The sequence below is a fragment of the Lampris incognitus genome, chromosome 2, assembly GCF_029633865.1.
Source record: "Lampris incognitus isolate fLamInc1 chromosome 2, fLamInc1.hap2, whole genome shotgun sequence".
In the NCBI taxonomy this organism is placed as follows: Eukaryota; Metazoa; Chordata; class Actinopteri; order Lampriformes; family Lampridae; genus Lampris; species Lampris incognitus.
In genome coordinates this window covers 3,029,652-3,154,768 of record NC_079212.1, presented here as the reverse complement: position 1 = coordinate 3,154,768, position 125,117 = coordinate 3,029,652, and the positions used below count along the sequence as shown (strand labels likewise).

At 45.7% G+C, this 125,117-nt stretch overlaps 3 protein-coding genes across 4 annotated transcripts in view; all 3 read right to left on the bottom strand.

The window, feature by feature from the left end:
* Positions 1-3,756: 3,756 nt before the first annotated feature.
* Positions 3,757-80,092, bottom strand: hcfc1b (host cell factor C1b). Its single transcript, XM_056273922.1, has 31 exons — positions 79,958-80,092; positions 77,785-77,995; positions 71,196-71,344; positions 70,551-70,711; positions 62,235-62,443; positions 51,084-51,168; positions 49,672-49,778; positions 43,173-43,352; positions 41,307-41,633; positions 40,980-41,137; positions 36,747-36,932; positions 34,668-34,895; positions 34,342-34,455; positions 33,772-33,967; positions 26,434-26,561; positions 25,799-25,934; positions 24,076-24,285; positions 23,775-23,957; positions 21,229-21,317; positions 19,163-19,167; positions 18,491-19,080; positions 17,826-17,974; positions 14,339-14,515; positions 13,972-14,197; positions 13,519-13,671; positions 12,839-13,047; positions 12,189-12,323; positions 11,576-11,761; positions 9,112-9,415; positions 8,698-8,755; positions 3,757-4,816 (listed from the first exon to the last, which is right to left on the bottom strand). Exons 2-31 carry the CDS (start codon positions 77,963-77,965, stop codon positions 4,777-4,779), a joined length of 5,259 nt encoding a protein of 1,752 aa, XP_056129897.1. The 5' UTR covers positions 77,966-77,995; positions 79,958-80,092; the 3' UTR covers positions 3,757-4,776.
* A 2,973-nt stretch (positions 80,093-83,065) lies between these two features.
* Positions 83,066-108,448, bottom strand: irak1 (interleukin-1 receptor-associated kinase 1). The gene is made up of 14 exons (XM_056273818.1): positions 107,983-108,448; positions 106,028-106,195; positions 103,748-103,867; positions 97,031-97,104; positions 95,203-95,382; positions 93,730-93,794; positions 90,682-90,802; positions 90,310-90,431; positions 88,961-89,183; positions 88,476-88,544; positions 88,140-88,284; positions 87,832-87,941; positions 87,137-87,701; positions 83,066-84,580 (listed from the first exon to the last, which is right to left on the bottom strand). The coding sequence occupies exons 1-14, from the start codon at positions 108,074-108,076 to the stop codon at positions 84,525-84,527; spliced, it is 2,112 nt and encodes a 703-aa protein (XP_056129793.1). The 5' UTR covers positions 108,077-108,448; the 3' UTR covers positions 83,066-84,524.
* Positions 108,449-121,306: 12,858 nt separating this feature from the next.
* The window catches only part of mecp2 (methyl CpG binding protein 2), an 8,044-nt gene continuing 4,233 nt past the window's right edge, over positions 121,307-125,117 (bottom strand). The window contains exons 3-5 of one of the 2 annotated variants that reach the window (XM_056274417.1): positions 124,906-125,099; positions 123,342-123,466; positions 121,307-123,000 (exon numbers count right to left, since the gene is read on the bottom strand). In XM_056274417.1, the coding sequence (XP_056130392.1) occupies positions 121,588-123,000; positions 123,342-123,466; positions 124,906-125,099 (1,732 nt within the window). In that variant the 3' untranslated portion in view covers positions 121,307-121,587. Of the gene's footprint in view, positions 123,001-123,341; positions 123,467-123,761; positions 124,100-124,905; positions 125,100-125,117 lie in introns of those variants that run through there. The other variant, XM_056274419.1, reaches the window with a different exon arrangement.

Sequence of the window (125,117 nt, the reverse complement as noted above, 5' to 3'; positions counted from 1 at the left end):
TGTTAATAACACTGAACTGTTAACAATACTGAACTGTTAATAAAACTGAACTGTTAATAACACTGAACTGTTAACAATACTGAACTGTTAATAACACTGAACTGTTAACAATACTGAACTGTTAATAAAACTGAACTGTTAACAATACTGAACTGTTAATAACACTGAACTGTTAACAATACTGAACTGTTAATAACACTGAACTGTTAACAATACTGAACTGTTAACAATACTGAACTGTTAATAACACTGAACTGTTAACAATACTGAACTGTTAATAAAACTGAACTGTTAACAATGCTGAACTGTTAATAACACTGAACTGTTAATACTGAACTGTTAATAAAACTGAACTGTTAACAATACTGAACTGTTAATAAAACTGAACTGTTAACAATACTGAACTGTTAATAACACTGAACTGTTAACAATACTGAACTGTTAATAATGCTGAAGTGTTAATAACGCTGAACTGTTAATAATGCTGAACTGTTAATAACACTGAACTGTTAATCTGTGCACCTTCATTTATTTGTTTCCCTGCTACGTGTTGTTTTCTTCCGCTGAAGGTGAAAAGCTTTTGTCTTTTGGTTTTCACTCCTTCACAGCTGATCTCTCCTTTCTACATAGCTGATCTCTCCTTTCTACATAGCTGATCTCTCCTTTCTACATAGCTGATCTCTCCTTTCTACATAGGTGATCTCTCCTTTCTTCATAGCTGATCTCTCCTTTCTACATAGCTGATCTCTCCTTTCTACATAGGTGATCTCTCCTTTCTACATAGCTGATCTCTCCTTTCTACATAGCTGATCTCTCCTTTCTACACAGCTGATCTCTCCTTTCTACATAGCTGATCTCTCCTTTCTACATAGCTGATCTCTCTGCCAACCAGTGTCCTTTAAACTTGTTAGTGTTGTTTGTCTGAATGTTGTCAATAAAGTTTTGATGGGAAAAAACGATGACACGTGATGACACGGAGACACGTGACTGAAATCAAGACAAACATCTAGAAGACAAAACCAAGAAGAGAAGAAGAAACTGCTGCAGGACTCTGACTCTACTGCTGCTCTAACCCCCCCCCCCCCACAGACACACACAGGGTTAACATGTAATCCTGGATTCAGATTATGAATCCGGCTCTACTGAACAATAGATGGATCAGATAAACGTGATGTCCCAGAATGCAGTGCAGGAGATGGCCGAAAGAGGAACATTTCAGACCAGCATGTTTGTGCAGGGGAGCTGCCCAGCCTGGCCACCAGCTCAGCGTGGCTACCAGCAGGAGGCGCTGTGTTCAGCTGAAGCTGGATGGAGGCGCTCCTGAAGACGAAGAGGAAACGTGTCTTGTGTCGACACAGCCTGCTGACGTACTGTAATGGTCACGGATGACTAGACCCGCTAGGACCCTTTAGTCGACTGGTTAACGGAGTTGCCCGTGGTGCGGGAGACCCGGGTTCGCGTCCCGGCTGTGGCGGTTCCCAGTTGCCCCCCCCCCCCCTGAATTTGCTACAGTATTCAACCCCCTTGACAGTCATCACTAATTTCTGGATTATAAAAGATGAACAATGTGATTTTTGTGAACCCATGAGCTCTTTTACAGCATGTTTAGCGAACTCGGGGGGGGGGGGGGCAGCCGGGGAACCGCCACTGCCAGGACGCGAACCCGGGTCTCCCGCACCAAGGGCGACTACGTTAACCAGTCAACTAAAGGGTCCGACCCGTTGGCCAAGGCCCAGCGGGTCTAGTCACCCATGGTCGTTACACATGTTCCCAAAGCCGGGATACGTTGTGGTTGGCTGACTTTGCGTTAAAGTTGAAAGCTAAAACACGGTGCTGGCACAAGTCTTCACCCCCGGGTCCTCTGAACGCTCCACGTTTCCACAAGTGACAAGTTATTCCTGAAACAAACTCAGCTAAACGCTGAGGCCGAGTGTCCGAGCAAGACGCGGGCTGGCGAGGGAAGCCACACATGATCCTGCAGCCGGTCTGAAGGATCTCCAGAGGCCAGAGGCTGAACCGGCAGTAACTGCGCATGAGTCGACCGCACCACGACTCTCCATGAAGCGGGTCCGTAGGGGGGGTGGCAAGACAGAAGCCGCGGCCCAAAACCCCGCATGAAGAAGCACGCTGGCAGTTTGCTACCAAGCATGAGAGGGACCCAGACAGGATGTGGCCATCAGACGTCTGGCCTTTCCTGGGACCTACAGCGCTGCACATTTTTAATGTATCGCTTTCTACCGACACCGTTCCCAGCAGTTTAACGACAGCGTGGTCAAACCTCTACTTCAAACAACAAATCTGGGTCTCTTATCGACCAGTGTCTAATCTTCCATTCTTCTCTAGAGTACTAGAGAGAGTTGTGCATCAGCAACGTTCAGCCCGTATAGAAGAAAACCATCCACATGAAGCTTTTCAGTCGGCCTTCAGGCCCCGTCAGGCCCCGTCAGGCCCTTCAGGCCCCTTCAGGCCCCGTCAGGCCCTTCAGTCGGCCTTCAGGCCCCGTCAGGCCCCGTCAGGCCCCGTCAAGCCCCGTCAGGCCCTTCAGGCCCTTCAGGCCCCTTCAGGCCCCTTCAGGCCCCGTCAGGCCCCGTCAGGCCCGTCAGGCCCCGTCAAGCCCCGTCAGGCCCTTCAGGCCCTTCAGGCCCCGTCAGGCCCCGTCAGGCCCCGTCAGGCCCGTCAGGCCCCGTCAGGCCCTTCAGGCCCTGTCAGGCCCCGTCAGGCCCGTCAGGCCCTGTCAGGCCCCGTCAGGCCCCGTCAGGCCCCGTCAGGCCCGTCAGGCCCCGTCAGGCCCCATCAGGCCCCGTCAGGCCCTTCAGGCCCCGTCAGGCCCTGTCACTCCACTGAAGCTGCTCTGACCAGAGTGGTGAACGATCTTCTACTGCCTGTGGCCTCTGGTTCCACTTCTGTGCTTCTTCTACTGGACCTCAGTGCAGCCTTTGACACCATTGATGACTGTGTACTATTAGACAGATTAAGTTGTAATTTTGGTGTCTCTGGCTTAGCTCTCTCCTGGCTAAAGTCCTACTTATCTGGTGGAACACCCTCGCGGCGGCGGCGGCGGTTCCCGGGCTGCCCCCCGAATTCGCTACATTGGTGTCAGAAGTGGGATGGCGAGACCGTGAGGTCATCGGAAGCGTGTGCACCCAGAGGCGTGAGGGAGCTGATATGCTGAAGCGCAGGGACGCCTTCCCGAAGGAGGGGGGGGGTGTTGTAACGACCATGAATGACTACACTAGCTAGCCCTTGGCTGACAGGTCAGACCCTTTATTCGACCGGTTAACATAGTCGTCCTTGGTGCAGGAGACCCGATTTCGCGTCCCGGTTCCTGGCTGCCCCCCGAATTCGCTACACCGAACATGCTTGTCTTTATAATGGTGGGAGGAAACCCACACAGACACGGGGAGAACACACAAACTCCACACAGCAAGGACCCGGGACGGGACGGCCTGGGGTTCGAACCCAGGACCTTCTTGCGTTGAGGACCAGTGTTGAGCACTGGGCCACCTGTAACTGAACACTCTTCTACATTAAGGTGACGACAGGAGCTCAGGACCTGCAGCAAGGCTCTAACTTCAACAGGGCTGCAGTTTCTTTCCCTGGACACGACTTTCAGGACTTACGTAGAGTGGCAGTACATCTGTAAATCTAGTGGGAGGTGACGGCCATCTCGTCAGAGGGTTCAATTCCCTGTGCGGACCAAAGTCACTCATGTACTGAAAGGAATGGAGGCCATACAGCTGGTAGAAAAAAATGCACTAAAAACCTTTATTTTTTCATTCATATTCACAAATAATCAGTTCTGTTCATACCACAAAAATTCGCAGAAACGACATTTCTGATGAGCCAGCCTGTCAGCAGGTAACACCGTCAGTGAACCGACAGGCAGCCATCAAATCTTCCATAAAAAAACAAACCGAGTCTGTCCAACAGACAGAAGACATCAAGCTTGTCTTGGTAGAAACAGACATTTCTCTTCCTGCTCATTTCATCTGAAGTCTTCCTGCTACATGAAAAAACTATTTTACAACATCACTCAATGACTCTCCCAACATCCCGTCCTCCTTCAGGCCTGAAGGAGTCGACTGGTGCCGTTGTCCAGCCGCCCATTCCAAACCATCGTGATGCAACAGTCACATGACAACAAATCCCCAAAGAATCGCAGACAGGAACAGATTCAAACCCCGCCGCCATCTTCAGCTCCGTCTGCAGCCAAGATGGAGGACGAGACAGACAGAAGCAGACAGACGGCAGGTGGGAGGGTGGGGGTAAATTCACACTGAACTTGATATTTCCTCAACGGCTCTCCCCTTCATTTCCATGACAACCAACACATGGTGAGTTTGCTGGACTTTGATTGGCTGAAAAACAAACATCAAACAAGTCTTCTTCCTGGGGAATGGAGAGGACAACGTCTTCCTGACCAAAGGATGCTCCTTCAACCTCCTCTTGGACTCCAGGATGGTTGCAGGTTGAAATCCCTGTGATTCTTCAGCCTTTGCCTCCACTGTGGAGCACAATAGCTGGGAGGTACTGGGAGGAATGGTGACCAACAGGGACGGCTGGTTGTACTGCAGAGTGGTCTGACGCAGGTCTGTTCTGGCTCTGGCTTTGGTGTTCACGTCCATGCTGAAGCTGGCTTTGTGTGTGTGCAGGAGTGTGTGTTGTGGTGTATGTAGAAGCATGTGTGTTCTGGTGTAGGGTGTGGGAGTGTGTTAGTCTTCAGCTGACTTCAACTCGGGTCCATTTCCCAGCCATCAGCAGAGGGAACAGCTCCCCCTACTGGTCTGTTCTGGCTTTTTTCGGTCCCGCTCCTTTCCTGGAGAAGACAGGAAGGACACAACGCTTATTATCCATCTAATCTTCATTTAGAGACATTAAAAAAAAACACAAAGTATAAGTAAATGTACACAAGTATTCAATAACATGTGTGGACATATCTGCACAATAAAAGATTCAGTCTTGTGTACATGTTAACACATGACGTCTCAACACGTGGACTTTACTGTCGGACTGAAACCTGATGTTCTTAAAACAGTAGAACACCCAGAGTCTCATGGAATATAACTATTAGTAATATACCTAGTAGTAATATAACTACTAGTAATATAAATATTAGCAATATAACTACTAGTAATATAACTACCAGTAATATAAATATTAGCAATATAACTACTAGTAATATAACTAGTAGTAATATAGCTATTAGCAATATAACTAGTAGTAATATAACCACTAGTCATATAAATATTAGTAATATAACTAGTAGTAATATAATTAGTAGTAATGTAGCTATTAGCAATATAACTATTAGTAATATAACTAGTAGTAATATAACTATTAGTAACATAACTAGTAGTAATATAAATATTAGCAATATAACTACTAGTAATATAACTAGTAGTAATGTAACTATTAGTAACATAACTAGTAGTAATATAAATATTAGCAATATAACTACTAGTAATATAACTAGTAGTAATGTAACTATTAGCAATATAACTAGTAGTAATATAGCTATTAGCAATATAATTACTAGTAATATAACTTAGCAATATAACTAGTAGCAATATAACTACTAGTAATATAACTTAGCAATATAACTAGTAGCAATATAACTATTAGCAATATAACTACTAGTAATATAACTTAGCAATATAACTAGTAGCAATACAAGTATTAGTAATATAACTAGTAGTAATATAACTATTAGCAATAGAACTACTAGTAATATAACTATTAGCAATATAACTAGTAGTAATATAAATATTAGTAATATAACTAGTAGCAATATAACCCCTAGTAAAATAACTATTAGCAATATAACTATTAGTAATATAACTACTACTAATATAACCCTAGCAATATAACTACTAGTAATATAACCATTAGTACTATAAGTGCTAGTAATATAACCCCTAGTAATATAACTATTAGTAATATAACCCCTAGTAACATAATGATTAGCAATATAACTATTAGTAATATAACTACTGGTAATATAACTATTAGCAATATAACTACTAGTAATATAACTATTAGCAATATAGCAATATAACTACTAGTAATATAACTATTAGTAATATAACTCCCAGTAATATAACTAGTAGTAATATGACTACTAGTAACTATTAGTAATATAACTCCTAGTAATATAACGCCTAGTAACAAAACTATTAGTAATATAACTCCTAGTAATATAACTCTAAGTACTAGTAATATAACTTCCAGTAAACATGACTATACATATGACCAGTAAATATGACTAGTTAATATGATCAGTAAATATGACCAGTAAATATGACTAGTTAATATAATCAGTAAATATGACTAGTTAATATGACTATAAATATAACCAGTAAATATGACTAGTTAATGACTATAAATATGACCAGTAAATATGACTAGTTAATATGACTATAAATATAACCAGTAAATATGACTAGTTAATATGACCAGTAAACATGACTATACATATGACCAGTAAATATGACTAGTTAATGACTATAAATATGACCAGTAAATATGACTTGTTAATATAACCAGTAAATATGACTAGTTAATATGACTAGTAAACGTTGTTGTCTAATGTCTTGTTTTAATTTGACTATCTGTGTTTATTATTTATTTATTTTTGCATTTCTCCCCAATTGTACCCGGCCAATTACCCCACTCTTCCAAGCTGCCCCGCTCGCTGCTCCACCCCTTCTGCTGATCCGGGGAGGGCTGCAGACTAACACATGCCTCCTCCTCTGAACCTCCCTGAGGTGTCTCCCTGTTGAGGGTTTTTTGGGAGGTGCTCCTTATCCAGTGAGAGGGTCTAAGGACCGGATGCTGTGTTGCTGTAAAGCCCCTGAGGCACATTTTTAATTTGTGATACTGGGCTGTACTAATAACATTGACTTGATTTGATTTGATGTGGAGTCACCAGCCGCTTCTTTTCACCTGACAATGAGGAGTTTCACCAGGGGGACGTAGCACGTGTGAGGACCACGCTATTCCCCCCCTTCCCCCTGAACAGGCACCCTGACCGACCAGAGGAGGCGCTAGTGCAGCGACCAGGACACACCCACATCCGGCTTCCCACCCGCAGATACAGCCAATTGTGTCTGCAGGGACGCCCGATCAGGCCGGAGGTAAGATGGGGACTCGAACAACTCTACCTGTATTGACTTCTTGCAGAGTGGTGTAGGAACAGGAGGGTGGTAGTAGGTAGTTATTCATGTTTCTACAAGACCCGTCTGGTTCAAGTTTTCATTTCTTACCTTTTCAAGGACTGAGCTTCATGTTTCCCTGTGAGTATTACTGCAGCCTGTCTACATAAAGGCTTGCTATCCTGCACCATCCACCCTGAGTCATGTGATGGAGGTTTGCATTCAGTCCAACAGCACAACAGGTGATTCCTACTTCCTCAACCATGACACTGGACAATGTGTAAGCTAACCAGCTAGACTATAAATAGAGACTGAGTTTAAGTTAGTGTGTGTCTAGTTAACACACCTTCAGATGGGGAGGCATATGAGTGAATCAGAATCAGAACACTTTATTCTGATTCTGGTTCACTAGCTGAACACCAGCAGACACGTGGCCTCTGTGATGCATGGATAATATATATATATATATATATATATATATATATATATATATATATATATATATATATATATGTGTGTGTGTTTGTGTATATAATTTGAAAGAAAATGTGAAGGAGAATTGTCTAAAAACCCTCCAGGAGCTTGAAAAGTGGCATTCTCCAGGCAGCATGCTGCAGGAATCAATCCCAGTATGCACAGCTTGTCCATCCATCCATTACCCGACTCGCTTATCCTGCTCTCAGGGTCACAGGGATGCTGGAGCCTATCCCAGCAGTCATTGGGCAGCAGGCGGGGAGACACCCTGGACAGGCCGCCAGGCCATCACAGGGCCCCCACACACACACACACCTAGGGACAATTTAGTACGGCCGATTCACCTGACCTCCATGTCTTTGGACTGTGGGAGGAAACCGGAGCCCCCAGAGGAAACCCACACAGACACGGGGCGAACAGTCAAACTCGGACTACCCGGGGGCTCGAACCCAGGACCTTCTTGCTGTGAGGCGACTGCGCTATCCACTGTGCCGCCCCAGTTTCTATGTATCTATCAATAACTCCAGACACATCAAGAGACGAGACACAGTCCAGCACAGCGCCTGACAACTGGTGTCTACACCGGTGGTCCATCAGTTCTACTACAGATGACGTGACAAACCGCCTCCACTTCAACATGTCAGATATGTGGAATAATGCCCCGTTTCCACGACCGGACTCGCAGTGTTGTTTCCATCACCGCAGCAGTACCCCTAAGTGTAGATGGTCTGCATTGATTTTGGTACCCGTTCCAGTTGTTTTGGAACCTCGACAAAGGTGGTACCAGAAAAGTGGTAACAGTTACCAAAATGCCGGAACTTTCCAGTAATGGAAAACAAATAAGTCGAGTTGAGTTGAGCCGGTACCATGTGGTGGAAAAGGGCATATAAGTGTGACTGGACAGTGTGTGTGATTCAGAAGGATGCAGTTTACTGGAAGGCCACTGAATGAGGCTGGTGTGTTGAATGAAAGGGGGGAGGCATCATCTCATTGAGCTCCAACACATTCAGGTGGAGTGTGTTGATATGAAGTTGAAACCACATCTTAACAGGAATACAAACACAACTCTTACATATCAGGGGAGGCTCCGGGTCGCTTCACTACAGCTTTAGTACCATCTTTACTAGTTTCTGTAGGAGAGAGAGAGACACACACACACACACACACACACACACACACACACACACACACACACACACACACACACACACACAGACAGAATGTTGAAATAGTCGGTATAACATTTCTGGAAGCTTTGGATAACTGCTCCCCCAAAAAACCCACAACTTTGAAGTTGCTAGTCAGAAGAATATGGAGTACTATAACGTTTATATTGTTATTGCTACATTAGCAGTAGTAGTACATTAGTAGGAGAAGTAGCAGTATATTATCAATAGTGAGTCGTAGTAGCAGTAGTAGGGATAGTAGTAGTAGTAGTATATTATTATTTAGTAGCAGCAGTAAAATAGAAGTACTTCTTGGTCACCTTGCAGCCATCGGACTTGTGTGGCGGGGCCGTAGCCCTTCTCGTTGCGTGCCGCGATACGAAAGATGATGGCAGGTTTGGTGGTGTAGTCTATGTGGGCATTGGACAAATTGGAACTCTGGACCAGGCAGGATGGAGTAGGACCACAGAAGACCCTCATGAAGGCCAACTGGGCCGGACCAGAACCAGTCTGTTTCTGGCTGTCTGAGTGACTGGACTGGATGGCCAGGTAGACAGAATACTCGATGATCTTCCCCGAGGTCACAGAGGGAGGCTCCCATGTCAGCTGAGCTCCTTCTGGATTCTACAGAGAGGAGAGGCGTCCAATAGGAGGAGGAGGAGAGGAAGATGAAGAGTCTGCATGAGGGAGGGTCCATTATTGACTCCATAGATGAAATAAATCAACAACTCCTCTGCTGTTCAGTACAGCTCAACTCTGATTTATAAACTCCAACAGCCAAACCCTTCCAACCACGCCAACATGGCAGCACAAGAGTGCTGACAAGGCTGACTACATGAGGACATCAGCTCTACCATCCCACACGCGAACCAACATGTGCTCACTTCAAAACATGCAAGTACACCTTTGCAGGGCTTAATTTGTGTTGGATACTGCCGGTACAGGATCCAGGACCTCCCAGATTGGGATTCACACCTCTGGTTGGCCAAAACAACCAGACACAAGAACAGTTTCTTTACGCAGGCTGTTACTCCGATGAACACTCAACACTGCCAAAATACATCTAAGCACACTGTATTTCGTACAACATACACATGTATATCCTGTACTGTCAACCTATCTCGTGTAGCTAAGTAACCTGATAATATACATATATATACACACACACACACACACATATATATGTATATGTATAAAACTTTGTTAAAAGAAACACTCCACGGTAGGGAAAGTGCTCAACAAATAAGGAGCAAAATAATTCTTTATTCTTTCTTTATGAGACAGTACTGTCTCAAAGAATTTACTTGACTCCCTGGATTGTATGTGTGTGTGTGACTTTGTTTAAATTTAAGTTTATCTTTCTCCAGCCTGTAAACACTGAATCTGTAGCTTATTTTAATTTCTTGTGCCTGACTAAATACTGTCATTTTATGTTTTGTTTTTGTTCATTTTAGATTTTTTTTTAAGTTGTAATTTAATTTGTTGTGATATTCTTTAGCTTTTTGTGAGATTGAACGGATGCCTCGGCACTTAGTCACCAGCAACGTGTCCATGCTGTGTTGTTGTGCATGTGACACATAGGGGTGTAAGAAAACATTGATACATCTTTTGTGATACTGTATCCATTCTCAAAACCACTATATGGATTTTTAATTGTTTACATGTAAAGGTTGGTGACAAACATGTTGTGTTGTGTGTAACCCCACGACCGCTAGATAACAGTGTTGTAATCTATCTTCAGCCATTTGACTCTTCCACTCCAACCCAACAACGTAAACTGAGACAGGAAGTAACATAAGAACGAAGAACACAGGCCTATGAAACCACAATACATCACCTTTCTGACAGGATCACAATATATCACCTTTCTGACAGTATCACAATATATCACCTTTCTGACAGTATCACAATATATCACCTTTCTGACAGTATCACAATATATCACCTTTCTGACAGTATCACAATATATCACCTTTCTGACAGTATCACAATATATCACCTTTCTGACAGTATCACAATATATCACCTTTCTGACAGTATCACAATATATCACCTTTCTGACAGTATCACAATATATCACCTTTCTGACAGTATCACAATATATCACCTTTCTGACAGTATCACAATATATCACCTTTCTGACAGTATCACAATATATCACCTTTCTGACAGTATCACAATATATCACCTTTCTTACAGTATCACAATATATCACCTTTCTGACAGTATCACAATATATCACCTTTCTTATGGTATCACAATATATCACCTTTCTTATGGTATCACAATATATCACCTTTCTGACAGTATCACAATATATCACCTTTCTGACAGTATCACAATATATCACCTTTCTTATGGTATCACAATATAGCACCTTTCTTATGGTATCACAATATATCAACTTTCTTATGGTATCACAATATATCACCTTTCTTACGGCATCACAATATATCACCTTTCTTATGGTATCACAATATATCACCTTTCTTATGGTATCACAATATATCACCTTTCTGACAGTATCACAATATATCACCTTTCTGACAGTATCACAATATATCACCTTTCTGACAGTATCACAATATATCACCTTTCTTACAGTATCACAATATATCACCTTTCTTATGGTATCACAATATATCACCTTTCTTATGGTATCACAATATATTGTGATATACTGACTCGTATCCCCTGTATGGTGATTGATACGTATCGTGTCACCAGATCCCCACCAGTACACAGCCCTACTAATAAAACAAGCTGAACTTGGATTGGAGGTACCTTGCTAATCTTGATAGCACAGGGTGCTCCTGGGAATCCTGGCAGGCAGGTCTTGAAGGCTGACACCTCAGAGAAAGCACCGCGGCCGCAGGTATTAATTCCCGCAACTCGGAATTTATACGCCGTCCCCGGCTGGAGCTCCACCTTCCTCATCTGGCTGTAGTCCGGCATCAACGCAGAGTCATCCTAATGACAGACCACGATTCATCTATTCAGTCATCAGTACTGACACGGGTCCACACTCACATCTTGACGTTCACAACCAGATGACTCATTATTCAGAAAATCACATAGTTACCGGTTCAAACTTCATACATAAAGCTTGTGTGTTTAACTGTAGATGCTGTTTGGATAACAAAATGTGAAAATTAACCACTAAAACAAATCCATCAAGAGCAGAAACTCAGTTTTGTCAAGTTTGTTCTGACCAAATCTTACAACACGCCACATGGTTGTCTGTGACACTCTGTGTTCAAACAGTCCATCTTGTAATAAACGAATATGAGGCTCTGCAGTTCATGTCAACAGTTGTTTGTTCTGTACTGGACTGAGTTGTTCCTGTGTGAGACTCTCTAGCTGAGTTGTTCAGATGAAGTTCGTTCGGTGTTCTTACATCCAGCAGGTTGTCGTCGTAGGGGATGTAGTAGTGAGTCACGACCATGTTGGTAACCTTAACGATGCCAACATCAAACCACTGGTTCTCTTTCTTCACGGTGGGCTTTGGTACGGACGATGGTACTCCCTGCTTCTGTAGGACAGGCACATACACAGACGATAAAACTACAGCACTCCAGTGATTAACTGCTCACGTGTCTGTAGTGACTCAGACCAGCCATCTGCCTGCAGCAGAGCACGAGGTAGCACACAGAACCTTCTCTAAAAACCTGAGCGTGCTGGTTGGACATTCGTCTGTTGGTGCTCAATTTTCACCAACTTGTGGATCTTAACTTAAAAAAACATGACAATTTCTCCTTTTTCTACCAAATTAGATAAAATCATTAATGTAGAGACGTGACACAGAGCAGAGGAGCTGGTCTTTATAAACAACAGGGTGGAGCCCTACCAGTCGTCTTTTTTTTTGTTGGTATTTTTAACGGTATTAGACGGTGACAGTGGAGAGGTAGACAGAAAATGGGGGGGGTTGTATGACATGCAACATAGGTCGCCGTCTGGAATCCAAGCGGCAACCATTCGCTGTAATCATTGGGCGACGGAGGCACCCCACCAGTCAAATGTAACAATGAACGTGACTGTCCTACTCACCCCTGCTGTGGTGCTCACACCGTTAGCCACCTCCGCTAGTGTAGCAGCAGCTTGCTGCTTGGCCGGACTGGCTGCAGATGAAAGGGTCTGTGCTGGACCAAATGTACTGGCCAGCCTGGCTACTGCGCTGGTTACTGCTGCTGATGCCAACTCATGACCATTACTCTCTGCTGCCGGGTCATTCAGACTGTCTGCTGGAGCAAGACCCTCTGCAAGAGGAGAGGACAGAGTCAATGGAGAACTGATTACAACTTCTATCACAATATGACTGTCAACTAGACCACATAACTCTAACTGAACATTACTCTGTTACTAATATCACAATATGACTGTCAGCACATCATTTTATACCACTGAACATCACTATTATGGAGGGGGTAAGAGGTCACAGAAAGGCGGATAGGAGGTAACAGGGAACTAGAAGCAGATAGACCTTAGTAGAGTCTTCTCTGTTACTTCCCATGCTGCATTTGCTAAAGCAAGCCAGAAGGTGGATTTGTTTTTAAAAAAAAACAAAACATGGTTTCGTGACATTATTAGACACGGTTTGACAACAGTGGGTGAAGGTGGAAAATGGACTGGTGTTTTATTTACAATAATGGCTGATGAAGTGAGCAGTAGAGTATGAATACTCTGAGGGAACAGCTCTACTCCTTAAACCAGGTCAAAACCAATGGTACCTGTGGGGACAGTGCTGCTGGGCTGGCTGAGTTCTGCTTGGTTCTGGGCCTCCTGTAGCTGCTGCTGCTGCTGGACCAGGACGGCCAACTCCTGCGGGGTCAGAACTATAGGAATGGTTCCAGATGGGTCCACAGAACCAGTCTCTCCTTCATCTACAGACAGACAAAGAGACAGAAGTAAGATTCTCATGTTCTGACAGACAGACACAGACAGGAGAAACATGAGGAAGAGCATGAGGAGGGATCGTCTTCCAGGACAGGCACCTACAGCAGGTGCAGCATGGGCAGTGCAGAGACACAGACAGTACGTAGACACGCAAGTAGGTGGTCTCTCTGTCTGTTAGTCTCCCTACCTATCTGTCTGTCTATTTCTTTATCTCTATATATCTGTATGCCAACTTGGTGAGTACAGAATGTCTTGCTGCCTGGAAGACAGTCTGTCTGTCTACTTACTGAGGACAGCCTGTCTTGCTGCATGGAGAACAGCCTGTATGGCTAGGCTGTGGTCTGTGGCCGCTTGTTGTGCGGCTTCCTCTGCTGCCGCAGTGACAGCCAACTCTTCAGGGGTAAGACCCGTCACCATCAGTGTTGTTGCCCCAGAAACCACGCCTGTGTCTTCACTGCCATCCCCTTCTGATGACATCAGTTCCTGAGGCAGGCCACTGTCAGTAGAGCCCATCTGTGGGGGGTGGGGGTAAAGTTATTGTACTGCCAGAGTCCGTGTGTGTCTCCATGTGTGTATGTGTGTGTGTGTGTGTATGTATGTGTGTGTGTGTGTGTGTGTGTGTGTGTGTGTGTGTGTGTGTGTGCGTGCGTGTACCTGATCAGTCTGGGTAGTGTCCATGGCCTCAACGTGCACATGCAACATGGCGGCTGCTGACTGCATCACAGCTTCTGAATGGTTGTCAGTCTGCATAGGCTCCTCTTCTTCAGCTGTTGCCATGGCGATAGCTTCAGAGGACTCCGCCCTCTCCTCACCAACCATCAAAGAGATCTCCTACAAACAATATTTATGAGACATTTTTAGACATGATGGAATGCCAGCCCATTCAGCATCTTCTTAAAAAACTCAGTTGTTATAGAATCCTGGATCTGTTTCTTCAGACAGCCAGTGGTACATTGAAGATGCAGGTGAGAACGTTATCCACACTCTGTTAAAGTTCCCATGTTTTATTCAGCAACATTTGGACTGGTATGAAGTCTGGCAGGTCTTGGTCTCAAGTCAAGTTTATCAGTATAGCCCAAAATCACAAGGCAGTCCTGAAGGGCTATCTGACCTTACGCCCATGTCTCACCTGCTGTGCATTATTCTTCTGCTAGGTTTCTTTCTGTTTCTTCTTCAGTCTCTTCTGCTAGGTTTCTTTCTGTTTCTTCTTCAGTCTCTTCTGCTAGGTTTCTTTCTGTTTCTTCTTCCTTCTCTTCTGCTAGGTTTATTTGTTTCTTCTTCAGTCTCTTCTGCTAGGTTTCTTTGTTTCCTCTTCATTGTCTTCTGCTAGGTTTCTTTGTTTCCTCTTCATTGTCTTCTGCTAGGTTTCTTTGTTTCTTCTTCAGTCTCTTCTGCTAGGTTTCTTTCTGTTTCTTCTTCAGTCTCTTCTGCTAGGTTTCTTTGTTTCTTCTTCAGTCTCTTCTGCTCGGTTTCTTTGTTTCTTCTTCAGTCTCTTCTGCTAGGTTTCTTTCTGTTTCTTCTTCAGTCTCTTCTGCTAGGTTTCTTTGTTTCTTCTTCAGTCTCTTCTGCTAGGTTTCTTTCTGTTTCTTCTTCAGTCTCTTCTGCTAGGTTTATTTGTTTCTTCTTCAGTCTCTTCTGCTAGGTTTCTTTGTTTCCTCTTCATTGTCTTCTGCTCGGTTTCTTTGTTTCTTCTTCATTCTCTTCTGCTCAGTTTCTTTCTGTTTCTTCTTCATTCTCTTCTGCTCGGTTTCTTTCTGTTTCTTCTTCAGTCTCTTCTGCTAGGTTTCTTTCTGTTTCTTCTTCAGTCTCTTCTGCTAGGTTTCTTTCTGTTTCTTCTTCAGTCTCTTCTGCTCAGTTTGTTTCTTCTTCCTTCTCTTCTGCTAGGTTTATTTGTTTCTTCTTCAGTCTCTTCTGCTAGGTTTATTTGTTTCTTCTTCATTCTCTTCTGCTCAGTTTCTTTGTTTCTTCTTCATTCTCTTCTGCTCGGTTTCTTTCCGTTTCTTCTTCATTCTCTTCTGCTCGGTTTCTTTCCGTTTCTTCTTCATTCTCTTCTGCTAGGTTTCTTTCTATCCTTCTTCATTCTCTTCTGCTGAGTTTCTTTCCGTTTCTTCTTCATTCTCTTCTGCTCAGTTTCTTTCTGTTTCTTCTTCATTCTCTTCTGCTCAGTTTCTTTCTGTTTCTTCTTCATTCTCTTCTGCTCAGTTTCTTTCTGTTTCTTCTTCATTCTCTTCTGCTCAGTTTCTTTCTGTTTCTTCTTCATTCTCTTCTGCTCAGTTTCTTTCTGTTTCTTCTTCATTCTCTTCTGCTCGGTTTCTTTCCGTTTCTTCTTCATTCTCTTCTGCTCGGTTTCTTTCCGTTTCTTCTTCATTCTCTTCTGCTCGGTTTCTTTCCGTTTCTTCTTCATTCTCTTCTGCTAGGTTTCTTTCCGTTCCTTCTTCATTCTCTTCTGCTAGGTTTCTTTCTGTTTCTTCTTCATTCTCTTCTGCTCGGTTTCTTTCCGTTTCTTCTTCATTCTCTTCTGCTAGGTTTCTTTCCGTTCCTTCTTCATTCTCTTCTGCTAGGTTTCTTTCCGTTTCTTCTTCATTCTCTTCTGCTCAGTTTCTTTCCGTTCCTTCTTCATTCTCTTCTGCTAGGTTTCTTTCCGTTCCTTCTTCATTCTCTTCTGCTCAGTTTCTTTCCGTTTCTTCTTCATTCTCTTCTGCTAGGTTTCTTTCTGTTCCTTCTTCATTCTCTTCTGCTATGCATCCATAACCTGTCCTTCTAATGTTTGGATGTGCACTCAACTATTTCTGAGAACTGAAAATCCCAGTCCACTGCACCAGTCCTGTTGCCCTGCGTCCTCACTATGCATGCCAGCCAGGTAGATGAAGACACAGATGTTGTTCAAACCAGGGCACGTGGAGTGAGGCAGACAGGGATGAAACTGTGTCCCCTTTTTTCTAATGTTCCAGACATGTACTTAATGTTTTGTTGACAGGCAAATTCCTCCTTAGTGTTTTAGTTTTAACTTTACATACTTACGTTAATATTTTTACATTTTATGTACAATCCAATCGTATACATTACCTATTCAAACTTTATAAAAATATAATGTCTTCTTGAAAGTCAATACACTCATGTATCGTGGCATCTTGTTTTTCTGCTGTAAAAAAAAAACAAAAAAAAACAACAACCAAGCCCTCCATCAACAAACTTTTTGCCAGGAATTGTCGGAGTGACTGTTAAATGAAAGAGTATGTGGCTGTTATTTTTAAATGCTAGCCATATTGTCTGCTCACATGTTTTCCACTATGGGACTTTGGCTACAGTTACACATATTTTAACATTGTGGCAGAGCACCAGAAGAACAGTGAGGACAGGACAGATCTCAGCCACTTTTATTCATTATTTTATTGCTGGAACGATAAAAATCAAGGAAACCCAATTGTACCAAACAAGGATTAATACTGAACCCCACATTTTTCTTTAGTAAACTGGGATTTCTTTGAACAAGACTTCTGAACCACATTCTATGAGCTTACGCAAAGCACACACACAAATGAGACAACAAATTCCTTATTCTAGGTGGCTGTGAACATCTGAAAATGATCATCTACATGTTAGCTATTGTGTCAAACTTATCTGCTTGGTCAATTAAAAAAGAATTGTGGCTCCAAGTATATCATATTTAAACAAGCAATTAAAATCAACACATTCCGTGACAAGATTGCCTTTGGGATTTATCTGACAACACAGCTGAATTTAACTAAGCTGTTGATTTAAAGTACACTGTTTAACCAGTTCAGTGCACAGAAACGTGTGATTCCATGCAGTATGGATTCTCTCACACATCACAGGACTGAAGGTGTGCTGACAGAACAGGCTGTGAGTTGACTGTACTGAGTGTAGGTCTGCAGCCAGACTTTCTTGGAACAAACGCCATCTAGAAAGCTTACAGATGGAAATGGGATTTGTGAACGAGGAAACCACCAACAGTGCCGGGAAAGTTATTTCAGCAATGCTAGAGAATGTGTATGTGAAAGGGTCTAAAGAGAACTGAAGGAAGCCAAAGGGGAGCCAACTTCTACATTTGCCTATAAAAGAGCTGTCACCCCTAATGCATTTTGTAAATCGATGTAGGTCAGTCACAATGACTACATACCGGTATGGAGGGCCCTGGGGCGGGTGTGGCTTGTGTTACCGTGGTAACAGCTCTGCCCTGAGTGGCGGCTGTGGGGCAGGCAGGGTCTGAAGAGGCAGCAGTGTCTGTAGAGCTGCTGTCCACCTGTCCACTGTCACTGACCTGCTGGGCTGCAGGGAAAAGTACAATAAGTCTCAGTGGGACAGTACAGTCCATCATGTCAGACTCCTGTGGAGCAGCCCATGTTACAAGTTTGGGAAGTGCCATGTAAATGAAGTTGTTGTTATTATTATTACCGTTATTGTCATCATGACATGAGGATAAATAGCCATCCCAGAGAACATTCTACATTTAATACCACTTTAAAAAAAAATACCACTACTACTATCATTTCATCAGCAGCATTACTATTTCAATTTGTATGAAAAACCTCTGAGGTGGTGACAGTGTTGATGCAACCCATGTCCTTGCATCAACAGTAAAGCAGAAGTTGTTAAAATAGGAGCAGAGCAGAAATTCAGGGTGGTAGAGTTGTAGATGCAGGGCTAGGAACAGTAGGGGTTTGAGTAGTACTGCTAACCATAGTAGTAGTGGTTGTATCGGTGGTTGTAGTAGCAACAGTAACAGTCGAAGCAGCAACAGTACCACACCAGTAGCAGTACTAGTGATTGTACCAGTAGTGTTACCTGTAGCGGTGGTGGCTGTGTTGGTGGTTCCTGTCTCATGGGTCTCACAGGGAGGGTTGGAACAGACCCTCTGGATGGTGCAACCTGGTCCAGACTGGGTTGGTGTGTTGGTGGTTCCTGTCTCATGGGTCTCACAGGGAGGGTTGGAACAGACCCTCTGGATGGTGCAACCTGGTCCAGACTGGGTTGGTGTGTTGGTGGTTCCTGTCTCATGGGTCTCACAAGGAGGATTGGAACAGACCCTCTGGATGGTGCAACCTGGTCCAGACTGGGTTGGTGTGTTGGTGGTTCCTGTCTCATGGGTCTCAAAGGGAGGGTTGGAACAGACCCTCTGGATGGTGCAACCTGGTCCAGACTGGGTTAGTGTGTTGGTGGTTCCTGTCTCATGGGTCTCACAGGGAGGGTTGGAACAAACACTCTGGATGGTGCAACCTGGTCCAGACTGTGTTGGTGTGTTGGTGGTTCCTGTCTCATGGGTCTCACAGGGAGGGTTGGAACAGACACTCTGGATGGTGCAACCTGGTCCAGACTGGGTTGGTGTGTTGGTGGTTCCTGTCTCATGGGTCTCACAGGGAGGGTTGGAACAGACACTCTGGATGGTGCAACCTGGTTCAGACTGGGCTAGTGTGTTGGTGGTTCCTGTCTCATGGGTCTCACAGGGGGGGTTGGAACAGACCCTCTGGATGGAGCAACCTGGTCCAGACTGGGTTGGCGTGTTGGTGGTTCCTGTCTCATGGGTCTCACAGGGAGGGCTGCAACAGACCTTCTGGATGGTGCTACCTGGTCCAGACTGGGTTGGTGTGTTGGTGGTTCCTGTCTCATGGGTCTCACAGGTAGGGTTGGAACAGACCTTCTGGATGGTGCTCCCTGGTCTAGACTGGGTTGGTGTGTTGGTGGTTCCTGTCTCATGGGTCTCACAGGTAGGGTTGGAACAGACCTTCTGGATGGTGCTACCTGGTCCAGACTGGGTTGGTGTGTTGGTGGTTCCTGTCTCATGGGTCTCACAGGTAGGGTTGGAACACACCTAGAACCCATGATGAAAAAATTAATCACACACTGCGAGGACCATCTGACAAATTCTGTAAGATTTGGCAAACTTTTCTGAGACATGTAGAAGAGGAGTTAGACTTACATGAGAACCTCTAATGCAAATGTGATTATGGGATAATGGTATTGGTTAAATATCCCGCTCCGATAGACCCTGAGATATAGAATAATCTCCTAAATTTAATTTCCTTTGCCTTTTTTTTTCTTTCCTCGTCTTTATTTTACAGTGAACTCCAATGCTTTTATTTCAGTGTTATTCAACATATTGAAGTTGTTAGCAGCACAGCAGAATTAGGTAAGCAAACTTGTATTGTTTGAGTTTTGCTGCATTTAGTCCTTCCTTGCTGTATTTTTATTTTATCTGTTTATTTATTTACTTATTTAGAGGGGGGTTGTGTGTTTTGTATGTTTTTTTGTATGCTTACCACTTAAAAAAGCAATCAACAAAGTTTAAAAGTAAAAAGTTTCTGTCCACCACTATAATGTTGCTAAAGCCCCATGTAACCAAACAATCACTGATGCCGAGACTCGGGACATCTGTTTCAAGATATGCCGCCATTTGTCTTTTTGCTCTATGACACAGCTTCTCTGTCATTATAGTCCAAGAATTTAAGGTGGTCGAACCTGAGAACAAAACTTGTGTAAAGACTGACACCAGAACAGTACAAGTCCAGTATAACATCATCACTGTAAAGTCACAATTTCACTACAGTCATATTTAGGTTTTTTTTTCCTCTGCCATAGAGTGTATGATTCCAATTCCACAATGGTTGAAAGACAAATTAAACACAACTAAAAACAATAAAATCTCAAAGGAAGTTTTTTTTCTTCATTTCAAAACTGGATCATGTAATTCTTGTTCTCAAATGGTCTAGAAAAGTTATCTCGAGTGTGCACTGTCCAAGACCAAGTCAAATCCAAGTCATTATGTTGTGAAATCCAAGACGAAACAGAAACCTTCAAAATGTGGACTTTAGACTAGATTAAAGACAGAGTCCATACTCAAGTACTACACCCGTAGGCTTCTCCAAGACAAACTAACTCCACTTCACTATTGCATCCATTGTTGTTTACTACCTGATGTGACCTCTCACCTGTTGTAAGCCTCCAGCTGCCACTGTGGTGGTGCTGGTGGTTCCAGTGTCGTGGGTCTCACAGGGTGGGTTGGAGCCCAGAGAAAACACTGGTCCTGGTAAAGACTCAGAGCTCGGAACAGTACCGGTCTGGTCAGAACCCATGCTGGAGTGGGCCATAGTTGGTGTGTTTGTCGTTCCAGTTATATGGTTTTCGGATTGGAGAAGGTGCGGCACTGGACTGGTGCCCGTGACAGCAGGTGGGGGAACTGGATCGGTAGGTTTGTAGTTGGAGTCCATGGAGCAGCAGGTGGTGGTGGTTGTGTTAGTGGTACCAGTGTTGTGAGTTTCTGATGGGGGATTGGTGCACATCTGGAGGTGATGGGGTACATTAGATCAAGAGTTAAAGCTGTTTACCAAGATAGACGGCTACAAAATCTGTTAAACTTATTAATATTATGAATACTGGTTTATGATTGCATTTCATATTCATTTTACAACTATGGGTTGCCAAGAGGGGGTAAACATCTCTTGTAAGAAACCTTGTAATCTACTTGAACTGCAGACCCTTTAGCCAATCAGCTCCTCCATGGTCTACCTTGATCCTACCTGGAGCACGCAGCCCATCCCAGCTGAGACCACGGTGGGGGTGTTGGTGGTTCCAGTGTCATGAGTTTCGCAGGGCGGGTTAGAACACACCATGGTCACTGCAAGGTCAGTGGATCAGGTTAGAGGTGTAATGACCCCCGGAACTTGTTTGAAATGTTATGAAGGGAAACAATCACATCATCTCTGTAATGCATGTTGTAAGGGTGACATCCCATTAGCAACCATAATACTGGGCAGTCTTCTGTGTCTCTGGAACGCCGGACAGTCCACAAGTCACCATCATCAGTGGCGTTACAGGAGCTATATGTAACGCTGTAGCCTACTGCAGTGTAGTTGGTGAAAGCAGTGGCAAACCAGGAAGTAAGAGTAAAGTTCACATTCTTGACTTGTCTGCCAGTGACATCACCAATGGTCACAGTTTTGGTGGCATTTCAGAAACACAGAAGACTGCTCAGTATCATGGCTGCTGATAGCGTGTTATCTCTACAACATGTACTTCGAGATGACTGTTTAACTTTCAGACTCATTATTAGAACAGGGTATGTCATGACAGTTGCACATATTATATGGTTTAAAGGATTTCCAGAATATTCCACCATCCCATACATTATTTTAAAGTTTGTATATATTTTAGCAGGTAGGTCATCTGACCATTTCAGTGTTTCTGAGTGGATGTTGCTGAAAAGAATCAAGAATGATGCAGCACATTTTTCAAGCTGCCTTGCTGTACATGTATCACCCATCACTGTGTCCCTACTTTGGCTACGTATTACTGCCCACATGAAGTTTAAAACCTTGCTGTTGGCTTTCTGGGGGGTTCAAGGAACTGCACCGACTTGTGTGCAAACCCATATCAACTTGTACCATCCATCCATTATCCAAGTCGCTTATCCTGCTCTCAGGGTCACGGGGATGCTGGAGCCTATCCCAGAAGTCAACTGGCGGCAGGTGGGGAGACACCCTGGACAGGCCGCCAGACCATCACAGGGCCCCCCCCACACACACACACACACCTAGGGACAATTTAGTACGGCCAATTCACCTGACCTACATGTCTTTGGACTGTGGGAGGAAACCGGAGCCCCTGGAGGAAACCCACGCAGACACGGGGAGAACATGCAAACTCCACACAGAGGAAGGCCTGGGACAACCCCCAAGGTTGGACTACCCCGGGGCTTGAACCCAGGACCTTCTTGCTGTGAGGCGACCGCGCTAACCACTGCGCCACCGTGCCGCCCATCCATCCATTATCCAAGCTGCTTATCCTGCTCTCTGGGTTGCGGAATGCTGGAGCCTATCCCAGCAGTCATTGGGCAGAAGGCAGGGAGACATCCTGGACAGGCCACCAGGCCATCACAAGGCCTCAGTCCGGCTCACCATTTTTCTAATCAACCTCTGATAGGTTACTATCTGTGCCCACCACAAACACATTAAGTTCTAGGTCCAGACTTTTCTCACCTGGTCCAGAAATGTCAACTCCTATCTTCCATTAAAGATAAACTCATTTACTTAATCTAAGAATGGCCAAACAGCTGTCCTCTTCCTGGCCTACCTTAATCCTTAAATGGTCTTTGAGCAAAACTCAAACTAACTTGTGGCACTAGTCCTGCTAATATGAATCACCACTAACTACAGTTTTTGCTTTCTGCTTTTACTATTGCACCCTTCAACCACCTTTCCTTGCCAAGACGTACTCTTGGCTATGTAATAATCACTGTTTAGTGCTCTAAGGTGCCTGTAGTTTGGCACACTTAAACTCTGAATTGGCAATGACGTCAAATCTGTGAAGCCACCACAGCACCAATTTGGTATCCCTTAACGACATCATTGTTGTAGTAGCGGACATCGCTAGCAACATAGTACCCTCTACATAAGCATTTATGCTGCGCCTGGCGGCCTGTCCAGGGTGTCTCCCTGCCTGCCGCCCAGTGACTGCTGGGATAGGCTCCAGCATCCCCGGGACCCTGAGAGCAGGATAATTGGTTTGGATAATGGGTGGATATTTACCAATGTGCCTAATATACCATGTGCCGCTGACACCATTACATCTTAGAGGTTGCAGTTAACAACCTTTAACGTTAAAATAATATTACAACCATAAATATATGATAAATTACAATTTCTTCTTACATTTCTATCACCTATGTATAGCTTTATTACGTCGTTTTTCTTTTTAAATGTAGTCTTGCAACTGTATGCCACACATTTAGTTATTGTGATGAGCAGGCAGAAACCCCAGACACAATTAACTTTTTAAGGAATACAAATATGGATGCTGAGGAACTGCTGTTGGCTTCAACCTTATCATGTTATCGAGCCAGAGTTTAGCATAGATCAGTGGTTTGGCACACAAATCTATCAGCATATACTCAAATACAAACATGAATCTGTCTGCTGATACACATGAATCTATCCATTTTACTCTCTTGTAAGTCACTTTGCATAAAATCATCTGCTAAATCAAGTGTGGAATCTATGCAGACAGGGTTACACCACCAATCAGATTTAGCATTAATAGCAGTTTTACTAGCAGCAGTAATTGTGGTCTGCCTTACCTATCCCAGGTAAGGTCTCCTCGGCCCCACCCTCTGTGACGGTGGAGGTAGTTGCAGCTCCAGACTGTTCTGATGTAGGCGAGGCCATGATGGACACAGGCAGGTCCTGAACCACAGGCTGAGCCTCCACACCACTGGGGGTGGTAATGAGAGTTACCTGGGTGGAAGGAAAGTTGAACACGCCTAAGTGAATGTCCACATAGAGAGACTGGTTACCAGATACCCAGCAGAGAATATGTATTGGTAAAATCAACAAAACACACAACCAGCTTCAATGTGTTGGCCTTGTGTGTCTGTATACAGCAAGTGTGCGTGTGTGTGTGTGTGTGTTTACAAATATCAACCTGGGTGGGCGCTGCTGTGGCCTGCGCCGTGGTAACCTGACTGGCTAGTGTAGAAACGGTTGCTAGGGTGGTGATGGGGGTTGCCAATGAGGTGTTGGCAATGGCAACACTTCCTCCAGCCAGTGTGGTGGAGACACTTCCTGTCACCGTGCCTAAACTGGATACTCCTAGACCGAAAGAAAGAGACAAACCAGACAGATAAACACTCAAACGGAGAGTCAGAGAGAGGGACGAGGGGACAGGAGGACAGACAGACAGACAGACACAGCCTTTAAGCTCCTATGTTGGCGTCTATTAGGAATGTGGAGTAGACCTGTTATAATATTTAACTAGTCTGTGGTAGATACGCATAGGGCTGTTACAATTACTACATAATCGCCTGACCGTGATTATTTGATCTGATCACAATCATTTTGCATAATGGTTAGAATAGTTTCCATTCGTTTGTATAAAAACAGCTGGATGAAACTAACAGAAATGTCATGTTTCCATCACTGTTTCCACATCATTTTCCACCACTTGTTGTTTGACTGGCCCTCTTTTAATGACGTCATATTGTTGCACCCCTGGCACAGCACTGGTGAATTAGCGCCAACAAGCTGTTCATCTTGAGACGCTTATTCTACAATATTCGATGACTGCATTTGACATCAACGTCATGGACGTAGTTGCAAAGCCAAACACTACAGCACCGCTGTGGGACATGTTGGTTTTAAGCCAAATGAAAAAGGAGAGCCTGATAACTTGGAGGAGGCCATTTGTCGGATTTGCAGCAAAAAGGTGGCGGTCAGGAGTCCGCGGTGGTGTAGCGGTCTAAGCATCGGCTTGGTGTCGATGCAGTTGCCCACTGGGGACTGGGGTTCGCGCCCCGGTCTCGTCAGATCCGACTATGGCCGGACTCGATGAAGCAGCAATCATTGGCAACGCTGTCTTCGGGAGGGGGGCGGAGTCGGCTTGTGTTCGTCATGTGAATGCGTCTCTGTGTGTGTCGGAAAAACAGTGGTTCGGCTTGGATTCGCCTTGTCACGAAAGTGGGGAGGCGCTTTCCTTCGAGACTGCCGGCCGGAGAGATGCAGTTGGCGAACGCATGCAATACGAGGGTGGGTGTTTGAATTAAAACAGGGATCAATTGGCCACTAAATTGGGAGAAAAAAGGGAAAAATCAGAAAAAAAAAGAAAAAAAAAGGTGGCGGTCAAAAGCGCCGATACCACAAAATTAAAAAACCATCGACGGATCCACCACCCCACCCAATTCGTCAAACTTGGAAAGACAGCCACCACTGCAGTTCCATCCCAGCAACTGCCTGTTCCTGAAACTTTCAGACAAGTGTCTAAATATAAACGTGACAGTACCAGATGGTGCACGTTAACGTCCCCCTGGTGAAACTCCTCACTGTCAGGGGAAAAGAAGCGGCTGGTGACTCCACATGTATCGGAGGAGGCATGTGGTAGTCTGCAGCCCTCCCCGGATTGGCAGAGGGGGTGGAGGAGCGATTGGGACGGCTCAGAAAATAGGGCAATTAGCCAAGGACAACTGGGGAGAAAAGGGGAGGGGGGGGGGACAACTAAATCGCTAATTGTGATTATTTGTATGACAATTAATCATCAGCTAAAATTTCATGATTGTGACAGCCCTACATACACATTCACACACTGAGTGTGTGTATGTGGGCTATTTACCTGTGCTTCCTTTGACGACCAGAGTGGCGACAGTGGGTTTGGAACCTACAGTGCCAGGTGACACCAGCCTGACTCCACCCATTGGTACTGTCCTCAGAATAGTACCAGGCTGACCTGGTACACCTTTCAGAACCACCTACACACACACACACACACACACACACACACACACACACACACACACCTTCAGCCGTGGTTGACATAGCGTTTGAAAATGTTTTGGTAAATAGCTGCAGTACACGGCTGTTTTCTGTCTCATATCATCATGTCTTCTTCACAGGTTTTTATTTCCTCCTCTGTCCACCTGTACGCCACCATCCGCCATGTCTGCCCATGTGACATGAAAATGAAGAAACAGCTGATCATGTGACTGCACCCCCCCCCCCCATTTCATTTTGCATTTGAAAAAGGTGTTTCCATGCAATTTATCACATTACTTTGTACTGACTAAAGAGCTGATCCACCTCAAACAGGCGTAGAAACCTTTGTGCTCATTCTGGTGATTTTATTTGGTGTCTTCTGTTTCCATCAAACTTTTTTAGTTGGAAAAAAACAAAAAAACAAAAGTGAATGAAAAAGCACTTAGAGATCTGAGCATGAAGGCCTGCAGTGTGTATACAGCGTGTCTTCGGTACCTGTGTCACCCCCTGCTGGCCGGTCGCTGTGGTAATCTTGGGTACTGTAGTGATGATTTTACCTCCTGATGCTGGCGTCACCATCTTTGTGGTCAGGATGGTGATAGGGCTTTTACTGGAAGACACCCCTAGAGAGACAGAGGGGACAGACAGACATATAGCAGTGATTCTTGAGATCAGGGACAAAACAGATTTTGATTTTCTAAAAAAAAGAAAAAAAAAAAGTCTTGATTATTTTCAAAACCTATGTATCTATCTTTGGTAAGCGAGGTTTTGGCTATCTAACCACGTTTTGGAACAACCTCCCAGTTGTAACATTTTTCTATAATTTACAGGTTTGCTGGCTCACCATTAGATTTTTGTCAACACCATCAGACAGCAATGTCTGTAGTTATTTTGAATTAACACAGAAATCGACTCTTAGCAGTTTCTTTGTTCTGTTAATTATGCACATGTTTTCATATCATCTTTAAAAAGTTAGATTAGTCGATGTTTAATGATTGCAGTTTAGGTTGTATAGATTAACCAATTTTGTATTTAGTCGCCTTTATGAACAGTGATATTTAGAAGCATAAAAATTACACATTAAGTTAAGAAATGCAACGATTTTATAGACAAATATTCTCGAGGGAACAAAACAAATATTCTCTAAAAAAAAATAACAAGCCGGGGCATCTGGGTAGCTTAGCAGTTTATTCCATTGCCTACCAACACAAGGATTGCCGGTTCGAATCCCCGTGTTATCTCCGGCTTAGTCGGGCGTCCCTACAGACACAATTGGCCATGTCTGTGGGTGGGAAGCCAGATGTGGGTATGTGTCCTGGTCACTGCACTAGCACCTCCTCTGGTCGGCCGGTGCGCCTGTTCAGGGGGGAGGGGCAACTGGGGGGAATAGTGTGATCCTCCCACGTGCTACACCCCCCTGGCTAAACTCCTCACTGTCAAGTGAAGAAGAAGCAGCTGGTGACACCACATGTATCAGAGGAGACATGTGGTAGTCTGCAGCCCTCTCCGGCTCGGCAGAGTGGGTGGAGCAATGACCGGGACAGCTCGGAAGAGTGGGAAAATTGGCCGGGTACAATTGGGGAGGAGAAAAAAAGGGGTGGGGGGTAAATAAATAAATACCAAGTCCATCTGATGTAGCTGACAAGCATCAACGGTGGTAGCACAAAACTGATGGTGGTGACAAAGTTGTAAGGAACAGGGAAATATTTCATTCAAAATTACCATTGATTTCTCACAAATATTGCAACGTCGCAAGACACGAAGGAAACATTACCTAACCATTCTTCTCTTGAATTCACATCTCAAGGGAGTAGAGGGACTTTAAACATCAGGCAATGGACAATGAACATATCCCTGTTGTAAAGTCTACAACCTTGGTGAAAATCACTAATGCTGATGGCAGCTGACTCTGGGCTCTTAACCATACTTGTCCTTCTTGGTTTGAGTGCAGCCTTTGATACCATCTCATACCATCTTTCTAGAGATATTGGCTTCCATTGGAATCACTGGCACCTCTCTTGCCTGGTTTAGATCATATTTCTCTGGCTGTACTTTGTGAATTTGAAAATTTGAGATCCCAGTCCCTTCCTGTTTAGCTCTTGGTCACATTTTCAGGAAATTTGGCATTCAATGTCACTGCAAAGGGGATGACACCCAGCTCTATCTATCTATCAAGCCTTCCTCCACTCTTCCTCCCACTTCCCTTTCCGACTGCTTACTAGAAATTAAATCCTGGTTTTTATACAGCTTACTCAAACTTGATAGTGATAAGACTGAGGTTCTCCTAGTAGGTACTAAATCTACTTTAGCTCAACCTGATTTTTCTCTGACTATTGACAATAAAGTAAGATATAAACAGTTTTTTTTTTAAAAAAAACAATAAATACAAATAACAATAAATAGTTGTCTGGAAATATTTCAATATTCACACAAATATTCTAATTGGGCATTCATTTAGTCGGTGTCATTTCCCATATAAATGTTCAATTTTTCCCAGTTCTTTTTAAATATATTCTCTTGAACTCTCAAAAGGTATGTCAGCTCTTCCATAAAAAAAATGTCTTGGACCTCATTTCTTGAATTCTATGAATGTCTGTACAATCTTGAATCAGGCCATCATTCAGAGGATTTTTGCATAAATGTTTTTCATCTATCGATCTTCCTCAAGCCTCAGATACATAGAAAGAGCTGCTGAACAGGCTGGTACCCATAAGGAAATCATAAAAGCTATTGGCGATCTACAAAATAACAAGGCTCCGGGACCTGACAGTCTGACTCCCAAATTTTATAAAGCTTTTCAGGGTCTGCTGATCGATCCTCTGTTCAATATGCTGTCTCATTCCTTTGAACCTGGGGCTCTCCCTGATACTATGATGGACACAAACATCTCTTTAAATTTAAAAAAGGGCAAACCTGCACATGACTGCGGCTCCTACAGGCGGATTGCTTTGCTGGATGTTGACCGAAAACTACTTGCTAAAATACTGGCCAGAAGGCTTGAAGGTTTCCTTCCAGATAACTTCAGTGGATCAGACTGGTTTTATATTGGGCTGTAATTCTTGTAACAATGTAAGGAGGCTCCTAAACCTCATACAATATGGCACAAAGTTAAAGGCCAAATCTCTAGTTATTTCCCTTGATAAGGAGAAGGCCTTCGACAGGATTGAGTGGCCTTACCTGCTGGGGGTCCTCTCAAAATGTTAACTTAGGTGAAAACTTTATTAAATCGATATCTCTTCTATATGCTGCCCCTCGTGCCTCAATTATTACAAATGGCCTGAAGTCTCCTATGTTTTCAGTGGGGCACGGTTCCAGACACGGTTGCCTGGCCTCACCCCTTCGGTTTGCCCTTGCCATGGAGCCCTCGGCAGAAGCCATTAGGAAGGACCCAGTAGTGACTGGCAGAGGTGGGTCACGTGCAGCACAAAACTTCGCTATACGCAGACGAAGTCCTACTCTAGCTAAGCAACCCTGAGGCCTCTATTGTGAGAGCAGTTGAGACAAATAGATCCTTTGGCCAATTCTCAGGTTACAAGATTAATTACTCCAAGTCTGAGGCAATGCCCTGACTCCTAATATATCCTGGTCCCCATCCTGCTCTGCCCCTTTCCGTTGGTCCCCATCAGGTTTTATCTACTTAGGCATACACATTATCCCCTCCCTCTCTGGCCTGTGCAAAGCTAATTTTGTGCTCCTAATACGCAAATTCAGAGAAGACCTGGCCCGCTGGACAACCTTGCCACCATCTCTCCTGAGAAGAGTGAACCTTTTTAAAATGAATATACTTCCTTGGTTGTTGTACCCTTTTCAAATGATCCTGGCTCTTTTGACAAGGAAATCCCTTTTGGCAATAAACATCGCATTTACTTCCTTTCTCCGGAGAAATACGTGGGCTAAATTGAAACTTACCATGCTGCAATGTCCTTTTGAGGAAGGCGGTTTGGCAGCACCGGACATTAAATGCTACCAAATCGTGTGTTTCTGTAGTTACCTGTGGTATTGGTTTAGAGACGACTCTAAGGTCCCTTTCACACTTGAAAGTCCAAACCAAGGTCTGAACCAGAGTCTGGTTCTGGTGCTTTCACATCTGTTATTTTATAGTCATTAGGTTCAGGACTTTTGCTTTCATACCAGCGGACCTTGACTTGAACTTTTGGCTCGTTGTTGCCGCCAGGTGCGCTCGTTGTTGCCAGGCGCGCTCACTGTTGCTAGGTGTTACGGTTTGTGTTTGTTTTATCACTTCCTATGATTGATCCGAAAGTCCGAACCTTTGATTTCACATTAGACATTCATGAAACTTGGTCTGAACCGAGACTACCTCCTGAGCTTGGACCAAAGACTGAGTCTTTGATCCCTGTACCCTGGTCCAAGAGGTTTCACACCTGGCAATCTGGTTCTGACTTTTCTGGAAAGTCTGAAAGTCCGGACTAAACAACATAAGTGTGAAAGGGCCCTAAATCTACCTGGCTTGCTGTGGAGACTGCCCCAGTGGCCCCTATTCCTCTCTGTAACATTTTATATGCCTCTAAGAAATGGGTTAGTCTTCATATTAATTCAATTCAATTCAATTCAATTTTATTGTCATTAAAAACAATGTGCAGCACATGTTAAAAATGAAATGAGGGCTGTGGCTTCACCAAACAGTGCAAGACAGACACAGACAAACACAGAAAACACAATATAAGATATACACACATGAAGACCAACAGCTAAAAATAAGTTAAAAAAGAGCTGGAGTACAAAATATTTAAAAATATCTACAGACATTCAGTGGGTGGCCAGGTTCAGGTAGGTAACAGCTTGTGGAAAGAAGCTGTTTTTGAGCCTGGTAGTGCGGGCTCTGAGGCTCCTGTAGCGCCTCCCAGAGCGCAGGGGGGAGAACAGTCCATGGTTGGGGTGGGTGGGATCTCTGCTGATGCTCAGACCCCTTCGAAGGCAGCGTTTGTGATAAATGTATTTTATGGCTGGGAGCTGGGTACTGGTGATCTGCTGGGCCGCCTTGACGACCCACTGCAGAGCTTTCTGGTCTACTGAGGTGCTGTTGCCGTACCACACTGAGATGCAGATGGTCAGGATACTCTCTATGGTGCAGTGGTAGAAGTTGGTGAGAATTTTGGGGGGTAGACAGGCGCTCCTCAGCCTCCTCAGGAAATGCAGGCGTTGTTGGGCCTTTTTCACAAGGGCCTGGGTGTTTAATGTCCACAAAAGGTCCTCGCTGATGTGGACTCCAAGGAATTTAAAGCTGGAAACACGCTCCACTTCCACCCCATTGAGGTGAATGGGGGAGTGGCTGCAGCTTCTACACCTCCTGAAGTCCACAATCAGCTCCTTTGTCCTCTGAACATTAAGGACAAGATTGTTGGTAGTACACCATGATGTGAGGTGCTGAATCTCGTCCCTGTAGGCCATCTCGTCATTGTTGGTGATACGGCCAATGACTGTGGTGTCATCTGCAAACTTAACTGTAACATTTGAAGGGTGAGTTGGCAGGCAGTCGTGGGTGAAGAGGGAGAGAAGGAGGGGGCTCAGAACACAGCCTTGAGGGGCACCTGTGCTGAGGATCAGGGTGGAGGAGGTGTGGTCACCTAACCTAACAGACTGAGGTCTGTTGGTCAGGAAGTCCAGGATCCAGTTACAGAGGGAGGGGTTGAGGCCAAGGGAGAGGAGTGTGGTGGTTAGTTTGGTGGGGATGATAGTGTTGAAGGCAGAGCTATAATCTATAAACAACATCCGGATGTATGTGTTGTTAAGTTCAAGGTGGGTCAGAGCAATGTGTAGGACAGTGGCAATGGCATCCTCAGTAGACCTTTTGGGACGGTAGATGAACTGATGTGGGTTGAATGTGTGTGTGTGGGGGGGGGGGGGTAGTGTTTTTGACGTGAGCCAGAACCAGTCTTTCAAAGCACTTCATGGCAATGGGGCTGAGTGCTATGGGTCGGTAGTCATTCAGACATGTGGATGTTGGTTTCTTGGAGACAGGAATGATAGAGGTGGTCTTAAAGCATGCCGGGACTTTAGATTGGGGCAGTGAGAGGTTAAATACAGGTGTGAAGACCTCAGCCAGCTGGTCGGTATATTCCCGGTAGATCCAACCCGGTATGCCGTCTGGTCCGGCAGCCTTCCGTGTGTTCGCTCTGCGCAGTGATTCTCTGACCTCTGCGACTGATAGAGTGAGCACCTGGTTTTCTGGGTGGCTGGGGATTTTTGTGGCTGGGTCAGTATTGTCCTTGTCGAAGCAGGCATATAAATGATTTAGCTTGTCTGGCAGGGAGGCATCATGGACAGTGGGACCGCGATTAGAGCTTTTGTAATCTGTGATAGACTGAATGCCTTGCCACATTCGCCAAGGATCAGAGTTATTGTGAAAGTGGTCCTCTATTCGTAGGGAATATTTATGTTTGGCTGTTCTGATGCCCTTTTTGAGGTTTGATCTGGCTGCGCTGTAGGCCTCACAGTTACCTGACTTGAATGCTGCGTCCCAGACTTTCAGCAGTTGCGGGACCTCACTGGTCATCCAGGGTTTCTGGTTTGGAAAGCTGCGGATTGATTTTTTTGTTGTGACACTCTCAGTGCAAAAGTTAATGTAGGCTAGTATGGCAGATGGCTGTTCATTCATGTCTGTATGGGAGCCATGGGTAGCTGAATGTGCAAAAATACTCCAGTCTGTGTTTTCAGAACAGTCCTGGAGTTCAGAGACTGCTCCTTCTGGCCAGACAGTGATTGTCTTTACTGCTGGCTTGACCCGTTTTATTAGGGGTTTGTAGGCCGGGACCGGGTGTTTGGTCTGTTGTCTGCTGATGGCACATTGTAGCTGCTTAAGTGCTACCTTAGCATTAGCTTGTGGGGGGATGTATACAGCAGCGATGGTAATGGCCATTAGCTCCCTGGGCAGGTAAAAAGGGCTGCTCTGAATCATAAGGAGCTGGAGATCAGCAGAGCAATGCCTTTCAACAATCTTTATATTGTTGCACTAAGAGTTACTGACATAAATACTCAAACCTCCTCTGCAGATCTTGCCGGAGTCCGCTGTCCTGTCGGCACGGAAGGCTGTGCAGCCCGCTAGCTCGACTGCCGAGTCGGCTATGTTGCTGTTGAGCCAAGTCTCCATAAACATCAGTAGACAGCAGTTCTGCAGCCTTTTCTGAGAGGACAGCCTGAGTCTTATCTCCTCCATTTTGTTCGCAAACGACCGGACATTAGCCATGAAGATGCTGGGGAGGGAAACTTTGAAGGGAACGCTACTTAGCTTAGCATGGAGCCCGCCTCGTTTCCCCCTCTTCTGTTTACGTTGCCGACAGGGGGCAGTGTTTCCACTGCGAGACCGGTGAGCGGATAATATGGATGGGGAAATTGTCCGTGATGGTGGAGGGAAGTGAGTAATCCGTTCTGAGGTTTAAAAGTTCCTGACGGTTGTAGAAGAGCGCAGGACCAACACTTGTAAGTAAACTTAAAACTAACGTATAAATAACAAAGAAAACACGACACTGAACAGGGAACCACAGTAGCTGCTGCGTCAAGCGCGCCGCCATCTTGAAAAAAATATTAAGGGCAACTTTATCCTATTGAACCCTCTAAAAGTTTGGAGACTGACAAGAAAACTAGAAAACCAAAAAGGCTGTATCTCTCTCCTTACAACTGTCCACTTAAACTCAGAATTCCCCCCTGGTCTGGTAGACCAAGCTGTCTCTCTGTGGTCTGACAAGGGCATAAAGGCATGAGAAAAAGTTGAGGCAGCAGGCACATGTCACTGTGGAGCCCTGCTCATAGGCCTCTCTCAGGGCAGAGTTTTAGTTTCAATCAGTCTAGACATTCAGGTCAGAGGTCGTGTCCTACCTGTAGTTCCCTGCTGCAGAGCGGACACGGGGATGGTCTTGATGATGGTAGTGCCAGGCTTAGAGGTTGTCGGTGTGACACCCTGAATGCCCAGCAGGGTGGGTTTGGCCTGTGTGGTGCTGATGATGGTAGTCGATTTACCATCTGCTGAGGTCACCAACTTCAGGATGGTTCCAGCTGGTAGAGAGCCCTTAGCCTGAGAGAGAAAGACAGAGAGTGAGAGGGATATATAATATTTGGGATATATTATGTTATATATATTATATATTTGTTAAAAGAAACACTCAATGGTAGGGATAGTGCTCAACAAATAAGGAGCAAAATAATCCAGTTAGTCAAGTAAATTCTCTATGAGACAGTACAACCCTGTTTCATGCTATAAGCAATCATCAGCTCTTGTGGGTCTTTTTTTTTGTATTATACTTGAAGAATGCAAGTAACAAGTATAATACAAAAAAAAGACCCATAACAGCTCCCAGCAGGTGACAATAGAAGACTGTGGTTGGACTGGGAAGCTCCAAGTACAGAATGCTTGAAACTGCAAAATATTTCCCCCCCCAGAATACTCACCTGTAGAATCTGGGCGACTGGGTTGTTCCCAGCCTGACCAGCAATAGCTCCAGTCTGGACTGGTTTGGTTTGGACCACAGACATCATCTTCCCCAGGTTGCTAAGGTTACCAATCTGTCAAACACAACACAGAAAGGAACCAAGGTTACCTGGAACCGCCCACCCACAGCTTTGCATTCTGGGATTTATCAAGATTGTTGAAAGACGTTTTGACTTGTGTTGTAGAGCAGGTATTTCTCACACACACACACACACACACACACACACACACACACACACACACACACACACACACACACACACACAAACCCCCCAACCCCTCTCACCAGTGTTCCAGTTCCTCCCATATTGAGAGGACTCTTAACCAGAGTGATGGTCTTGGTGACTCCGCCCACCACTGTGGTCACCACCTGGGCCTGCTGGGCAACTGTTACTGTGCCAGACTTATGGACTGTGATGATTGGCCGGCTGGAGTTTCCAGGGGTGGAGACTACTGAGGTCCCACCCACCTGAGCTGCAGCAGTCTTCAACATGCGGGTGGCTGGGTTACTGACCTGGAGAGAGAGAGAGACAGAGAGACACAGAGACAGAGACCCACATAGGGTTACTGGCTGGAAGAGAGGGAGAGTGTGGAGATGAACAGATCACAGATAAAATCCTGAGAACTATACAACTCATTGAAGCTATAATGGTTCATATATGCATCCCGTAACTGTTCTTTGCAGGCCTCGGTTCACCAACACAGTACGCCTTTACTGGATTGTCGTGTCACAGAATATGTCTCTGTAAATAAACTTAAGATGTACATGCACGAGTTCCACTGTAGCCTAGAAATCCTTCCAGTTTTTGTTTTAGACCGCCTGTGGGAAAGAGTAAAAGCCCCAAAATGGTGCCAGCAGTATCAAATGACACAGCGCTGTCCAGAAAACACACCCATCTTGTGTGTTTATGGCTAGCAGTTCTCCTGATTTCCTACATTAAATGCACTTATTTTGAGTCGCTTTGGATAAAAGCGTCGGCTAAATGACTGTAATGTGATATAATGTTTATACGCAGCCAGACTACCAGTATTTGTATAACACGCAGTAAATTCACAAGAATGTAAAACACAAAATTTTAGGTTCATAATGTTAAAGATGGCAAAAAACAAATGCATATTTTGGAAATGAAATTCATTATACAGCTTTAACCCTTGTGTTGTCCACACATTGTGTGAACTGCCCTTGTCTTAAGGGTCAGCTATGATCCGCCTTCATTAAACCTCTAAATTAAAGCAACTTAATTTAATTTTAAACCCCAAATCTACTTTGCACTAAGAAACAACCTGTCATTCATCACAAACTGTGTGACTATCTAGGTTTTCCCTCTTCACAGTGCAGAAAGACTGCATTTAATCAGTGGACACCACTTGTTTTTATAGGGTCACATGATCCACAAGTCTTAGGGTCACACATAACCCACACATGACCCCAAGACAATCTTAGTACCCCAGTGGTGTACAGCTTTCATGGAAATATGAAAAAAAAAAACCATGTCCCATTATTTTCTGACCAGACCCTTCTGGCTGTTATTATGTGTGACAGTTAACCAGATAACTGACCTCCTGTACATAGTGACAGTTAACCAGATAACTGACCTCCTGTACATAGTGACAGACAGGAAACAAGTGTAAAGCTATTGTCCTGTAATAAGCTGGGTGCACCGTAGGCTACGCCAAGTCAGGGTCTGCAACTCAAACAGTAAACAGGTTAACCACTTCACCAACTTTTACACACAAATAATTGAGACAGAAACAAAGTTTTAAAACCAGTGACAGATAAATCTAAGCAGACATTGCTTCAGGAGTCTCGCCAAGTCGTCTTTCAAGTTTTTGAAAAATGTTCACAAGCTCTTATAATAAAAACTGCCAGAGGAAGTCCCGGACTCTTTCTAATCTTGTATTTACTATTTATTTGTGGTGAAATTTGAAATCTTTAGAAAGGAGTTTCATAAAAATCACTTTAAAAACTTTTCCTATTAAATTCTTTTTAACCGAGAAAGAAAGTGAACAGTCATTAAAGGACTTAAGTCCAGACCGAACTGGGAGTTCAGTGAATTGTCATTAAAGGACTTGAGTCCAGACCGAACTGTGAGTTCAGTGAGCCGTCACATTAAAGTGTTCAGGACAGGACAGGACATTTACATCCCAAGGAGCTACAGTTTTAAAAAAGTAATTCAAATGTAGACTGATCATTTCAAGCACATTTAAATACTAATAACTTTAAGGTATTAAAATTATGTAATGGGTGGGCTTCTACATAGATCATGTAGTTTTACTGTGCTGAAGTGTGAAATGACTCATGGTACTCTACAGTAAGGATCTACACCTCTTTTCAAACTCATGAGGCTGTGAAATAAAGATTTACCATGACAGGTGAGGCTACTTTGACAGGCATGGTGCTGGACCCGGGGGCCACTGCTACTGTTTTGACTATGGTGGCTCCAGCAGGCACATTGAGCACAGTGGCTGTGGAGGGCGGGATCTTCTGGGTGGCAGCAGCAGCAGCCGCCAGTGCAGCCATACCACTCATCTGTGGGCTGCTGCCGATTGGCTGTAAAGCAGACAGGAAGCAGGACTTCAGTTAAAGGTCCGATGAGAAAGAATTTAGAGCACCGCGAACTTTCAAAATCTGACGTGTATCCACATGAAACAGAACGGTCGGATGGGACCTGGGGGACGGGAGGGGAGGGAGACTGATCTGACTGAAAGCCAGTCATGGCCAGGCATTTGTAGAAGAACGTGGACAGTGAAGAGCTCATGGTTAGTTTCAGTTTGGTGGTAGGAGATCACTTGTCTTCTCTCAGTCTTACTCCCATTTAATGCACATTTGTTTATGCCAACAAGTGCAGGAAGACATCACAAAAAAATATTGTATTTGTGAAGATCAGAAACACATTCACACAAACAATTTTTTTTTTACAAATTTAAAAAAGGTGTTAAAAAGATGTAAATTAATTGCAGAAAAAAGACGTAGCAAGAATCAAAATACACTTAATTTCACTGGCGCTCCAGGAAACTTAAAGAAAAGAAATCTCTGGTGGTGTAAGACTTCTTACAGGAAACGCCGCCATTTTTTAGTGTTATCTCAATCTATTGGTCCTCTGTGATGCGCACTACTGGATGATACAACTTTTGTCTAGTCGCTCCTCATGACTACAGAGTGCTGAGGATGGGTCACCAGTTTAACTGCTGATTCAAACTAATGAAGAAAACAAAGCCTTGTCTTCCCTGACTTTATGTCTCACCTCCATGAGCAGGGAACGACACACACTGGGTAAGAGTCCATCTTCACCCGGCAAGAGTTGATAATGATACACATTCACCTACAGACTCCATTTACATCCTAATTTTTTTTTTGGGGGAGGGTTCCTCCCTTTTTCTCCCCAATTGTATCCGGCCAATTACCCCACTCTTCTGAGCCGTCCCGGTCTCTGCTCCACCCCCTCTGCTGATCCGGGGAGGGCTGCAGACTACCACACGCCTCCTCCCATATATGTGGAGTCGCCAGCCGCTTCTTTTCACCTGACAGTGGTGACTTTCGCCAGGGGGACGTAGCACGTGGGAGGATCACGCTATTCCCCCCAGTCCCCCCTCCCCCCGAACAGGTGCCCTGACTGCCCAGAGGAGGCGCTAGTGCAACAACCAGGACACAAATCCACATCCGGCTTCCCACCCACAGACACGGCTAATTGTGTATGTAGGGACGCCCGACCAAGCTGGAGGTAACACGGGATTCGAACCGAAGATCCCTGTGTTGGTAGGAAACGGAATAGACTGCTGCGCTACCCGGACGCCCTTCAGATCAAAACGTAAAATACAAAAAGCAGAAATGGCCAGCCGATATCTACCAGTAGAGGATGGAATAGATGAGGACGTATTTCATGGTACTTGTTTTGAGTCTACTGGATAAGTCAACTTGTATGAGCTGCAGTAAAGCGAAGAGGAGTTGAGTGAAATGGAGCGACAGGACCAGCAGCCATCAATGTTTCAGCGGTGGTTTACAGTGACTAGTGGCAGACCGGTGAAATGACGTACCACTGTCTACAGAAAGAGTTTCTCCATGTGTTGCCATGAATTTCATTAGGGGCAACTGCTGTTGGATAAACCAGAAAGTCCAGAGGGAGCGCCGGCGTGATTTACAAACCATGACAGTTTTGTTCCACATTTAGCTTGTGGAGTTTTGGAAACTTTCTTCAAGATTCCCACATTGAACAGGTAAAGTCAACCTAAGCCAGCAGGTCCAAGACGGTGGATGGCCGTTAAGGATATACAACATCAAGTATTCTGATTCTGATTCTGATATTGTCAGCCGAGGATATGGGCTAGCTTTCTCAGACAGCCATGTGGCTCAAGTGATCATACTGTGTAACTACACAGCTGTTGTCCGTTTTATTTCAGGGCTGAAGATCATAACAGACAGCTTTTAGCTTGCTACCTCATGTTACACACAGCGTATTTTTTATGTTTTTGTCTTATTAGCAATTAAGCCTTGCGGTAAATATCAATGATAAAGTCTGATTAGTTTGAGGTGTCACATTTTCTGTCATCAATTATTTGATCATTGTAACAACACGTGAGTTGCAATGTGGTGCCCTGGCTCCGAGGAGGCTGGATCTCAGACCACAGCATTCACAATGAATTCTGGGCATTGTAGGAATGGTTGAATCAAGTCATAACTTAGCTATAAGCAGAAAAATGGCATTATCCCATTCAATGCTGCCCGTATCTGAATTTTCTTCTCTCATAAAATCAAGTAACATTCAAAACTGACAGAACATCCAAATAATGATGCTGAAATGTCCCTTCAAGACTAGTCAGTCAACTACACTGGATATATTAGCATTGTTATGCTAAAACTAAAGTCTGATCCAGGTGCTTGGAATTAGTAGACCACAGTAGATAATATTCTAGACTTAAAATACAAACGTGGCACCATGTGTAGATTAGTATGGATATGATGTAGACTCTGGAGATCACACAAAGTTGAATCAGTTCATCTGGACACAACATTTAAGTGACCTCTTCAGTCTCACCTGACTGCAGGTACCCCACCCTTATAAACAATTCAGTGACTGCAGGTGTCCCACTCTTATAAACAATACAGTGGCATAACGACCGAAACCAACGACCAGTTTCATATGCAAATATGGGTGTGACCATTAACTAGAGTTACAATGGCCATGTGTAGTATTCACAGAAGATTGGGGAATAGTTGCAATCACAGCATTGTAAGATGGTGACAGATGCCAGTTCAGGGATGGTCGTTCCCTCTTAACATATGCCCCTTTTCCACTACATGGCACCAGCTCAACTTGACTCGACTTGCTTCTGTGTCGGTTTCCATTACCATAACAGTACCCCTGCAGTGTAGCTCGTCGTCATAGCGACACCCGATTTTCAATTTCAAAATGTACTTTTAAGATAACTCCACTTCGACTGCTTCGGTATTTCAAAATGCCGGGTGATATCTCATGCGCGCACTGATGACGCAGTGACGCAAAATGATGCAGTGACGCGTTTCTCTGACCAATCAGAGATCTGCATTGATTTTGGTACCCGCTCGTTTTTTTGGGAACCTCGACAAGGGTGGTACCAGAAAAGTGGTAACAATTACCAAAATGCCGGTACTTTCCAGTAATGGAAAATGAAAAAAGGACGAGTCAAGTCGAGCTGGTACCATGTAGTGGAAAAGGGGCATTAGATGGCCTCTTTGACTCCCCGTTCAAACCAGCGTTCCTCCCTATCAAGGATGTGCACATCCTCATCCTTGAAAGAGTGGCCACTGGCCTGTAGACGGTGTAGACTGTGGAGTCCTGGTCTGACGTATTAGCTCTCCAGTGTTGTGCCATCCTCTTGGCCAGCGTCAGCTTGGTTTTCCCGATGTACAAGTCACGGCAATCCTCCTGGCACTTAACAGCTACTCTATATTGCTCTGTTTGTGCCGGGGGACCCGATCTTTGGGGTGGAGCCATTTATGGCACAGTGTGTTTTGAGGTTTGAAAGCAACTGAGATGTGGTGTTTGGAAAATACGCGTCTCAACTGTTCCGACACTCCCACCACATACAGAATCACCACTGGTTTACACTTAGACAGCTGTTGTCCTTCTTCTCTCTTCGATTGGCTGGTGCACTGTTTGGGCGTCTTCCTGGCCTTGACAAAGCCCAGTTAGGATAACCACACTTAACCAGGGCCTGCTTAATGTGGGATTTCTCCCCTTCCCCGGCCGCTGTGTCAGTGAGGGCATTGTCAGCTCAGTGGTACAGCGTCCTGATATCTCCTAGATGGCCTAAGAGTATATCAGTTGCCATCTTATAATGCTGAGATTGCAACTATTCCCCAATCCTCTGTGAATAGTACACATGGCCATTGTAACTCTAGTTAATGGTCACAGAAATCTGCATATGAAACCAATTGTAGCTTTAACTGCAGAGGTCACTTAGATGAGTTATGAAACGTTTCTCTCAATAAACGTTTTGTCCAGATGAGCCGATTCAACTTTCTTTGATTTTCTTACCTGGATTATTGAGCATGCATAAAGACACTAGACTCTGGAGACTTCTGCAGTGATAAATAGACTTAAAAGACTGATTTCCATACCGTGGCCTGGGTCCCCGCTGTCCCCTGGGTTGGTACCACCATGCGGACTCCAGCAGGAAGTGATGTCACAGTGACAGGGGATTTAGGTGCGGCCTGTCGTACAGTAACAATGGAAGCTCCACTGTTTGATCCAGAAGCTGCAGCCACCTTCAACACAGCTAAGGAACAAAGGGGGTGTTTAGTGCTGACTGTGGTTTTTCTGCAAGATGCTGGCTAATTCTGGTTCTAAGTCTACTCCTGACTGTGTTCTACTCCACCTCCGCCTTTGTTGTAGGTGCATGGTCCTGCATGCTCTTATCTCATGCTAGCCTGATTCCTGACTCCTACCTGGTCCTCTTGTGCTTGCAGCAAGGGGGCTGCCTTGCACGAAGGAGGTGGGGGAGGAGGCTAATGCGATGCCCGACACTGGAGCACCCTGACTGGCCAGTGGTGTAGCGATGGGGGTGGGGCTCTTGGGGGAGCTGGCTCCAGGTGTAGCAGTGGTGGAGGTGGGGTTAGAGGCAGGTGTGGCGCTGCTGGTAGGTGTAGGAGGGATGTCATATTTCTGCAGCTGGAGGAGGTAGGTGTCAGCGGTCTGGGACGTCCCCCAGCTCACCTCCAGAGATGTGGTGTTGGCCCGAATTAACTGCACCCTGGATGGTGGACTGGGACGCTCTGCAGGAATAAACAAGCCCTTCAAATCTCCAAAGACCATGTAACAATATAACCCTCTCCAACAAAACAGACTAGGAACAACTCTCTTCAGAACATTCAGCCCCCTTCTTTATAATTAGAGTGTAAAGAACTGGTTCTGCTCTGGAACCAGTTCCGCATTTTATTACAACTGGGTATTACATATGAGTTTTGAAGCCGTTTTTTAATTCTGAAAGTATTTTTTTCAGTCACATTCACAAAATGAGTGGAATGCATAAAATATAACATTTTTTTTAAAGGTTTATAGAAGTTTTTGTGGCTATCCTCCCTAACATCATCACCGTTTACATCATGTGTCAACACAGCCTGTATACCCGTTTACCACATGGCGGACAGCAGCTAATGAGGGAAAAAAACAGCGATACGACTAAAAATAGTGCCATGGCAAACTGCAATCATTCCAGTGAAAGTTTCATATAATGAAGGGAGCACCTCCAGAATGAAGAAGCACTTACAGCAATGTAGGTTAAATCTAAAAGAATCCACTATTTTCCATATCTCTCCCCGTCCCTGTCATCAGAAGACCACAGATTCAGATAGCAGCAAACAGTTTTACTTACTGATGTTGTACTACCTATTGGTAAAGGTCTTCTACCAGCTTGTTCTGTCATACCTGCTTGCTAGAACACAACAGCTTTGATGCTTCAAATTATCGGGTTGCGTTCACACCAAACGCAAAGCAATTTTTTCATGCGATGAGATTACATATAAATCAATGCAAAGATGTCAATAGATGTGAATTTTGCGTCATTCGCATATTCGCGCGAGTTGAAAATATTCAACTTGAGCGAGAAACTCGCGTGACGCTGTGTCTCGATAGTCTATCAGCATTGAGATTCTCCTGATGTCCTGTTGAGTCAGAAAATGGAGGACAAGCTGATTGTCACGGGTTCGCGTACTCGATCCTGTGGCCAGACTCGCGCGAGTAACGCAAATAAAAAATGATCCCGCGATCAAACTCGTGTGGGATCACAACATTAGAGTGGGCACCTACAACAGTCTTCATGACTCTATGATTAGCTATTTTCTTAAGAACACAAGAAGGAAGACAGCCACTTTATTTCGTCATTGTGTGTGTTCTCTACATTTAACCACCCTATTGTACAGCAGCAGTGGGCAGCTGCAGCGCCCGGGGACCAACTCCAGTTCTTTTTCCATTGCCTTGCTCAGGGGCACAGGCAGGAGTATTAACCCTAACATGCTTGTCTTTTTGATGGTGGGAGGAAACCCACGCAGACACGGGAGAACATGCAAACTCCATACAGAAAGGACCTGGGATGGCCTGGGGTTCGAACCCAGGACCTTATTGCAGTGAGGCAACAGTGCTAACCACTGGGCCACCGTGCCGCCCACAATGACAGAAATACACAGTGACAGAAAGAATAAGAAAATACATTTCTCTGCATGTATATCTTGCAGACTATAGCTTTTAGTTATGTTCAGCAGGTATCAGATGTACTTGACATTAGATACATCCTACAGCATTTCAGTAATCCTCACCAGTCTCTAGATACCAGAGGTCTTTACAGCAGACTTGGTTGTTCCAGGCTTTGCGGTATCCATCTCTCCCACTCCACACGTACAGTCTGGAATTTATGGCCACGCTGCAGTGTCCTGCTCTGGCTCTGGGCAGGTTGTCCTCCAGAGTGTCCATCAACACATTCTCCCAACACATTGTTTCTAGAGACAGACAGCTAGAGGGTCAAACAGTGCATTCTACCAACACATGGTGTCTGAAGACAGACAGCTAGAGGGTCAAACAGTACATTATTTTTTAAATTTTATTTATTTCTGATTTTTCCCTTTTTCCCAATTTAGTGGCCAATCGCTCCCTATTCTAGTTCAAACTCCCACCCTCGTACTGCATGCGCTCACCAACTGCATCTCTCCGGCCGGCAGTCTGGAAGGAGACGCCTCGCCACTTTCGTAACAAGGCGACTCCAGGCCGAACCACTGCTTTTTCCAACACACACAGAGACACATTCATGTGATGAACACAAGCCGACTCCGCCCCCCTCCCCAAGACAGCGTTGCCAATTATTTCTGCTTCATCGAGTCCGGCCGTAGTCGGATCTGACGAGACCGAGGCGCGAACCCCCGTCCCCAGTGGGCAACTGCATCGACACAAAGCCGATGCTTAGACCGCCACACCACCGCGGACCCCAAACAGTACATTCTACCAGCACATGGTGTCTGGAGACAGACAGTCAAGCCCTCAAAACGTATCATGCTAAAATGCATGCCTGCTGGAGAGACAGAGATATATGAAACTTGTCAGAAACAGTTACTGAGTATAAGCCATGTTTCCATCAACATATTTTTACGCGCATTTTGAAGCATTGCATTAGAAAAGGTTGGTAGAAATGGTATATATCGGAAAAAAGACTTCCGCAATTTCGCAAAAGGATTTATGTTCGCTTGAGATGGATTTTGCATTTTTCCAAAAAGAGTTAATGTGCTTAATGGGAGATGGAAACACCTTTGCGGAGTTAAGTTCTGATAGAGCGAACTTTTAACTCACATGACTGATCAGCTGTTTCCACTGTCGGTGGCATCCCGAATATTCCCATAACGCACCTGTGGTCATATGGCCCTTGCTTCGTGCATTAGAATCATTGCATTTCTTTGTCTTCGTCTCCGGACAGCACGAAACATGGCCACTAATAGCTGACATGAAAGAACAATTACAACTTCCCCATCCATCCATTATCCGAACCGCTTATGCTGCTTTCAGGGTCGCGGGGCTGCTGTAGCCTATCCCAGCAGTCGTTGGGCGGCAGGCGGGGTAACACCCTGGACAGGCCATCACAGGGCCCACACACACACACACACACACACACACACACACACACACACACATGAACACACACATTCATACCTAGGGACAATTTAGTACGGGTGATTCACTTGACCTACATGTGTTTGGACTGTGGGAGGAAACCGGAGCCCCCGGAGGAAACTCACGCAGACACGGGGAGAACATGCAAACTCCACACAGAGGACGACCCGGGACGACCCCCAAGGTTGGACTACCTTGGGGCTCAAACCCAGAACCTTCTTGCTGTGAGTCGACCGCGCTAACCACTGTGCCACCGTGCCGCCTAAAACTTCCCCAATTGAAACGAATATCTGAAGACCTTTCTCCATTTCCTCTCGTAGATGGCCAAGGCGACTAGTTTAGTTTCCGGTTCCATTACAGCCACGTGTAACATACCCTATACCGCCAACTTCTGACGAAACCACACCTTGCATAGCCTAGTTTGTTCACTCCAAACCAGTCGATGGAAACGCACCTGTCTTTTGTTTTGATGCTGCTTGATAATCCAGGTGAGGAAATGACAGAAAGTTGAACCAGTTCTCGGTAAACGTGTCCTGTTGAACTGAGTCAACTTCCTGTGAGCGCCTTTTTTTTCCCGACAAGTCAAAAGTTTGCTTCAAAATTTGCTTGAAATTTAGATGGAAACACGGCTATAGTTTCTTTATTTTTACTGAACTTGAACTGTCTATATACCTACCTTCAGACAGGCCAGTGTGTGTGTGTGTGTGTGTGTGTGTGTGTTGCACAGGGCGTGTGTGATGCGTCAGTGCAGTAGTACTGGGGTAGTAGTGCTTGTAGTTAGTGCATGCTGCATGTTGCTTCTGCTTGCTACTCTGCTCTCCGCTACTGCCGCCGGCTAGCCCTCTTTGTGGGGGTGAAAAGAGGAGCCGAGTGCGTAAGTCTCCCCTGTCGGTACATAGCCTCTCTACCGCCAAGACTCCTGCAGTGCCTCCTTGTGGCCACACACGGTAACTGGGTACCTTACGGTCCCTGGCTAAACTGTAGGGGATCTCGGAGCTACAGTGGTCCCCAGAGGTCTAATGCGCAGGCCCATGTGAAGTGGATACGCCCTGGCATTGACCAACCACTGCCCCACTGCCTTGTGGGTAAGGCTAGGGGAGCACACCCTGAGAGAAAAGCACCGTGCATGGCGGCGCACGATAGGCGGTCCTCTGACAGACTGGAGCTCCGGCAGCCTCCTGCAGCTGTGGAAGAGTGCTGGTGGTCTTGGGCCCCCCTTGCCACCGGATCCTACCCTCTCACAGTGAAGAAGTGCTGCTGGGACATGCGCACCCCCAGCGGCACTCTAAATAATCTCTTTGCGCAGGTATCCACCTCTGCCTCGGTGAGACCAGCAACCGCAATATGGTGTGGGGGTGTGTGTGTGTTAGGGATGGGCATGAATCGGTCTACGGAAAAGGATCCTTAATCAAAATGTCAACGTTTCTTTTCTTTTCGAGGCATTACCATCAGCGTAGCTGTTTAAATGGATGTTTTCAAACAGGGAGTATTCTGGTCTAGTTTACAGGGAGTGTTCTGGTCTAGTTTACAGGGGGTGTTCTGGTCTAGTTTACAGGGAGTGTTCTGGTCTCGTTTACAGGGAGTATGTTTACAGGGAGTATTCTGGTCTAGTTTACAGGGAGTATTCTGGTCTAGTTTACAAGGAATATTCTGGTCTAGTTTACAGGGAGTGTTCTGGTCTAGTTTACAGGGGGTGTTCTGGTCTCGTTTACAGGGAGTATGTTTACAGGGAGTATTCTGGTCTAGTTTACATGGAGTGTTTTGGTCTAGTTTACAGGGAGTATTCTGGTCTAGTTTACAGGGAGTATGTTTACAGGGAGTATTCTGGTATAGTTTACAAGGAGTATTTTGGTCTAGTTTACAGGGAGTATGTTTACAGGGAGTATTCTGGTCTAGTTTACAAGGAGTATTCTGGTTTCGTTTACAAGGAGTGTTTTGGTCTAGTTTACAGTCAGTGTTATGGTCTAGTTTACACCTGGTTGCCCCGTCGCTCAGAGGCCCTTGCTGCTGATCGACCCGGTCACGGCTCTTTTCTGTCCTGGCCCCACCGTGGTGGAATGAACTCCCCACTTATGTCAGGACAGTGCTCGCTCCTGCAGATTTCTCCTCTTACAACATGAGGAGGATTCGCCCATTCCTCACCGACAAGATGGCACAGATGCTCATCTAGGCCCTGGTCATCTCCCGGCTGGACTACGGCAACTCCCTCCTTGCTGGCATCGGCCATCAGACCTCTGGAGCTTGTTCAGAAAGCTGCAGTTCGTCTGGTGTTCAACCACCCTAAGTTCTCCCACACAACTCCCCTTCTCATGTCCCTACACTGGCTCCCAGTAGCTGCTCACATCCAGTTTAAGACTCTGGTGCTGGCCTACAGGGCAGTGAAAGGAACAGCTCCTTCCTATCTCCTGGCCATGGTCAAGCCCTCCACCCCCACCCCACCACTTCGCTCTGCTGCCTCGGGACGCCTGGTTGCCCCATCGCTCAGATTCCCCTGCTGCTGATCGACCCGGTCCCGGCTCTGTTCTGTCCTGGCCCCACAGTGGTGGACTGAACTCCCCACTGATGTCAGGACAGCAGAGTCGCTGCCCATCTTCCAGCGCAGGTTGAAAACTCACCTCTTTAAGAACTACTACCCTGTTACTTGCTCTTAGCACTTATTGTATTCACTCATTAAAAAAAAAAACTCTTTCTTGTACTTTTACTTTAGCACTGGTTTTGCTCTTAGATGCTTGTTTAGATGCACTTATGACCTCTGATGACTAGTAGTTCTCCTGATTTCCTACGTTAAATGATGCACTTATTGTAAGTCGCTTTGGATAAAAGCGTCGGCTAAATGACTGTAATGTAATGTAATGAAGAAATCCTGCAGGCCTCACTTAGAGACCTTCTACACTGACTGTAAACCATTCTGTTCATCCTTTATTCTGGTCGGTCAGGCGACAGGAATGGGCCCAAGTGCATGAATACTGGGATGGCATCCAGCGCTTTACCTGTGCCCCCGTCCATAAGGTTAGTTAGTGGTTGTGTCAGGAAGGGCATCCAACGTAAAATTTTGTCAAATCATTATGCGGCTTGACAAGACCATACCGGATCAGTCGAGGCCCGGGTTAAAAATGCCTGCCACTGGTGCTGCGCCCTCATGTGGTACCGATGGAAACTGAAAACTCCACTGAGGTGACCCCTGAGAAACAGGGAACAAGCCGAAAAAGAAGATTCTGGTTGGTGTTTATATCCCACCCCAGGCCTGTGTTGAAGAGGCGTTAAAATACCTGGCTGATCAAATTACAAACATGGAGCGCAAATATCCAGACTCCCTACTCATCATCCTTGGAGATTTTAACAGAGCAAACCTCAGCCACGAACTGCCAAAATACAGACAGCATGTTAAATGTCCCACTAGGGACAAAAACACTCTGGGTCATTGCTACACAATATTAAAGGACACCTATCACTCTGTACCCCGTGCAGCCCTGGGACTTGATCACTGTGTGATTCATCTTATCCCAACCTACAGGCAGAAACTACAATCTGCAAAGCCTGTGGTTAAAACTGTGAGGAAATGGACCAATGAGTCAAAACTGGAGCTCCAGGCCTGCCTCAACTGCACTGACTGGAGTGTTTTTGAGGCTGCATCTAAAGACCTGGATGAACTTACTGACACTGGAGGTTCACGCTATTCCCCCCAGTTCCTCCCCCCCCCCAACAGGGGCCCCAACCCACCAGAGGAGGTACTAATGCAGCGACCAGTACACATACCCACATCCGGCTTCCCACCCACAGACACGGCCAATTGTGTCTGTAGGGACACCCGACCAAGCCGGAGGTAACACGGGGATTCGAACCGGTGATCCCCGTGTTGGTAGGCAACGGAATAGACCGCTACGCTACCCGGACGCTCTGTATTTTCTTTGACCAGAAACTGTTCAACATTTTGAGAGTTTTTATAAAATAATCAGAAATATCAGTTGTAGCTGTTTTATTGACTCTGAGACAGAACTACATGCATTGTATATAATTAATGAATGTTACTGTTGGCTGTGGTCTAGCGTGTTGGCATGTGCTTTTACAGGCTATTTAGACGTATCAATTAACCGGTTAACCCATCAATTCCCACCATTAACCGAACAAGGAAAATAATTAAAAATGCCCATCCCTAGTGTGTATGAATACCTAGGTTCAGACAGGCCAGTGTGTGCGTGCATGTGTGTGTGTGTGTGTGTGTACCTAGGTTCAGACAGGCCAGTGTGTGTGTGTGTGTGTGTGTGTGTGTACCTAGGTTCAGACAGGCCAGTGTGTGTGTGTGTATGTGTGTGTACCTAGGTTCAGACAGGCCAGTGTGTGTGTATGTGTGTGTGTGTGTGTGTGTGTGTGTGTGTGTGTGTATACCTAGGTTCAGACAGGCCAGTGTGTGTGTGTGTGTGTGTGTGTGTGTGTGCGTGTGTGTACCTAGGTTCAGACAGGCCAGTGTGTGTGTGTGTGTGTGTGTGTGTGTGTGTGCGTGTGTGTATACCTAGGTTCAGACAGGCCAGTGTGTGTGTGTGTGTGTGTGTGCACCTAGGTTCAGACAGGCCAGTGTGTGTGTGTGTATGTGTGTGTGTGTGTGTGTGTGTGTGTGCGTGTGTGTATACCTAGGTTCAGACAGGCCAGTGTGTGTGTGTGTGTGTGTGTGTGTGTGTGTGTGTGTGTGTGTGTGTGTGTGTGTGTGTGTGCGTGTGTGTGTACCTAGGTTCAGACAGGCCAGTGTGTGTGTGTGTGTGTGTGTGTGCGTGTGTGTGTACCTAGGTTCAGACAGGCCAGTGTGTGTGTGTGTGTGTGTGTGTGTGTGTGTGTGTGTGTGTGTGTGTGTGTGTGTGTGTGTGTGTACCTAGGTTCAGACAGGCCAGTGTGTGTGTGTGTGTGTGTGTGTGTGTGTGTGTGTGTGTGCGTGTGTGTGTACCTAGGTTCAGACAGGCCAGTGTGTGTGTGTGTGTGTGTGTGTGTGTGTGTGTGTGTGTGTGTGTGTGTGTGTGTGTGTGTGTGTGTGTGTGTGTGCGTGTGTGTGTACCTAGGTTCAGACAGGCCAGTGTGTGTGTGTGTGTGTGTGTGTGTGTGTGTGTGTGTACCTAGGTTCAGACAGGCCAGTGTGTGTGTGTGTGTGTGTGTGTGTGTGTGTGTGTGTACCTAGGTTCAGACAGGCCAGTGTGTTAGTACATTTCCATTCTTTCTCATGAGTTGCGACTTTCACATCTTCCATGACCAGAGGGACCCAACCTCCAAACACATACATTCTAGAGCGACAGAGAGTAAGAGAGAGAGAGGGAGAAACGGATAGAGTGTGAAAGACACACATGAAATAGAGGGAGAGAGAGAGACAAAGACAAAGTTAGAGAGAACAGAGAGATAGAGGGGGAGAGAGAGAGAGAGAGAGGGAGGGGGAGAGAGAGAAAGAGAGAGAGGGAGAGAGGAGAGACAGCATTAATTCTTCCAGCAGTAAGAAAACTGTGTATGTGTATATTTGCAGTGTGTGTATATTTTAGGGCTATCAATCATGAATATTTCAGTAATCAAGTAATCTATCGATTATTCTGACAAGTAATGGAGTTCATCGGAAAAGAAAAAAGTACTTTGAAGTGTTTAAGAGAAAAAAAAGGAACATAGGAGTCACTCTCGTTTCCCCCTGGGGCCCAATGTAATTTCCATCCATCCATTACTCGAACTGCTCACCCTGCTCTCAGGGTCGCGGGGATGCTGGAGCCTATCCCAGCAGTCATTGGGCGGCAGGCGGGGAGACACCCTGGACAGGCTGCCAGGTCACCACACACACACACACACACACACACACACACACACACACACACACACACACACACACACACACACACACACACACACACACACACACACACACACACCCCTAGGGACAATTTAGTACGGCCGGTTCACCTGACCTACATGTCTTTGGACTGTGGGAGGAAACTGGAGCCCCTGGAGGAAACCCAAGCAGACACGGGGAGAACATGCAAACTCCACACAGAGGACGACCAGGGACGACCCCCAAGGTTGGACTACCCCGGGGCTCGAACCCAGGACCTTCTTGCTGTGAGGCGACCGCGCTAACCACTGCACCACCGTGCCGCCCCAATGTAATTTAACTTTGCTAAATGGAAAAATGGTCAGTTACCATTCAGTGTAATATCTCCCTTTCTGTGATATGCTTTTAAGTCTGGTCCATGTTCTTATGTTGTCCCCTTTTCACTACATCCTTTAATGCAAGGTGAAGTTGAGAGGCACCAGTTAAATGAAGTGATTCATGTGTAGGCAGGATGCTTTCTCTTGAGTTGCTGGAGCAGGGACAGTAGCTTTTCAACGCTCGCACAACTCTGCATTTTCTTTGCATTTAAGTTGAAAAAGGTCCCAAACTGCACATTTTCTGTCGTTTTTTGGCTCCTGCTCCTTCTTTTTGTTCATCTTTTTTTTTTTCCATCTTTGCTTTATTCTGGTTGTGCTTGTGGTGGTTCTACCTGCCCAGGCATGGTGAAACATGTACGAAGACGTAATGGTAAAAAGACATCAAGGTGTAGGTGCTTACTAACTTGTCTCTGATGGTCGTAGCAGAATGCAGACTGCGTGGGAGAGGCGCTGTCCCGGTGAGAGAAGGTTTACTCCAAGTTAGAGCATCTAAATTAAAACAAAACACAAAATTAAAGCCTCAACTTGACAAGAGGCCAACTATCACACACAGCATGATGCAAGGATGGCAAGAGTATGCATATCCACTGTGATGAGACAATTCAAGACGCATGTAAGCATTATGAGAGCCGGGAAGGCAAAATGGTCGAGCATGGAGAAACACCATAAACCGTGACTGGATACAGGTCATATCTGCTACTTATGAGTCAAGATGGCGCCGTGGATGGCAGCATGGGTACAACGCTCTCTAGTACTTTCTTTGATTTTGTTTGTTCTCTGTGTGTGAGGTTACTCAAACACGATTACTTTCACTGCAGAAGAGCTGCTTAACACTAGGCAGTTAACACCAAATAGTTTTTCACCAGTTTTTAAGAACCAGTTAAGTTTTTTTTGGAGATCTTCAGGAATCAGGAACAACTTATTTGTCATTTCATCTTATGTGCTAGTATACAAACACAAAAGAAATGAAATTCCATTTCCCCCAGCCCACAGCAGTGCAACACAAGACGAAAACACATCCAAAAACATACACAACCAGAGAGAAAAAAGCAAAAACAGCCAACACAGTCCACCCAGTGCAACAGTCCACCTAGTACAACAGTCCACCCAGTGCAACAGTACACCCAGTGCAACACAGTCCACCCAGTACAACACAGTTCACCCAGTGCAACACAGTCCACCCTATAAAAAAACAGTCCCCCAGTACAACACAGTTCACCCAGTGCAACACAGTCTACCCAGCGCAACAGTCCACCCAGTGCAACACAGTCCACCCAGTACAACACAGTCCACCCAGTACAACAGTACACCCAGTGCAACACAGTCCACCCAGTACAACAGTACACCCAGTGCAACACAGTCCACTCAGTGCAACACAGTCCACCCAGTACAACAGTACACCCAGTGCAACACAGTCCACTCAGTGCCAAAAAGTCCACCCAGTGCAACAAAGTTCACCCAGTACAAGAGTCCAGCCAGTACAACACAGTCCTCCCAGTACAACAGTCCACCCAGTACAACACAGTCCACCCAGTGCAACACAGTTCATCCAGTACAACACAGTCCACCCAGTGCAACACAGTTCACTCAGTGCCAAAAAGTCCACCCAGTACAACAAAGTTCACCCAGTACAAGAGTCCAGCCAGTACAACACAGTCCACCCAGTACAACACAGTCCACCCAGTGCAACACAGTTCACCCAGTACAACACAGTCCACCCAGTGCAACACAGTTCACTCAGTGCCAAAAAGTCCACCCAGTACAACAAAGTTCACCCAGTACAAGAGTCCAGCCAGTACAACACAGTCCACCCAGTACAACACAGTCCTCCCAGGACAACAGTCCACCCAGTACAACACAGTCCATCCAGTGCAACACAGTCCACCCAGTGCAACACAGTTCACCCAGTACAACAGTCCACCCAGTACAACACAGTTCACCAAATACAACAGTCCACCCAATAGAACACAGTCCACCCAGTGCAACAAAGTTCACCCAGTACAAGAGTCCACCCAGTACAACACAGTCCACCCAGTACAAGAGTCCACCCAGTACAACACAGTCCACCCAGTACAACAGTCCACCCAGTACAACACAGTTCACCCAGTACAACACAGTCCAGAAACTCCACTGTCCAGAGAACAAACGCCAGCCAGGATGACTGTTGGAACTGCCGGTCTGCGTGGGCTAGCAGTTAGCTTAGCCTGCCCCACTTCCGCATCCTGTCAGACCGCCCTCGGTGTTTCCTCTTACGATGCAGCTCCAGGCAGGGCTGTGGTCCTTGGGCCCATCGGACGCAGCAGACCAAGCTCCCTCAACCGATCCAATGCCAGTTCTCCCAGCCGGACACATTCAACGCACATCCCTCGCACTCCACACGACGACACAAATGCATACGCAGACAAAAACACTGCACAGTCGACGCCAGGCGAGGCCGCCGCCAGACCACCTCGGCGTTTCCTCTCGGGCAGGGCTGTGAGCTAACAGTTAGCTTAGTGTGCCCCGCTTCCCTTCTCCTCAAGCCCACAGGACGCAGCAGACCAAGCTCTCTCAGCTGATCCAGCGCCAGCTCTCCAAGCCCAGCGAAATCGACGATCCAAATAAAAACTTCACATGATGACACAAACTTAGATGTAGACGTGGACCAAGACACTGCATAATCAGTACTGGGTGAGGCTGCTGCAAACGCGAGTCCGCGCCACCATCTTCCCCACACCGGAAGAGTGTGGGAAGATCTTAGTTGGAGGAACAGAGGCTCTCTGTGAGACATGGCAATACAGACGGGGAGCAGGCTGGTGCACTGGTGAGGCTCCAACAGCAGGGATTTCGATCTGCACTCCCAGTGATGCACTTGGTGAATCTCCTCTCCATGCCCAGCAAAATGGACGAGCGGTTTCTCCTCAACAGGACAAACAAGGACGTAGCACGTTCTGTTGCCCTTTGTTTCACTGAAACCTGGCTCGGTGATCCCACCGCCGATAGCAGATTAAATCTGCTGGACTTCTGCCTACACCAAGCGGATCGCGTTACGGTGCTGACGGGAAAAGCAAAGGGCGGAGGAATCTGCATCTGCATAAATGAAGGTTGGCGTACAGATGTCTCAGTGTTAAGTGAATACAGCAGCCCAAACTTGGCGTCATTGTTCATGAACTGCAAGCCATTGTATTTACAGCAGGAGTTTTTATCCTTCAACCTGGTGGGTGTACACCCACCAGTCCACCCAGTGCTTACTGGGACACCCACCACCAGGATGCACGACACCACTTTTTTTCAAACCAAGTACTTACATTTGAGTACTTGCTGATACCGAGTACCGATATGAGTACTTAATAATGCCATTACACTTCTTATAATTACTTTGAAAATGTGTTTTATTTTCATCAGACATTGTTCATTCTCTGACTGTAACAAACTGTCGTTACTGACATTTGAACATTCAGCGATAAGTTTTTCTGAAGCATGGCGTTGCCACACATTTCACTATAATATAACCACACTTAAGTGTAACAAAATTGTCATACTGACATTTTAACATTCAATACTTTTCTTAAACATGGTGTTGCCACACATTTCACTAAAATATAACCACACTTTTTAGTGTAACAAATTGTCGTTACTGACATTAGAACATTCAGCTGCATGTTTCAGCTGTTATGTTCCCCGCCCGCGGGTTGTCTCTGGACATTTTCTCTCGCTTCTTCAGTGTTTGCTGCAAAGTTGGTTGTTGCGGTTTCCCGCTGCTATTAGCAACCGCCTTGAACTCGGCATCGTGTTGGTTCTTCAATTGTTTTATCAAATTGCTTGTGTTGAAAGAGCTAGTTTTTTTTAAGTCTGCGGTGGTGTAGCGGTCTAAGCATCGGCTTTGTGTCGATGCAGTTGCCCACTGGGGACGGGGGTTCGCGCCCCGGTCTCGTCAGATCCGACTATGGCCGGACCCGATGAAGTAGCAGTAATTGGCAATGCTGTCTTCGGGAGGGGGAGGAGTCGGCTTGTGTCCGTCGCGTGAATGCATCTGTGTGTGTGTGGGAAAAAGCAGTGGTTCGGCCTGGAGTCGCCTTGTCACCAAAGTGGCGAGGCGTCTCCTTCCAGACTGCCGGCCGGAGAGGTGCAGCTGGCGAACGCATGCAGTACGAGGGTGGTGTTTGAACTAGAATAGGGATCGATTGGCCACTAAATTTTGCTGAGCATAATTTGCAGTCGGCTTTAGTTTTGTCACCGTCGTTTACTTTGAAATATCTCCACATGGCTGACATTGCTCCTCCTCCACCGCCTACCTGCTCAACTGAGAGGTGAATGTGACGCTGCTGTAAAGTGGTATCGGGTGTTGTTGTATCGGAGCAGTTTTATGATTACGAGTACGAGTATACACGCAAAGTACCGGACCGATACCTGATGCTAGTATCGGTACTGGTGCATCCATAGCATCCCACCAGGCCAGCGTGAATGGTGCACTGCAAACACTGGCTGATGAGATTACTGGCCTGGAACAAAAACATACGAACTCACTTTTCCTAACCCTTGGAGACTTTAACAGAGCAAAATGAAACCACAAACTGCCAAAATACAGACAGTATATTAATTGTCCCACCAGAGGAGAGGAAAAAAAAAACACACACTGGACTACTGCTACACAATTCTTAAAGATGCATATCCCTCTGTCCCCTGGGTCGGGCACTCTGATCAACGTTTAGTTCATTTTATTCTAACCTACAGGCAGAACCTAAAATCTGCAAAGCCTGTGGTTAAAACAGTGAAGGAATGGACCAACAAAGCAAGGCAGGAACTGCAAGACTGTTTTGACTGCACCGATTGGAGTGTATTTTAAGCTGCACCTGGAAACCTGTCTTTATGCATGCTCAATAATCCAGGTAAGGGAATCAAAGAAAGTTGAATCAGTTCATCTGGACACAACGTTTATTGACATGTGTTTCTTCATCATCCAAGTGACCTCTTCAGTCTAAACTGACTGCTGGTACCCCACCCTTATAAACAATACAGCAACCGCCGGTATCCCACCCTTATAAACAATACAGCGACCGCCGGTATCCCACCCTTATAAACAATACAGTGGCATAACGACCCAAACCAAATATCAGTTTCATATGCAAATATGGGTGTGACCATTAACTGGAGTTTCAATGGTCATGTGTACTATTCACAGAGGATTTGGGAATGGTTGCAATCACAGCATCGTAAGATGGCGACAGATGTAGTCTTAGGACCCCCCTGTCGGTTCAGGGATGATCCTTCCTTCTTCACATAGATGGCCTCTTTGACTCCCCATTCAAACCAGCGTTCCTCCCTATCAAGGATGTGCACATCCTCATCCTTGAAAGAGTGGCCACTGGTCTGTAGATGGTGTAGACTGTGTAGATGGTGTAGACTGGAGTCCTGGCCTGACGTGTTAGCTCTCCTGTGTTGTGCCATCCTCTTGGCCAGCGTCTGTTTGGTTTCCCCAATGTACAAGTCACAGCAATACTCCTGGCACTTAACGGCGTACACTATATTGCTCCGTTTGTGCCGGGGGACCCGATCCTTGAGGTGGACCAATTTCTGGCGCAGTGTGTTTTTGGGTTTGAAAGCAACTGAGACACGGTGTTTGGAAAATACACTCCCGCCACACAGTGGTGATTCTGAATGTGGTGGGAGTGTCAAAAAAGTTCAGACATGTATTTTCCAAACACACGTGGAGGTGAAACTGAGTAGAAGCATTGCAACAGCTCTCATTTTTTGAATCGAGCTTGGGGAACCACATTGATCCAAAGTCACTCACCCCAACATCCTTGTGCTGTGCTTTGAGTAAATCAGATGTTTCCATCTCCAAGACCTGAAGAGTTGCCTCATCTATGGAGGGTACCAACCTTTTGGCCGCTGCAGTTCACTGGCCGTCAGCCAAAATGGAGAACAGCTGTCTCAGGAAGAGGAGGATGTCACCTGAGCGTTTAAGGGAGATTTCAAGTTGTTCCTTGAAGTTTTCTTCCAGGCTCATCATGAAATCCTTCATCGCTGGATCCTCTGGAATTTCATTTTTCTTGCAATGCTACCCTAGATGTGGAAAGTGCAACTTTTCCCCGTGAATGTCTCTCTCCAAAAGGTTCAGCTTTGACCGCAAAGCTTCAACCGCCTCACACATGTCCGCAACAGTGTGGTTCTTGCCTTGTAATTGCAGATTAAGGTGATTTAGAGGAGACATGATCTACTACTAGTGTTGCATAGTGTTGAAGTGCCACTTTAGATTATCTACTTTGCAGACTGCTACGATCTGCATGCATATCAAGCATGTTGGTATAGCATTGGCTAAAATAAAACAAAACTGATCAGCCCAGTCAGATTTGAACTGACGGTTTTCTGGTCGACTTTGCACTTTTTTGCACAGGCCACGTTCTTGGTTTAGGACGGTTACTGATTATCTGTGACTCAGCTGGTGAGTGGCTCTGTCTAGTCAGCTGCGTTAGCGCCAATGGGTTGGCGCGGATCAGAAATTTTGGCTGTCGAGGGCCAGACGTAGCCCGTGGGCCACTTGTTGAGGTTCAGAGCTCTATACCAATGACCGCAACTCTAAGGTCCCAGTTGTTAAACTGCTGAATTTCGAGACGACACTATGGTCATCGGACTCATCCAGGATAGCAACGAGTCTGCATATCGGTTGAGCAGCTGGTGCTCTGGTGCAGTCAGAACAACTTGGAGCTGAACATGCTCAAGACTGTGGGGATGACAGTGGATTTAAGGAGACACCCCTCAGCACTGCTCCCCCTCATAATATCCAACAGCTCTGTGTCAACCGTAGAGACCATCAAAGTTTCTGGGAACTACCATTTCCATAGACCTGAAGTGGGAGACCAACATCAACACAATCCTCAAAATGCCCAGCAGAGGGCGTTCTTTCTGCAGCAATTGAGGAAATCTGGTCTGCCAAAGAAGCTGTTGAGCCAGTTTTACACTGCAGTCATTGAATCTGTCCTGTGCACATCCATCACGGTCTGGTTTGGAGGGGCAACAAAACAGGACAGGAACAGACTGCAGTGAACAGTAAAGACAGCAGAAAAAAACAAAAAAAAACATTGGCGCTTCCCTGCCCACCCTACAGAACTTGTACACCTCTAGAGCCTGGAAATGGGTGGGCAGAATCAGCACAGACCGCCTCACATCCAGGAGTCTCTTTGAACTCCTACCCTCTAGCAAGCACTACAGGGCTATGAGTACCAAAGCCACCAGACACAGGAACAGTTTTTCCCCCACAGGCCATCTTCCCCATGAATAGTTAACAGCATACGTCTTTAGGCATGCTCAACAAGGAAACCACAGAAATTCCCAATAAATGTTGTGTCCAGATGAACTGATTCAACTTTCTGTGACTTAACAGCATTGTGCAATAATGGACACTTATGTAAACATGTCACTTTGTAAATCCCCTCTCGTCAAGATGTCTCATCTATATATCTACGATGTGCTCTACTTCTTTTTAAACCAGATGTGCAATACAAACGATTGTGCAATACAAATGTACAATTGTAAATACACATACAACTACTGTATACTGGTTACAATTATTGCTGTTGTTGCTGTGGTTGTAACATACATATATAATACAGTATGTAGTTGTGAGGTGGATGGTAGGTGAATATACAGTGTATACTTTTGGTCAGGGTCCGAAATTAACTTTTTGGCTTACCGGCCAAGGGGACTGGTAGATGAAAAAATCTACCGGCCAAGCATATTATTTTACCGGCCAAAATAATTAGTAGCTTTTTTTGTGCCATACATATGTTTTGAGTACATATCAATGAGAGAATAAGTTATTGTGTTGAATAAAAGCTTTTAAACATGTGACAAGAGCAGATCTGAAACAAAAATATTTTTATGTAAAATTAGTCAGTGGTTAAAAGATAAAATGTTACAAGTATGATTTCATGTTTTACTTGCAGTATTATTATAACTACTCGAGTGCTCCACATGCCCATCCCTAGTCCCACACTACTTCTCACTCTACAGCAGCCACTCTCTTTGCACCGTCCATGAAGTCTGGCCTCCTGCTCCTGACAAGAGTCTTGGTGCCACAGATCAGCAGCACTGGTTGGGTCATACTCCCTGATCTCGGGAGATGACAGCTGTACCATCAGTAGATCCGAGAGTGTCTGAGTTGAGGTTGGACCGCCAATCAGTTTTAACCTGTTTCATGGTGTTGAAGCTAGCACACAGCTAACGTTAGTGCAAACTAGGCGTCACATACTAGTGCTAGCTGGCTAACGTTAGCCACAGCCAGCACTTTGTTTACGCTGTATAAGAATTTTTTTTAATACATTTATTTCTGATTTTTTCCTTTTTCTCCCAGTTCAGTGGCCAACTGCTCCCTATTCTAATTCAAACACCCACCCTCGTACTGTATGCGTTTGCCAACTGCATCTCTCCGGCCGGCCGTCTCGAAGGAGACGCCTCGCCACTTTCGTGACAAGGCGAATCCAGGCCGAATCACCGCTTTTTCCGACACACACAGAAATGCATTCATGTGACGAACACAAGCCGACTCCACCCCCCTCCCAAAGACAACGTTGTCAATTATTGCTACTTCATCAAATCCGGCCAGTCGGATCTGACGAGACCGGGACGCGAACCCCGGTCCCCAGTGGGCAACTGCATTGACACAAAGCCAATGCTTAGACCGCTACACCACTGCGGACCCTGTATAAGGATATTTTGACAAATAAATTCACTTACTCGCACATCCATTCGAAGTCGGACAGTGGTTTTGCCTTCTTGCCAATGGCATGCACAGTCCTAAACGTGTTCATGCTGGTCTGCTCGAACATGGCTATCAGCGCCTTTACGGAGGATGTCGCGAGGACAGGCTCCGATTGAGCCTGAGAGGCATTCATACAGGTAATGTGACATCTGGGGGTCTCATGTTCCTTGATGTTTTCTACCTTCTTTATCTTGTTACCGATGACAAATGAATTGCTACAGTTTTTGGCATACTGGCGACAGACGGAGCAACTCATTATCACGGTCTGTACATTATACTCCAGCCAGCCTCTCACAGCTCCTTTGTCGCCATACCTCCACTTTTCACTAAACTTTCTTTTTTTTCAGTTTGGTGGTGATGGTGGCTTTTTCCTCCTCTTCGGGGAATGGTTGTCTTTTTGATGGTGGTTTTGCGCCTTCTAAATATTGCCACGTAACTGGTGTTGCTCGCTAACGTTAGTTAAAAGTATAGAGTAGGCTAGTACTGAGTGTGACGGATGCTGCTATCATTGTTCCTTTCGAGTGTGCGCGTAATGTTACCCGCCAGTAGCGTCTAGCAACATTCTAATGCACTTTGATTGGATAATTTCTGTGGTTGTTGTTGCTGTATTGTTGCTATATATCCAGTGCATACCTCCACCTCTCCAGAGAAGAGGAATGAAAGTCAGTAGGAGCAAGATGGAATACCTATGCATGAATGAGAGGGAGCACAGTGGAATGTTCAGGATGCAAGGAGTGGAGGTGACAAAGGCATATGTGTTTAAATACTTGGGTTCAACTGTCCAAAGTAACGGGAAGTGCAGAAGAGAGGTGAAGAAGAGAGTGCAGGCAGGGTGGAGAGGGTGGAAAAGTGTGTCAGGAGTGATTTGTGACAGAAGGGTACCAGCAAGAGTTAAAGGGAAGGTTTACAAGGTGGTAGTGAGACCAGCTATGTTGTATGGTTTGGAGACGGTGACACTGATGAAAAGACAGGAGGTGGAGCTGGAGGTGGCAGAGTTGAAGATGATAAGATTTTCACTGGGAGTGATGAAGAAGGACAGGATTAGGAACGATTATATTAGAGGGACAGCTCAGGTTGGACAGTTTGGAGACAAAGCAAGAGAGACAAGATTGAGATGGTGTGGACATGTGTGGAGGAGAGATGCTGAGCATATTGGGAGAAGGATGCTGAATATGGAGCTGCTGGGGAAGAGTAAAAGAGGAAGACCAAAGAGGAGGTTTATGGATGTGGTGAGGGAGGACATGCAGGTGGCTGGTGTGACAGAGGAAGATGCAGAGGACAGGAAGAGATGGAAACGGATGATCCGCTGTGGCGACCCCTAACGGGAGCAGCCGAAAGTAGTAGTAGTAGTTGTTGCTATATCATTGTTCTAATGCACTTTGGTTGGTTAATTTCTGTTATTGCTGTTGCTGTTATTGCTGTGGTGGGTCGGCTTCTGAGATTTACTCGCCAATCAGAAAACCTACTCGCATTTGGTGGGTGGCGAGTGTTAATTTCGGACCCTGCTTTTGGTATATAAAATAATCTTGTGTGAGTATAAAGTACTGTATATGGGCATGATGGGTTGTGGAGCTGTAGTATTGGTATATGGTATAGTGTATAGTCTATATCATATATAAGCAACATAGTATATGGGCATAGGTTGTTGATTATTCAACCATAACTAAACTCTGTATAGTACTGACATACCTGCTGTGCATACATGCAAGCCACCAATGTCCTGTTTGTTGTTCTAGTTATTTGTTTTGTTTTTTTCGTTTTTGTGTGAATGGTGTATGCAAGTGCTAGAAGCTGCTGTGAAACGGACTAAAATTCTTTGTGCATGCTGGCACACTTGGCCAATAAAGTTGATTCTGATTCTGCTTAACTCATTTAAAAACATTGCACTTTGGTATACAGAAAAACGCATCGAGTCTATGGGCCATTATTATTTCATTACTTCCAGATAGGACTTGAGATTTCCCGCTGTCTCCATAATGCGTGAGTCAAAGTTTGTGTGGAGAGACGTAGTCTCACGTCAGTTCACGTTTTATGAATCCTACATGAACATGGGAAATTTTGAACTCAAAGTTTATAGGCGAGGCTCCGGTGGTCCACCTCTGTCCAGGATCTCACCCTCTCGCTACATTTGCCCCCCCTAATTTTCCCACCTTCTTCTCCCCAGTATCTTGCCAATTACCCCACTCTCCCAAGCCGTCCTGGTCGCTGCTCCACCCCCTCTGCCGATCCGGGGAGGGCTGCAGACTACCACGTCTCTTCCGATACATGTGGAGTCGCCAGCCGCTTCTTTACACCTGACAGTGAGGAGTTTCGCTAGGGAGATGTAGCGCATGGGAGGATCACGCTATTCCCCCCCAGTTGCCCCCCCCCCCCATACAGACGCCCCAACCCACCAGAGGAGGCGCTAGTGCAGTGACCAGGACACACCCACATCCGGCTTCCCACCCGCAGACATGGCCAATTGTGTCTGTAGGGATGCCCATTCCAGCCGGAGGTAGCACGGGGATTCGAACCGGCGATCCCCGTGTTGGTAGGCAACGGAATAGACTGCCATGCTACCCAGATGCCCCCTCTCGCTACAATTTAATCATGGCTACTGAAGACTGGGAATTAGACAGGAACAGCTCATAAGTTAACCAAAAATTTGGATAAAAATGTTCCTAATTCACTAGACCACCCTTTCACCTCTATCCATACATCTCTAATTTTATGTAAATCTGCATTAACTGATCCTTTCAACCATCTTATCTGTCATCCACCTATTCAAAGTTTTCCATAAAGCCATCCATCTATCTATCCCTCCATCCATTTTCACCTATATCCAGTGTCCAGAGGTCTCCCAGACGACAGCCACTCATGCCTCCATAGATAATGAGGCAGGACTTCCTGCTGTTCTTGTCTGTGTGTACCACTGCAGTGTGACTCTCTCTGGGAGGGGGAGGCTGTCCATAGGTGGCAGGAATGTCCCATCCCACCACACTGGAGCCGGGACGCAGCTCCAATGTGTATAAATCATTCAAATACCTAGAGAGAGAGGGAGACAGAGAGAGAGAGAGAGAGAGAGAGAGAGAGAGAGAGAGAGAGAGAGAGAGAGAAATGGTTTGTATCAAGGTCAAACTCTACACCTCCAACACGCATTTCCCCCGTTTCCTTCCCTAACACAATCCATGTACACCAGCGGTGGGCAACCACATTTTTCAGACTATCAGTCGATAGCAAGGGACCTCTGAGTCGACATCATACAATTTTGCAAGCAACCTAATATAGACACCCCACAGAAAAGCCAACTGAAGAGGTAACTATGAGAATATTGTACAGTTATAATTTACTCACACATAGCTATATATTAACTGACAATGTTGCTCGGCATCAGTTTTTGTCTTTAGAGTGACAAACTTTTCACCCCCTCTGAAAAGCGATATCTTCATTCATTCTACCTTTAGAGATGGCAAAGCTATCATTGTTTTGCAATTAGTACAGATTGACAACTCTTTCCAAACCTCCCAAAGCATGATGGTCATTTTTGCTATGATTCAAAATTTTTCTGACAGCACCTAGAACAGGGGTCTCCAACCTTTTTTCCCTCTGAGAGCTACTTTTACAAAATGAAAACGGCCGAGAGCTACTCGTGTTTTGTAACATTTATTCTCATAGCTTATTTCAACCCAAACAAACTGAATAAGCTTGTTTTGCCTGAACGTTCACAAAATGTTGGTTTCCACAACTCACATTTTGTATTAAAACGTTGTGGCAGGATGAGGAAAAACACAGGAGACGAAGGTGAGTTTGAACTTTATTCCTCAGCTCCAAAACCAAACTGAAACAGGAACAACCCTGCACCAGAGAGCCCGGGAACGTGAACCACCCAGCTCACAGCCCTGCTGGGTGAAAGGCATAGCCCCTAGTGTCCGCCACAACGCCACAGAAAGTATTAAGTTCACCTGCATGTGCGTTTTGTATTTCTGCATGCATTTCTTTCTAGTCTGTCTCACACTATCAAATTACAATATGAATGCTGTCAAAACAAAAGGCAATTACAAATACACAGATATTATTACTTACTCACTTGTCATTTTGTTATATCTGTCCACATGTCACTGTATCACTTCACAAGAGTATTCACATGTACAGTTGTATGTGTGATGTGTATTCAGTCTTTTGTAGTTAGTGAGATGACTGGCACTGCATGGTTCAACAAGAGAGGCGTATGTATGCTGGAGTGTATCCACCCAGGTTCACTCTTATGGAGTCATTTAAATGTTCATCTGTCAGTCTTGTTCTGAATTTTGATTTCATGACATTCATGTCAGAAAAGGCCGACTCACAGAGGTATGTAGACCCAAACAAAGCAGACATTTTCAGAGCTGCTTGGTGAAGATTCTTATAGTTAGTTATCTGGCTCTACTAAGCTCCAGAAATGCTGAGAATGCTGTTGAGCCTTTAACTGCACATTATTTTGAAGGTTCATTACCTCAATTTTCATTTCTACAGGATCAACACAGAAAAGTTCAGCAATCTGTCCTGAAATCTCACTTATGTCTACATCCATGAAGGGGTTAGCCATCACAGGACTCAAGTTTCTCAAAGTCACTGAATCTGTCTGCAAACTCCTGTCAAAGCCTTGACAAGAGGTCACAATACTTGGAAATATTTAAAACGCTGGCTGCACATGTGTGACTTTCTAACATCTCTGAGACACAGGGGAAGTGCTGAAACCTTTTGTTTTTCACTTGCTGAATGTACAATGACAGTTTTGCACTGAACGCATTGACAGCACTGATCATATCAGATATGTTTTTATCTTTGCTTTGTAACTGTGGGCTCAGGTCATTAATTTTCTCAGTTACATCTGTCAGGAAAGCAAGATCAAGTAGCCACTCTGCATCAGATAATAGGGTGGTATCCTCCTCCCTCGTTTCCATAAGTGCCTTGATTTCACCCAGCAAGGAAAGAAAGCGCTGTAGTATCTTACCCCGACTTAGCCATCTGACTTCAGTGTGGAGGAGGAGATCCCCATACTCCACAGAGCATTCCTCCACTAACAGCTTGAAGCTCCGGTGTTGCTTAGCTTTTGCTCGAATGGAGTTGATGATCTTAACAACGGGCGCCATCACATGGTCAAATTCCATAACTTTTGCGCATATAGCCTGTTGGCGAATGATGCAGTGATAGTTCAGAAACTTTGGAAAGTCCGGGTCCGCTTTGCAGTGCGCAATAAATCCTGAGTGACGACCTGTCATAGCAGGGGCTCCACCAGTTGTTACAGACTCCAGCTTTTCAATAGGGATCTTTTTTTCTACAAAGTAGTCCTTCACTGCATTGTAAATATCAACTCCCCTGGCTGTGGTTCTCAGTGGAAGTAAGGTCAAAGACTCTTCTTTGGTGGAAAAGTCATCAAACACCATCCGAATGAAAACAGCTAGCTGGGCTGCATCGCTGGAGTCGACAGACTCATCATACTGAATTGAAAACCATTTACACCTGTTCGTGTCCGAGTCCAGCTGTTTTACCGCATCCACAGACAGCACAGACGCTCTCCTTGCCACAGTATTAGCACCAAGTAGCAGACAACATTTCTGTCTTACTTTTATGGTCCCTGAATAACGTGTCAGCCACCGCAGTCATAGCCTCCTTTCCAATCCCACCATCAGTGAAGGGCTTTTTGTGCTTGGCTAAGACGTGCGCCACTTTAAACGAAGCCTCTGTTGCTGCTCTGGCCTTCTTCTTCGTTGGTCTTGTGAACAGAGACTGTTGTCTTTGAAGCGTAGTTTTCAGCTCCTTTATCTTCTCTTTTCGTAGACTGCTACCTAAACGGAAGGCCCGTGAAAAATGGCTGTGGACTTTGGTGAAATGGCGCTCCACGTTACATCTTTTACTGACTGACACACTAGCTCCGCAGATCTGACACACACACTTGTCGTTTACATTCGTGAAACAAAACTCTGTTTCCCGCTCTTCGTGAAAATAATATGTCTTTAGCCTCTTACTGGTATGGGCAGCTGTCGCGGTCATGGTTGCTGTCCGTCTCACATCACCACTGACTCATCAAGCTTGACAGCAGCGCAACTGTTTGATTGACAACTAATTGGCAAATAATCATTTTGTGTAAGGAGGGGCTCCGGACACCTGTGAATTTGATTGGATATAAATGTAAGCAGGTTTTCCAAGTGACCAAACAAATTTGACTCATCAAGTTTTCAAATTTATAGTCCGCGGTGGTGTAGCGGTCTAAGCGTCGGCTTTGTGTCGATGCAGTTGCCCACTGGGGACCGGGTTCGCGCCTCGGTCTCGTCAGATCCGACTATGGCCGGTCTCGATGAAGCAGCAATAATTGGCAGCGCTGTCTTCGGGAGGGGGGCGGAGTCGGCTTGTGTTCGTCACATGAATGCGACTCTGGGTGTGTGGGGGAAAAAGCAGTGGTTCGGCCTGGATTCACCTTGTCACGGAAGAGGCGAGGCGAATCCTTCCAGACTGCGGGCCGGAGAGATGCAGTTGGCAAATGCATGCAGTACGAGGGTGGTGTTTGAACTAAAACAGGGAGCGATTGGCCACTAAATTGGGAGACAAAGGGGAAAATCATAAATAAATAAATAAATAAATAAAAAGTTTTCGAATTTATGAAAGATTCATTAACCCTTTGGCGAGCTACTTGAAAAGGGGCCACGAGGTACCAGTAGCTCGCGAGCGACGTGTTGGAGACCCCTGACCTAGAAGAACAAGACTCATTTTAACTTCTGGAGTGATTCTGAATTTCAGGTTCATCTCCAGTATCATCTTTCTTGCTTAACAAATTGCTATTAGTCTTATTCGAGCTGCTTGAGTATTAGTCCTTTTCTATATACATCTGCTGCTGGTTCCTAGTGGGAACTAGTGGGATCTTATTCTAGCTGTAGCTGTTTTTCACATAGTGTGTCCTTAAATATTTCTTGTTGCCTAGCTGTTTTGACTTAGTTATCCTTTTAGCTTATAACTATATTCCTTGGTAACTTGCTGTTTGCAGTTTTAATTGTATTGTGTGAGGTTTGATAGTTTTACATAAGTGACCAATTTCTGGGCAATAGGCCTAGTTTCAGTGTACCTCTTTGGCGAATTGGGTGTTAAGTGGCCAGGGTTTGGCCTGCACTCCTGGCAGACAATTAGCAATCACTGTTCTTTAAATCACTGCTGCTGCTTGGAAGCGTCAGGCAAACAAGCCGAGGGCAAACAGGTCTAGGGTGAACGAAGGTTAGAGTGAATAAAAGCAAGCGCAACTTTTTCAAGCCAAGACTTCGTCAAGCAAGCACTGCTCTTTTTAGATCCAGTCAGTCATCTGTATCTTGTGTACCTAGTATAGACTATGTGTTTCCTTCACATTCCTGTCCTTTCCTCTTCCCAGGGCTGGCATAGATGTTGGGTCACTCCTAGGCACTGCGACCCTACCAATCTCCTCTATCCCACTCTCTCCACTCACATTGAGCAAGTGGTGACGGGAGGGCTCTGGAATTGCCAGTCTGCGGTGCCGAAAGTTGAGTTTATCTCAGGCTACGCATCCTTGCTCTCCCTCAACTTTCTTGCTCTAACTGAGACCTGGATCATGCCAGAAAACACTACCACACCTACAGCTCTGTAGATGTGTACTCTTTTTCTCACACTCATAAAGCTGGGATGCGGGGTGGTGGTACTGGCCTGCTAATCCACCCGAAATGGAAATACTCTCTTGTTTCCATTACACAATTTTCTCTGCCCTCTTTTGAATTTCATGCCGTTACTGTCTCTTATCCCGTCAAACTCACCATTGTGGTTGTGTACCGTCCACCAGGCCCCCTTGGTGAGTTTCTGGAGGAGCTTGACACACTTGTCTCGCACTTCCCTGTTGATGACTCTTCACTTATCCTTCTCAGTGACTTCAACATCCACACTGACAAGCTAGATCCTCTTCTCTCTTTCCTCTCCTCCTTTGACCTTCAGCTCTCACCCTCTCTTCCTACCCACAAGGCCGGCAACCAGCTGGACCTTATCTTTACTAGACACTGTCCTATTTTCAATCTCTCCGTTACTCCCCTCCAGCTCTCTGACCAATATTTCATGTCCTACTCTCTCTCCCTCTCTTCACCCCCCTCAGCACCTCCCCCTACCCATGTGGTTCCCACCCGTAGACACCTCCGCTCTCTCGCCGCCACTGATCTTTCTTCCTCTGTTACCTCTATCCTCCCTACACCTGAATCTTTCTCTCTCCTACCCTCTGACACTGCTACTGATCATCTTCTCTCTACCCTCTCCTCTTCTCTGGACAACCTCTGTCCCCTCACGTCCAGGTCTGCACGCCCAACTCCACCTGCCCCTTGGCTGTCCGACTCAGTACATACTGACAGACGGAGCCTAAGAGTGGCAGAGCGCAAATGGAGAAAAGGCAAACTCCCAGAGGACCTTCTCAACTTCCAGTCTCTTCTTTCCACTTTCTCCTCCTCCCTTTCTGCTGCTAAAGCTGCCTTCTATCGCTCTAAAATCCTATCCTCTGCCTCTAATCCTAAGAAACTCTTTATATTGCACAAGCCTGCATTCTTAGCGCCGGTCCCAAGCCCGGATAAATGGGGAGGGTTGCGTCAGGAAGGGCATCCAGTGTAAAATCTTTGCCAAATCAAATATGCGGATCATAAATAAGATTTCCATGCCGAATCGGTCGAGGCCCGGGTTACCAACGACCGCCACCGGTACTGTTAACCAGCAGGGTGCCGGTGGAAACTGTTACTGTTGGGCGAAGGAGAAGGAGAGGGGGAAGGCATGTCCAAAGGCAGCGAGAGAGGAGGAAGAGTAGGAGTGTGGAGGTGAGAGTCGGAACTTTGAATGTTGGCATTATGACTGGTAAAGGGAGAGAGCTGGCTGATATGATAGAGAGAAGAACGGTAGGCATACTGTGTGTGCAAGAGACCAGGTGGAAGGGGAGTAAGGCCAGGAGTATCGGAGGTGGGTTCACACTCTTCTACCATGGTGTGAATGGGAGGAGAAATAGGGGTAGGGGTAATTCTGAAGGAAGAGTATGTCAAGAGCGTGCTGGAGGTGAAGAGAGTGTCAGACAGAGTGATGAGTATGAAGCTGGAAATGGAAGGTGTATTGCTGAATGTTATCAGTACATATGCCCCGCAAGTTGGGTGTGAGATGGAAGAGAAAGAAGAATTCTGGAGTGAGTTGGATGAAGTGGTGAAGAGGGTACCCCAGGAGGAGAGAGGGGTGATTGGAGCGGACTTCAATGAACATGTTGGTGAAGGGAACAGAAGTGATGGGTTGGTATGGTGTCAAGGAGAGAAATGTGGAAGGACAGATGGTGGTGGATTTTGCGAAAAGGATGGAAATGATTGTGGTGAATACATATTTCAAGAAGAGGGAGGAACACAGGGTGATGTACAAGAGTGGAGGAAAGTGCACACAGGTGGACTATATCTTACGTAGAGGGCGCCATCTAAAAGGGATTGGAGACTGCAAGGTGGTGACAGGGGAGAACGTAGCTAGGCAGCATCGGATGGTGGTCTGTAAGATGACTTTGGAGACCAAGAAGAGGAAGCGAGTGAAGGCAGAGCTGAAGATCAAATGGTGGAAGTTGAAGAAGGAAGACTGTTGTGTGGAGTTCAGGCAGGAGTTAAGACAGGCACTGGGTGGTAGTGAAGAGTTGCCAGATGGCTGGGCAACCACTGCAGAAATAGTGAGGGAGACAGCTAGGAAGGTACTTGGTGTGTCATCAGGACAGAGGAAGGAAGACAAGGAGACTTGGTGGTGGAATGAGGAAGTACAGCAAATTATACAGAGGAAGAGGTTGGCAAAGAAGAAGTGGGATAGTCAGAGAGATGAAGAAAGTAGACAGGAGTACAAGGAGATGCAGCGTAAAGTGAAGAGAGAGGTGGCGAAGGCAAAGGAAAAGGTGTATGGTGAGTTGTATGACGGTTTGGAGACAAAGCAAGAGAGACAAGATTGAGATGGCTTGGACATGTGTGGAGGAGAGATGCTGGGTATATTGGGAGAAGGATGATGAATATGGAGCTGCCAGGGAAGAGAAAGGCCAAAGAGGTTTATGGATGTGGTGAGGGAAGACATGCAGGTGGCTGGTGTGACAGAGGAAGATACAGAAGGCAGGAAGAAATGGAAACGGATGATCCGCTGTGGCGACCCCTAACAGGAGCAGCCGAAAGTAGTAGTAGTAGTAGTTGTGGTGCATATGGGGGGGGAGTGTGGAAGCTGCTGCACCAGAATCAGAAAGTGTGCCATCTAGATGACAGCACTGGATGACAGCTCCACATACCTCTGTTAGTCTACATTCTCACATGAAGGCCATCAAGTCAAAGTATTGATCAACACCCTGTGGCCTCTTAGAGGACTGCAACCAACAGATATCAATCTGATGTTCATGGACTCACACCAAGGTAGACCCCAAAGAACAGACCATATATGAAAATGGATTTCATGCCATCTATCTGCAGAACTCTTTTTTTTGTGGTCTTCATTTTACATTAAAGTCCAGTAACAGCTGTTGCTTTGACTGTTTGTCTCTGCAATAAGAGAATTCTGCAATATATTCATTATGTTGTGTGCAATACATGAATTCTAAAATAAATATCTTGAGAAGTGAGAAAATATCTTTTTCCTTTCATAATCTTGAAGTTTAAAACCAAGTAGCCAAAATCTGATTTGTAGAATATTTTGATGACAAATTTTGTAAAGGAACAGGAGCAAGTGCCATCATCCTTCAAACTCCAACCCCAACAGAGCAGAACATCTAGAGCAGGAGCTGGGTTTTAGAGGTACAGGATAGTATATGGATATGTGAGCTGAGTCATCTGTATAAATATCTGTCAACCAATTCTAAGAGTGATGACATGCCATGACAGACAGGCTGAGGGATAAAACACAGATAATCATCTCAAATTGCTTTTTCACAATTATTTTTTCATTGGCTCTAGCAGGGGTCACTTTTTTAATGGATTATCTATACATTCCTGCAAAGTCTTGAATTTCTAGTTTGTACATTTCACAGGAAATTATGAGAATAAACCAGCACAAAAACAACTGAGGTTCAGCGCTTTCACGGCTTGAACCCAAAACAACAATAATAATGCAATCGTTTGTCTTTCTCATTTCTAATCAGCCATGTCAGGTGTTGTACCTGGGGATGTTGTTCTTGGGGTCTTCGCTGTCATTGGCCAGCCCACCAAACAGATAGCAACGACTGCCAATCAGGGAGAAGCTGTGTCCAAGGCGGGGACATGGGGATGGGCCGTTTTTAGGAGCCTTTGCTTTTAGACGCTTCCACTCCCACCGGCTGGCCTGAAGACAATGAACAGAAACAAGTGATTATTATTCTGTCACTTCTTTGTCATCCTTGATCATTCTATCTCTCTGTCACTTCTCTATCATCATCATCATTCTATCGCCGTCATTTCTCTATCACCCACCATCATTCTCTCTCCATAACTTCTGTCATCCATCAGCATTCTGGGGTTGCACGAAGATTTATTCTTTCTACTTTCAGTGTGCTGTACCTTTGACCTTTGACTTTCTTACTCTGGATGCTTTAATTTTTTTTAACTGTGGGAATTCAATGCAATTTCCCTGTTTGACTCATTGAAACATATTATATAAATGAATGAGCTGAATAACAAGTTAAATCAGACAGTGACAATGGAATTCCTGTTCACTATTATTAGTTCTAATTCTCTGATGTTGGTGTATGCAGACAGGCTGGTGGGATTAAACGGTAAGGGTTGGTATAGACTGCACGTTGAGGGTAAAATCAGGGTTGGTAGCTGACCTGGAGCTCGTAGAGGTCATTGCTGTATTTTCCGTACTCCACCATGCCCCCAAACACCAATAGTCTGGTCCCATCACACACAAAACCGTAGGCAGCACATCCTGGCGGGATGTCACCTCTCACTGCAGGGATGAACCACTGGTTGGTCGCTGCATTGGGACATAGAAAACATAAAACTAAAACATCCAGCACATAATTATGGAGGATGCAGAGTGCTACAATAATAAATAAATATCATTAAATCCATCAATACAGCTTTCATTAATAAACTCCATCAATAAATCAATACACCAAAAAAAAAATACACCAATACTTTCAATAATTTGTTTAAAATTTTATTTAGAGACTTACTGACAGATATATTAAAGGAAACATTGATAGATTTATTTAAGGATTTAATGAAGGCTATATTAAAGGTTTTGATGCTTCACATATAAATTAGGGATGGGTTTAAGTTAGGTTGATCTGCTGTGATTAGATGGCAGGTCTATATGCAGGGAACATGGTGATTGGACAGTACAACTCAAGCTGCTGCAGTTATCCATGCCAGAAGATTGGGAGGAGTATTTCATACTGTCAAAAGTTGCATATAGACTGGAAAGACAAACTGGGGAAAATTAGTAATGTTAATATTAGCATTAATATTAATGCTAAAAACAGGCTTGCTAAGTGGAATGGCCTCCGGAAGCCAACACAAATTACCATCCTTTGAGACCATTCTTGTCAAATCATTCCAGGCTGCTGCAGCACAGCAGGTAGCTTCAAAATGAGCGGGGGAGACCACATTCAGAGAAGGTCAAAATGTGTTATGGCTGCTGCCGTGGACCCCAGACCCTGGAAACTCAAGTTCCTGCAACCAGAGGATACCTTAAAAGTACACGTCAAGAGCAAAGCCTTGCATTTCAAGCAAGAAATGAGAGGGACAGCAGCAACATGCCAGTGTGGCAGTAGGTCACTCAGCCAGATCAGAAGTTTCTGAGAGGAGGACAATGTCTCTGCTGGACACTGCTTGTCTTGAACTCAGAAGAACAGTGAGGAAGACCATTAGCAACGTGAAGTTGATGTGGTGAGGAATGAGCTCCTCTCCTGAAGGACGACAGCCCTCTCAAATGGTGGAGAGTAAATGAAGCAAGATCTCCCAACCGTGCTATCCAAGCAAGATCCCTGCAACATTAATCCCATAAGAACGGCTCTTTTCAGCACTGTGATTAGAAAAACAAAACCTTATAGCAGATTATGCAGACATAGTTTTATTCATCATTAAGGTGGCGCCGCAGACAGTAGCCTCACAGTGTATATGGGGGGAGTGTACAGCCTGTACAGTTCTGGAACAACATCCTATGGACAGATGAGACAAAGATCAACTTGTACCAGAATGATGGGAAGAGAAGAGTATGGAAAAGGGAAGGAACTGCTCAGTATCACAAGTACAAGCACCTGGGAAGCATGAGGGAGTTAATGTTATGGGGTGGGCATGTATGGCTGCCAAGGGAACCGATTACCTTGTATTTATTGATGATGTGACTGTTAACAAAAGCAGCAGGATGAATTCTTAAGTGTATAGAGCTATATTATCTGCTTAGATTTAGCCAAATGCTTCAAAACTCATTGGATGGTACCTCACAGTGCAGATGGACAATGAGCCGAAGCAAACTGCGAAAGTAAACCAAGACTTTCAAGGCAAAGAAATGGAATGTTCTGCAATGACGAAGTCAATCACCTGACTTGAATAAAACTGAGCATGTATTTCATTTGCTGAATGCAAAACTGAAGGCAAAATGCCCCAAGAACAACCAGGAACTGAAGACAGCTGCAGTAATGGCCTGGTAGAGCATCACCAGGGAAGAAACCCATTGTCTGGTGATGTCTATGGGTTCCAGCATTCAGGCAATCATTGACTACAAAGGATTTGCAACCAAGTACTAAAAACGACAATTAAATTTATGATTATGTTAGTTAGGGCGGCACGGTGGCGCAGTGGTTAGCGCAGTCACCTCACAGCAAGAAGGTCCTGAGTTTGAGTCCAAGGGTAGTCCAACCTTGGTGGGTCATCCCGGGTCGTCCTCTGTGTGGAGTTTGCATATTCTCCCCGCTAGGGGAGATCACTTTATTCCCCCCAGCTCCTCCTCCCGGTGGAACAGGCACCCCAACTGACCAGAGAAGGCGCTAGTGCAGCAACCAGGACACATACCCACATCCGACATCCCACCCGCAGACAAGGGCAATTGTGTCTGTAGACACCCGACCAAGCCGGAGGTAACATGGGGATTTCAACCAGCGATCCCCGTGTCGGTAGGCAACAGAATAGACTGCTACACCACCCGGACGCCCTCAAGGAAATTTTTATTTTTTTATGTATTTTTAAGATGCTTTTTAAACTACAGTTACAGTGGGGCGGCTCGGTTGGAAACAGATATAATGGTTGGAGAAAGGTCACCAGTGATATCTGTTAGTTAAAATGTGAACGCGCTACAGGAAAACAGCAGGTCTGAGTAAGAGTACCCATGATCAGTGTTCTTTAGCCTCATTTACCGCCTTACCCTCAAAAAAACGTCCAGTTCCGGTTATCAGCTGTGGTTTGTTTGTTTGAGGCTCTGTCTACTTTCTAAATTTTAACAATTTTTTACAATTTCGTGAGACCTTTGGATTATTTTAATTGATTTGATGGTTTGTCTTATTTTATGGATTTTTTCCGGATCATCGATCAATTGAGAAATGCAAATGTGCATTAGTCCAGTCAAGTCAGCAAAAGCTAACTGCAGGTGTCGATCTACTGTTGTCCTACAACAACAAAACCAGCAACATGCCAAGGGGCATGGCCAAGAGAAACAGTGTGGGTAATGGCAACAACGATCAGTTAAAGGAACAGTTAAAAGCATTAAGCGGCAAGTTTTCAGCTGCCATGAAAACGATTGACAAACTACGTCAAGATATTGATCAGCTAAAACAATCGCTCTAAGACCAACAGGGGCAAAAAAAAAGCCTTCTTGAGAACACGATGAAGGAAATTAAAGCCCAAAGGGAGCTGAGCAATGAGAGGGATGATGACTTGGAACAATACATGAGGATAAACGACATTATTGTCTGTGGTTGGAGGTTAAACAGCAGTACGCCACAGTACTGAGACCGGATCGATACGGTGGAGAACCCAACAAACAGGGAGTGACCTCCATGGAGAACCAGGTGACTACTTTCATGCAAGACAAGGGAATGTGATAGACAATAAGAACATTGAAGCATGTCACCCTCTCTCTAGGAAAGACAGTAAGGATAAACCAGCCATAATCAGATTTGCAAACAGAAAACACAAGGTTGCACTAATCAAACAAAGAAGACTGTTGAAAAGCACAAACATTTTCTTAAATGAGCATCTGACACTGTGAGTCATGCCGACATCACAGCACCAGCCACCGTTTCATGTTGAATGGGCTCTCTGGTCAAACACTAATAAAGTTACCAGTACCACCATAGGTGTCAGTAAATGAAACAGAAATGACAATCTTCAAGAAACTCAAGTCAATTTTTGTTAAAGCTATCATAAATTAACTTGATAACACAACATAGTCCAAGTGTCATTGCTGTCGTGTGATTCTGCAGCCAAGCCAATGGCTCTCACAGATAGCAAAACCCATCTCTAGGCGGATAATTGACATTTCTGTGGTGAATGAACTAACTGATACCATGCAACACAAAAACAACACAAAATATGGAAAAAACATCTCTTCCTGGCGGTCTTTAATAACATTCAGTAACATCTGATGTTCCATCACCAGATGATAAGGATGCAATCGATTGCTTTCTACGCCACCCTTGTCTTGCACTTAAGATTGACAGCACAAAACACCCCGTTGCCTAATTTTTTCCCCTATGTAGTTAATTCTATAAACTTCTGTTGATACAAACAGCCTTGTTTAAGTGCAGTTAATCAGTCCACAATAGAAAACTTAATTAAACTACATAGGAGAAACAACTTACCTCCTCATTTTCTCTTTTGATTTATTGTGTTGTTGTTTTCCTTGACTTCGCATACCATACAAATAATCTTGTATTATGTTTATGGTGACTCCCTCCCTGACACTGTGAAACTCCTCACTGTCAGGTGAAAAGAAGCGGCTGGCGACTCCACATGTATCGGAGGAGACGTGGTAGTTTGCAACCCTCCCCGGATCGGCAGAGGGGGTGGAGCAGCAACCATGACGGCTCAGAAAATAGGGTAATTGGCCAAGTACAATTGGGGGCGGGGGAGTGCTCAATGAAGGAGTATGGAATCCATACTAAAGACATTTAATTAGACTTTTAAAGCACTGACAAATTAGTTTGTTTTCCAAAGTTATTTTTGTATACACATGGAGTGTGACTCTAGTAGTGTTTTGTTTGCCATCTTTGCATTCCTACATTTTGGAGAATTTTGAAATACTTAAATGTTTTTTGTTTTATTTTTCTATAAACAAAAGCGGGAGATTGGTAACGCGTAACATTTTGGCACGGAACACATGTGCAGGGGAGAGGTGGGGCGCGCATGTGCTGTGCGTTCCTCTCTCATTTGTATCGGACTTGGCTGGACAAGTTTCAGTAGCAAATGGAATTAAGTTGTTAAATAAAAATAAACAAGTGTTTGTTATGAGTAACACGTAGCTCTATGGATTCTATTCATACATAGCAGTGTATGAATACATAGCTCTTCATTCATAGCTCTGTGGATTCATACACAGCTGTATGGAGTCTTAATAGGTCATAGCTCCATGGGTTGTATTCATACAGATGTGTAATTTGTGACATTGGGCTATACAAATAAAACTGACTTGACTTATGTAGATTCTATTCATATACAGCCCCATGGATTGTATTCATACACATCTCCATGGAGTCTCTATTGCTCAATGCTCTGTGGATTCTATTCATGGGTGATTCTTCAATTTGGGGCTCTTTTGGCTTTTGAAATACTAAAAATAAATTTCTTGAAAATATGTTTTTTTTTCTCAAAAGGTCTATTAAGTGGTCTGGAACAAATATCTTAGCATACCTTTGATCGTCCTACAAAACAAGTTTGATATTATGATGCTTTTTTTCTTAAAGTTGTGACATCAAAATGTGATGGTCATGACAATTTTCACTTTTTGGCGAAAAAGTTGGCTAAGTTTTAGACTTGCTAAGCTAACTTGTTAGCCAGCATACAATGTACAAAGAATATACGTGAATAAAGGGAAATTTCTTATTTCTGAATTAAAATACTCAATTAGTGACTTGTTTGGTAATGATGCCTAACAAACACACTCTCAGATCAGGACATATACTAAATCTTCAAATTACTTACATTTGTGGACAAGTACGAGAAATGTCAAGTGCTTTGAGTGGCTGTTGCAGCTAGAAAAGCGCTATATAAAATGTAACTTGATTGATTGACATGAAAAAAATCATGCTTCTGCCATGACTGGTCATGCGCCTCTCACACGTCTCATTTCCATGGCAACCACATTGTTGTTGTTTGAAAAAACATTACTGCTCTCTAAAATGTTGGGTGTGATGGTAATGACAGATGTATGAGGGACAGCGATATTTAACTATAAAAAACATGTGCAAATTGCACATATATAAACCACATGAATTTAAAATATGTCTTTAAATTATTATGAGAAAATGCAAAGTAAAGCTTTAATGAATTTAAACATTTTTTAATTACTTTATTATAGAGGGGAAGTTAAAAAGTCTGGTTTGGGGACAAGTCCGAAACAGTGACATTCTGGCACATCTGAATTTTCAACATACTGAAAAAGTATTAAAATGTCGTCATTGAGACACAAATCTTTTTTTCATAGCAAACACAACCTAACGCTAACAAAAACAATAATTTAAAAAAAAAATTTTTTTTTCTTCTTGAAAATCTACCCTGGGGACAGGAAAACTCCCTTAATTGAAGAATCACCCATATACTCGCTTTGCAAAAAGCCAACTGGGGCTCCATCAGCAGGACAAGGGCGTGGCTGCAGTGATGACGCAATTAGTGCTTCTGTTAAACGCGCCATTTCTCTTTGTATTTTTCTGCTTGCACCCAAGAGACTCGGGGATAAATGCTAACTAGCCTGCACCCAAGAGACTCGGGGATCAATGCTAACTAGCCTGCACCCAAGAGACTCAGGGATCAAAGCTAACTAGCCTGCACCCAAGAGACTCAGGGATCAATGCTAACTAGCCTTCACCCAAGAGACTCAGGGATCAATGCTAACTAGCCTGCACCCAAGCGACTCAGGGATCAATGCTAACTAGCCTGCACCCAAGAGACTCAGGGATCAATGCTAACTAGCCTGCACCCAAGAGACTCGGGGATAAATGCTAACTAGCCTGCGAACTAACCAGGCTAAGTAGCATACAGACCTGCAGCACACTGCTTAGTTAACATCCATTAGCTAATTAGCAGGCTTGCTCTCTTAATTCAATACCCATTTAAAGTCGGTTTACTTCCATCACTAGGTTAACGGTATGCCAAAAATGATTCCAATTAAATTGTTTTACCCAACATAAACGACAGAAGGGCCGGCGTTGTGGGCTGACGCTTCAAACAAGATTACTTCACTCCATAATTTAGTCGTACCTGTATTGTAGACGTGAAGCTCGTCCACGATTCCTTCATTTCCTCCGCCGAACACCACCATCAGCTCCTTGATGGCCACGGCCCGGTGTCCATGTCGGGGCCGGGGGACCGGGCCTGTCCAGCCCAACACCCGTTTCCACCGCGGCTGGAGTACCGCGGGCCCGGACGGCTCGGAGGACATGGTTCTGTGTGTCCACGGAAAGAGCGACTCCTTAGGGGAGGAAAGGCAAAACAGACGTGTTGTTTCTGCAATGTACAGCCGTTATTTTATGTAACCTGCAGCACATAGCTAGACCTGCTAGCTGGGGAGAGCTAACTAGCTTGTTAGCGGAGTTAAGCTAACACTGGGCTAGCATTGGTATTAAGCTAACAGTGGGCTAGCATTGGTATTAAGCCAACACTGGGCTAGCGTTGGTATTAAGCTAACACTGGGCTAGCATTGGTATTAAGCTAACAGTGGGCTAGCATTGGTATTAACATGGCAGGATTAGCGTTTGCTTCCTGTGTGCCGAGACCGTTCCACAGAACCCCCAGTTTGCGTGTTTTACAACGTTCACTTGCACCTCGAACATCGGCAATCGGTTTGGTTTCAGCCCGTCTCATTTCTCCCGTGACGGGGCGCTTCACATAAGCGCAGCTGGAAACGCGGGGGCCGCCTGATTAAGCGTGCAGGGGGGGGACGCCGGCAGGTGGACAGACGGAGATCCGGAGCGGCCTGTGTGTAACATGTTTACCCGGCGGCGAGTCCCGTTCCACAGCCAAGACACCACCTGAACCGACACTTCGGCTGTTTTTGAGACCGGAGGGTAACTATCCAGCAAGCACCCCGTACAGCGCTGGGCGCCGCCATCTTGTTGCCGGCGCCCACTACACAACAAACCAGCAACTACGGGACAAACATGCCTCCAACAAACAAAGCCAGCAACACCTGGACACAATTCCGCCGGCACACAACAAACACACAACTACAGGACAAACATGCCCCAACCCCAAGGGACCTGTTGTCACAGGGCACACGTTCAGACAAGACATCAGTACATTTGTATCCACTTGGCAAACGTTAAAACAACCAACAAGTGAACCGGTAACTAACGGACGAACAACCCAAAACAGCCCCGTAACCAGGCCAGTGACGGCGGGACACACACATCCACCACCACGCAGCGGGACACACACATCCACCACCACGCAGCGGGACACACACATCCACCACCACGCAGCGGGACACACAGTACAGGTGAAGGGCATCTATTTACTGACATGTCAATGCGGCAGTACGTCTTGTAATAAAGCTTGTTCTCTCGATCTCCGCTGCACTTCCAAAATCAGTTCCACTGTGCATTTCCTCCCGTTTATTCTCGACAGAAATGAAGCATCTTACTAAACGCTGCACACGGCTAACGAACAGCGCAGTTCAGACTTGACGGTAAACAAACATCATGCCCTCCTCTCTGGACGTCGCCATTTTGACGGCGAACGTGACTACCTTAGCTGGCTAGCCACATTAGCTTGTCTCACGTTAGCAAACGAGCTAACGTTTACGCGTAGTCTTAGCTTGAGCGCGCAACTGCGCTAATGCTAGCGACATTTAAAATGCGCCCCGCTGCGATGCGTCAGAACAATATAGAAATCAAAACGAATTCTCTCTCTCTGTGTGTTTCCAATCACAAGTCCCGCACCGAGAAAGACCTCAGTTTACTGCTGCGGGAGAACCGCGGCTCTCCGGCGCTTCGCTTCAGATAGCTGCGTCCAGACTCTCCCTTTTAACCCATCTGGTGCTTTAGGGCTAATACAGCCTATCTGCTCGTCATTCAGAGCTAGCTTCCCTCCGAGCCTTTCAAACAGCCCGCCGGCTCGGGAGCCTGGCTAACGCTAGCTCCGGGAGCGGCATCGGCTAGCTAGCCACGTTCATCCGGCTTTCTGCTCAGCACAGGCAACACAGCAGACATTTTAACGCTACTTAACTGTAACAAAGGACATACTATTTCAAGCTGTTTATTGGAATTGTTTTATTCCGGACTCCAGAGAGAAAAGAACATATTCGCCACAATATTGATGAGTTAGCCTAGCTAACGTTAGCCAGAGTGGCTAACATCCATCCCTTCCCAGATGAAAAGATGGCGGTGACAACATTCGCTTCAAGATAGGAGTTAACCGTTTACACCATACTTACTCGTCAATAGCTGTAAATTAGTTTAAATTTCTTCAAACGGGGACTATGGTTAATAACTTGAAAACAGAGCTTTGTTTTAAAACAAACATCTAACGTAAAAACTCATCATGCCGCCCAGGAAGACGCCATTTTCTGGCCACACTCAGTAAGGTCCCCCTGCTGGAGAGCCGGCTGAACTGCAGGCGCATCTCTTTTGTGTTTACACGCCGCAGTCACAACGTCGGCAAGAGAAGGATGCTGAATATGGATCTGCCAGGGAAGAGGAGAAGAGGAGGCCAAAGAGGAGGTTTATGGATGTGGTGAGAGAGGACATGCAGGTGGCTGGTGTGACAGAGGAAGATGCAGAGGACAAGAAGAGATGGAAACAGATGATCCGAAGTGGCGCCCCCTAACGGCAGCAGCCAGCCGAATGTAGTAGTTGTAGTAGTAGTAACAGTAGCAGGCGTAGTAGTAGTAGTAGTGGTTATAGTAGTAGTACTACTAATGGTAGTAGTAGTTGTAGTAGTAGTGGTAGCAGTAGTACTAGGAGTAGTAGTAGGAGCGGTGGCGGTAGTAGTAGTAGTAGTGGTAGTAGTAGTACTGGGAGTAGTTGTAGTAGTAGTAGTAGTGGTGGTAGTGGTAGAGTCACAATGTCAGCAAAACGGATGTTTTAATTTGGTTCGACATTTTCTCGAAATTTTCTTTCCTGAACACAATCCAAATAAATACACAATCAATGCTTTTCTGTTCACTTGGCAGCACTTTTATTCTGAGTCATGGGAGGATCAGCAGTACACAGATGTATTCATGTTTCAGCCTACACACTGCACTTCCATGAGTGGTCAGTCAGCCAGTCACACCAGGCTGCATTTACGGACCAGTCAGGAAGCCCAGCAGTCGCACTGTGATCAGAACTCTGAACAGTCCACATGGGATCAAACCACGTCCACACTCATCCTTTAGTCCCACCAAGTTTGTTGCCCTCTGGAGGTCATCTGAAATGTTGTGGACAATGATGCCAAATGATGCCCTGGGCCCGAACAAATGTAATCAAAGGTCAGCTTTTCTTTTCGTTTTTTTGGATTTTCCCCCTTTTTCTCCCCAATTGTATCCGGCCAATTACCCCACTCTTCCGAGCCGTCCCGGTCTCTGCTCCACCCCCTCTGCTGATCCGGGGAGGGCTGCACACTACCACATGCCTCCTCCCATACATGTGGAGTCACCAGCCACTTCTTTCACCTGACAGGGAGGAGTTTCACCAGGGGGACGTAGCGCGTGGGAGGATCACGCTATTCCCCCCAGTTCCCCCTCCCCCCTGAACAGGTGCCCCGACCGACTAGGGGAGGCGCTAGTGCAGCGTCCAGGACACATACGGCTTCCCACCCGCAGACACAGCCAGTTGTGTCTTTAGGGATGCCCAACCAAGCCGGAGGTAACACGGGGATTCGAACGGTGATCCCTGTGTTGGGAGGCAGCGGAATAGACCGCCACGCCACCCGGATGCCAAGGTCAGCTTTTACAGTGTGTGTCAGTGTGTATGGGTGAAGGGCTGCAGGACTACATCTTGTCTCCAGTTCTTCCAGCTCTGCTGTCAGACCCACATCCACCTGCTACGAGACGGGGGACGGTACGGGCACACTGCACACCACGGTGACAAGACTAACGTAAAGCTTGTCTGTCCCACCGTAACCACGACTGCTTTTAAACCGGAGCAAAACGAGAATCCTCTCCACATACTCGGCACCATTTTCAGGGATACTGATTTTAATAGTGTGTTGGAATAGGAAATCGAAACACAGATGGTACCAGAGATCACATGTTCCTGTCATGTGTGGCAGTACCAAACTGTCTTCTGATCAGATCAGTGCATTCATACATACAGCAGTGTAGAAACCACACCATGAGCAACAGCTAGCACACTGGTGTGTACCAGCTCCATCACCACAATGCCAGTAATGATGGATGTGAATAACAACGCCACAAATCACCGTCAGACCTGGAAGAGGAAAGTTTCTTGAATGAATTCAGCAGCTCTGATGAAAGGAGGAATTCCTGTCACCATTAAGAGGGACATGTTCTTATGTCCAGGTCTGTCGTTGTTTTTCCTGCATTCCTACTCCCTCACTTGGCACCGATGATGAAAGACATCAGTCCTGCCACAGAACACACTGCTCAAGCCATCGCTTCGTTCATCACTACCAACCGTCCAGTGTGGGTTTGTACTGTCGCCGAGCACATCCCGCCTGCTGCAACCAAGCCAACCAAGCCAACCAGCAGCCTGCTGTAACCAGGCCAACCAGCAGCCTGCTGTAACCAGGCCAACCAGCAGCCTGCTGTAACCAGGCCAACCAGCCAACCAGCAGTCTGCTGTAACCAGGCCAACCAGCAGCCTGCTTTCACCAAGCCAACCAGCCAACCAGCAGCCTGCTGCAACCAGGCCAACCAGCCAACCAGCAGCCTGCTGTAACCAGGCCAACAAGCAGCCTGCTGTAACCAGGCCAACAAGCAGCCTGCTGCAACCAGGCCAACAAGCAGCCTGCTGTAACCAGGCCAACAAGCCAACCAGCAGTCTGCTGTAACCAGGCCAACCAGCAGCCTGCTTTCACCAAGCCAACCAGCCAACCAGCAGCCTGCTGTAACCAGGCCAACAAGCAGCCTGCTGTAACCAGGCCAACCAGCCAACCAGCAGCCTGCTGTAACCAGGCCAACCAGCAGCCTGCTTTCACCAAGCCAACCAGCCAACCAGCAGCCTGCTGTAACCAGGCCAACCAGCCAACCAGCAGTCTGCTGTAACCAGGCCAACAAGCAGCCTGCTGTAACCAGGCCAACCAGCCAACCAGCAGCCTGCTGTAACCAAGCCAACAAGCAGCCTGCTGTAACCAAGCCAACAAGCAGCCTGCTGTAACCAGGCCAACCAGCCAACCAGCAGCCTGCTGTAACCAGGCCAACCAGGCCAACCAGCAGCCTGCTGTAACCAGGCTAACCAGTTAACACAGACTGGAGAGCAGCGCTGACTGGTAAAACCAGTCTCTACAGTCAGCCAGCAGTGTGCTGGGACTTTGCTTTATGGAAACTAAAGGGTTTTGGTTGGTTGATGACAGACTCTATTGCCACATGAGGGTATTTTAACGAGTGTGGTTGTCGGGAAGTAAAGTAACACACACCTCATGAGGACTGTATTGTGTGTCTTAGCTAAAGCACTCTGCTGTGGGTAAACTGGTAACTGTGATGAATCAGAGGATTCCCCCAGCTGTCGCAACAAGGACACATCTCTGTTCTGCTTTTTAGGGTTGGTCGCACCGCTGCTGTCCTATAAAAACAACACGTTCTAACCAAAGTGAAAGCTCATTTTTATTTTAGCTGAAATACTGTCAACGTCACAAACACACATCTGGAATCTCTCAGTGACAAATAGCTATTTAACCAACTGTGTGGAATATGGTAACCGGTGGCGGCTGGCCAGTAGACGGCGCTGGGGCGCCGCCCCCTTCAAATATCAAGAGATGAAAATCTACTTAAACATGTTAATTAAATATAATCTAGCTGTATAATGCAAACAATGATGAAATAAAATGTTGTTAGTCTGTGAGCGCCTGTCAGCAGAATTAAATACTGGTTCAAATGGTGTTTGGTTGGTTCCTGTCTGAATACATATACTTCCTGTCTGAATACATATACTTCCTGGGTGAGGGGCGGCAGCCAAACCATACCTTATGTAAGCCCTTGAACTTGTGGTGAGCAGGTGACCTGAGGCTGCTGTCTGATTGGTTTCTTCAGGGTTTTTTTTCTAATGTGATTGGACAATTCTCGTGGCTGTCAATCATATTCACACCCACCACAATGCCTATTCTCGCCTGTCAATCATCCACTGTCTACCAACCCTGGTAAAATCTATAAGCTACACTGTCCTTCTTAGTAACTCTGTGACTGTGTGGACATTAAAGCAGCTGTCAGGTGTGCTGCGCCAAGCTAAATTCTGCTGACAAAATAAGTGTTGTTTCATACCAGCAAAACACATATTTGAGAACAAATGAAGCAGTGGACTTCTACACAGCACTGTTCACTTTGTTGATGAAAATTATCAGGAAAATAGCAGAAAAATTTGAATAAATATACAATAACAAAAATCTATGAAGAAATGTAAAGACATTTTAATTTCACGATGTTTTAAAGTGGTTTTGAAATGGGCTGAGAACTGCTCTGTGATTGGTCCAAAATATCACACAACTACTTTTATTAGCTCGCATGGAAGTGTCTCCTTTTCCTTTGTTTCTTCCCGTTTCCTGTCTGTTTCCATCTCGTTCATTCTGAACATAATTCTATGACACACGTCTCCTCTCTCACCCACGCACGCACACACACACACACACACACACACACACACACACACACACACACACACACACACACACACACACACACACACACACACACACACAAAGAGTTGTTTGTAAATTAACCACAATGCAACCAGTCACTTTGTATTCATCTGACAGACAACAAACCAGTCAGTCAGTCACTGAGGTGGAGGATTTGTAGTGAGCAGGCAGACAGACAGACAGGCAGGAAACCAGTCTGGCAGGACAGATTAACCAGGCAGGAAGTCCAGTTCATCACTCTCCTCTGGTTCTGCTTGCACTCCACCTGACAAAAGAAAGGAAGCGTGAAGGAGTGAAACTCGGAGGAGGAAACCAGCTGAGTGAATGCGGCGCTGTGGGAGAAAAGCATGGATTACACACACGGCTGGTCCGAATACTGTGAACAAGGATTTAAAAGTGTCTGAATACCTTGTCCTAAATGTAATCAGTTACAATACTGAATACCCTGTCCTAAATATAATGTTACATTACTGAAGACCCTGTCCTAAATGTAATCAGTTACAATATTGAAGACCCTGTCCCAAATGTAATCAGTTACAATACTGAACAACCTGTCCTAAATGTAATCAGTTACAATACTGAATACCCTGTCCTAAATGTACTTAGTTACAATACTGAATACCCTGTCCTAAATGTAATCACTTACAATGTTACAATTTCACTTAGCAGACATTTTTATCCAAAGTGACGTACATGTGAGAGTTAATACAACACAAGCAAGGATGTAGTCAGGAGGCAGCAATGCAAGCAAGTGCAGAAAAACTAGGTTCAAGTCCGATAGGACATATCGGTGTCAACAGGCAGTGCACAAAGGCAGTGCATAGAAGCGAATGTTTTTATTTTTCATTGATACTATTAGGTATGGGGGTGTTGGTGAAAGAGCTGGGTGTTTAGCTTCTTCTTAAATATAGAGAGGGACTCAGCAGATCAAATGGAGTTCGGTAACTCGTTCCACCAATGGGGAACGACAGAAGAGAAGAGTCTGGCTAGTGACTTCGGGACCCATTGTGGCAGAAGTGCCAGGCGCCTTTCATTGGCAGCGCGTAGTGAGCAGGACTGAGTGTAGACCTGAATGAGGGAGTTCAGGTAGGTGGGAGACGTTTTAGTTGCAGTTTTGTAAGCGAGCATCAGGGTTTTGAATTTGATGCGGGCAGCCACTGGGAGCCAGTGGAGGGATATGAACGGCAGAGTGACATGTGCTGTTTTGAGTTGGCTGAAGACCAGACGCGCCGCCACGTTCTGGATCATTTGCAGAGGTTTCAAAGTGCATGCAGGGAGTTGCAGTAGTCGATGCGTGATATTACAAGAGCCTGTACCAGGAGTTGTGCTGCATACTCAGACAGGTAGGGGCTAATTTTCCTGATGTTGTACGGGGCCAATCGGCACGACCAAGCAATCAAGGCCACGTGAACCTTAAAGGTTAGTTGGTCATCAGTCATGACGCCCAGGTTTCAGGCAGACTTTGCGGGCATGAGTTGGGTTGATCCGAGCTGGATACTGATCTGTTGTTCTGTAGGGTGTCTGGGCTCAGCCTTAAGAGATAGGGTGAGGAGCTCAGACATCCGGAGGGAGCTCGGAGTAGAGCCACTGCTCCTTTGCGTCGAAAGGAGCCAGTTGAGGTGGTTCAGGAGGATGCCTCCTGGATGCCTTCCTTTGGAAGTTTTCCGGGCATGGCCAACTGGGAGGAGACCCCGGGGTAGACCCAGAACTCGCTGGTGGGACTACATGTCCAATTTGGCCTGAGAATGGCTGGGGATCCCCCCAGGAGGAGCTGCAGGGCGTTGCTGGGGAGAGGGACATCTGGAGTGCCCTACTTAGCTTGCTGCCACCACGACCCGACCTTGGAGAAGCAGCTGATGATGAGATGAGATCTGAATAAGGCTGCTGATCCTCTAAGTAAAGCCTTTTTGGCACTAGTTGATACTTTAGGGTTCGCTCAGTTTGTTCAAGAGTGGACTCATTGCAGTGGTAACACCCTTGATTTGGTTTTACCTAAAATGATAGCTGTTTCTGATCTGAATGTCTTGTCAACCAGATCTGCTGTGTCAGATCGTTTTCCCATCAAATTTGAAGCATTCTTGGCCTGTCCAATTAACGTCAGCACAGATGTAATTGCCACTCCCCACATTGGTCCCTCCACTGTAGCTGCATTTGGCCGAGCAGCTGCCTGAAGTCTTGGCTCCTTTCACTGCAGTGACTGATATTGGGCTATACAAATACAGTTGCCTTGACTTGACATTCAAAGCTTTCAGATATTAACCTCCTTCATTTTACTGAACATGGGCATTATTTCAGAAACGTTGTCTGCTGCAGCTCATAAAGAGACAACACACAGCTGTGTTGTTGAGCTGCTAGCTAATGAGATCAGTATCCGCAGATGAAGAACAGCAAGCCGCACACCTGTTTTAGCTTGAAGAAGACCAAACCTCCATAAATACTGATTTGTATTGGAGTTATGAGCGTGCCGTTTCCTTTTCTTAAAATTTGTTGATCACTGTTCGCCATATTGTTCTTTGTCTATTGTTTCTAGGTCAGACACCGGTAAAACAACCAATTTTCTGGAAGAACTCTGAGTAAAGTGAATACAAATCACAGTAAATCAAATGGTTGATGAAAACTCTAGCTCTGTTAATAACATTATGCTTGTGTTGATTAGACCTTCATTTGATGAAAATAGTTGGATTAAAGTGTTTACATAGCAGTTAAAATAATCAAATTACTGCCTTAATCCAATTAAAATCTAATCTTTAATTTGCATGTGGATACACTGAGTGAGATGTGTGTGTGTGTGTGTGTGTGTGTGTGTTTGCGTGCAGATTACCGGCGGGTCCCGGGGACGAGGACCTAAGGGAGCGGGCAGGGGAGAAGGAGGAGGCATCTGGATGGAGATTCCCCACTGATCTGTCTGTCCTGCTGTCTGTCTCACATTCCACTGCAGAAGGCCGCTCATGATTGGGACTATCCCAGGGCCCAGACCCGTCCATATTACTGGTCTTACTGGGCTGGGTAAGAGAGCTGTCCTGGTTCCTACTGGGAGGACTGTAGTGGGACTCTGTAGGCTGGGAGGCAGCGCTGAACTGGTTTCCCATCAAATCACTGGAATAGTTATGCTGGGATCTGATAGATGGTGACAAAGACCTGTACTGGTTCTGAGTGTGTCCAGAGAATGCCTGGTACTGAGAGAAGCCCTGGCTCTCATCAGTCTCACAAGGACTGGAAGGTAAGCAGCAGGGGTTCTGGAGACAGTACGTGTCCTCCAGTGGTCCTACTTTATCCAGCTGCTGGGACGAAGATCCCAGACTGGAGTCCAGGGAGAGGGAGGGGGTCGGAGGTTGAGGAGGCGAGGTTCTCAAATTGTTGAGGAGGTCCTGCAGTTTCTGAAACACCTAAAGAGCAAAAGTGCTGTAAAGACACAAACACACACGTGTGTGCACACACACACACACACACACACACACACACAAAGATACATACTAAACACAAGCACACAAATATACATACTAAACACACACACACCTCAGTCATGTGAGGTCTTTTCTTTCTCCTGCGGTCCAGAGCTCGGCAGGCGAGAGCAGCCACTTCAATACATCCAGCTGGCCCCGAGAAGCCAGCCTCCACAGGGACCCCTAGCACCGACAGGACAGTTAGATTGAGTGCTGTGGAGGGTGGAGGTGAGCAAAGCGACACACATCTGGATTCATCATGGCTTTTTACAACCCCATGTTCACGTTTCCATACACTCACACAGCAGGATTCAACTGTTCCTCTGTTTGATCAACAAACCCCCATCTGCCTCCAGTCTGCCTCGGGCTCCTGCTACTCACCCGCTCTGGCCGGCCCGCTGTCCTGAGCAGGACCGCTTTGCAGGCAAGGGTCCAGATGAGTCCTGCAGACCTCAGCAGCAGAGGACTTAATCTGGTTCTGAGAGACACCGCCATTGCCGCCCTGTAGCTCTAACACCAGATCTTTCTGAAGGACCAGAAACAGAACAGAACACTTCACCACATGAGAAAACCCGGTCCTCCATACTTCCATCTATCCATCCAGCAATCTACCCATCCATCCACCGATCCACTATTCAACTACCTAAATATCCATCCACTTGTCAATCCATCCATCCATACGGGACAGTGTGTGTGTGTGTGTATGTGTTTTCTTACCAGGTATGTGGTTTTAGAGTGCTTGTCAATCTCCAGAGCTCTGCGACCTGTCAGTATCTCTAACAATACCTGAAAAACAGACAAACACAAAAGACAGACAGACAGAAATTCAGAAATAGACAGACAGACATAGTCACACAAACAGACAGGAGAGAGTTTATTTTCAGCCATCCATTCAGTAAAACATCTGGTTGCTCATTCTGTTTTTAATCTCTAAAATCAGCTTTAATCTCCATGTTGAATTCAATGACATTCACTTCAGACCTGCTGTCCTTCACAGAACAGGATTTGCTGAGGTGTCAATCATTTGGTCCGAGTAGAAAGACCTGAAATCTCTTCTAGGACCCCAAATCTCATAAAAATCAAACTATTTGACGGTCAATATTCCAGACTCAACTGATTTTGGTTCCAACAACACTGTTCAGTCAGTAAAGCTCAGAGGTCACTACCCACTTCCATCCCAGGCAGCCTCTGCTGTGTCTCACCACTCCCAAGCTGAAGACATCGACCGCAGTCCCCAGCTCTCCAGTTTGGATGTAGTCATCTGGTAGGTAAGCCACAGTCCCCTGCACGACACTTGTCCGTCCAACATAGCTTGTCTCACTGCCCGTCTTTCCACCTGTCTTACTGGACAAACCCCTGCAGAACTGGGCCAGGCCAAAGTCACCCATCTTAGGAACCAGGAACTGATCGAGCAGGATATTAGAGCTAAAACAGACAGATGGGTACAAACGCACATCAACAGAGGATGAGCGTCTCTCCCTCACACACACACACACACACACACACACACACACACACACACACACACACACACACACACACACACACACACACACACACACACACACAGGGAGAGAGAGAAATTCAACTTTAAATTTAATTTCAATTTAAAACTGATGTCCTACCAGTTTTGCAGAGTGAGTAACTAATGTTAGAATTTTCTTTTTTACGTTATATTTTGTTGTTACTGAGGCGGATTCAGCCAAGTGATACTACTGCCTTTTTCTCCAAAAGGGGGCACTAAAGTCAACACAAACTCCTGGTAGTATGCAGAGTGGGAATGCATGGTACGTGCATATACCATTTATCACAGTTCAGGCAGTCTTTTGAGATACGTATATCACGCATGTTGATATTGCGATGAAGGTAACGCTTCGATATACTGTGCAGCCCTGGTGTGGCTGGTGTGATGTGGGTCTCTCCTGTGTGCATGTGTAGTCTTGTCCTCCTGCCTGGTGATGGTGGTCACCACCGGGATGCTGCTTGACATCCTCCTCATCACATTTTTTTATATATCTTTTAAATCCATTATAATTGTGTTATCCTCTTTCAGTGTTGTATTGTGTAAATTGTGTAAACACAATATAACATGTCATGTTGTGCATCTTGGGGGCGAGATCCTCCTCTGGTGTGCTCCCTGAGGGTTCTTCCTGTTTTTTCTCCCTGTTAAAGGGTTTTAGGGAGTTGTTCCTTATCCGATGAGAGGGTCTAAGGACAGGATGTTGTGTTGCTGTAAAGCCCCCTGAGGCACATTTGTAATTTGTGATACTGGGCTACACAAATAACACTGACAAATAAAACTGACTATTTCTAAACACTTTGGCAACAACAGTGTACATTTTCTCACACCATTAAAGCACGCTGAATATGAAAACTGAAACTGAAAAGAGAGAGAGACAGACACAAGTACGGGGAGAGAGAGAGAGAGAGAGAGAGAGAGAGAGAGAGAGAGAGAGAGAGAGAGACAGACGGGGGGGCAGACAGAGTGACTGGTGGTCTCTAGAATGGCTGACAGGCAGGTTAGGGACAGTCTCAGAATCGTCACCGTCACCTTTTCACATCTCCATGGACCAGCGGAGCATGACGCTCAGGAGGATGGTGGAGGAACTGCAACGCTCTGGACGCTCCTTCCAATACACTGACGCGCTGCAGCCAGGAGAGTGCACCGGTGGCCTGGAGAGACACACACACACACACACACACACACACACACACACACACACACACACACACACACACACACACACACACACACAAGCTGATGAAGGTTCTGTTTGATGTTGAAACGCAGCCTTGGGCTTAAGTTATATTACTTCCTGACCCCCTGTAGTGACCCTGCTAACAGCACTGGTGTTTGGCTACTCTTTGCGTGTGTGCGTGTGTGTGTGTGTGTGTGTGTGTGTGCGTGTGTGTGCGTGCGTACCAAGCTGTGCAGTCGGTCTTCCAGAGATCCGTTCGCCATGAAGCCGTAGATCAGGCAATAAGTGTTCTTCCCTCCTTCGACACTGAACCCCAATAATTCTACAATGTTGGGGTGTCTGTACCTGAGACAGAAACACAGACAGCAAGGACAGAGGGTCAAACAGAGGGGAGGAAGAAGAGATGGGAAGAAAAAGAGGGATGGAGAGAAAACGAAGCAGTTGGTTCCTGTCTTCACTAAACAGCATGACATCAGAAAACAGATCAGTTCATTAAAGAGACATATTGATGAAGATGCTGATATGATGAAGATAATAGGCTGATATGATGAAGAATAATCTTCACATGAGAACCCTTCTCTTCTGCTCATGTCTGTGTGTATTGGTGTTCTGGGTTCAGGCCTTACCTCACTGGCTAATGTGAGAACAAGCTAATATGACCACTGAGCTACAGGACTCACAGTGAGGCGGTGACATGATGAAGAGCAGGCAGCATGATGTCGTTCATCATCATCATCATCATCATCATCACATCACATCAGTTAAACACGCGGCTCACTTGTCAACGTTCAGGAAAATAAAAATAAGTGGGCTGGTAAGACTAGAAGAACTAAACATCTGCTTGACTCATGCTGGGGGTTTTGGTTGCTGTATGGATGGTTGAAGTAGCATCCCTCTCCGAACAACTGACTCTGTGCCCCGTGCTGGCTGCTGCCAGCTTCCTGTTGGCATCTGCTCACCAACAAACCAGTAACCGAACCAGTAACCAAACCAGTAACCAAACCAGCAACCAAACCATTAACCAAACCAGCAACCAAACCAGTAACCAAACCAGCAACCAAACCATTAACCAAACCAGCAACCGAACCAGTAGCCAAACCAGTAACCAAACCAGTAACTACTGGACAACACACCAAGGTTTCACAACTAGTCACCCTTCACAACCCAACATGTCTGGCTGAGTCTTTGACTGGCTGGTGAAATCTGGAAGTTTCACAAGTTCCCCTGTCAAGCCTGCACCGAAACATGAAGAAAAGGTCAACTCCCTAAAGCACATCTCCACTCTACTTTTTCTCTTTTCTCCTCTGTTTCCATTTCCTTTCTCTTCTTCTTTCTTCTCCTTTTAGCCGCTCTTCTGTTCTCCCCTCCTCGTCATGACCCAGGAAGGGTGTGAACTGATGTACAGCTAGCCTGCCACGTCTTACTGCCAGCACGATTGAAATGCATCCACACACACATCTCTTCATGTCTACATCTTTATCTCTGGGAGGGGGGGGGGCAGTAGCCTCTCTCTTTCTCTCTCTCTCTCTCTCTACCTGTCATACTGTGGAGGACCCTCTTCTTCTCCTTCTCCAGCCATCATCACAATCAACGAGAAGAGAAGAGAAGAAAAAAGAAAAGAGGAGAAAAGAGAAAAGGAGCGTTTTAAGTCCAGAAAAGAGAAACATTGAAAGAGACAGCATAGGTCAATTACCTTGTCAAATAGTTTAATATCAATACCAACTAAACATCAAAACTAATATTCATATTAACATTAATATCATCACCAACTGAAATATAAACACTAACACATTAATATCAATTCTATATGGAACGAGAGGGAGGACAGTGGAATGGTGAAGATGCCGGGAGTAGAGGTGACGAAGGCGTATGAGCTCAAATACTTGGGGTCAACTGTCCAAAGTAACGGGGAGTGCAGGAGAGAGGTGAAGAAGGGTGTGCAGGCAGGGTGGAGTGGGTGAAGAAGAGAGAGCAGGCAGGGTGGAGTGGGTGAAGAAGAGAGTGCAGGCAGGGTGGAGTGGGTGAAGAAGAGAGTGCAGGCAGGGTGGAGTGGGTGAAGAAGAGAGAGCAGGCAGGGTGGAGTGGGTGAAGAAGAGAGTGCAGGCAGGGTGGAGCGGGTGAAGAAGAGAGAGCAGGCAGGGTGGAGTGGGTGAAGAAGGGAGAGCAGGCAGGGTGGAGTGGGTGAAGAAGAGAGAGCAGGCAGGGTGGAGTGGGTGAAGAAGAGAGAGCAGGCAGGGTGGAGTGGGTGAAGAAGAGAGAGCAGGCAGGGTGGAGTGGGTGAAGAAGAGAGTGCAGGCAGGGTGGAGCGGGTGAAGAAGAGAGAGCAGGCAGGGTGGAGTGGGTGAAGAAGGGAGAGCAGGCAGGGTGGAGTGGGTGAAGAAGAGAGAGCAGGCAGGGTGGAGTGGGTGAAGAAGAGAGTGCACGCAGGGTGGAGTGGGTGGAGAAGAGTGTCAGGAGTGATTTGTGACAGAAGGGTACCAGCAAGAGTTAAAGGGAAGGTTTACCAGATGGTAGTGAGACCAGCTATGTTGTATGGTTTGGAGACAGTGGCACTGATGAAAAGACAGGAGGAGGAGCTGGAGGTGGCAGAGATGAAGATGATAAGATTTTCACTGGGAGTGATGAAGAAGGACAGGATTAGGAATGAGTATATTAGAGGGACAGCTCAGGTTGGACGGTTTGGAGACAAAGCAAGAGAGGCAAGATGGAGATGGTGTGGACATGTGTGGAGGAGAGATGCTGGGTATACTGGGAGAAGGATGCTGAATATGGAGCTGCCAGGGAAGAGGAGGAGAGGAAGGCCAAAGAGGAGGTTTATTGAGGTGGTGAGGGAGGACATGCAGGTGGCTGGTGTGATGGAGGAAGATGCAGAGGACAGGAAGAAATGGAAACAGATGTTCCACTGTGGCGCCCCCTAACGGGAGCAGCTGAAAGTAGCAGTAGTAGTAGTAGTAGTAATAGCAGTAATAATATCAATTCTATCTAAAATAATAAATACTAATAACTAAAAATATCATCAGTACTAATCAGTTGGAGTTCTTACCCTGCACTTAAATGGAATGACACAGTAAAACAGTTCAGGTGTGTGGAAATGTGTGTCTCTTCTTCTGTGGTCTGCAGAGTAACAGGTTGTGACGGAAACGTTCTAATGGTTAAATTTAGGATGAGGTAATTTCACTACTTCTTAAGAGTGAAGTAAATTAAACAATCAAGAAAAAAAGCAAGAAAGAAAGAAAGAAAATGAGACAGATAGATAGAAAGATAGAACTTACTGAGACAGTTTCTCCACCTCTGTCTTGAAGCTCTGCTCCACCAGCCTGCAGCCTGATGGAGAATCCTTTAAACACACAGTAGTACTGTTAGAGGTACTGTTGTCTGTGTACCATGTGTATCAGTATGTAATGTGGTACTATGTTAGTACTGTTAGAGGTACTGTTGTCTGTGTACCATGTGTATCAATATGTATTGTGGTACTATGTTAGTACTGTTAGAGGTACTGTTGTCTGTGTACCATGTGTATCAGTATGTACTGAGGTACTATGTTAGTCTGTTAGAGGTACTGTTGTCTATGTACCATGTGTATCACTATGTTCTGCGGTACTATGTTAGTCAGTTAGAGGTGCTGTTGTCTGTGTACCATGTGTATCAGTATGTACTGTGGTACTATGTTAGTACTGTTAGAGGTACTGTTGTCTGTGTACCATGTGTATCAATATGTACTGTGGTACTATGTTAGTACTGTTAGAGGTACTGTTGTCTGTGTACCATGTGTATCAGTATGTACTGTGGTACTATGTTAGTCAGTTAGAGGTGCTGTTGTCTGTGTACCATGTGTATCAGTATGTACTGTGGTACTATGTTAGTACTGTTAGAGGTACTGTTGTCTGTGTACCATGTGTATCAATATGTACTGTGGTACTATGTTAGTACTGTTAGAGGTACTGTTGTCTGTGTACCATGTGTATCAGTATGTACTGTGGTACTATGTTAGCACTATTAGAGGTACTGTTGTCTGTGTACCATGTGTATCAGTATGTACTGAGGTACTATGTTAGTCTGTTAGAGGTACTGTTGTCTATGTACATGTGTATCACTATGTTCTGCGGTACTATGTTAGTCAGTTAGAGGTGCTGTTGTCTGTGTACCATGTGTATCAGTATGTACTGTGGTACTATTACCCTTTTCTCACTGGTCAAAAAAAACCTGCTAACATCCGCCTTTTTACATTGACCAAAGGCGGACATTAGTGGGTTTTTTGGCCAGTGGGAAAAGGGCTTATGTTAGTCAGAGGTACTGTTGTCTGTGTACCATGTGTATCAGTATGTACTGTGGTACTATGTTAGTAGGTTAGAGGTACTGTTGTCTGTGTACCATGTGTATCAGTATGTAATGTGGTACTATGTTAGTACTGTTAGAGGTACTGTTGTCTGTGTACCATGTGTATCAATATGTACTGTGGTACTATGTTAGTACTGTTAGAGGTACTGTTGTCTGTGTACCATGTGTATCAGTATGTACTGTGGTACTATGTTAGCACTATTAGAGGTACTGTTGTCTGTGTACCACATGTATCAGTATGTACTGAGGTACTATGTTAGTGTGATAGAGGTACTGTTCTGCGTACCACGTGTATCAGTATGTACTGAGGTACTATGTTAGTCTGTTAGCGGTACTGTCGTCTGTGTACCATGTGTACTAGTGTACTAGTATGTACTGTGGTACTATAAGTGAAAATGGTTGACAACCTGTTTGAGGCGTTTGACGGCGTATGTGGTGTTCTTCATGGAGGCTCTGTAGACGTGCCCGAAGCCTCCCTCCCCGAGCTGTAGGCTTGGAGAGAAGCCCTGCGTCCCAGCATGCACCTCTTCATACGCCCACTCCATCACCCCACCACCAAATATTGTGACACCACTGCTCTTGTCAACCTGGGAGGAAATTCAGATGATGCCATTTTCATCAGAATCATCTTTTCTTTTCTAAACTAACAAAACTACATCTTGCAGCAATTCACAGCAATGTGTATTTCACCATGTAGTGTAGCCTCATGAGTGTATGCTGTGGTATATTGTGTGTGTGTGTGTGTGTGTGTGTGTGGTATGGGAAGCCAAAGGTGCTCTGCCAGCAGCCATACCAACATGTACCCTGGCTCTGCTTCTTCAAGATGGCGCCGCGGACCAGTAGCCTCGGTTCTGCGCTCTCTTGTACTTTTCTCTTCATGTTTGTTTGTTTAGTTTCCGGCGCCCCCTCCCTGATCGCTCCCTGATCGTTCCCCGATCACCCCCTGATCGCGCCCCAATCACTTCCTGATCACTCCCTGATCCCTCCCTGATCGTTCCCTGATCACTCCCCAATCACTTCCTGATCCCTCCCTGATCGTTCCCTGATCACTCCCTGATCCCTCCCTGATCGTTCCCTGATCACTCCCCAATCACTTCCTGATCACTCCCTGATCACTCCCTCATCTCTCCCTGATCACATACAGCAGGAAGAATTTCTAAGTCTCCAACTGTCCACTGGACAAACTGAGCAACCTTTTTTACTGACTTTCACTGAACATTTTAACGACAGTCTTGCTGCGGTCTTGATCGGTACAGCCCTGTGTGGACTATGATGAAGACACTGGAGAGGTAAGCGAGCCGGAGCACTCGTTAAACTGCGACAGCGGCGATTTAGAACCACGCTCCCGTCAGTTCGACCGGTGAATGTCCGCTCTCTGGCCAACAAGATGGACGAACTGCTACTCCTAAATAGAAAAAACTTGGGACTTTTCCAGATCTGCCACCCTGTGTCTCACTGAAACCTGGCTTAGTGAGCATATCACGGACAGTACACTTCATCTGCCGCAGTTCCAACTCCTCCGAGTGGACCGCGATACGGAGCTGTTGGGGAAAGAACGGGGGGGTGGCATATGCTCCTTCATAAACGAAGGTTGGTGTACGGATGTCACAGTGTTGAAGAAGTCATGCAGGCCTCACTTACAGACCTTTTACACTGACTGTGAACCAGTCTATTCACCACGGGACTCTTCATCATGTACTCTGGTCGGTGTCGCTATCCCACCCCAGGCCTGTGTTAAAGAGGTGTTAAAACACAAATACCCAGACTCCCTGCTCATCATCCTCGGGGATGTTAACAGACCTCAGCCACGAACTGCCAAAGTACAGACAGCATGTTAAATATCCCACCAGAGACAAAAACAGTCTGGATCATTGCTACACAATATTAAAGGACACCTATCACTCTCTGAGACTCTCTGATCACTGTCCAAAGTAACAGGGAGCGCAGACGAGAGGTGGAGAAGAGAGTGCAGGCATGGTGGAGTGGGTGGAGAAGAGTGTCAGGAGTGATTTGTGACAGAAGGGTACCAGCAAGAGTTAAAGGGAAGTCAAAGAAGGTTGAATCGGTTCATCTGGACACAACGTTGATTGACAGATACATCTCACTCATCTCAGTTTGAGTGACGTCTCCCCAAACAGATCCTGCACCCTCAGCTGAGGGGAGGTCAGAGAGCTGCCAGCAGGTAAAACAAATGTTGTGTGTGTGTACACGTGTGTGTATGTGTGTGTGTTTTACCTGCAGTGGTTGCTGGACTCCAGAGACTAGATAGGACGGGGGAGGGCCTGGTTTGGGAAGGGGTCTCTGTCCTCCTAAACAAAACACATTGATTCTTTAATACGCCTCTATAGTAAACACACGGAGTCGTCTGCAGCTGGTCTCCATGAGTAAAACCAAGACACACGTTCATCACGGACCAGTCCTGACTCGTCCATCCTGAAGACCAACCAGTCTGTTCTACTGATTCGTCTGATTTTACAAATCCTGTGTCATCACATCCGTCTATGCTGTCACACCACCAGCTCATCACTTTGACTCGACACACAGCAGAAGAAGATAAGCTGAAGCCCCCTCCCCCCTTTTTCTCCCCAGTTGTACCTGGCCAATTACCCCACTCTTCCGAACCGTCCCGGTCTCTGCTCCACCCCCTCTGCTGATCCGGGGAGGGCTGCAGACTACCACATGCCTCCTCCCATACATGTGGAGTCACCAGCCGCTTCTTTTCACCTGACAGTGAGGAGTTTCACCAGGGGGACGTAGTGCATGGGAGGACCACGCTATTCCCCCCAGTTCCCCCTCCCCCCTGAACAGGCGCTCCAGCCGACCAGAGGAGGCGCTAGTGTAGCGACCAGGACACACACCCACATCCAGTTTCCCACCCACAGACACGGCCAATTGTGTCTGTAAGGACGTCAGACCAAGCCGGAGGCAACACGGGGATTCGAACCAGAGAGTCTGACAAAGAGTTTTTGAAGGCTGTGAGCATGGTGGTGTTTTACTCCTGGTTCAACTAAAGGTTCATGTGATGTGATGGCTTCTCATGATTCAGCCTTCAGTCACGGTTTGACCTTGGACGTCGCTGGGTTTGGCTTCAGGTCCTTCCTGATGTTTCCAGCTGTGTGGATGGTAAAGTGCTTACAGGTTTTGAACAGGACAGAAGAGAGCATCTTGATACTGCTCAGTAATCCAGGTAAGAAAGCCACAGAAGGCTGAATCAGCACATCTGGACACAACGTTTACGAACACGTTTCATGTATGAAACCTTCTTGATGCAAAACAACCAGATGTTCTCTGACTTGATACAAAACAACCAGATGTTCTCTGACTTGATACAAAACAACCAGATGTTCTCTGACTTGTAAAGATCTTAATCATCACAACTGCAGCAGTCTGATACTGTCTGGACTGTGTGATGTGACTTATGTCACATCACATCTTGCCTAGAACTTTGTCGGCGTTTTACTGCTGTCATAGATTGAACTTTTCCATGTAGTTTTTATCCTCAACATTACATTACTTTTAACTTTTATCAACCTTTTATGGTTTACCTCTACTACTTTTTGGATTTTATCAGATTATCGATTGTTGCATGGACCTGATCGCACTGGAGTCTCCGTAGTGCTTCCGCTGTGTGTGGCAAAAACTGAATGGACTCAGCCCTCTGTGGTTTTATTTTATCTATTTATTTAGTTAGTCATTTATTTTTACTTCCTCGCTGAGCTTTTTTGTTTGATTTCTGGAAATACAGCCGTGTTCCCATTTTCAGACTTCGGACTTTGAGAAAAATCTCTCCCCTCTCTTCGCCCTCCACTGAATGGACGAGCTGTGCCACGCTCAGCCAGAAAATCACAGAGCTTGAGAAAAGAATCTTTGCTTTACCAAATGCAACAGGATGAAAAACTTATGGACACTTTGATTGCTGCTTCCCAAGCGGATGTTCCGGAACCTGCTGACGATCAGAACCGGGGACATGAAACGCGCTGCGAAGCGGCTTTCGGAGATAATGAGCCCCACGCCGAAGACTATGCTGACACGATTCCCTGGTCCAGCCAGAACCCACTTGAGACTGACACCGCTTCGGATCTGGATATGTGCTACTAGCTAAACCGGGGAGCAAGACCTAAGACCTGTTCTACCCCCGCAGTGTCAAACCCTGAGCTCTGGACAGACGTTGTCCAGGGTAAAAGAGGAGTGCGACACAACAAGCACAGCTCCACTAATGTCTCACCAGAGGTTCGGTTGGAGAACAGGTTTATTACACTGGGTGAGCTGCCCGTCAGAGAGCACTCCGGCTCCACAACTAACTACCAGTCGTCCTGGGCTGAAGTGGTGTTCCGCGGTCGTAAGAGAGACTCGGACGGAGCTGCCTCTCCCCCTCGCCTAAGGCTCTCCAACCGCTACGCGACACTGTCTGACAACACCCCGGTCAACCCAGCCGATGCTCCTGCCGATGCTCCTGATACTGCAGCCCCCACACCTCCCGTGGCTAGCACTGTTCAGCTGGCCCACCGCTCCACTGCAAAGCCAAATCATCGGCCCTCGTCCCAGCCAATGACTTCCCATTGTAAGACTCTGAGAGAGGCTGTGCTCAGAAATGGAGGTCTTCCTTGTCCTGGGTCGGCAGGGAATCCCTCTCGCAGATCTGTTGTCGCTGCCTCGTCACAACAATTGCCAGCCCTGACACCCCATCATCAGCCAGCAACATTAACACAGCCTGCGGAAACAGATTATGCTCTCTCCCGTCCTGAGAACCCACAACCATCAGCTCCTCGTCCCCTCTTCTCCCCAACTACATTAATAGTGGGGGACTCCATAATCAGGAACATCCGTTTCGTTAACACAGCTACACACTGTTTCCCTGGAGCCACAGTCCCTGTCATCTTGGCTAAACTCCCAGGGCTGCTTAGCTCGCTCCCAGGTTCTACCAGCCACGTGATGGTGCATGTTGGGACTAATGATGCAGCTCGTAAGCAGTCTGAACTAGCCAAAAAGGATTTTATTGCTCTTTTCAGCTTTTTAGGTACGTGTGGAAAGTCTGTTTTTATCTCAGGCCCTATTCCGACACTGGCCCGTGGAGCGGGGCGTTTCAGCAGAATCCTCAGCCTGCACATATGGCTCACCTCTGCCTGCAGAGCTCACAATATTGGCTTTATTGATCATTTTAATCTGTTTTGGGATCGTCTCTCCTTCTTCAGAGCTGACGGAGTCCACCCAAACAGTCTGGGTAGCTGGATGCTTGCAGCCAACTTACAGCACGCAATACAGTCCTCTCCATGTGACTGACTATTTACATCTCACTCATCCTTCCCGGAGCCTCCGCTTCTGCCTATGGTGGCACTTGAAGGTATTGTTCCGCCCGCTGTCTCCCCCTGCTGGCCTGATCTCTCTTTGACCCTCTCATCGAGAATTTTCCCCATACAGACTAATTTCAGACACCGTGCCTCTCATCCACACGTTGTATCTAATAGCAGAAACAACACCAACCGAATAGCTGGTGCAAATATGTGCAATTTGTGTCCTATTTGTTGTCCTGCTGTTGGTGTTAATTCTGCTGTGACACCCAGCACGTTTGGCCTCTTGAATGTGAGATCTCTGGGTAATAAGTCCTTTATCATTAATGATGATATTGTTTCCAATAATCTGGACTTTTTTATGATTACTGAGACATGGCTGTCCCCAGGGGACACTGTTCCCCTGATTGAGGCTAGCCCCCCTGATTTTGCATATTTTCACATTCCCAGGCCCTCTGGTAGAGGGGGTGGCCTAGCGGTTTTTTATAAGTTAGGTCTTAACTGCCATGCTGTTAACTTTGGTAATTTTATTTCATTTGAGGTTTTATGTTTTTTAATTACTGGCCCTTCCCCTTTACTCTGCATCTTCATTTATAGGCCCCCTAATTCAGTTAGTTTTATCTCTGAGTTTTCTGACCTTTTATCTATTGTCATGCCAAAATATGACAGGGTGCATATTCTTGGCGATTTTAATATTCATGTGTGCTGCCCTTCCCATTCCTTGACTTCACATTTTTTGGATCTTGTAGATTCTTTTAACCTCATTCAATCTGTTAAAGGGGCCACACACTCCAGAGGCCACATTTTAGACCTTGTACTCTCCTCTGGTTCCCTCTCAAATGTCTCAATTTGGTGGCTATGCCTGTATCTGACCATAAAACTATAATTTTCAAAGTCCCACTACAGCTTGCTACTCCTAGTCATTATCCTAAAACACAATCTTGCATTCTCATCTCTGACTCTGCAGCTACATTTTGTGATGCTTTTAATTCATCATCTTTTAATCCCTCTTTATCACCGCTCAATCCAGATGCACTATTAAATTCATTCAATGATCGGTGCCAATCCATCCTCGACCAAATTGCACCATTTAAAACTAGGAAACAAAAATTAAATCACCTCCCCTGGCTGAATGATCACACCCGTGCCCTTAGAAGACTTTGTAGAAAAACAGAACGACAATGGAAGGCCAACAAGTCCGACTTTGTACATAACACCCTTAAAAACCTAATGTTAATTTACCAGAAGGCAGTTAAGGATGCGAGATCAGCGTACTCTGAACTAATATTGAGAATAACCACAATCCTAAAGTTCTCTTCAGGGTAATTGATTCTGTCATTAATGGTCCCTCCACTTCTCTTTTTGAACCTGATGTTGAGCTGTTCGAAAAATTTCTCACTCATTTTGTAAAAAAGGTGGCGAATATCAGGTCGCAAATCCAGCCAGGCTTTTTTCGTTCCATTCCCCATGTTAATTCTGCCTCTTTCACCCAATTTCAACCAATTACAATTTCAGTGTTGGAGACTACAGTCTCCAATACGAGCTCCTCCTCCTGCATCCTAGACATCATTCCCACTAAGCTACTCAAGAAGGTATTTTCCACTATTAGCACCATTATTCTGCAAATTCTTAATAATTCTCTAGCCTCCAGTTCTTTTCCAGACAGTTTTAAGCATGCCAACCTAATTTAGACCCCCTGTCCCTAAGTAACTACAGGCCAATCTCCAAATTGTCTTTTTTTATCTAAGGTTCTAGAGAGAGTAATTTCTTCTCAGTTGATTTCTTTTATGAACACAAATACTGTTTTTGATAGTTTCCAGTCTGGTTTGAGAGCACTTCATAGTACTGAGACAGCTTAAGGTCACCAATGATCTACTGCTGAATGCAGACAGAGGTGACTGCTCAATTTTAGTTCTTTTGGACTTAAGTGCTGCCTTTGATACAGTTGATCACAACATCCTCCTACATCGCTTAGAGACTTGGGTTGGCATCAAGGGCTCGGCTCTTAACTTATTACAGTCTTACCTCACCAACAGAACTTTTTCTGTTGTTCTGGGTAACTCTACCTCCTCAGTGGCTCAGTTGAGTTATGGTGTCCCTCAAGGCCCAGTTCTTGGCCCCCTTCTCTTCTCTATATACATGCTGCCCCTTGGTCAGGTCATTCAAAATCACCATGTGCTCTACCATTTCTATGCTGAAGACACTCAGTTATACGTGCCACTAAAACCCACTGCTCCTAGCGCCCTATTAAATCTCACAGCTTGCCTCAACAACATTAAATCCTGGATGTCCAAAAATTTTCTTAAATTTAATGATGATAAGTCTGAGGTCATTCTGTTCGGGCCTGAAAATTCCATCAGGCCGTTTGCTACTAATCTGGGTAGTCTGTCAGGTAATCTTAAATAGGCTGCTAGGAATTTTGGGGTAATATTTGATGCTAACCTCAGTTTTGACAATCAAATTAAACATGTTGTTCAGTCATGCTTTTTCCAACTCAAGCTAATCTCCAAAATTAGGTCATTTTTATCTATTGCCGATTTGCAAAAAGTTGTACACGCTTTTATCTTTTCTCGACTCGACTACTGTAATGCACTTTATTCTGGTATCAGCAAGGGCTCACTCCACCGTCTGTAGTTGGTACAAAATGCTGCTGCTCGGCTCATTACAGGAACAAGGAGGCATGACCAGATCACTCCTGTGCTTGCCTCCCTACACTGGCTCCCCGTTATAGTTCGAATCGATTTAAAAATTTTACTGCTCACTTTTAAGGCTTTAAATGGCATTGCTCCTTTATACATTTGTGATTTATTGACTTGGTATGTTCCCCCTCGACCATTAAAGCCTGCAGATGGAGCCGTGCTACTTATTCTCTGGTCTCGGTTGGTTACAAAGGGTGATCGGGCTTTTGCTGTTAGAGCCCCCACACTATGGACCTCTCTTCCTGCTGAGCTAAGACGAACTAAGTCTTTAGCTTCTTTTAAAACGCGTCTTAAAACTTTTCTTTTTATGAAAGCTTTTACAAATGTTTGATATTTGTTTTTATTTTTACTGTTTTTAATTTTACTCTTGTTTGATCTTACTCTTATTCCTGCCTTGTCTGGCTTTATCTGGGTTTTTTTTTGTTGCTTTTTTTTGTGAAGCACTTTGTAACATTGTTTTAGAAAGGTGCTATATCAATAAAATTATTATTATTATTATTATGGCTGTGTCCATTTCAACTGATCTCTCCCTCCCTCCCTCTCTCTTCCTACCTCTCTCTCTCTGTGTCTCTCTCCGTCTCTCCCTACCTCTCTCTCTCCCTCCCTTCCTCCCTATCTCTCTCTCTCTCCCTCTCTCTGTCACGCTCTCCCTACCTCTCTCTCTCTCTGTCTCTCTATCTGTGTCTCTCTCTCCTACCTCTCTCTCTCTCCCTACCTCCCTCTGTCTCTCTCTCCCTTTCTCCCCCTCTCCCTCCGTGTCTCTCTCCCCTCTCCCTCTCCCTCCGTCTCTCTCTCTCTCCCTACCTCCCCTTCTCTCAAGGTGAGAGGGAAGGGGATCATCTGCCAGAGAAGCTTCTGATTTGTTCTAGCACTGAACTGAATTTAACAAGAGAACATTCTTTATTCTATAACAGTGTGTGTGTGCGTGTGTGTGTGTGTGTGTGTGTGTGTGTGTGTCCTCTTACCAGATCCACTGGGTGGGTGTGTGGTCGGGCAGACAGGGTACAGACTGGGTTTTAGCATATATTCTGACGGAGGAGGGAGGGGAGGCTGCAAGGTTGATGGAGGAGGAGATGACAACCTCCCTAAAGAAACACATAGACAGACAGACAGAAGGTGGTGACTCTGGGGACCTGGTGGAGCCATATCAAGAATCAGGAACACTTTGTCATTTCACCTCATGTACTTGTGCACATGAAATGAAATGAAATGAAATGCCGTTTCCCCCAACCCACAACACAAAGACAACAACACATCCAAGCCCACAGAAGCACAACACAAAGACAACAACACATCCAAGCCCACAGCAGTACAAGACAAAGACAACAACACATCCAAGCCCACAGCAGCACAACACAAAGACAACAACACATCCAAGCCCACAGCAGCACAACACAAAGACAACAACACATCCAAGCCCACAGCAGCACAACACAAAGACAACACATCCAAGCCCACAGCAGTACAACACAAAGACAACAACACATCCAAGAACCACAAGAACACATATTCAAAGTAACACATATATCCAAACTAAACAACAACAACAAAAAAATCACTGTCCACTAGAACAAACACCAGCCAGGATGACTGTCAGAACCGCCGGTCTGCATGGGCCAGCAGCCAGCCCAGCCTATCCTGCTTCTGCATCCTGCCAGACCGTCCCCGGTGTTACCTCCTCAGGTGCAGCTCCGGGCAAGGCCGTGGTGCTCGGGTGGGCCCACAGCGCAGCAGACCAAGCTCTCACAGCCGATCCAATGCCAGCCCTCCCAGCCAACAAACGAAGACAAAAGATGCAGACATGGACAAAGACACTGCATCAACGGTACTGGGTGAGACCGCCACAAATGTGAATTTGCGCTGCCACCTTCCCACACCGGTACTGGGTGAGGCTGCTGCGAACGTGAATTCGCGCCACCACCTCAATATGGAGGGATGTATTCTTCTACGGCCTGAATGGCACTTCCCCTGTCTCACACACAGAGGCACTCTTCATCTTGTGCCAGTGCCAGATAAATTAAAGCTTGAACCCCGAACCTCCTGGCTTTACTGTCATGTGTGTCTCCTACGTAGGTGCTGGTAAGGTGAGTGTTGTTTGAACTCCATTCAACATGAATGAGTCGGGGGCCCCGGTAGCTCACCTGGTAGAGCGCTTCCCACATATCAAGGCTGAGTCTTTACCGCAGCGGCCTGGTTTTGAATCTGGCCGTTCGCTGCATGTTATCCCCTCTCTCTCTCTCCAGCCTTTCCTTTCTCTCTCTACTATCACTACCAAATAAAGCGGAAATGGCAAAAAAACTAATCTTTAACAACAACAAAAAGAGTGACAGTCAGCAGGGCTGTTGTGTCAGAAATAAACCAAATAACCTGGCTGAAATGAGTTTTACTTACTGATGTACTATGTGTCACTGAGGGTCTTCTACCAGCTTGTTAGAAAATAAGAAAGACAGCCACTTTATCTTGTCATTGTGCAGTTGTTCAGGTACAGTGAATGTGTTGTCAGCATGTAACCATCCTGTTGTGTAGCAGCAGCGGCAGCTGCAGCACCCGGGGACCACCTCCAGTTGTTCTTTCCACTGCCTTGCTCAGGGGCACAAGCAGGAGTATTAACCCTAACATGCATGTCTTTTTGATGGTGGGAGGAAACCCACGCAGACACGGGGAGAACATGCAAACTCCACACAGAAAGGACCTGGAACGGCCTGGGGTTCGAACCCAGGAACTTCCACTGAGCTCTTCACAATGACCCATTCTCTCACACATGTTTGTAAATGCAGCCTGCATGGCTAGCTGCTGGATTTATACACCTGTGGCAATGGGTCTGAATAAAACCTGAATTCAATGATTAAGAGGTGTGTGCCAATCACTGGACCACCGTGTTGCCCATGTCACATGTTCTGTCATATCTGCTTGTGAAACACAACTTAATTTCTTCTTCAAACTCAACACTACCTTCCTTCTTCTTCGTCATTTCGCTGCTATGAAGAAGAAGAAAACACTGTGCACCCCATCATTTTTCTTGGCAAAGCCCTACCAGACACCAACCATTCACATCACATACCACTTACTGAAGTCTGCAGGATTTGATGTTCATGAGTTAGATTTTATCTTTAAAACAGCAGAGACAGAACGTCTCATAAGAGACATTAGTTTACATGTAAAACTTCACATTGCAGCTTTAAAGGTAGATATGGAGATGAGTGAAATGTGCTCTGGGGTTCAGGTCAGCGGACAGGTGAACTCACAGCCCAGGATGATGTCTCTGGCCCTCAGGAAGTGCAGACGCTCCAACAGGTCAACCAGCGCCCCAATTCGACCATTCCTGTTCTCCCATTGGTTCATCACCCAGTCAGTCCGCCTCTCTTTCCGCACAGCCAATCGCACGTCAATCTGGTCACTCAGTACCTCTGAGGCTGAGAGAAGAACACTTTACACTGACATGACTGACACAGAGAGAGAGAGAGAGAGAGAGAGAGAGAGAGAGAGAGAGAGAGAGAGAGAGACAGACAGACAGACAGACAGACAGACAGACAGACAGACAGACAGAGAGAGAGAGAGAGAGAGAGAGAGAGAGAGAGAGAGAGAGAGAGAGAGAGAGAGAGAGAGAGCCTGGCCATTGGCTATGAAAACATAGTGTTACCATGGTGTTACCTATAAGAAAACATGGCTGCCAAAAGAGGAGCGACTGTGCCAACAGTGTGGAGGAACTGCTGCAGAGACAGAGCAGCACCTCCTCACACAGTGCCCAACATTTAAACTGATCAGGGAACAAGTTTTCCCAAAATTCAGCAATAAACATGCACGATTTATTAAATCAGACGTTAAAAAACTAAAAATGATACTGGGGGACATGAAAGAAAGTTGTGTTCTCACAGGACAGTTTATCTCTGGCTGCCACCACACAAGGGACTCAGAATGACCTGCTCCGTTTTAACTCACCTCCTTTTTATTTATGTAGTATTCAGTATGTGTATATATTATCTATGTATTATATGTATATATTATTGTCTTCTTCCTGTGTGTATATTTGTTAACATTCTTTATTTGTATAATGCTTTAGCAATACTGTATTTTAGTATGGTCATGCCAATAAAGCAATTTGAATTTGAGAGACAGAGAGAGAGAGACAGAGACAGAGAGACAGACAGACAAGAGACAGACAGACAGACAGACAGACAGACAGACAGACAGACAGACAGACAGACAGACAGACAGACAGACAAGAGACAGACAGAGAGACAGACAGAGAGACAAGAGACAGACAGACAGAGAGCGAAGAGATAGACAGACAGACAGACAGACAGACAGACAGAGAGACAAGAGACAGACAGACAGAGAGCGAAGAGATAGACAGACAGAGAGAGAGACAACAGACAGACAGACAGACAGACAGACAGACAGACAGACAGACAGACAGAGAGAGAGAGACAACAGACAGACAGACAGACAGACAGACAGGACAAGAGACAGACAGACAGACAGAGAAAGAGAGAGAGAGAGAGAGAGAGAGAGAGAGAGAGAGAGAGAGAGAGTGTACTGGTAGGAGTATTCATAAAGAGGTACATGAGGTAAAAGAATATTTATACGAGTTTAAAAACAACTTAATATTAACATATTAACTTAAAACCCTGATAGCTGCACAGCTAGGAGTGGTTAACTGTGTCATTTCCCTACGGGCATCAATAAACAATCTCTCATCTCTCATCCATAATAAACAATTGTCTGTCTGTCCCTCTGTCTGTCTGTCTGTCCCTCTGTCTGTCCCGCTGTCCGTCTGTCCGTCCCTCTGTCTGCCTGTCTGTCTGTTCGTCCGTCTGTCTGTCCGTCCGTCCCTCTGTCTGTCTGTCTGTCCCTCTGTCTGTCTGTCTGTCTGTCCCTCTGTCTGTCTGTCTGTCTGTCCCTCTGTCTGTCCGTCCCTCTGTCTGTCTGTCCCTCTGTCTGTCTGTCCCTCTGTCTGTCTGTCTGTCCGTCCGTCCGTCCGTCTGTCTGTCTGTCTGTCTGTCCCTCTGTCTGTCTGTCTGTCCCTCTGTCTGTCTGTCTGTCCCTCTGTCTGTCTGTCTGTCTGTCCCTCTGTCTGTCCGTCCGTCCGTCCGTCTGTCTGTCTGTCTGTCTGTCCCTCTGTCCGTCCGTAACCGACAGGGCTCTGCCCCTCATGCTAACGCTTCCATGATAGCTGCTTCCAGCTGGTCTGCTTTCTTACCGAATCGGATCCAGTCCGGGTCGGACAGTCCGTCCATGATCCGGCAGAACTCTGCCAGCAGGCCGGCGGGCAGCTGGTACAGGAAGTCCGACATGGTTGTAATCAACAAGCTGCTCGACTCTCGTATTCAGCCTGGTTCCAACTTTCCCCGCCTCAGCCGTTTGTGGTTATGAAGCAGCGTCTGTGTTGGCGTGCCGGTGCCCTCACGTCACCTGACCGCCGGAGAGACGCTGTAGACCCGTTTAACACGCTACTACGCTCCCCTCGGACCCCGAGCCCGTCACTTCCTCCACCCGCAGCCCGGGCACTGCGTCATGACGATCCAGCTTTCTTCTTCTTCTTCCTTTTTGCTTCCTCTTCTGCTTCTTCTTCCTTTTTGCTTCCTCTTCTGCTTCTGCTGCTTCTGCTTCTTCTTCTTCTTCTATTACTGCCGCCGCCGCTGCTGCTGCTGCTGCTGCTGCTTCTTCTTCTTGTACTACTGCCGCCGCTGCTGCTGCTTCTGCTGCTTCTTCTTCTTCTACTGCCGCCGCCGCTGCTGCTTCTGCTGCTTCTGCTTCTTCTTCTTCTACTACTACTGCCGCTGCTGCTGCTTCTTCTTCTTCTACTACTGCCGCCGCTGCTGCTGCTGCTTCTTCTTAGTGTTTATTGGCGGTTGGCAAAAACCGAATTGGTGCATTACCGCCACCAGCTGGTACGGAGTGTGGACCAGACTGTCTATTATTTACACTATTCCCTCCCAAAAAAACAAACAAACAAACAAAAAGTTAAATCTTCTTCATTAAATTAGTTACTCTAAGAAACTGAAACAAGGTTGTATAACACTCAGTTGAGTTCTTCTGTAGAATATCTACTAAATCAAATTGTACTTTTATTTTCCTGAGATTTTGAGTCGGACGCCTTCTTTCTGCCTCCTATTTCTGACGATATATCATAACGTGCTCTGTTGTTGCTTCTGGCCCACAGCAGTCACAGCTGCCTGGAGTGTGTTTGCCTATTTGAAACGTGTACTGTTCAGTCCAGTGTGTCCAAATCCGAGTCTTGAAACTATCGTCTCATGTGTCCTGTTCCTCCCTGCACACCTCACTTGTCCCACTTTCCTTTGACCTGTGTAAAGCCACCGTCCTTTCCTCTCTTCCTCCCGTTGCTTTTGCCACCTTTCCTTCAGTCTGTGCTTATTAATGCTCTTTATTTCTGTCTTGCTTGACGTAACAACCAAACCAATGTGATTACTATTGTATTTAGAAATCACGTCAGGACACAGCGCTGTCGCTCGACACAACCTCTCCGTGGCATTCTTTATTTAGACTGACACAGCATCACAGGCAGACCCGATCACACGACCCAGAGCCCGCAGGCATCGCCAATCGATCCCAGCACAATAGAACAGCACCAAATCAAATGCAGCACTGTCGATGTGTGCAGACATAACAACTACGCTTTGTAGCCTTCTTTGAAACCTTGTCTGCTATTTCATTTCCCTCAATGCCAATGTGTGCCGGTACCCATAGAAATGGTACTGTAAGACCCATCACCTCAATTCTACAATCACCCTCAACCCCGTTAGCTCGCCAGTGACGGAAGCCGCGTTCCGTCCGAGATCTTCAAAATAAAGGCCCGAGTTTTCATGGGGAAGGATGAGAGATCGAGAGCTCTTATTCTCAACTCTCACGAGCCCGACAGCGCTGTTTAACTTGAGACCTGAGACCTGTGGCGCCTTACATCCCACAGCTGCTAACCTTGCTGGGGAGAGGCCTCAGAGACAGCAAATACATGGGCCCCACGGTGCACCTTTCGCCCAACGTTTGGATGTAGGGTGGGGGATAGTGGGGGACGTTTGCGTCGACAGTGCCCACAAGCCCACTATAGCCGTCTTTAAGACCAATGTCCTGCAGAATGGACGCCCGTCATTTCTGACGCCATGTCAGAGTCACATCTGCATTAAAGAGAAGGCAAGCTATGGCGGGGAGCTACAGGCACATTATCCCCACCCATCTGCCCAGTCATTCTGCTGTCAGGGGGCCTGCTGAGGACAAACTTGGACTAAGCCTGTTCATGAGAACAGAAAACGATGACAAACCTGCTTTGTCTTTTGAGGATGAGACCTCTCTGAGGACCATGCAGGAAGAGTTCCAACGAGATGAGCAGAACAGCTGGATTGCTCCGCTACCGTTCAGGTCACCCAGGCCGTGTCTTCCAAATAACCATAATCACGCTGTCTCCTGCCTCCACTCGTTGCAACGCACACTGAACAAAAATCTGGAAAAGAAAGAACAGTTTGTTGCCTTTATGGAGAAGCTCTTTGAAAACGGACATGCAGAAGAAGCACCCCCTCTCCACGAAAATGAAGAGTGCTGGTACTTACCCATTTTGGGGGTGTACTACCCCCCAAAACCGGGCCAAATACGAGTTGTGTTTGACTCGAGCGCACAAGAAGGTGGCATCTGTAGTAGACCGACAGCGCTACCTAGTGGTGGTTAAGCTAGGCTCTCATATACCCCGGATGTTGACTGCCGCGCCAGTCGGAGAGTTACAATAAAGAGGACCAGACGTTGGGAATTGGTCTCCGGCTCAAATCACTGTTATGGATATATTAGCAGTATAAGATACATCCAGATAATATAGAGAAAATATTACAGCATCTCTCTGAACAGAGTCCTACTGTCAAGCCCCAACTTAAATAACTCCCTCCGAGAAGTACTGCTCGGGTTTAGAAAAGAACTTGTTGCACTAACAGCCGACATACAACAAATGTTCTACGGCTTCTTGGTGAGAGAGGACCACAGAAATTACTTAAGATTCCTCTGGCACAAAGGCAATGACCTGACTAAGGAGGTAGCAGAGTACCGCATGCAAGTGCATGTATTTGGGAATAGCCCTTCGCCCGCAGTGGCAATATATGGTCTCCGAAGAGCCGCCCAAGAAGGTGAAAAGAAGTATGGATCCGATTCACGCCGCTTCGTCGAGGGACACTTTTATGTGGACGACGGACTCATCTCCCTCCCGACTGAAGCCGAGGCCATCGATCTGCTTAAGCACACTCAATCATCACTGGCCGAATCAAACCTTAAACTGCATAAAATAGCCTCAAAGAGCGTTGCAGTGATGCAAGCTTTCACACCTGGAGACCCGGCTGCTGGCCTAAAAGACTTAGGCCTTGACATAGAAACTCTGCCTGTCCAAAGAAGCCTGGGTGTGTGCTGGAACATAGACTCTGAGGCCTTTACATTCAGAATAGCAGCGAGCCACAAGCCGTTCACCCATCATGGAGTGCTATCCACAGTCAATAACCTCTTTGACCCATTGGGCTTGGTTGCACCAGTGACCACCCGGGGACGGGCCCTGCTCAGAGAACTGTCTGCTGATATTCATGACTGGGACACCGAGCTTCGTGCAGACAAGTTAAAGGAGTGGGAGACATGAGAAAATTCTCTACTGGATTTGAGTAGCCTCCATCTCTCCCACCCATACATACAACAGTCCCTCTCCAGTGCTGCTTGCACTGAGTTGTGCCTCTTCTCCGACTCATCTAACTGGGCCATAGGAGCGGTGGCTTACCTGAGGGTTATCATGACAGATGGGCAGTGTAGAGTTGGCTTTGTGCTCGGAAAGGCAAAGCTAGCTCCCCAGCGAGAGTCCACAATCTTTCGCCTCGAACTGTGCGGAGCTGTGCTGGCCGTTGAAACGGCTGAATTGATTCTTGACGAGCTTGATCACAAACAGACGCTGTGAAGTTTTATTGTGACAGCAAAGTCGTCCTCGGCTATATGCACAATGACTCAAAGCGATTCTTTGCATACGTGCATAATCGTATTCACGCCAGACAACTTCTCCTCAACAGTGGCCTACGGATCAAAATCCAGCTGATCTGGCCACCTGGTCTGTGCCAGCATCACAGCTCACCAACACCATGTGGTTTACAGGACCAGTGTTCCTTCACAAGCCACTTCAGTGGCTTGTGAAGGAAGTCGCACCAGCGCAAGTCTTTTGAGCTGGTGGATCCTGAAACAGACGTAGATGTGAGACCTCAGTTGACCACCCTTGCTACTCACATAAGCGAAGGTAAACTTACCTCAGAACAATTCCAGCGCTTCTCCACTTGGGATTCTTTGCTGAGAGCAGCTTCCTTCTTGATTCACCAAATTCGTTCATACAGGTCAAACTTGTCAGATACGTGTAAAGGATGGCATCGGTACAACAAAACACATACTCCACAGGAGCTAGCCACAGCAAGGCTGGTCATACTCAAGTCTGTTCAAAGGGATGCTTATCCAGAAGAGTATGCTACACTACAAGAGAACACAGCGATCTCAAGATCTAGTGCAATCCTTGATCTGGATCCTTTCATGTGTGATGGTCTCACTGGCGGACGTTTGAGACAAGCATCTATTGATCCTGAGGTGAAAAATCCAACCGCCTCACAATGAGTGGCCTATGGCTCTGGACTTCCACCCTTCCAAGCAGGGATAGGAAGGTCCGCAAAATCGAGGTCCGGATGACATCTCAAGGTAAAGTAAAGACATTCTTAATGCCTGTCTCTGAGGTTGTCTTGCACCTGCCAAAAGAAAGTCAGACGTCAAGTTATGACAGTTAAGTCTTAAGCTGTATCGGTAAATGCCAGAGGGGAGTGTTCTGCCTGAATACGTTTGTGTGCTGAAGAGACATTAAGTTGACTGTTCAAGCGTGTTTTGTACTGTTATATGCACAAATGATTGGGGAACTTTTATTTTGAAAGTAGAGCTTTTATTTTTGAAACCGCACAATAGAGGAAAAACAGGAAGTAGGAAGTAGCTGTTAGCTGTAAACTGTGAAAGGGCATGGTCGAATCTTCATGGTTTGTCAAGTGTAATCAAAAGGAATCTGCTGTGAATATCCTCCAGAAAGCAGTGGCTGTAAGTTTAAAATATTCCTTACATGGCAGAGAATTGATATTAATGATTATTGTGCGTATTGTTTAAGTTTGTACGAAAATAATAGTTTAATACGTTGTAACCTGTGCAACACCATACTTACCTGCTACTTACCTAGTTCTAGTCGTCTATTAGTGTCAGTCTTCATACTTAAGCTGTTGTATACTTACCCAAAAGTGCTGTCTGATGCTGGATCTGTTTCCAGTCTGTATGGGGAAGAGATGTTGTCTAGAAATGTCTAGTCTGGTCTTCTTAAAGGAAAACTGTCTACAATGTTCGTGCTAGGCTGTTCATATTTAGCCTACCTGTTGTTTACATAGCAGTCCTTTAAGTCTATTTTTGTATCTTTCTTTTTCTAGTTTTACTCTAGTTCAGTGTGCCATCTTGACTTACCTGATGTACCAAGTCAGTAAAGGAGCAAGGACGCTCACTCTCCTGGCTCTTGGAAAGAAGTTTGGCTGGCTGTTTATTTACGCTAACACTTTGGAAGTTTAACACATAAAGAAAACAGTACTGTATATATATATATATATATATACAGATGCAGGAAAAAAGTTTTAATACATAGCAGTACAAGCCTGTTTCGTGCATCGCGCACTCATCAGCTGCTAATCAGGCCGATTGACCTGACCTACATGTCTTTGGACTGTGGGAGGAAACCGGAGCACCCGGAGGAAACCCCCGCAGACACGGGGAGAACATGCAAACTCCACACAGAGGACGACCCCCAAGGTTGGACTACCCCAGGGTTCGAACCCAGAACCTTCTTGCTGTGAGGCGACCGTGCTAACCGCTGCACCACCGTGCCGCGGAACAAAACATACTAATCTTATTTATTGAAGGTCAAATCAAAGAAAATGAAATAGTGGTATTAGCCAGAAGAATGTAAATCTCCCTGTTCTGTGTTAAACTAACAGTGGTGTGCTGTAGTCATGTAATAATGTAATAAACCAGTCATGTAATAAACCAGTAAAGCTCACCCAAGTTGAGGTTTAATGACTGACTGACTGACTGACTGTTCCGCATCAGACAAACTAATTCTGTTCATCTGTTGTGTTTTACATAAAGTTTTGAGATGTTTCATGTTATTAGCATGAGAACCAGCCTTTACTTTGTGTGACTGTGACTGCAGCTCTGTACACAGTTCAGGGATATCAGGGATATCTAGTTTAACATATATCTAGCTTAACATACACTATATGTACAAAACATACACTGTATGTACAAAAGTATTGGGACACACCTCTTAATCATTGAATTCAGGTTTTATTCAGACCCATTGCCACAGGTGTATAAATCCAGCAGCTAGCCATGCAGGCTGCATTTACAAACATGTGTGAGAGAATGGGTCATTGTGAAGAGCTCAGTGGATTCAAACATGGTACTGTCATAGGATGCCACCTTTGTAATAAGTCAGTTGGTGAAATCTCTTCCCTGCTGATAGTCCACGATCAACTGTAAGTGGTATTACTGAAAAGTGGAAGCATTTAGGAACAACAGCAATTCAGCCACGAAGCGGCAGACCACGTGAAGTCACACAGCGAGGTCAACGAGTGCTGAGGTGCATAGTGTGTAAAAGTCGCCAACGCTCTGTTGACTCAATAACTGCAGAGTTCCAAACTTCCTCTGGCATTAACATCAGCACAAAAATTGTGCACCAGGAGCTTCATGGAATGGGTCTCCATGGCCGAGCAGCTGCACGCAAGCTTTACATCACCAAGCACAATGCCAAGTGTCGGATGGAGTGGTGTAAAGCACGCTGCCACTGGACTCTGGAGCAGTGGAAACGTGTTCTGTGGAGTGATGAATCACACTTCTCTGTCTGGCAGTCTGATGGATGAGTCTGGGTTTGGCGGACGCCAGGAGAACGTGACCTGCCTGATTGCATTGTGCCAACTGTAAAGTCTGGTGGAGGAGGGATAATGGTATGGGGTTGTTTTTCAGGGCTTGGGCTAGGCCCCTTAGTTCCAGTGGAGGGAAATCTTAATACTTCAGCATACCAAGACATTCTGGACAATTCTATGCTTCCAACCTTGTGGGAACAGTTTGGGGAGGGCCCTTTTCTGTTCCAGCATGACTGTGCCCCAGTGCACAAAGCAAGGTCCATTAAGACATGGTTGGGTGAGTTTGGTGTGGAAGAACTTGACTGACCCGCACAGAGCCCTGACCTCAACCCCATCGAACACCTTTGGGATGAACTAGAATGGAGATTGCGAGCCAGGTCTTCTCGTCCAACATTAGTGCCTGACCTCACAAATGCTCTTCTGGATGAATGGGCAAAAATTCCCACAGACACACTCCAAAATCTTGTGGAAAGCCTTCCCAGAAGAGTGGAAGCTGTTATAGCTGCAAAGGGGGGGGGGGGCAACTCCATAGTAATGCCTATGGATTTAGAATGAGATGTCATAAAAACTCCTGTAGGTGTAATGACCAGGTGTCCCAATACTTTTGTCCATATAGTGGATATCTAGTTTAACAGATATCTAGTTTAACATATGTATATGTAGATAAACAGATATCTAGGTTAACAGAGCAAGGCACCAGACAGTCACAGGTTCTATTTCCTGTTGCGGACAGAAGCAGAGAGATGACAGAGACCAGCACACAGCTCGGTTATCATATGAGTTTACTAGATGTCTGTTACATAGGGCAAAAATCAAACACATACAATACTAGAAAAGTTCACACAAACTAACTAATATTGTTTTTCTGTTAGGAAGGTGTAACATGGCCTGCTGAGATGTCCACCATCTACCAGCGAACCGCTAACTCGTCCCACGTCCCACTCCGTACACAATGAAAGGAGTAGAGTAAACAAAGACAGATGACAGCCGGAGAAGAAGGATGGACCTGTGTTCCCTACATCAACTCAGATCTCACATGGTTTGTTGGCATAAGGCATTCTGACCAATCAGCTTACATTGAGTCTTTGTCAATGATTGCTATTTAACAAAAGTTTTACTGACCAAAGTGTTGAAACCAAAGAAGTGAGGTTCTAACATAATTACAAGGACCCCCACCCATACAAACTTTTAAATACATGAAGTTTGTAAAAGAAACAGGCAAACTGGCCTACTAAGAAAGTACTTGTTGTGGTGAATCTATCAGATGTCTATGAGAACACTCAGAGCAACAGGCCAACACACTGATAGAAAATTACAACCACAGCAGAGAAACTGGTGAACTTTGACTTCAAGGCACAAGACGATGTTCAACCCATGGTTTGAGTCCCCCATAGAGGCCAGGGGGTCCCATAGCAGAGACCATCCTGTCCTTACTGGACTTACCTCTGCTAAAAAAGGTGAATGGAGTTTGTCCTACTCTGTACAAATCATGCAATGCTTGAGAAGTCCTCTCTGTTTGGGGGGGGGGGGGGTCTAGCAGACCTCAGGGCGGGCGGGGGTCTGTGGTTTTCACACAGTCTAGTTTGTGTATGTCATAGATTTATGGCTGCTATCACTAAATGAATTTAAAAAAATACTACATAACTGCTATTCAACTGTTTAAATGGAACGTTTCCTTGGCAAAGTTTCCTAAAACATAAAACGTTACTGAATCTCAAACCTACACATCATTATGATGTCGAGAGAAAAATCTGCATTTCTCCTTCCTTCCTGATAAACTGATGTGTGTCCAATATATATGTAGATTTGTCTTTTAAAAACAGAAAACGCTGATATTCAAAAGAAAGAATTTCCTATTAAAATTCAATGGCACTAACTTCACCAGCTTTAATGTGTAGCTTCGATGAGGGGGTCATTCAAATTGTTTGCAGAATGTCATCAGTCCTGTGGGGTGGGGGGGTTACTAGAAAGTTTACCGTGATAAAATTCTAGAGCCATTTAAAGCTGACTTTTAGTCTTCAGGACTCTGATTTGTTGTTTAATGATGCTGTGTTGAGACTCAAAAGAATCACATCATCCCATCAGAAACCTGTTTCTCTCAAGATTCAACTAAACTGAAGTTCAGCAGTTAACTAGCCAGGAGATGTTAATGGACAACAGAAAAGTAGAGCTGTATGAATGTGGGGGTGGGGCTTCATTAGAGCTGTGTGAATGTGGGGGTGGGGCTTCATTAGAGCTGTGTGAATGTGGGGGTGAGGCCTCCTTAACAAAGAATGGTTCAAATTAAAATGAAGGACGAGGTTAGCTCAGGTTAGCTGGGGTTGTGACTCCTTGTCTGGTCCTGTGGTGCTCCTCTCCCTCCACATCAACTGCTGTGTAAGCTGGTTTATACAGCCGGACCCAAATGGACTCAACCAAATCCAACTGGACCAAACTGGACTAAGTGTCTGGTGCCAGATTCATTATTCAGAGGTAAACAGAACTTTGGATGGTCACCCCAGAACCACAGTTCAATTTTACACGAACCCATAATGTCCTCCTTACTGGGGGAGCCATGGACGAGGCTCTGGACATTGACCAGCACTAGGAAGTTAAGCTGTGGGGTTCACTTTGACCTCCCTGTCAAGGAGGGGGGCGTGTTGTTCAGCATACAATCAGAGAACAGAAATCCCAGGCCATGTGTTGGAGTGTGGAGACATTAGGTAGCCCTTAGAGAGAGAGACAGTGACAGAGGGACAAAGAGATAGAGGGAGCTAGCCAACAGCTGCTAGCTAGCAGCAGCTAGCTTCTGCCTCCCCGTACTGCCCACTCTTTAACCAGTGACCCAACCCTGTGTGTCAGGGTGGGGCGTGGGGAGGGGGGGTTTCACCCCCAGGACCTACAGGAGGGGAGGGGGGGTATTGACACAGACCCAGATTAGCATTGGTTCTGTTTCTCAAAATGTATGAGAGAAACCACGGTCACTATGGTCTCGTCATATGACATCATTATATCACATGACCTTTCACACCAATTTGAAAAACTGGAGAAAATCACTGCAAGACACTGACTTTTACATCAAGATATATAATTTCTATAAATGACACCTGTCAGCCTGTGCGTTAGAGTGAATTAAAGTTGGTTTGTGTTGCCTGTGTAATTACAGCCTTAAAGAACAGATCAGTCAGTCTGTTTAGAACCAGTCCAACGGTCTGTCTTTTCATCAAGTTTAATACTTCAAAAACCAACAAATAGACCAGATGATTACTCTAGAACTGGACCTCCGGATGATGGTTGGTCACCAGTTAAAGTGGTCTATAGAGTAGACTAATTTAGCCGTTGGTACCACTGGCTCTATTTGACCAGTCAGCTAGCTGTTTAAAATAAAAGAGGATCTCTAGATGACCGCTGATTAACTGTAGACTATCTTAACCACCACAGACAAACATTTCTCAGTAACTGGTGGCTGATTGGCATTGTAAAATCTGGAAGTCCACAGGAAACTTTGTTCTTTTGAAAAGACTATCTTTGTCTTCATCAGTCACTTTCTGCTCGAAAGTTTTCTGCAATGGAGTGTCAAAGATCCATCATCAGCATTCCCCATACAAAATAACACATGATGCTAATGTCAAGCTAACAAGCCATTAGCAGTTGTTTGGCTTTGTGATGGACAAATGTGAGGTATGTTTCCTCACAAAGAACAGAAGAACAAAAATGTCAGTGCAGAACAGGTTCATTCTCTCAGCGAGTGTCAAGTGTCTGTTAAGTGACAGGAACAATAACGCTCCACGAACTGGAAAAGGCTAACCGTCTTTACATCAGGTCTATCAATGACTTCAGAAAAGGAACAAGAAGAGGAGAAACACCTTGTGTCCTTGAGGACAACTTTGAAGTTCAGGTCACAGTAGTACCAGGACCATGTTTTGACCAAACAGGTCACTGGTACCATATCAGTACAGGAATTAAGATGGTTTAATTAATATTTACCCTGCTCTCCAATCATTCAGTGATGTCAATAATGAATTGTTTACTTTGTTTCAATCAGTCCCACTCACTAACCCCTGCTGATATCTACCAGTCATATTATGCTTCCAAAATATCACATATAGCCCCTTTAACCTCTACAGACTCTACAGACTTCTCACTCTCAGTGTCAGTCCAGTCTGCTAACTTGAGTCCATATCTGAGGGAAAGGAGTTTTGCTACACAACACAACCGTTAATGTTTTACCACCATCTCCCTGTGTATAATGGACTGACAGGGACAGAACAACACAACGTTTACACCACCAAAATACAGGCTGGCGTGACCGTTGTGCTGTTGTGTTGTAGGTTGTATACAGGGAGAGCTCTCACCATGGAAAACAACCATTGTGTCCAACCGACTGGTTGGTAGACTGGGAAGAGGTCTCCTAGTACAGGCAGACCAGAAGAAAGCTACAGTCAGGTATCCAATTAGAACACACACACACACACACACACAGACACAGATGGTTACAGGTTTAGCATACTGGTGCAGTAAAAGAATAATGTATATATCATTATATCATATTCTGTAATAAAATGTCACAAACACATAGATAAAATGTAGACACTCCACCACAGACTGGACATCCACCCCAGAGCCCATCAGCTCACCAAGATAACGTTAGACAATTCAACTAAAGTCCAGAAGATCATTAAGCAGGAAGTCAAGTGACCCTGGTCAGTTTGTAGAAATGCTGTTCATATCGAACAGATGATACAGAGGCTGCAGGTATAACGGTTTCCTTCATAATACAATTTTTCTTTTTCCCCTCATAGTTCCAACACCACTTTGTATATCACCTTTAGTAAATAGGACATTTTAATTCGAAAACAGCCGTTGGTTAATTGCAAACTAAATCCAAATAACTAAACCAATCTCCTCAGGCACTGCATAAAAACAGAGGCTAAAGATGCCAATGAGCTAGCTCTTACTGGTCCTGTTTGGCCCAGGGGTGATCTCTGGAAGTGTTTCTTTTGTGTGTGAACACGAGGAACAACTGCAATTCAATCAGACGTTTGTCAACAATTCCTCAACCAACGCACACAAACATGACAGCTATTCAACCTGTCTGACAAGTCAGACAACACCCTGACAACCAGTCATAAAAGGTCAACAGGCTTCGTCTGCTTCGTTGGGGGTTAGGAGTGAAACAGATCATCTGTCGACACTACTCACTCCGTCATCGTGTCAGGCACTGAACTGTTAGCATGCTAACCTTGTCCAGTCTCATCCACAGTGAGCTCTTAGCACGCTAACCTTGTCCAGTCCCATCCACACTGAACTGTTAGCATACTAACCTTGTCCAGTCTCATCCACACTAAACACTTTATCATGCTAACCTTGTCCAGTCTCATCCACACTGGACTCTTTGCACGCTAACCTTGTCCAGTCTCACCCACACGGAACTGTTAGCATGCTAACTTTGTCCAGTCTCATCCACACTGAACTGTTAGTATGCTAACTTGTCTAGTCTCATCCACGCTGAACTCTTAGCGCGCTAACCTTGTCCAGTCCCATCCACACTGAACTGTTAGCATGCTAACCTTGTCCATTCTCATCCACACTAATCTGTTAGCATGCTTACCTTGTCCAGTCTCATCCACACTGAACTGTTAGCATGCTAACCTTGTCCAGTCTCATCCACACTGAGCTCTTAGCATTCTAACCTTGTCCAGTCTCATCCACACTGAACTCTTAGCATGTCAACCTTGTCCAGTCTCATCCACACTGAACTCTTAGCATGCTAACCTTGTCCGGTCTCATCCACTCTGATTATCAGTGATGTCAAAACTGCAGCAAACAGCATCCTAACAGCATGGCAACACACAGTTAACACAAAACATCCACCTGCACTGACAAGCCCAAACCAGAGCCATGTTCAGTTAGTTCAGGTTGTTCTGTGGTCTCCAGGTGTACCCTCCACAATGTCACCATGGCAACCCCGTTTTGAGTACTGTCATTTAGCAACTCTGGAGAAGGACTGTGGAGCCAATATGTCTTCCAGAAAAGAGGCCACACTGTTTATGCAGGTCTCTGTGTGTCAGACAGACAAACAGGCAGACAGACAGGTGACTAGAAACATTGTGGAGGTTCAGGAAGGCCTTACGACCAAACAAATTAATTAGATCAAGAACTAAATGAGAACCTTTTTGAAGTAAGATTTGATTTTAAAATAGAACTGATCTCTGGAATCTTGTTGTCATCTCTGATCTGTGACATGGTTTTTTGAGGCTTTTTAAATGTCTGGTAAGACTGATGAAAATGTTTTCCATGTTTACATGTTTTAGCTACCAGCAGGTGGCGGGTGAGGAGGCCTGTTTTTTATGGAGACTGAGAGGAAGCAGCGCCCCCCTCCCTCTCCATTTCATCCCTACATTGCAGTGTCTAAAGTAAGGGACCATCAATCAATATTAGAGCTTTCATATAGGGATCGTCAGACAATAATATTAGAATTTTAAGTTGTAAAAAAGAATGAATGAACTAAAAGAATGTAAGAGAAAACAGGTTATATTCTGGAAGCAGCGCTTGGTACACACCCCCCCAGCCCCACCCCTCCAGAGACTCGCAGGACACAACAGCTGCCTTTTGATTATATACACACACATTTTTATCCATTTTTATCCTTTTTTGTCGTTTTTCCTAGAAAAAGATGCCCTCCTTGGCCCTGGGCGTCAGAGACTTTACAGAATCTCCAGGTAGAAAGAGATATCTATGTGACTTTCCTTTTCTACGTGAAAACAGTGTAAAATATTCATTCTACATCAACCCCCCTCAACTCTTCTGATCGGTGTCCACTCCACCAATCAGTCAACTGGGCCACCAACATGTCAGTCAGCCGGCCAAGCCAATCAGCTGACTCTCTCGCTGACGGCAGTCCGGGACTCCACAGTCTCCTCTCGGCTCGGCCGGGGGACAGCGGATGGTGGGACGATGTCTCTAAGCTCTGTCCCCTCCCCTGCTGCCTCTGCTCCGGGCCCTGACACCGCTGTGGAGGTGCTGTTCTCTCTCCTGTCTGTCCCTGGTGACCCCTCACCTCTCAGCTCCACCCTGATCCCGTCCCGGTTACCCTCTCTGGTTGACGGTAGGCTCACCCGGCCAGGCCGTGGGGTGCTGAGATCCTGGGGTAGCTCGCCCCGGTTCTGCGGGGTGGGGGCTTGGGAAGGGGCTGGGCTGGTTCTCGTGAGGCTAGGGGATGTGGAGTGAAACTGGGGGTGATGTACATGCAGCCGGGGCAGCTGGGGGTGGCGCTGGGACTGGGGCCGGTACTGAGGTGGGGGCTGTAGGGGTCTTGTTTGGGGTGTCTGGGACTGCTGGATGCATGGCGTGGATGGTGATGGGTGGTGGGGTGGTGGTGGTGGGGCACTTCGATGTGGGGCAGGAGGGTGAAATGCTTGCAGCTGAGCCCTCTGGGGTGGAACCTGCCTGAGGGACTGCAACTGGGGGCGGGGCTGGATAAGAGAATGATGAGGTCCAGGAAGGAACTGGGGTGGAGCCTGAGTTTGAGGTGGAGCCTGGTTGTGAGGTGTGGCCTGTGATTGGGGTGGAGCCTGTGTCTGTGTGAGGGGCAGGGCTTGAGGAGCTGTCTGTGGGTGGTGCTCAGATTGGGGCTGGGTGGAGGTGGGAGGATGTTCTGAAGAGGAAGAAGAGGACAACTGATGATGATGGTGGTGGTGGTGGGGGGGGTGCTTGCGCTGCTTCCTCTTGTTGCTTTTTGATGGACTGATGTGACTCCCCTCTCCTTCTGTGTTATCTGCTCTCTCCTTGTGCTTCTTCCCTTTATGTGGCTTGTGTCCGTGTGATTGGCTCTCACCCAAACCAGGAAGCTGCTTCTGTGATTGTGACTGGCTCTGCTCAGAGGAAGTCTCTCCCGCCCCCTCTCCGCCCACTCTCCCTCCAGGCTCAGCAGACGAGGGAGTGGGCATCTGAGTGCTCTCTCTCTCTTCCACTGTGTCCCTGGTTTTGCGTTTTTTGATTGGCAGGGCCGTTTCCTGGACGACGGCCTTAGTGGAAGACTCTTTGGCTGCCCTGCGTTTGGCCTCCGCCGCTAAGATGGCTGCCGCGTAACTCCCAGCTGCTGAGCTCCCTGCACCACCCGTCGCCGAGGACGACGGTGCTGTGACAACCGATGATGTCACTGCAGTAGACCCTGGCTTCCTGCCACGTTTCTTGGGGGCGGTCTGCAGGGGTGCAGGAAGTTCTTGCTCCGACTTCCTCTTCCTACCGGGACGACACTTTGTAGACATCGGCCCCGGTGAGATGGCCTGCAGGGTGGACCAAATGAACTAATATCATAATAACAGCACCAGAGCCTAATTAGGGCTAAATTAACGAATAGCGTTGTAAGTAATATCATCACATGCATTTATCACCATCATCTGTGACCACCATCACTACAATCAACTCATAACCAGTTCATCATCGCTTCCCTTTTCCTGGTTTTCAATGATAATGATGAATAATACCTTTTCTATCTATTGACTAATACATTATTTTATAAATTCTAAAAGAAAAACAAACAGACAGACAGACAGACAGACAGACAGACAGACAGATAGATAGACTGACAGACAGATAGATACATAGATCGATCGATAGATCCTACTGTTGAGGCAGTAGATGTGGACTCTGCCTTGGCAAAGGGCATCTTGACCAGCAGTTTACCCGGCGTTTTCTCAACAACACGCTTCATGGCCACGCCCTCTGTCACCTGCCGGAGCTTTCCACTTCCTGTATGATGAAAGACAAGACCTGAGAGCCTTCATCCCCGCTTCAGTTCATTCACCCTGTTCTCTTTATTTCAAATCTTTACTCCACCCTTAATTAACCTCTTCAACTCTTGCCATTTCATCCACAAAGAATTTCCAATACCAACAACGTTAACTAGTTAAGAAGCTGAGCTAAAGCTACCCCAAAAGCTAATGTTAAGTGTTAAAATTAAATATAATCAAAATTAAATAAAATTAGAATTAAAATTAAATGAAAATAAATAAACTACTACTACTGCTATTACTACTACTACTACTTTCGGATGCTCCCGTTAGGGGGCGCCACAGCGGATCATCCGGTTCCATCTCTTCCTGTCCTCTGCATCTTCCTCTGTCACACCAGCCACCTGCATGTCCTCCCTCACCACATCCATAAACCTCCTCTTTGGCCTTCCTCTTCTCCTCTTCCCTGGCAGCTCCATATTCAGCATCCTTCTCCCAATATACCCAGCATCTCTCCTCCACACATGTCCAAACCATCTCAATCTTGCCTCTCTTGCTTTGAAATAAAAATAAATAAAATAAAAATAAAATAAAAATAAATAAATTTAAAATTAAATTAAAATAAATTAAAACTAAATTTAAATTAAATTAGATTAAATTAAATTACGTAAAAAATAAACGAAAATAAATTAAATTAAAATAACTTAAATGTTAAAATGTTAATGAATGTTAAAAGTTAATGGTAATGGTAAAAGCTAATGTTAAAAGCTAATGTAGCTAATATTTTCATAGTGTTTTTAATCATACATATCTGTTATGATGTCATTTTACTCACTGGGTTCATTTAGTAGATGTTGGACATGGACCACCACTGGACTCAGCTTTACAACAGTGTCTTAGGGGACAACTGAACAAGAGTGTCACATATGTTTCAACTAGTACAATTTAACCCCAAAATCTATACCGCCTATCTGGAGCCGCAAACCAAAGTGAAAGTTAAAAGTTATGATGCGAGATGTCCAATATGATCAAGGCTCAGCGTTTTCCGTTTTTATTTTTCAAAGCCATCCAGCATGCCGAATTTCACCCTGCAGGAAGTAGCAGCCTGTACTTCCTGTACTAGACTGGCCAGCACAATAGAGAAGTCAGATAATGGACAGTCTTGGACACAGTCTGTCTGACACACTAGGGGGCGCTGTTGTTTAAAGACTCCTGTCCACTTGCCCCATAAGACACCGCTGTAAAGCTGAGTCCAGCGGTGGTCCTGTGTCCAACTTCCGCTAAATGTTATGAATGATGGAAAAAAATATGAAAATAAAACTCAGGTTGTAAAAAACAAAAACAAAAAAACCCCGGAATTATCCTTTAATGTGGAGCCGTTGGTAGTTTGGTCAGTATAGAGGTCTCTGTCCTGATGGAGATGGCCCTTCATGTTTAGCCCTGTGTGTGCCTGCATACCTTTAGGCCTTCCCCGGCCGCGCCCCGATGGTTTGACCACCTTGGGTTTCTTGGGGGGGCGTTTCTCCCGGCGGGAGGGGCTGCCACGCCCGGTGACAGTGAAATCAAAATCATTTGGGTCGGTGGTTGTGTCTCCGACCTTCTGGAAGTAGGCAATGAGTTCAACCTTAGAGCGAAAGGCTTTTCCTTCAGAACTGAAACACAGAAAAAAG

What these genes read in the sequence shown, in the direction of transcription:
- hcfc1b (XM_056273922.1), bottom strand. Translation starts at nt 77,965, where the DNA reads ATGTCCTCCGAGCCGTCCGGGCCCGCGGTACTCCAGCCGCGGTGGAAA. An exon ending in ACTGGCCTGTCTGAACCTAG is followed by an intron (nt 43,353 to 49,671) that starts GTACACACACAC and finishes GTCTGTCTCTAG; the next exon opens with AAACAATGTGTTGGGAGAAT. An exon ending in GCCAGCAGGGGGTGACACAG is followed by an intron (nt 25,935 to 26,433) that starts GTACCGAAGACA and finishes GTGTGTGTGTAG; the next exon opens with GTGGTTCTGAAAGGTGTACC.
- irak1 (XM_056273818.1), bottom strand. Translation starts at nt 108,076, where the DNA reads ATGTCGGACTTCCTGTACCAGCTGCCCGCCGGCCTGCTGGCAGAGTTC. An exon ending in CAGAGACATCATCCTGGGCT is followed by an intron (nt 103,868 to 106,027) that starts GTGAGTTCACCT and finishes GTGTTTCTTTAG; the next exon opens with GGAGGTTGTCATCTCCTCCT. An exon ending in GAGTCCAGCAACCACTGCAG is followed by an intron (nt 95,383 to 97,030) that starts GTAAAACACACA and finishes ATTTCCTCCCAG; the next exon opens with GTTGACAAGAGCAGTGGTGT.